The following is a 126,793-nucleotide window of genomic DNA, read 5'->3' as shown; positions in this document are numbered from 1 at the left end:
CAAATACCTAGGTTATAAAATCTTAAGGACTAGGTTGCCAATTTTTTACTTTCTCTATCTGTGAGAAAATAAAGCAAGTTGTATGAACACGTGACCAGAATGCGGTCAAAAAACTATTATGTTGAGAAAATTTGTATCGTTGATTCATTTTACGCTGGTTAGAAGAAGAAACATGTTGTCGATGTATTCCTTCGTAGTATTTGGTTTTCTAACCAAAACAAGCTACTGTACCTTTTTATCTTGTTCACGGGGAACTTTGGAGATCACGAAAGTAGCGAGTGAAAAGAAATTAAATGCTGTACCGTATTTCACAAAAACTGTGAAAAATGAAAATGACTGCTTTGGTGTGTGTTTGTATAATGACTATTGTCTGTCATACAACGTCAATATGACTGGTAAAAATATTGAGTGTGAATTATTTTCGAAACTGGATAGAAAAGAAGTGCTAATTCCACAAGTTGGCTTTAAATACTTTAAAGTGCGTTCCCATCATCGTTGCATACCTGTCCACAACTCATCTCCTCAGATTTGTGATTGTCGATCCGTAGCTTATTCTAAGAGAGATTGTCTGGAATGGCGAGAAGAAGGTGCAAAGGAAGATGGTTTGTACAATATTAAAGTTGGTGATCAAACTGTGGAAGTGTTGTGTGACATGAAGACAGACGAAGGAGGCTGGATAGTGATTGAAAGGCGACAGAGATCGAGTAATGCTGTGGATTTTTACAGAAATTGGGATGAGTACTAGAACGGCTTTGGGGATGTGGAAACAGAATTTTGGCTTGGGAACGATCATCTACATAAACTGGCATCCATGGGAGAGATTACTCTTCAAATCTTCTCTACAGCCGAGAACAACATAACAAAAATTTCAGTTTTAACACATTTTACAATCGCTGATGAAGATAATTTCTATCAAGTAAGTTACCAAGACAGCACTGGCCCATCCTTATCTGGAAGACTTTCAACATTCAATCAAAGTAAATTCTCTACGCATGATAAGGACAACGATAAAGCAGGAGCCAAAAACTGTGGTTCCTTATTCAAATCCGGTTTTTGGTTTGATAACTGTTCTCCTGCTAATGTGAACGGGCCGTATGTTTTAAAGTTGGGATTCTTTTGGAGAGAGTGGAATGCACCTGATGATCTAGAGACATATGAATTGAGGAAAACCTTGATGATGATACGAAGAAGACCAAATGAGGACTTGTTTCTTTGATTGCTTGCAGCTTTTCAAAAAAAATGTAGTATGTAGTACAGTAAAGTAGCGTTATTGCCATGTTACCATTATATTGTATGAAGGAATAAGACACTGTAATTAGTGAATAAAGGTGTCATAGATGATTTGTGATCACACATAGACTACAGATGATGCGATTGTAAAATCTTATTTAATTTATTTTCAGTTTTTTTCTTTTGTATTTAATACATATTCAATATATACAATAATATATATGGTTATCATACATTTTATTGTGAAAATATTTTGGAGATTTTCATTCTTTCTTTTTTTAAGTTAACAAAATTAGGATGTATTTATTGCACTTGATAAATAATTTATCAGACAGACAGCTGTGTTTTTGATTTTAATTTACTTAGAACAGCAGATCATAAAAATCCAGTTTGGTTTGTCCATATGATAAAATTGTGTGTTCTTAAAACAAATTCGGTGATTTCATAAAGTGCGTTATAGCGTATGGTGTGGTTTGTAGTTTTATACACCCCTAATGTCAACTATTTACAAATTTTAATTAAAAACAAGTAATCTGATGCAAACATAGGTTAAGTCTTTCCGCCTGTAATCTTCCGCAGTAACCGAAATTAATGTGCTACTTGCTAATTTTTTAACCTTACCGCACGATGTCAATGCATCAGGCTGACGTTAATAGATTAAACTAGTCGATAAAACTCGTGGAAAAGTACACGTCAGCAACCCGTCCACCAAAAAAATTTGCGCCTTGTTTTCACATTGCCTCTATTGTGTAGAGCTTAAACTGCTGATCAAGAAAATGTATATGATCATATGCTTTTGATGAGCGGTTAATGAGATATAAGGGTTTTAAAAGTTTGCTGACGTCAGCAATAGCCCGCCATAAACCTAAAAAATTTTTGTTGAAACTTTGTATGCCTGGTTGCCTTCATCGCATAGTTCTTAAAACACCAATCAAAAAGATGTATAGGATCGTGGATTTTTGACAAACGGATGCAGATATATTAAAGTTTAAGTGTTTTTTGATGACGGATTTGGGAACCCAGGTTTGGGAAACTTACCCAAATTAGTTCAAGGTGGTCCCTAGTTACCCACGCAGTGAAAAAATATTGACGTCACCACCTCGTTTCCAAGTTATTTGGCCTCAAAGTTTTAGGTGCACTGTAATGGCTTCATTAATTTAATATAAAATATTGATGTTAAAGCAATGTTATTTTTGTCGCACTGCAACGTCTGAAAATTTAACATATTAGACATGCATTTTTCGACAACATCAAAGGAAAATGAAGAAATCCACTTTGCTTGTCACAGACAGACAGACAGGCAGACACACTTAGCGTATTATTATATACACTAGTCCATAAATCCCGCGGAAGAATCCACTCAGACAGAAGATTTAGATTGTTTTGTAGAATTTGCTAACGTCATCTGTGCATACAAAAAAATAGGCGAAATGTAGTTTATTTGTTGCTTGTAATGCGTGCAGACTTATTTCTTTGATTGCTTGCCGCTTTTTAAAAAAATAATAAAGTGTGTAGTACAGTAGAGTAGCGTTATTGCCATGTTACCATTAAATTGTATGAAGAAATAAGACACTGTTACCTGAAAAAAGTGAGGGAATATTAAAATGTGGCTGAAAAGGATAAAAGCCTCCGGGACAAATAAGCCCCCAGGGGTATGATTGGCTACATTTTCCCTTGATGACTAATAGACAAAATTATTCAAATCAATGTGTAGGCATAAGTTTGACGATATCTTGGTGAAAAAAAAAAACGAAATTATTTAACCAATTTATTCTCAACGTTATCTTCTACTGACTACTTTTTTTCCAAATTTTTGCTTTTTTTTAACTTTACTAAAAACCAAAACAGCCTCAATAAAAGGAGAAAATAAAAAAACTCTAGAACAATAGCTTCAGATTCATTTTATGGATTTTATTTTCCGGACGCCTTTAAAATTGCCGTCCACTTATATAAAATAGTACTCCGGGCTGTACCGCAAAAAATGTCCTAAATTTGCTCACCAGGCTTGCCAGGTCGGTGCAATAACTATATAAGATAAAAAAGAAAGAATAAAAATATTTATTTCAGAGTTCTTATAATAATATATAATTCACACCTTTTGTTTCGAAAATAATTTTTTAAAAATATAGCATTCTATACAGAGTTTGAAAGTGCCTGTAGAATACGTTGCGATAAACAGAAGATTGGCATTTTTAACCAAGAGAATGTGCAAAGTTAAATGTGCGGCTTAAAGTTTAGCTACAGCGAATATTAAGTTAAATTTTCGATTAGCGAGATAGTATTATTTGTTAAACTGGATATCTAAGTTAATTAGTTATGTTCAAGAAGTTTTTAGACGGAATATTGACGCTGAATCTGGACTTTAACATTAACGTGTTACCCGCTTCCATAACTCGTAGGATTAATAACGGATATGCCATTTCAGGAGCACTAAGTATCGCTCTTTAGAAAAACGCATCTAGATTTAGATTCAGCTTTCGCAAGTGAGCTTTAAGTTTGGTCACATGGAAATGTTCAGTTCTTGTTCAACTCCTTTGTCATTTTTGCTACATATTCTGACCATTCGGTAGATAATTCGTCAGAAACGAATTTGGTCTCTGATTCGCGCAAAGTTTCCTTACCTTGACAGCAGAGATGAAACATAACGTCGAAAATTACTCGATTTTGAAGTCAAGTTGGGGTTTCAAAAAAAAAGATTTCACTGGCGTACAATTTCAATAATTTTTTATTTTTTTTTTTTCAAAATCTGGTATTTTCATAGCCGTTTTTGTTAAAATGATGTTACTTTTAGTAAAAAAGCGTCACCTACGATATTAATGTTATCGCCAAGTTGCTTGAATATCCTCTGTCGTTCAAATCGTGTTGTTCTTAGAAATGTTTAGTTGTCAAAATCTCTATTTTGCTTTCCTGCTTCCATGTAAAAGCAACACAAAATATTCTCTACCTGAGCTGTTTATGACTGATTATCAAAAGCAGTCTTGTCATACAATATTGTTTAAAATTCGTTGTAAGCGATTGACGTTGCTACGTTCTTCGTGAAGATCTCTTCGATATCGCCAATATTCAAGCTTGCAAATCTATCTGCATCTTTTACTTTTTTTTCGTCGCATAGGATACTCTCATAGATCAGGACTTTTTTGTTTAAAGCATTTAGAGTTAAAATGGTTTGCTTCCCTATTTTAATTCGAATGTTGATAAGAAAGAGTTTGTATTTACTTAGTGTTGTATTGTTGTTAATAATGCTGAATCTGAGAAGAGTGAATATGCTAATCTTCTTGTTCACTCCACTGTATTTAGAACATTTGATTATAAACAGTAATTTTTTCTGGTAACATTAATATGGATAGCTAACGTTTTTACCAGCTCATTTTTTGGGCGATGTACCGCCATCATAAGAGTTTTTTATGTTTTTTTAGTTACCATGTCAGGAATAAATCATTTATCATCTGTTCTCGCTTTTTATTTATTATTTATTTTTCGGAAACTTATCCTGTGAAGTGAAAGTATTAAGAGTGAAACTATTGATCAATTTTGAATAAGTATTCAACTATCTTGAGCTGCCATCTTTGGATCACTGACGGAAACCCGATTATTATAACATATTATATTATAACATGAATTACATTTCTTAACATAAGGATTTTTTCTACTAAGTATTAAGTGAATCTTCTTTAAACGTATTTTTTAAGAGGCTATCTATTTCTATCACTTTTAAAAAAAGCGATAGAAATTTTAAAGAGGATATCGCTATAATTTGAAATCGCCGTCCGTGTCAAACAAAATTTTTTTGAAATGGGGGTAGCATAAAAAAAAGCCTGTTCTTCTTAACCTGGGATAGTGAGACAATTTTTTTTCCAGAAATACAATACCACTGCAGGAAACAAAAAAGGCTTAAGACAAAGAGTTGGAGTAATAAAGGCAACTAGCTGTGGAACACATCCTGGAATGTTAAGTTGAGCAATTGAGTGCAAGCAAATTGCACTCCATGTGCACCTCAAAAATGTGAATGTATGCCGTGAAAAATAATTTTTTGCAGCTTTAGCTAAAGTAAAGAATAGACTATAACCTGTAGTATCATCATAGTAAATACAGTCGACCAACATTTTTTTGCGGAATACATTACCGTTATAATTTAAAAAAATCAATCGTAAAAGAGAGGTTTACAGGCGAAACAAGTTGCACATGCGCATGGAATGCTTTGCAGTAGTACGCTCTAAAATCCATCACGGCGTTTTCTTGCAACTTCGGCTTACATAAAAACACGGGCAACCTCGCCCAGCTGCACAAATCACCCATCAAATATTGCCATTTCCTCCTGAAAACGAGATATAACATTACGGCCTAAAATAGAGTTGAGACAGGTGTTAAAATATTAAAATGCGTGGGAAATTTCTTATTATTTCAACTGAACCGAGTTTTTAGTGTAATAGATATTCTTCGCACAACAACAAATCTATCATAAAGTTCTCTAGTAAATAAAAATTAACTTTTTTTTGATATTCCCAATTGCAAATTATTTTCAAAATTAAATCAATGGCTATATTAATTACAACAGCTAATACAAAACATTAAATATAATATAACACCATTTGAAGGCTAAATTAACTATTCATCAATCTAGTGAACTTATTTTATGAATAAGCTATAGCTAGTTAGACGACGTTTTTTTTTTTATTATTCAACGAAAGACGGACGTGATCAAGATTTGAAGAAGCGAAAAATCTAGTCAAGTGTTTCCCATCGATGTTTTAAAACAGGAAAGTAGAAAATATGGTGTCAACGTATTACTTTGTTTTGTTTATCTTTTTCATTAAAGGGAGTGTCAGCTCATACTTATCTTGTTCTCGAGAAAATCTGACAATCGAGGAAGCAGGAAAGGACAGAAGGCTAACTGCTACACCCTACTTAACCGTAACTGTAGCAAATGAAAATAAATGTTTGGGTGTATGCATATATGATGACTATTGTTTGTCATACAACGTAGATATGGCTGGAGTAAGTATCAAGTGTGAATTGTTTTCAAGATTAGACGGACAACAGATGCTGGAGTCACAAATTAGCTTCAAATACTTCAAAGTACATTCTGATCATCGCTGCATACCTGTGGAGAATTCTTCTCCCAAGATTTGTGATTGTCGATCAGTTCCTCATGCAAAAAAGGATTGTTTAGAATGGCGAGAAAATGGTGCATTGGAAGATGGCTTGTACAAGATTAAAGTGAATGACCAAATTTTTGAAGTGTTTTGTGACATGAAGACAGACGGAGGAGGGTGGACAATGATACAAAATCGATTTAGATCGAACAATACGATCAGATTTAACAGAACATGGGACGAGTACAAGCACGGATTTGGTGATTTGACGACCGAATTTTGGCTTGGAAATGATTATATACATAACTTATCAACCCAGGGAGAGATTACTCTAAGAATCCATTCTACTGCTGAAAACAACATGAAAAAGGTTTCGATTCTAACACATTTCAGAGTTTCTGGAGAACATAAATTTTATCAAGTGACTTACCAAAGCATGTCGGGACCATCCTTAAATGGAGTTGACACAGAATTCAATCAAAGTGACTTCTCTACTTTTGACCTAGACAGGGATAGTAAATTAAACATTAATTGTGCGGAACGATTTAATACCGGTTTTTGGTTAGACGGGTGCCCTATGGCTAATCTAAATGGACCATATGCTGCAGGTTTCGGATTTATATGGAAAAATTGGAACGCACCCGAAGATTTACAAATCTATCAATTAAAATCTTCATCAATGATGATTCGTAGAAAAGTAAATTGATGGTTGCTTCATTAATTTTGGTTTTAAGATGTTTTAAGAAAGAGAGAAAAGGGATTAACACAGACTTTTGGTTTAGCTCGTTGATAAAAGGAAAAAATTGCATCGCATATTTTTAGCTACATGATATCCTTTGATCTGAATGCTATTATTGTTGTAACATCCGTGAACCCTTCTTTTTAGTATTATCGAATGTCATGAAACCTAACAGTGAACACATTAATTTTGTTGCAACGATCCAACTCGTTAAGCTACTTTATGATACTTATTGCTTAAATAGTAAAAAAGAATTTTTAAGCCAGTGTATATTTTTGTTTTTGTTTTTAAAGCTGTGTTGTATTTGCGCTGGATTTTAAATAATATTATAAAAAACTAATTGAAATATGAAAGGCTTTTATCTCTTTGTTACAATTTTAATAGTCCGCCCGCCTCTCCGCCCCTCGAAAACACGCTATCAGAAGGAATCCTCTTTTTCGATTGTAGAGATCATATTAGTCCTGAAATCTATTCAAGAAAATTAGTTTCATTAAGGATATCATTCGTGTCGTGTTGAAAACAGCTGCTTTTTTGCTATGTGCCTACTCCGTGAGGATGATGAATTAAATTTCTGGCATTTTTTCTTGTACGGTGACATAATACAACCCTAGCATGCTTTCTTTTTTTTGTATTCTATTTGTTTCAAAAGCAGAGCCTAGGTTTATTTTACATTTAGTGTTGTACACCGTTGTTATAGGTTAAAATTGAACAAATTAAAATGCTCATGTTTTTATTAACCTGAAGGTATCTAGCTCACATGTTTTTACAGCCGCATTTATTCTGGTTGACAGTACATTTTCTATTTACGAGACCGTGTCCTTTATGTACCACGAATTCTTGTTTCTTTTTTATACCAATATGCATTCTCGTCCTCAGAGCTCTTTGAGATTAAAACCTCGAAAGTAGCTCTGGACCTGTCTGATCTGACAGTACAGTGGAAGATCCTGAAAAGAAATTTAATTTGATGATACTAAGACCAAAGCACTTATTTTATCAAGTTACATGTTAATCTGAAACTTAGTTACGTATCAGTCTCTGTTTTGTCGCTTAGGTGCTAGTTTTAGCTATAGCTATATAGCTAGCTATAAGTGAAAGTCTCACTATGCGTACAAATTTAGCACATTAGTTAGCTAACTATTTATCCAGTATATTGCCGTTTTCAATCATGAGCTTATATTTTTAATCATAAGTTTAAGCAGAGTGGCTTCTACTACTGCAAAACTCCGAAAAAGATGCCATCTATCTATCTCTAGCTATTATATAGACATAGCTAGTTATTTCTGTGAAAACTGTTGTGTTAAACCAGCCTAGAGCTTGATTATATAAGATGGGTTGACCCATTTGTGATTAAGTTAACCAGCTGGCATAAAATAGACCACTATTGAAAATTTCGTTGACATTATATAAAGCAGGTCAACTCTCCTAAAGCCAGCTGGCTCGTTTTCCAACCCAGGATGAGTTGAATCGGTGAGTTGACTCGATTCATATAATATCACTTGGCAAGCCAGTGTCAGGTTGAAAAGCAAAAACATATGCATATTGCAAGCTAAAACAAAAAGAAATAACCATGTTATGTTTTAAATTTCTTATCAGTTTTATTTTGTCAAAAAATAAGAGTATTTTCTGTATTGAGGGAATTTAGTTGAAGCAAAGACAAGAACGGGAAACCTTAGATTTGAATTAGCAAACCATTGGTAGTTAAACCAAATAATCATTGACAATTTTACGTTTATTTTGCTGGTTTTGTTTACACCTTTGATTTGAAAATGGATCCAACCTGCATCGTATAATCGGGTTTGTGATACAGAATAGACTTGTTAGCCTGACTGAATTTGACATTTCACAGAAAAGTTAGATTCAATAACTGATGTGACAAATTTTTGCTTTTTCTTGGAATAAGAGGCATGAATTTTGTTTTTAAACACTTTTGTAATCAGGATGCCATAAAAAAAATTTTCCAATAAGCAGGGGGTTTATTAAACGGGTGGGTCAGAATTTGTACCGAGAGAAGAGATACATGTGTGATACAATATGTGATAAAAAGTAAGTACAAATGTAGTGCGTAACAATCAATAAACGTAGTGCTAGCTTGCGTCAATGGTAAGTAAATACCAGCAAAAACATAGAATGTATGAACGTTTAAAACAAAAAAGAATTTTCAAAAAAGAATTTTGACTATCAGGAGCTAATTCATTAGACGAAATTAATAAGCGGGGGGTCTTAATAAGGTGTGGATGGGTGGGAAAAAACCTGAAAATTAATAAGCGTCCCCCCCTTGTATTAAGCACCCGAAAGTACAGTTTTGTAAGACAGGAAAATAAAGAAAATATTGAAGACATAAACTGTTATATATTTTTAACGAATCCATCAATAAAATTCTTTAATCAGACTCAAACTATATTTAAGGAAAAATGGCTATATCTTAAAATCATAATCCAAAAATATTAACGGTCTTGCTACAATTTAAGTGTTTGCTCAGATTTTCTAATTTCGTCATTTTTTAACTTTTTTATAAAGTTTTGTTCTCTTCAATTTAAAATTTATATAATTATTTAATATATAATTGTTGCACGTGACTTAAATCCGGCTTTTTGAAAAAAATATAATATATGCTTTATATTTTGCTGAACATTTTTTACTAATTTTTTTTTCAAACGAATTACTTTACTGCCACACTTCTTGGTTCTTACATAAAATATATAACTTTTGCAAGAATGCTTCAAAATTTCCAAAATAATAAGACTCTCAGTATTTGAAACTTGCAAAAGCTTATTCTCTTAAAGTTGGTACAATAAAATAAATCACAGCATTGGAGGATAACCTATCGTTGAACGTCAGAAGGAACACCAATTTATATTTTTTATGGGAGAAGAACTCTAAGAAGATGACTTGCTATCTTGATAAATATTATGTTTTTATTTTTTTAGCAGGCAAAGTAAAGCAATTCAATTGGCTAATAAATCTTTTTAGAAGAACTGATTGGTTAAAAAACTATTTGCCTACCGAAAAAAATGTAAACAAAGTTTATAGCAAGTCATTGCCTACAACATGAATGAATATTTGCATAGCATGCAGTAGCTTTTAGCCAGCTAGTAGCAAAGTAATGTTAGCTAGCTAGGAACCACTTCCCTTCAGCCTGGCTAGTGTGGGCCACATGTATACAGATATATACAGATAGCCCTTAACATCTGCTTTAAATTCAGTCACGACACATTTAAATGCTAAATACAATCCATAGATTGTATTTAGCAATACATAGTACACAATAAAACAATACATAGACCTCTAATAATAAGCCAATCAGAGTCCAACACGTGACCAGACGGGTCCAGAGCTACTTTCAAGTTTATCTCAAAGAGCTCTGGGGTCGAGAATGACCAATAAATATGTGATAAATAATACATCACTTCTTGTTATCCATCTTCGTTTATTATTAATTTTCAGAAACTGCGTGTTGAATTGGATAAGAGTGAAACTATAGAGTAAAATTAGCATTCAAGTTTTCTTTCGCATGATACATTATTCATTCTAAAATTTGAAATATATTTCTAAGTGCGCACGCGCCAACAAAAAAACTCGTAAGTGCGATGCGCCATAGTTTAAGTAATTAGCGATATCTAAGTCTGTGTAAAATATTTGGCTGAGCTATGCGTGCAAGAAATGAATATGAACTCTCTTTAAATTTGATACAGCAAGAAAAACATATTAAACAGAACTGGTAGAAGATTGGGCACAATTCATCCACATTTTTGTCTTACCTATGATCTTATAGATTTTTTTTCCATATTTTAAGCTTCACAATAGAGGCAACAGATAAACAAATTTTTGAAAAAAATGAATGACAAAATATTTTTAACCACATAAAAGATAAGATTTTAGAAAAACTAGTCGGTGCCGTGAAAAAATCCACGATTCCGCCCGTCCTTTTCTAACGCATTACGTGCGTCTCGCTTCTCGCGGTACTATTTTGAGTAACACATAGATAGGCGTATACGGGTATTGTAATATAGAAGTTATTGCAAGGATAATATTTGATAAATGTTCTGATGTAACTAAAACATGAAACTATGTGCGTGGAATAAATAAAGAAAGACCGCATATTGATAATATTCGTCTGTTGTTCTTAATAAAAAAAATACTTAGTGCAGGATATTTTTATAACACTAGCCTCGATCAGTCAGGCTAATCCGCACGCTTTGCTGCATCAACTTTTAGAAAACCATTAAATACATTTTTTTTAGGGAAATCATGTAAATATTTTGTCTCCACAAACAATCGATGTCAAGGTTGTTGTGTAAATGATCACTTTTTAACACAAAGCAACTTCTTTCTTAGACCTTAGCTTACGAAAGTACAGAAGGCTCTCGTGACAAGGTTGTTGCGTAAGTGATCACTTCCTTAACACAAAGCAACTTCTTTCTTAGACCTTAGCTTACAAAAGTAGCTATTTACCAAATCTGTGTTGAAAATTATTGTAAACTTCAACCCTGATTCCGGAGCTATTTGGTTCCCTTTCTTTGTGCCGATATTGTGAGTGAAAAAGTCCTGGAACCGAGGTTCTTAAAACCCAAGAATCCTAATAGGTCTGTGTCTGTAGACCTGGTATCTACGTTTATATTAATTGTTAAGTGTAAGGCTAATAGATCATTCGAAGTCCCCTAATTTGAAGCCTAACAATTTCTGATGGCCCATATCTGACGTTTCCTCTCCGTGAGAATGATCCGTTGTTGCTAATAACTCACAGATGTAATAAGTTACAACTTAGTACCCAGGATCGTGTGAAGTCGGGACTCTATTGTATTTTATGATACCAATGATGTGGTTACAGAACTGCGTCATAAATTATACAGAAAGGAATTTTCCGACAATCAAGAGACTACAAAACGCATATTTTGCTGCGATACTACCCAAAATGGGACCCATCTATTGTATATATATGATATGTCTGCAAACGTAGGAATAGAATGGAGCGAAAGTAATAAAATATTTAGTTTCTAAAAATAATAATGAAATTCGAAACACAAGCATGCAACATTTAACAATTCATAATCGTTTTTAAATTTCCATTCAATAAGTGCATATTCTGTGGTTATATTCTTCTCTTCATATGCAACACAACTCTTTTAGACTTCTTTGCCAGAATGTATTAATAGTTGACACGTCTACGTAAGCATGTCTTCTTTGCACGTCATCCGAATGTAGTGAAGTTAAAAAATATCGTACAAACAAGTCAAAACATTCTGATCGCCGATGCATGCCAGACGTATGAAAAGAAGAAACATGATGTCGATGTTTTTCTTCATATCATTTGTTTTTTTTATTAAGGTGTGTGTGAGCACCCGTTTATCCTGCTTGAGAGATGATATAGTGATTCGTGAACGAGCAAGAAACAAGAGCTTAAATGATATACCGTATTTAACAAAAACTGTGGAAAATGAAAATGACTGCTTTGGTGTATGTTTGTATAATGACTATTGTTTGTCATACAACGTCAATATGACTAGTCAAAATGTCAAGTGTGAATTATTTTCGAAAATAGTTGGTGTATCAAAGTTAACTCCAAGAAAAGGTTTCAAATACTTTGTAGTACGTTCCTACCATCGTTGCATACCAGTTAAGAATTCTTCTCCCAAGATTTGTGATTGTCGATCAACGGCTGATATACATGCTAAAAGAGATTGTTTGGAATGGCGGGACGAAGGTGCAAAGGAAGATGGTTTGTACAAAATTAAAGTGGGTGGTCAAACTGTGGAAGTGTTTTGTGACATGACGACAGACGGAGGAGGGTGGATAGTGATTCTAAAGCGTAAAAGATCGAGTAACGATGTGGATTTTAACAGAACATGGGACGAGTACAATACAAGATTTGGTAATTTGGCGTCCGAATTTTGGCTTGGAAATGATTATATACATAGCTTGACAATGAAGGGAAACATTAATCTAAGAATCCATTCTACTGCTGGAAACAACATGGAAAAGATTTCGATTTTTAAAAAATTTAAAGTTGTTGCTGGGTCTTATAAAGTCACTTACGAAAACAGTACTCAGCCTGAAGAATGGAATGAACCAATTCATAATATCACAAAAGCAACAACGATGATGATACGAAGAAATTCGAATTGAAGGATTCATGTTTGAAAGTAAACTCATTTATCAACACAGAAAAAGTGGATTGTACAGTATGGATGAGACATAACAACATTTGATAACAATATTTAACAACTTCTTTGTAAAATTATTCTCCAAATGGATGTTGATGTGGCAGTTAACTTTTTCAAATTAGAATTGGTGGAATCTTTGTACATAATTTATCAAATTATTAGATTTGAAACTTTATTCTTTCTTTTTTTTTAGTTTTCCTTAATCGATGCAAAAGAAGTTTATATGTTCTCATTCTGTATGTACAATATTTTAGTGTGACTCGAGCCTTACTGTATTTATTAATTATTTAGTGTAAATCGGCTCTTACTGTATATATCAGCAAATATAAAAACCATGTGATTAAAGATGGTTTTTATATTTTCATATTTTAACTAGTCATGTCTCAATTAGCTCTCGAACCGTTTTTCTCGAAAGGTTTTTCTTTCTATACCTAGTTATGTATTAGATATTTATATAACATGTATGTGAAACAAATATAAATATTGATAGTGTCGCAATTTTTATTGTTATTTAAGTTAAAGCGAAAAATTGTATATATTAGAGCAAACTGGGCAATAATCTTAAAGCTTATCCCGCGTGAAAATTAATTTCATATGAAAAAGTTTGAAAAATTGTCTAGAAATTTAGGTATTTAGTTTAAAAAATCTTGAAGATTATAGACTTTAAAGTTCCACTAATTATGCATGACATCATGATCTCTGAGTGGCGTATTGTATATGACAGTTTTTGCAAAGCATGGGTTTAAAAATTGTTTTTATGGCCAATGAAATTGAAATTTACATAAATTTTAATATCTATTCACTATAATTATGCTCAGTAAACGCAATTGCATGTTTTAAAGCGTAATGCTGCATAATTAACGAAACTTTGAAAAAGTAGATCTTGAAAACTAATAAAGAATTTTCTAAAAGAAAAAAGAAGAAAAATATATCTCGAGATTTTTCAAAGGTCTTTCATATGAACCCAACTTGTATTTTTCGTGGGAGGTAAGCTTTAATTGAAAATCGTCGATCATATGATTGTAACGTTATTTAAATGATTTTTTTTGTATGGAATAAAATGCACCTATGTAAATGTTTTGATTAGTGCTATTTTTTTAGTCGTAATACCATATTTTAAACAGAATCTATGGAAATCTAGACAATGGCTGAAAACCCTATATGTAACATTTGCGCTGTTCAGATTATAAAGACGCGAAAAGGATCCAGGGAATGGAGATGGACGAAATTGAATTTTTATTATTTGAATTATATGTTAAAAGTACGCATTAACTCTCGCTATTACAAAAGTTTATATCAGAAATCAAACACAACATAAAGACAACCCAAAGCTGAAACTGTAGAGTCCTCAATCTTTCTCAGTTGATGCAAGACTGTGGTCGTTAAGTCCGAGAACTGTAGAGTATTCGAAACGTGCAGCCAGTAACAGAGGGGTGGCTAAGTGTGATTCCCAGGATCTGGCCAGAGTCAAAAATAAACTTTAAGGGTATTATGGGGCCAGGAGCCTTACAAGCTCTGGATTCAGCCTATTGATTTCACTGGTTATTAAACGAGCACAACGACTACCAAAGAGTAGTAAATAATGAAAAAAAATTAAAATTAAAGATAATTAACTAATTAAATTGACTAATTAAATTTGAAAACTAATGAATGACAAAATCGCAAAAGTTTTTCTTCAAATTTTTAATTTTTGTTAATGTAAAAGTAATCCACATGAAAAAAGTTTCTGATGCTTTTTATGAAGAAATCTTCCATATTAGCCATATGGGGTAACTTGATGAACAATGCATTTTCCTGCAGGTGTTCTTAAATATGTGTAGTATAATCTTAAAAAAATGTGATGTAATTTTCCTCTTTAACTTTTCACTTTTAACCCAGCTAAAAAGCTCAGCCTTGTCGTTTCATGCTTATTCTAGCTAGCTATAGCGAAAAAGTTTAATATTCAAACTTGACCTATTTTACTGAGTATTAAGTAAAAAAATGCTAGTTTAATCCTAAATGTAACTATAGTAGCTAAACTACCTGTAAGAACAACATCAAACAACATCGAGGCTGTTCTCTTTTGTAAACAAACCCATTGGTATTTTTGTAATAAGTACCAAATTTTATGTGTTGATTTCTTGCGCTTATGAGTGTAACCAAAGTACCCTGTACGTAAGTCCTAAAAATTTATGTCATTGGCTCACTCTTTACGAATGACACCACGTAACAAAGGAAAAAGCATGCTTTGCTATTTCCCGTAACCTATACCGAGATTTGGTTGTGATATATATCAGAATTAATTGTCTTTAAAAGGTTAAAAACTTTAACTGTGTCTGCTAGTGTGTCGTGTTTGTGCTTTCTCCGCCTTGTTTTGTGAGAATCTAAAGTGCAATAAATCCGGTGTAAAGAAAGGTAGTTAATTTGGAATTCATAATGTGGTGTTTCAAGACTGAACTCGTAAAATTAGCATAAAAACTAATTGTATATTAGCCATGCTTTTTCAAGTTTCAGAATTTGGGCATTTTAAAAAAAGGCCAATAAATTTTTTTCAAACAAATTGCAACGTACGACCAAAATGTTACAAATAGGTAAGCTATTTTTTGGCAAAACAATTTTTTTAACTTTATTGTATATACATGTATATATGCAGACAAGTTTTTGGTGTGAGTAATGGTAAATTGATATTTCTGTAACAAAAATGGCTATGTTTCACTATGCGCATAATTTTTTAATGAAATTCAATTTGTTCACAACACCAGCATGCGTGTGTTTACATACGATGTTTAAAATAGATTTTTTTATATTTTTACAGACGTACATATTTATCATCTGATACATTTGTTGACAATAAACGTTTGGGTAGTCATGTCACTCTCAAAGCAGAAAAAATCGTCATTCTAGATTACACAACAAAGCATCCTAAGATGGGTTCTCGACAGTGAGCTGATCACTTGTCAGTTGGGAAAGCAACCGTTTCGAATATTTTGAACAACGGTACAAACTTGCGAAAGGACTGTGAGTTTTTCAAAGGTACTTATAAAACGCGTCGTCATGAAAAGTACAACATCATCAATGGAGTTTTGTACAAGTAGTGAAAGTTGTGTATCCAGAGAGACCCTTTCTTCAAGAAGAACCTATGGAGATTAAGGGAAGGCGGGACGAAGGACAGTTTGCTGGCTTCACAGCTCGAAAATTGTAGCCCCGGAAACCATTCTATAATGTTTTAACAAATGTGGATTTAACGTTGTGAATGAAAAAAATTGCTACGAGTTTGAAGAACTTTTTGTGCATTTTTCCGCCAAAACTACAATTATTAAATACATAGACTTTGACATAGAGACATTAACGTCAGAGTCGACCATTGAAATTAAAACGTAGATTGGAGACAAGATTCTTGTGAGAAAAACATTACACAACGCATAGCTAATGACGCTAATAATAACTTAATCGTATGAATATCTGAATTACATCTATAAGTGTTTTTTCTGGTTATAGTGGGCACTTTTTTCAGGCACTGTTGGTGTCCGCTATAGTCTGGCTTCGGGACGATGTTCGGTCAATTCAAAGTTTAATTTTAATGTTGATATTCACCAAAAAAGGATCTTTAATGTGTTAGAAATAGTAAAAGGGTAGATGGTCAAACCAAGACACGGACCGCAACCGTGCGTGCGAACACCAAACCAACAAAATGACATCTCACAAAGATTTTCGTCCAAATACTGACAAAATTTCTGGCGAGTGTCAAATGAACCACTGAAAAGGCTACAATATGTCTTTTATTTCATCAACCGATCTAAATCGTTATCGGGGTCGTTGCTGCTGTTGCGGAGGGGCGTGGTCGCAGGAACTTTTAGACAATAGCGATGTAAAGTCATTTTTAATATTTACTTCTTGGCTGTTCTAATTTTTGTTCTTGATTTATTTACTTTCTCTATATCCTATTTTAAGGATGTTGGTTTTATGTTTTCTAAAATTATGTCTTCTAAATTAATAATATGTAATATATTATTAGTTTATAGATTCAGAGGAGCTATATCTCTCTGGATTTCTTCTTCACTACTTATCTTTGTATTGCTACTCAAATGTCGCGCTGTTTAGATTTGAATTCGAAGAATTCAATGGATTTAAGGTCCGACTGAAATGAAATAACTTTATATGAAATGTTGGATTAAAACATGGACAAACGTGTCCATCATAAAATTGTGTTGAATGGGACAGAAAATATTGGATGAAAAATTTGATAGGAGAAAATTTTCATCCGACACAAGTTAGATTCATCCAACACATTTTTCCTTTTTTTTTGATTTTTGCTTTTTGTCCAAATGTATCCAACATTTTACTAAACAACGAAATCTTGCTATCTTGGATAAGACGATAGACACATATGCCTGTAACTGGTTTATACATTAGTTCACAAGAAAACCGTTGGATTGTTACAACCGCCAACTTCTTAAAACTATTTAAAAAAAATTGAATATAAACAAGGATTGCCAACGATTTTTCACATTTCAAGTTGCTTGTTTTTCGGCTAATATCAAGATCTAAAGTTACTTAATCGTTGCGAAATTTACTTTTGTTAATTTATCAGTGTTTTTATAAGAAAATGGAAATTACAAAAAAAGTCACTGTTTGAAAGCTAAGAAACATTGGATTAATTAAAAATAATATCAATTATGTGTCTATTTTTACACTCTTCATTTCTGTCTTTATCTCTATTTTCATCTTCATCTTCTTCTCATCTTCATCTCTATTGTGCAGAAATAAAGTTGCTTGATAATCGAGTTCAGTTGCTTACAAAAGAGTGCTTGTACATAAGTACACTATGCTGGTTAATAAAAAATGTAATTTTTATAGAGACCTGATAGGTTGTTAATTTTGTGGGACAGAATTTTTTTTCACAAAACAATATTTGAAATTGAGGTATGCCAACACTTAACCTTAGGAATAATGGCCTAAGTACGACAGACAGCCACTGATTAAGTTCTATCCGATCTTTACCAATCTTTACTAACATTCAAATTTAACGAATGCAGTGCATTTAGATATTTGATGCATGACAGAGTAATGTTTTCTAATAAAATTTAAAAGTAATATTTCTTAAAACTTTTCCTATGCCTCGTTCATTGCGGAACTGTCTGATCAGCATACTATATACGTAAAATAACACTGAAAACAACGTTGGATACTGCTGTATGTTTTTACATGGTTAATAAATAATTACTTGTTCGCTAATTTTAATGCGTTACGTTTTAAATGATTGATGATAGAACCCTGCAACGTGTCAAATTGTCATTCAACAAGTGCAAGTTGCTTCATTGCACAATTTCCGTTCGTCAGTTTTTAAAACACCTAAATCTGGCTGTGATTGGGTAATTCTCTAGTACACAAACTTAAAAACACACTAGAAAAGCAAATCTTGTTCCTCTAGATCTTGTTTTTGTTCCGAATGATCAGTACTATATTTTTTGCCTATTGTGAATAAAGGAGAAAAGGTAGAACTCTGTCAAGCCTGTGCCTAGAATATCTGGTATATTTTTCGTTATGGTGATAACGTACTGTGGATAAAAAAAAAAGTGTTGCTATAAATATTGTTTTAGTTAATAATTAAAGAAAAGGGCAAGTTAAAAATAATCAAAGTGTATTTAAATAACATTAGGTAACTTTAAGTAATAAATTGCAAATAAATAGCACATTCGTTGCCAGTCCACTATTTATATCTTCATTATAAATTGCTATATAGCTTAAATACCACGCTGGAGACTAGGTTGATGGAATACATACTTACATATTTATACCACAATACCACTAGTGATCCAAATGGGTTTGGACACAAGTAAATAAAACTATCGATAACTGAAATTGTCAGTGGAAAGAATAGTCGATAGGCTTTTTTTATTATTTGTATTTTTCATTAAATCAAGTTTCAGCACTCCTTTATCATGTTTGCGAGATGATATAAAGATTCGTGAAGTAGCAAAAAATAAGAGATTGAATGCTGCGCCGTATTTAACAAAAACTGTGAAAAATGAAAATGACTGCTTTGGTGTGTGTTTGTATAATGACTATTGTCTGTCATACAACGTCAATATGACTGGTAAAAATATTGAGTGTGAATTATTTTCGAAACTGGATGGAAAAGAAGTGCTAATTCCACAAGTTGGCTTCAAATACTTCAAAGTGTATTCCCGTCATCGTTGCATACCTGTCAAAAATTCTGTTCCTCAGATTTGTGATTGTCGATCAGTTCCTGATGCTAAAAGAGATTGTCTGGAATGGCGAGAAAAAGGTGCAAAGGAGGATGGTTTGTACAATGTTAAAGTGGGTGATCAAACTGTGGAAGTGTTTTGTGACATGACGAGAGAAGGAGGAGAGTGGACAGTGATTCAATAGCGATCAATTGATGCTGTAAATTTTTATAAAAAATGGAACAGATACAAGAAATTTGCTGCATAAACTCACAGCCATGGGAGAGATTACACTTTGAATTTATTCCAACGCTGAGAATAACATGATAAAATTGAAGAATGGAAAGATTTTCTGTCAAGTTAGCCACAGGACAGTATCAGAACAACCTTAAAAGATAAAAGGAACTTGTCTCTTTAATCAAAGTTACTCTTTGGGCACAGAGACACGAAACAGGGATTTGGCTCCAAAGCTGTGCCTTTGCAAATTTAAATGGTCCTTTGGCAACGTTTTTCGAACGTATTGGAATTTTCGTTGTCATATGAGGAAAAAAAATATCCTCTGGTCTTTGTGTTAATATTTTATAAAAAGAAACGATGATATAAATGTGCTTAATATTTTAAAGAATACAGTTTTAATAAGATTTATGTTCGCCTTATAGAAATTCGTTGTTAAAATAATTTCCAATCAAGTTATTGCTTAGCCTTTCGTGTTTCCTGCTTCATATTGTACTTACAGCTACTTCTCTTGGACGATATCTCAAGAACTGCAATAGGGCTCATAATAAAAAAATTGTTTAATAACACAAAATGGGGAGGTATAATACGAACAAGAGTATTTTAAAAATCTCTTTGGACCAATTTAGTTTTATTTGAAAAGGGTTCTCTCCAAAGCAGACTCAAAATACGATGGGCATGATCAGTAAGCTGATGACAGTCCGCGTAAACTGACAATTTAATAATGTTTTTATTAAAGTTTATTTATCCCTTTTCATATCAATCTTCTTGGAATTAGCAATACTAGTAATATTCGTAAGAGAAAGTAGATAGGACTAGCTGTTTGTAGCATTTTTATTTTATTACAAAGGACTAGCACTAATCTGCCTTTAAAAGTATTATAAACTAGTCGTTAGCAAGTTGTGGTTCTCGCACTTTCGCCCGTCGTACATATTCCGGTTTTCGGGTTATTGCTCGTCGTACATATCCCGGGCATAGCTTTTTCGTGTATCCTTTACACAATGTAACGATTTTGCAAGCATTTTAAATGCAATACGACTATTACCATAGAGAATCCTTTATTTATCAAGCTTAACGTTCTTTGAAAATACATAGAGCTAAGAATTTCTATCATTTCTACTCTATTCTAATTTTCTTCTTGTTTTTTTCCCTTTGTTTCTTAAAAATGCTTATAAATCGCATGCAAGATCGGAAATATACAGTCTAAAGAAATACTACACGAAAAACACAACAAAGTGTAACTAATAACAATATTAAGGAGTTAAAGCAAGTATTTATGGATTGATAATGGGTTACAAGTTTTTATTCAACAGGTACACGGTGTTGTAGTTACATCCACACCTAAAATCAAACACAAACTTTGAAAACTGAGCTGTCAAAATGTATCTATATTTGACATGTTTACACAAAGAGAAAAGCTGATGTATGAACACGTGATCAAAATGTGATAGGTTAAGGAAATATCGTGCAATTCAAAATATTCGTTGTTTTAAATTGCGCGGACGAGGAAAGATAATCATGTCGATGTTTTTCTGCATATCATTTACCTTTCTTATTAAGGCAAGTCTTGGCAATTATTTATCTTGCTCGCGAGATGATATAGAGATTCATGAAGTAGCAAGAAATAAGAGACTGAATGCTGCGCCGTATTTAACAAAAACTGTGAGAAATGAAAATGAATGTTTAGTTGTATGTTTGTATAATGACTATTGTTTGTCATACAACGTCAATATGACTAGTCAAAATGTCAAGTGTGAATTATTTTCGAAACTGGATGGAGAAGAAGTGTTAATTCAACAAGTTGGCTTTAAATACTTCAAAGTGCAAACCAACCATCGTTGCATACCTGTCGACAACTCATCTCTTCAGATTTGTGATTGTCGATCAGTAACTTATTCTAAAAGAGATTGTCTGGAATGGCGAGAAAAAGGTGCAAAGGAGGATGGTTTGTACAATATTAAAGTGGGTGATCAAACTGTGGAAGTGTTTTGTGACATGACGACAGACGGAGGAGGGTGGACAGTGATTCAAAAGCGACAGAGATCAACTAACCCTGTAAATTTCAACACGACATGGGACAAATACAAGAAGGGCTTTGGAGATTTAAAGACAGAATTTTGGCTTGGAAATGATTATATTCATAAATTGTCAGCCATGGCAGAAACAACCCTTCGAATCCATTCTACCGCTAAAGACAACATGAAGAAGATTTCGATTCTAAAATACTTCAAGGTCGCCAACGAAGGTGTTCACTATCAAGTAAGTTACAGGTTCGGTACCGGGCCGTCCTTATTCGATGCAAGATATACGAGATTCAATCAGAGCAAATTCAGCACGATAGATAGCGACAACGATATTTGGCAACACGTTAACTGTGCGGTGAGATTGAGCGCTGGTTTTTGGTTTGACGCATGCTCTGTGGCGAACCTTAATGGTCCATTTATTCCACATGACCAAAGATTTGGATTTATGTGGCGAGGATGGAATGCACCAGATGATACAAAGACTTATCAGTTAGAAACAACTATGATGATGTTACGGAGGGGTGTGAATTGATGGATTTTGCAATTTGGCTGTCTTTCTGCAATCCCTGCAAAAATATGTGACAGTAAACTCGAAAGTCATCTTCTTTACAGTCTCAGAACAGACCTTCTTTCTCCTCCCTAACTTTCAATGGTTGATATAGGAGTCAACAGCCCACAAACCATTGAAGATTAGGGCAGAGGGGTTGTATAACCCAATTTTGAGCTTTACTGCAAAAATATTTTGGCAGAGATTGTTGCGCGGAACTGAAAGTCAGTTTTTATGAGACAAGACAGATTACGACAGGGAAGGGACAAAGAGCCAGCATTCATTAAGTGATAATGGCAATACTTGTATAATAATATTAGGTCATAATTTCGCAAAGTAAATTCTACTAAAGTTTTTTCTGTATATTTTTTTCCTTTAATGTTTTTTATATTTTATTCTTTTTCATATTTTTCCTTAGACAGTGTATATTTAAAGGATGTCGTGTGTTGTTTATGTGAAGTTTTTACTGGTTTTTTCTTCTTTCTTATGTAATTTACATTTAGATTGAGTCTAATCTTGGTTAGATTAGACTCAATCTAAATGATGGAAGAATGTATTTTCTGCGGGTTTTTGATGAATATGGAGCACCTTGCATTGTTTTCTAAGTACCAGTTTTTTTGCCATTGCTGGTGTTAATAATGTATATTTTGTTTATCAAATATTTTTCTCTGAATGCATGTTTTTATAAACACAATATTCATAAATATATTCAAGATCAAATAAGTGAATGATTCTACCATTAAAGGGAATACGAAACGATTCAATAAGCTCAATCCCCGCAATTTCCAAGTATGGCGTGTAATAAACGAATCATTTAAACGGTCAAGGTGCAAGAAATTATACACACGTTAAAACCCAATAGACGTCTAGACGGCAACCTAGTTATGAATAATTTTTTTTAAAGTCGACGAAAAGTGACCAAATTTTTGCTAAGTGAGGAATATTTTTTAACAACCAACTTTTTTTCGACTTTTGCTACCTGTTTTTCGCCAAACCTCATCTGCGCAAATTTTAAACCATAACGGTAATAAAGAAAACACGAAATTGTCTATATCTGTCTTTTCGCTAAATAACGTTTTAAGTGAGTGCAGCAGCAGAGGGAAAAGACAGCTAAGTAAAAAAGAAAGAAGAAGAAGTTGAAGACCGAAGGAGAGAAAATGTTTAAATGAAAAAAATAATAGAAAATTATCGTTAAAATTGACTTCTGTTGGAGTTTTTATTGCAAGAAAAGAAAAAACTTTAAAAATTCAAACTTTTGTGGTTATTTTTTATTGGGATATTAGTCGGGAAAAACTGATTGATTTCGAAAATTTAGTCAGCTAAAAGTGACTAAATTAAGTCAAGTGACTTTTTTGGCAACTTTCTTTGCCTTTTTCTTTTACTGATCAGCTAAAAATGAAACAAGAATACATAGTTATTCAAATACAAAATTTAAATTTTTTTTTCACAGTTGAATTGTTTAAGTACTTTTATTAGACACGCGACTGAGAGAAAATTTGGATTTGGATGAACTCTTTTTAATTTTTCTTGACCCGAGACGAAAACTGAAAATGTCATAAAGAGGATTAATTACTACCATACCCGCGTTCAGAGGTCCCTCTAAATACGCTCACATAGTGAACATTTTCTATTTCGATGATACATATCTGGGATCAGCATTTTTAGCAAAGGAGTAAAGAGCCAGCGAGACAAAACGCTCTTTTGGTTCGTTCATCCAAACAAAAGAAGTGAAAATGTAAAATATCAACTAACCAGATACGTGGCAAAGAAGATAGAAAAGAGAAAAAGGAAAAGATAGAACCTACGTGTATTGTTGAAAACAATGGAAGAGCAAGAAGAATGTATGGTGGAAAGTTATCTTAACTGCAACAACTAATTGTTACATAAAAAGCTGAATTGTACAAAATATTTTGAATAAATTAACAAATATAAAGTGAATCTATTAAACAATATACGCTACTTGGTAAGCTGTAGGCACGGAGTATTCTAGCATGGTTCATTTTAAGCCTTTATGTAGGCCTATAAGCGTTATGTTTCAAAATTGTCATCATCAGTTTACCAGGTTTGAGAGTTTTGATAAAACAAGGAAATTTTGACAATTTTGTAGAAAATTTATATAAGAGATTTATTGAACATGCTTTCCAAAAGCATGTTCAATAAATCTCTTATTCGGGAAATAAAGCAACTTGCTCTTTAACAAATTCACGACAAGCGCATAATCTCTTTTCGTATTTTGCTGAATCGACACAACTATATAATAACGGTTCATTCTGAATTATGCATGTTTTTGTAAGCATAGAATATGAAGGCGCTGTTAAACGGCTTTGGTAATCCACGGAAGCACATCGGAGATTTCTAAAAATAGCAAAGTAAACGAACATATTACAAGAAGTGGACTAGAGCATCCATTAGCCACTATTTGTGTCTGGGAATAAGCAGGTCATCATAGAGTTCCATAGCGCGCAGGTCATGGCACTAACAAAGCGCTTGCAGCGACAAATTTTTGGCTTCTTTTCTTTTGCCTTGATATGCAAATCAAACTTCATGGTCCGTTTTTCATAACTTTTTTAGTTAGTGCTGCGAAAAGAGGCAGAAATAAATAATTCTTCCTGATGATTTTTTTCACTAATTTTTCTCTTTTAATCAACGTTTAACTTTTCATAACACGTTTTAATGATGCTGTTAACCGTCTTTGTGGCAACACTTATAAAATGTTAAAACGAAGAAAACTTAAAATTATTTACTTTTACAAAGAGGCAAGCAAGTAAATTGTTGATGTTGGTTTCAGCAGCTAACAACTATAGCTGTAAGCTGTACATAACCCATACATGTTGTGTTGAGAGGAATAAAGTATTGGTCATTAACACTATCCTATCATTATCCGTACTAGGCTAGCCCTACAAGTACTTTGCTGCTGACCAGACCTGCGCAATATGAAATTCCGTGAGGCTTTAAGTTTTAATAAGAACTCATTGTACTTACTGTTTTTCAAAAACCTCCTTCGTGTTGACGTATTTAAACAATGTGTTCTCACACACTAAACCTAAACATTGGTGACTCATAAGTTAACAAGTCACAGAAAAAGATCAGACAAAAATTGTGACTCTATTTCAAAGTTTTACCCTTTTTTCAGGTGTGAAAAAAATATGTTGACGTCATTTTGCCCTTAAATGTGCTAACAAACATTTGAACTTTGTAGCAATACGTTATTTCCCACCCACCCACACACAGCACTTAAAACGCTCGGCCTGAATAGGGTGGGTTAATACGTACCCAGACTACATACATGCTAAAAAGCTTTTCACAAACAAAACATAGAGTCAGAAAATAATTTCCCCACTTACCATTTCTCCAACAACTGTCAATGCAAGATTCATCAATTGAACTTACAATCACTCGCAGTGCTTTCCTTTTGGTCCAGGGAGCTTCGTTACTGCAAAAGTTCTAAACGACAGCAGGATACAGTTAAAATGTGTTCGCATAAATTCTCGGAAGCATGAAGAGGGTATATATAAACTTAAAAACTTAAAGATGCGTGGCAGGGCGCAAAAATGATTTTCAGCAAGGGCGTACCATCTTAGGGCGTACAATCTAAAAGCGTACAATCTAAAGGCGTACAATCTAAAGGCGTACGGGAAGTTGCGGATACCTGTTTTTCGATGTATGCATTTAATCTTTGCAACATTCCCTCGTGTGTGAACTCGTGTGGGACGTAAGCTTTGATCTAAAAGATAAACAAATTTTACTGATTCAGTCTTGCTACTTCACAGGTAAAATCGCCGTAAATTATTCCTGTAACGCAGTCTTGCCTGTAATGTTAAAACAGTGATTTTACTATAAAAGATCCTTGTTGGTGAGTTTAATGTTTGGGGTTCCAGGCAAATATGCGATAGCTTTTAATAAAGGTTGCTATTGTCTTGATAATTCAGCCTTTGCGCGCTCCTTAAATTTTCACCCAATAAAAAAACGTGAGAGTAAAACGCACGTTAAAATAGTTCTTTTTTCTGTAGACTCATGAGATAATGAAGGATGCAAACTTTGTTAAAATTAAAATGGAATTTTTTTAAATATTTTCAGGTCTACCCTATCTTATCGGTGAAAAATCCGTGACGAAATTTTTTGGTAGGTGACGAAAATTTTAACCGTCGAAATTTTTTTATCGACGAAATTAATGATCGACAAATTTTTGTCGTCAAAAGGAAGATATATTTTAAAAATGAATTACTTTTGGTCGTGTTCTAAGAAAAATTTGGAGGTATATAGTTTTTTATAAAGCAAGAGATTGAACCGCCGGTGGTGTTCTTAAATTCAGTGGTTTTCTTAAATAATAAACTACAAGTTTTCGCCTATTTCTTTAAGAGACCTTAAGATCACACTGCTATTGACATTTTCTTGTCAGAGGAATGGGTTCGAGATAAAATGAAAAACTTCATAGACGATTTTTATTCGTTCGATTTCACGGGGGGTAAATTATGATGACGATTTTAACATCGACATTGAAGTGGTGGAGACGAACTAACGTCAAATATTATAAATGAAGTCGGCGATTGTGATTGTAACGTATGAGAAGAGAATAAAATAAAAGATAAAAAAAATTTCACCAAATATATCCGCCGAAATATTTCCGTCAGTTAAAAATAACAATTTTTTGCCAGGTGATTTTTAACCGACAAAATTAATGACCGACGGGTTTTCACCGATAACGCTTGCCTAAACTGAAAATGATTGGTATTGACTAAAAAATTGAACTTGAATCGTTTTTCGGTAATACCTAAGACGCAATCAGCTTTTTGTTATTATTAAATGGGAAATGTTTGTCAAATAAAATACGTGAACATGACATGTGAGAAAATTAAAAAAAAAGGGAAGAGAACATCTTTTTGAAAATTCTTGTTTACGTTTTGTTCTGAGTCATTATATTTGTAGGCGGTAAAAATTAGGTATTTCAATAGATAATTTTCTGGAAAAAAGTTTAGCCACTTTTATCGGATAAGCTATTCAAATTTCAGGCACAAAATACAGAGGCCGCGGGCCATGGAAATAAAAGGGTTGCAAAATTAATAGTCAATGAATTCCCAGATAAATTAACACTTTATTCTGCCTGGTGTAACATGAGCTGTAAGAGAGAAGTTAAAGGTAGATAAATAAGTGTAGGAACAGTCAAAGTTTTACTTTGTTTTGTTTGAAGTTGTTAAGAATTTCTTTCACGATTCGTTTCACGGCATGCTCGTCTTTTATGTCCACTGTGTAAACATGCGGTCTCCCAATAAATATTTCCATGTAAGGATGTTGGGACATAAGCTAGTAGAAAGGTTCATATAAAAAAGGCTCTCAATACATAAACATTGGCGCAAAACACAGTTATTATAAAATAACTGCAATGAAATAAAAACGTCACATATTCCAGATCAATCATGAAGATACTGAAACTTAAATTTAAGTATCAAAAATTATAAATAAAATATAGAGTGGAAAAGAAAGGATATAAATGACTTCACGGGGAGCAAATATAACTGAAAATCTATTGCCTAAAGATACAATGTAATGAAAAGTTATATGCTGAGGAAGCAGTACACTTGATATGATATAATAGCAGAATGATTAAACAGAAAAGGAGTGCAAGAGATATGGTAAGCAATAGTATGCTAAAGAAAATGTACATGCAATATGATAAAAAAAAGCGATGTAATGACGACCTAATATGACAGGAAGGTTGCTTAATAAGCCTCAGTGGTCAAATCAAGAATCTGGTGTGATGGTCATGTCTCCTCAGTGACAAAACCGTTACCTTTCTGGAAGTTGGTTTATCTTTGAAAAACCACTTCTTGTTGAATTTCACGTCGTTCACACGACTGACAGGCGGATCCCACTATGAAAATATAATAGTAGATCAGGGAATTTTTAAAACAGTAACTGAATTTATCATAAAAAACAGCAACTTGGAGAAAGTAACACAACATCTCTACCTTGGGGTTTATAAATACTGCTCCTCTCGCAACTGCTTCCAATGGCGCAGGTCCTTCAAAAGGAAATCCTAAACCAACAAATATCTAAAAACATAACTTAACATTTTTAAATCCATGTTTTTTGAGAGAGACAAATCGACTCTCTCTCTCGATTTCTAAACATATTCGACAAATATCTAAAAACACAACTCAAATTTTTAAATTTATGTTTTTCGTGAGAGACACAATCGACTCTCTCTTGATTGTTGAACATATCTGACAAATATGTGAAAACATAACTGAAATTTTTAAATCTATGTTTTTCGTGAGAGATACAATCGACTCTCTCTTGATTGTTGAACATATCTGAAAAATATGTGAAAATATAACTGAAACTTTTAAATCTATGTCTTTCGTGAGAGACACAATCGACTCTCTCTTGATTGTTGAACATATCTGACAAATATGTGAAAACATAACTGAAATTTTTAAATCTATCTTTTGTTTGAGAGACACAATTGACTTGAGCATATGGAGTGTGTAAAAGTGTTTGAAATATCAAAATTTCAGAGTTTTAATAGTTTTTTTTTTTAGCTGAAGGGTTGGTTGGATCAGGGGATTTAGCCCGGAGTCACAAAGCTATAGGTTCGAAGCTTACTGAGCGCGTGAGAAAATGAAATTTGGAAATCTAATTCATGTGGTAAGATTGTGAGAGGCAACGATGTCTATGGTACTCTTTAGTTATACCTCGCTCTGGTTTAGCGCTGTGCGATTCAGCCTATTACAGCTTACTGTTTTTTTAGATAAAAAAAGAAATGAAAATGTTTTCATTGGCAACGATAAGTGCTAATAAAAGCATTAAGTCTGGATGGTAAATTGGCGAGATAAGAAGCAACAGGTTACAACCAAACAACAACTCTATTACCAACCTTTGTACTTCGAAGCAACTGTTGATAATCATTCCAAGATACAAGACCATGATTGCTAACAAAACCAGGAACGTTAAACAATCCACTCTGTTACGTAAAACAACAGCAAATTTTCGATTAGCTACCGTATTATTTGCGAAATAAATTGTTTTGCGAAACATCTTGTTTCAGATTTTGCCCAAACGAAAAAAAAAAATAGTTCCACATAAATTTTTAAAATCAGTCATTCGCAAGAATAAATTCTGCAATTTTTTTCATAATTGTATCCGCAATAATGTGTACCACAATTTTTTTAATTTCTTCGTACTTTGATTTCCTGCAGGATCCTAAATTATTCTATGTTATTTGAAAATTTCTTATTATTTCTCAAAGCTATCACAAAATGCTGATTTTGAGAAAATGTAAGCTTTTTTGGATCATTTTAATCGCGGATAAAACTAATAAAACGCCTACAAAAACTTCCATTTCCCACACTTCAACGTTGTCTCTAGATGCTGGAAGAATGTGGGTTTGCTTGAAATAATTTGCACTGCGTGAAACCAACATGCAATGGGAAAGGTAGATAACAATCCAGTATCAGAAATTTTGACATAATACCAATATTTTAGGGGGTTTGTGTCTTATTTATTGCATTTTGTCCATAAAAATAGGTTCCGCAAAATTTTTTCGCAAATACTTTATGTCTGACGGCAGTTGTAACCCGTAGTGACACACTGTTGTCTGAAAGGTTCAAACCTATCACAAGGCAGTTATCAAACTAAATCGTGAAATTCCTTGTCTTGGAACTTCTTCTTTTAACATCTATTCGGAAGTTGAAGCCAATCTCATAGAACACAAAACACCCCCCACGGAAAAGAAGAACGTTAAAAATATCAATAATAGTAATAAGGTTACCTTGTTATCATTAGTGGTTTGACCAGATGTCGACCAATCAGCTCCAACTGTTGCTTGCACATGAACATACTTTCGTAGCACAGACAGAAATGGCGTACATCCCTAAAGTAAACCAAATATGATATTTAAAAGCAACGCTCGCATGTGAAACCTTAAAAAAGCTAGTCATTCGATTAGTCATCCCCCCTAAAAACACGAAATTAAAGCATCAAAAATTAGGCAGAGGAGAGTATTACAGGAGTAAATCTGAATCAGAAATTTAACATAGATCACTCAAACAAAGCGTGGTATCCAGGCAAAGATAACCATGCGCTTACGAAAAACGCTTTTTTGCAGTACCCGCTTGACGGGCAACATGAAAAAATTGCAAATTTATATAAACCAATTTGCAGGTAACACGTAACGAAAGAGTTGAGCAAACGCTTATCGTGAAAACATTATCAAATTTCTTAATATTCCGCTATTAATTAGTTGCGAACATTTTGGGCACACACAAGTGACTTGGGCAAAGACTAGACCTGTACCATCTTCTCTATTTATAGCTAGAACGCTACTCTCTAAATTATATCAGAAACACAAATGTGTTAATTTCTAAAGCTTCTTGCATACCTTCCACATATAATTTTGCTTCCCATACACTAGTGCCCAATTCTTCTTCTTCGTCGTTACATCTTCGTTAGTTTTCTGCGTCACAGCGAAACCAAGAAACGAATTGTCTGGTGTGTGTGCTAAAAGATCAGATTTAAATTGTGGCACAGCCTTCACAACGAAAACAACATAAAGCATGGAAGTCAGTAAATGTCCACTGTAATTAATTGGGCAGTTCCAATTTGACCTTACCCAATAGAAATAAAAAGGAAATAAAAGGTAAAGTGGACAATATAAGAAGGAAATCTCCTTGAAATGTTTTTTAACTCAGTTTTGCTATTTTAAAAATTCTAATTTTGTTTTATTATATCTTGAGAGACAGTACACAATAATTGGAATTGATTCTGTCTGATTTTAATCTTGTTGATCTGATATAGTTGAAAGATATCAAATCACAATATTTTGACAGTTAAACAAACAACATATCTGCACAGTTTAGAGTTGTGCGTAAAAAAAGGAATATCAACACATAAGTAAGGTGGAATCAACTCCAACATTCAGTAAAGTATAAACATACGGAAAAGCGTCATATACTGCTTCAGATTAAACTGCCAACCAAAATACGCATTTTTCTTCTCTTTCTTTTTAAAACGACCAGATGCATCAACTTGACTGATGTCTTGCGTTGCTTCGTCGCCATAATTGAACTTTGGTTCCGTTCCGAATGTATCCAAAATTCGAAACTTGCACCTTTGAGAGAAAGATTCACCTGATATGATTTTCAAAAGAGTGGTTGGAAGAATTTAGAATTTATATAGCTTTATATAGCTTTTTGCCAACATTTTCTCTATAATTTTATTAACCTTTTTTTCAAGTAGTTCTGTACCATGTAAACTTCACATGCTTTTTATCACAAACAAATGTCACTTGGAAAATTTAAAAACAAATCTGTGCATTGCTTCGAACTTCGACAATGCAAAAATACATGCATCAAAACAGACTGAAAAAACCAATGAATCCAAGGTTTCTGCAAAAGGTTTGGAAAAGTATTTAAGTTTGCAAGCTTCTTATCTTTAATTTTTACTGTTTCCAAAGATTTTTGCTAAGGCTTTTAGCATACTTGAAAATTCTCACGCACATAACATGTCTGGACGACACCCTGCAATTATTAACAACTCACCTTAGTTCAGTCACGTTGAAGCCAGCATGCTTTAGTGATAACAAGCCATGCATGTCAGTGTAAATCAGATCGTTCTGCGCTATCCCAACAAGTTGATCACCGCAAGGGGATAGTGACTTCTGTGAGCTGAAAATGGAAAACATTTCTCAAGAAGTAACTGCACACTTTTAAAGGAGAAAAAATTGTTGGTCGATTTTAAAGTTTAGTAGCCTAAGTGACGGTGGCTAAATGATCTTCTACGGCTGGTTTCCATTTGCCTGCATTTTCCGCTCATATCGAAAAAAGCTTACGATATATGTTTTTATCGCATGCGAACTGAAAAAAAAAGTTCCATACACACACAAAAAAAAAACTTGCTATACTGAAGAATACAACCCAATGAAAACGAGCCTTTAAATATGGAGAGACGGAAAAATATTCTCGCATAGAAAACACACACAAATAAGGTTAGATTGCAGTACTAAACAGATACTGATCACCATTGTTGTTGCCCTGTGAAATACGCGTTGTATTTGGGACAAAATACAGACCCAGCTTTTACAGAAGATAAGCAAATGTCGGTATAGATCTTACATTTCAGACAAGACAAATAATTCAAAAACCACTTTTGAAAGGTATTACAACTAGTTGATGGGAAGACAAGAAAATCTTTTAGGTAATCTGAGGATTCTCATATATTCAATGACAATAAAAACGATACAGGGTATCCAAATATCTTATACTGCTGCGAATCCAGCATAAACTTTAAAGTCAAAGAATTGTGTTATGATGTTAATTAAACCATAACCAGTTAAATGAAGAATAATTTTACCTGCTTCGAATTTCCTTTGTACTCGTTGCAACGTAAACATTATGTCCAAGTATATAGATGGCTGCAATAAGGTCCGCCCATTGCAGGAGCTCACCAAGTGGGCCACCTTTCTTAGCATTGTCAGCCCAATTCCAGCTTTTCTCCGCAAGGATACCAATAAACACTAATATCTGTAATTATAAGAATAAAGTTTTCAGTTACATACTAACAATTCACAAGCCTATGGCAAGGTTGTAGAAGGATGTTGAAGTTAATTTGGTAATGCAGTGAGGAGCTTCCAGTTTGAGAATTATATTTTTTTAGTTTAGAACAATCATTTTAGCAATTGATATGGAATTCCTGTTGTTTTCATTATACAAGTAGCTGTGTAAAAGAATTTAACTTTCAAAGTAAAAAAAGTACTAAAGTAGCCAAGCTGTGCCATTATAACATTGCATGTCTACTGTTTATATTCCAAATATAAAAATACTTTAATTCGACGAGACAATCGTCATGTTAACCTCAAAATAATTCTCGAACTCCAAAACTGCTTACATGGATACAATCCTGTTTAATTGATCGCTCCACTTTGTATGTTTTTTTATATACTGTAACATAATCTCACACAATTTTTTTTTTGTATTTTTGCATCATCTCTGGGATTTGCAATGTTACTATTGCTGCGAGGTTTATAGGTATAATTTGGAAAAACGATTGTAAAAAATTTAAATATATGGAAATACGCTCATTTCACACAGCTATTAGAAGCTTAAAAACAAGATAAATGTCTGACAATCTGATTTATCAGTATCTATAGAAGTAATATAGTAGAATAGAGGAGAATAAGGGATTTTTGACAATCACAATTTAGGAGAACTGGAAAGTTTTGAGTAGGCGTGTGGTAAGTTGTTCTTGAAAAAAAGATTTAGGTCTTTCTATCAATATAATTTGAACAATTTGGTAAAAAATTACTTAGAAGACATTCATCTCATTGTGTCATTATACACTTACATTTTTCTTTCTTCTTTTCCCAAGATTTTGTTTTGTTTTTAACGCACCAAATGCTGACACCCATTCATTCCATTGCAGTGAGATTCGATTCTTTATCCATCCAGTATCTCTTGAATTATGAAGTATTTGCGTTAACAAGATATCGTTTTTGTACCTTTCCGTTTCCTTAAATTACAGAAACACAAGAATTGGCAGTGTGTGCTTCAATTTTTCTCAAAGAAAAAATATTATCCGTAGGTAAGTAATCTGTAACTTTTGATAGAAATTTTAAAATTTGTTTGTCGGTAAATAAAAGTTTACAAAAAAACTCTGACTTTCCCATCATATACCACACTGTTTTTTTGTTTGTTTATTCCATATGTTATGGGTATTTTAATTAGATTAGTCTTTTAAAGCTTAATTCACACCACTACAATATCTGAACTTGGCCTTGTGTAATTATACCTTTAGTTTTGTGGCCGATCTTTTAAAGCTAAAAACAGGAACATTTTATCTGACCAATATAGCTCATAAGGTAACGTTGAAGTTTTGAATTAGTTTCTTTATTATAAGCCTGATTGTGTCTTTCGGTATAAGCATATCCCAGTCTGATTTCAAATTTTCACTTGCTTATAAGAAAATAGTAAGTGAAAATAGTAAGTGCAAATAGTTCATGCAAAATTTTATTTTAACTAAATTCAAAATTATACGTCATTGCAAGTTTTTATCAACATACTGCCTCTCTCATTCTTTGCAATCTCTCGTGACCCAACTTTATTCGTTCATTTACTATAGGACATTCTTTCACAACCTGAAATCGCAAAAATAAATATTCAATAAGTAATAAGCTAAAAAATCTCAAGAGCTAAAATAAAATATAAAAATATAGGTCTTGCAACAGACTAAGCTTTTAAGATTTTTCACAGTTTTCACTATAATCCCAAAAATTAAATTGCACTAAAATCAGACAGAAAGACAGTTTTACAGTACAGAAAATTCTTATTCATGTAAGGTTGCTATTACAGTGAGCATATATACGCAAAAAAGTTGATCATTGAAATAATCATCAAAATTATTACCACTATTGACGTATAACGAAAGAATTTATAACAATGGCAGCTTTAATCATGTGATTTTAAAAAACTTTTACTTTACAAGTTCTCATATGCTATTTAGGTAGAAAGACAACTGTTAAAGCCAATGTTTTATATAGCACAACACTTCTCGTATGGAAAGAAAAAAACATACATACCTCAGAAAGAAATTTCAGAATAGAACAAGTGCTTCCATCAACACCAAATCTTTTAAAGCAGGGGTGAGATTTCCAAAACTTTGACATCCACTGAAACAAATTACAATGTTGAAGTTAAATCATTATGCCCGCAACTTAAATGTGCAGAAAATGGTAAGCAAAGAATGACAGAAAATAATAACAAAAATAATAAAGCACGTACCCTTGCTTTCTGTTCGCAATTTGGGAAAGCTGGATTGGTTGGAATGACGCATGTTCTGTTAGGTTCTACATCTAAGGCGAGATTTTAAAATTTAGGAAAAAAATTAATTTTCATGTTTTGAGGATAGGATAAATGTGCATAAATCGAGTAAATATGCAATTTTATATATTGGTAAAATGTGCTTTACCAGAGCTTGTATAAATTGAGTTTATCTCACTATGGGAACTACTCATTGAATTTGTAGGCATAATAGGTTTAAATAAAAACCATGACAAGCTTAAGTTTTAAAACTGTAGTGAAAATAAGATCTGAGATACACTTTGTAACTTTTTCTGCAGTCAATATTATATATGTGATGAGAAAAACTCAAGAAGGGTGAAACAAGTGCATTTTAACAATTTAGTAGAATGTAAAACATAATGACATTTTTCTGCATCTTAAGGCTTTGTTAATATATAATAAATAAACCCAAGAATATAATAAGTTAAATCTAATCTGACAATATCCATAACTTTTACCAAAACAGGGTCAAGCCATAATTAGCCCAAGTTCTTCGTTGTTGATACACTGCATAAATTCATAATATCTGATTTTTATCTTTACTCCTTTTGTTAAAGAATCTTTGTTTAAATGCTAGTGTATGTTTGGTAAATCAGAAGTCTTACTAATAATAAATTACAGTAATGCTTCTAATAAACACCCCCCCCTTTCTATTAAACTCCCCCTCGAATAGACACCTCCTTTTCAGTCATTTTTTAAATAAACGACCCCTTTAATAGACGCCTCCCCCCCTCGAATAGACGCCCCTCCCTTATAAGGGGGCGTTTATTCGATAGTAAAAGTACATGAAAAAATTAATAACTGTTATTGCTTTGTTCTTTTAATTAAAAGGCAATTTTAATGGTGCTATTAAAATATAGAAATTTCACAAATACAACTAAACACAATCTCTCATATTTGATACATCGGTAAAATAAGGAAATTTTCTATAAACACCTTTTTTCCAAATCTTAGGTTTAAGGTTAGATATATTGTAAAGTTTATATTATAGGTATCCTTAAAATAGGTATCCGTCAAAAATTTAATAAACGGAATGGAATTTATTCGAAGCATTACGGTACTTAAGATTTCAATTCAAGAGTGGGGAATAATTTATATATTTGCCATGCAGAAATTTATTCAGCAAATTTTGAAAACAATTAAGAATTTCGAAAGTACTTTCTATATAACATTATTATATTGTATGTATTTTCACATATAAAGGTTTTTTTTTTTAATGAAACAGTAATAATGGCTCTTTCCCATCTCTATAATAATACGCTAAGTGTGTCTGTCTGTGTGTCTGTGACAGGCAAAGTGGATTTCTTCATTCTCCCTGATGTTGCCGAAAAATGCATCTCTAATATGTCAAATTTTCTGACGTTATGGCGCGACGAAAATAACACTACTTTAACGTCAATATCCTATATAAAATTAATGAAACCATTACAGTGCACCTAAAACTTTGAGGCCAAATAACTTGGAAACGAGGTGGTGACGTCAATGATTTTTTACCGCGTGGGTAACTAGGGACCACCTAGGATCAATTTGGGTAATTTTCCCAAACCCGGATCCCCGAATCCGTTTCGGAATGGACGGGTTGATGACGTCATCAAAAAACCTTTAAACCCTAATAGTTCTGCAACCGTTTCTCAAAGGTACATCATCTTATACATTTTCTTGATCAGCGTTTCAAGATCTATGCGATGGAGGCAACAGGTATACTAATTTCTAAAAAAATATTTAGGGTTTTGACAGTTCTTTGCTGACGTCAGCAAAATTTTTAATCCCTGATATCTCATTAGGCGTTCGTCGAGAACATATGATTCTGTACGTTATTTTGACCAGTGTTTCAACCTCTACACATTACAGACAAAGAATAAACAAATTTCACAATGTTTTTTATCTGCACTGCACTGCTGACGTCAGCAAAACATCTAGAACAACTTTCTTTTTATTGACCTTTTGCCTAAGTGGATTTATCCATGGGGTTTATACACTAGTACTCACTAATTAACTAGGAATGGAAAGGAATAAAAACAAAACGTGCAAGCAAATTGACACACTTCATAGACTAAGACAATGACAGCAAAGAGAAAAACAATAAACCAAACTATATTTTGCAAATTTACTGTCCGAAACACTTTTTGGGTGCCCATTTAAACACTTGCATTAAAAGATTCAATGTATTTATGTATTTTGTACTCGTACTACAAACATACTTGTCACATTCATCAATTATTGTAAAATTTATCACATGTCAAGATCACTGGAAAATGGGTGAAAATAGGCCAAGATAAAATGTTTCTCATCCTTGTTACTTTCCAAGTAATGTTCTTTACTCATTAGAAGTAAAAAAAATATATATTTGTCAAAAAATACCTCCTATCATGCGATTTTGTAAGTGCGAAATTATTAATTTAAAGTGGTTTATTTTAAAACATTTTTTACAAAAAGTTGCATAAAAACTCACTAATTTTCAACTCACCCAAACAATGTTTACCATCATTGCTCAAGAAGAATCCCTCCCCACACATCGGTTTTTGCTTGCATTCTTTTCCCTGGCTGCACTCATCCAGACCTAAAACAACACACCAAAAAAAAAAACGAGTTAGTATATATACATGGTGGGAAAGCAACAATATAAATTTTGTTATGTAGCTTACTTGTATACATAAGTAAACTTATGCCTAAACGTGCAATGCTAAGAAAAAATATTATATGGAAAAAATAAGCTTCCTTTTACCTAGCTAAAGGAAGAGCCAAAAAACGCATTTTTTAGTAATTTCCCTCTCTAAATATTCATTTTAAAACATTTTTGAAAATACAGTTCTACAAAAAATTATGGTACATTTTTTACTTTTTGTGTGTGTGTGAAAGATGAATTTGTATGGTTTTAATTTACATACTTCAATAAATTTAAATAATACTATTTTAATTTTTGGAAAGAATTGTGAACATAAATGACACAGACAACAACAACACATTGATATATACCTAAAATATTGGTTTGATTAATGATAAGCACATTTCCAAAAATTAGCAAAAAGATAGCAAAAATTAGAAGCTTTTCAAAACACCTGGATGTTATTTTAGGGTGTCTCCAACAACAAGGCATTGATACAGTACTGTTGCATACTAAATATTCTTATTATATTCTTTTTTCACTATGAATAGCTACATATCTAAATAACATGAATTTTTATTAACAAAGCAAGAGTAAAATGATATGGAAACTTATACTGTGTTAATATTCAATTACACAGATTCAGAGAAAGTATATATACTGAAGCAAACAAAAACGTGAAAATTAAGGAAATGTTTTATGTTTTCATTTGCTTATACTATTTATAGTACAAAAAATATACATTTTTAGTCAGTTTACACTTGCTTACATCATCAGTGTACACCAAAAAAAAATAGCATTCTACTGTGATGGACGATCTACAAAAATGTTACACCAACTGGTCTCAAGCCCCTAGACTTGCTCAATATCAATCAAAGTAGAGAAACCTTGTAGACCTTATCGTACAATGACTGTAGGAGGAGTGTGAGAAGGTTACACTTGTAGTATAAATATAAGGATAGTATTTATTTATCAGCAGTTATACTAGATTTTCTAGCTTTTTTGGCAAGAACGGATGCCACGTTCCTTCCCTGTACTAGACCCTGATTTTCTTTACAGAACTCTATTATTCCATTTGCTGTTTCTTTGCTTCATCATGAGTTCTATCAACAATAATAATAAACAAATATATTTATTTAAACAATGGTTAACCGAAACTGTGAACTTGTGTATTTAAATCTTGTATTCTTGGCTGCCTTAAAAGCAAAATATATCTTGCACATTCAACATAGTAAAACTTTGAAAAAAGCCAAGATTTGTATATACATATGTTTTAAGAATTGCATACATATGTTCTTGTTGCTTAAACAAAATATTGTTCGATGTTTTAATTCATTAATTCTTGCTCTGTTTTAATTACTTTAGACAAGCACTTCTTCATAAGCTAGCTACACAAAACATTCTCTTCAAAATGTAAAGCCACTTGAATATATGTTTTGAATATGTATGTTTTAAATACATATTGTGGAGCATATCTGAATAGTAAATGAGTATTGTACATAATGAAAAAACTTAATAAATAAACATTATAAAAAAACCTTGCTAACTTGCTGGCTTCCTGCATTGCTATATATAACATACTTAATAATAGCTAGCTAAATATTATATGCAATATTATAATATATTAACCTTTTCCACTCCACAGGGATAAAGTGTCAATTTTGTAAACAAAAAGAGAAAGAAACTTACAATATTTTTGAAACCTTGCCCCAGCAAGGGGGCGTTCATCCACGCCCCCCTTGTTTTGGCTGTTTGTGTTTGGTTCTGGGAATCCGAGTGGAAAGAGATCCGGAAGTTCTCTTTTTCGACCATGTTGTTATGCCAACGAATTATTCAAATTATGCTGCACCATAGTCTTTCTTGTGACTAAAACTGAACCCTTGTTGCTTTAAAATAAATCTAGAATACATGGTTAAAAGGATAAAGATTTTTCGTTCTTCCATTTTTTTGTGTTGTTATGATAAATCATTATCACGCAGTTACTGAAAGGCGCCAGGTTCAGGCGTTCAGGGCCGTTGAGCGCTTTTTTACATGCGCCTGGCCTGAGATTTCTAAGAAATCGAAAGACTGCCCCCAAGCGCGGAGCTTCATGCCGGAAATGTGAACACACTACAGCAAAGATGGTGTACTAGATGTGGCATTTGTTTTGTAAACCAAAACCAAAATTACCGCTTCGTTTGGTTAGAGTAGCTGTTAGAAAAGCAGCAATGCAGCCTGTTAAATCAGAAAATGATTACCGAGAGTACAGGTTATTATTATTTTTTTTACTTGTTTGTGGTATAGCTAGCTATATATCTTATCTTAATTTTTGAATCTTCTCTAAGGCCATGTGCAACATTTATCTTGAATAATTTTCCCGTCGTCTACGGTTGCCTGTGTCTTTTTTTATTTTGTTTGAGTTGTGCAGGTGGTGGTATTAGCTAGCTAGCTAGCTTTAGTTTTCCTGATATTTAGTAGTATAACTACCCTGTCAATTGTTACTTGGGGTAGGGGGGATATGATAGTCTAACAGAATTTGACGAAATGATTTACTTCCTTGTGTGAAGAATATTTTCACTCAAGATAAAATGTATTCGTAAGAAAAATTTATAGAGTATGCACTCCCTAGCTTTTTTATATCTTCTCAAGGTTTTTCTTAGCTCTGAGTGGCAAGGTAACATCTGATTGCATCAGTCCATACCATCTAGTCATTGTAATGCCTAACAATGTTGGGTTTCTGTTTTTCTTTACCAAGACGATTAGTGACCTTGACAAGTTTTGGCGCATTAAAATTTGAAATGGTAAGGACATCAGGTTTGTATTTCCAATTACAAACAACAATTACAAACAACTACATCTTCTTTGGACCTCCAAACCATCACTATTATAATAATTGTCTGTAAGGACACGATATACCTTTTCAAGAAAATAGTTCATTAGTTTTAAAACCATGGCTTCTGTTTGTCCAAGATTGTGTTCCTTGTGGAGCTCCTAATCCTCATCAAACCCTACCATACACTTTAGCAGTTATGATGAGCTCAAAAGTGATAAAAATTGTTGATTAATATAGATATTACCATGTCATGAACAAGTGAGTTTATTCTAGGCTACGTTTTGACTGAACTTGCTGCAAAAGACTTTTTTATTGAAGTCATGCACAATTTAAATGTTTAACATCACGTTTTTTTCCAAAATGACACTAGTTCCATGTTATAGGCTCATCAGCAAAAAATAAGGGGCCTGGGAAAAGCAAACAAGTGCCATATTGGCAAAAAAGTTATGTCAAACAATTTACCTTTATAATGCATTGATAAAGTTTGAATGCATATTCCTTAACAGGTCTAAAATTACTGATGACAGAAAATGTCAAAATTTGCTATTACTTAAATATGACATCATAATTTATGCAGCATAATTAAATCTGAAATTCTTTAGATGTAAATATCTTGAGAACGAAAAGAGCTTTTTAAAAAAATTAAAAAGACCTTTATTAAATAACTTTTTAAGCTTAAAGTGATCCCAAGGTACTTTTACAAGTTAGACTCATCTGAAAGATATGCATGAGAAATGCTAAATGATATATTTACTTTTTGTTAAAACTTCATGTATATATATAACTCCAGATATAGCTTTTTAAAATATTTATTTTTCTTGTTGCTCAACCGCCATCTTGGTTATCTTTGACCTTCTTCTTTGTTAAAAATATTCATTCTAGCTCCAGTCTTTTTTAGTGGCACGTGCCCCTGTTACGTATTATTTCAGTGGCGCTTTAATTATTACTGACTGCATAGCCAGAACATATACTTTTGCACGGCAAAGTGAAAGAAAGCTCTCTACAAACAGTTATTTTTTTTAAAAAAAATTAAGATAATTCTGCATAAAGTTCTTTACGAATGATTATTTTTTTTAAAAAAAATAGAAATAATTCTGCATATGTTCTCACATAGCTGAGAACATATGCAGAACATGATTTTTATTTCAAAGGACTTTTTATTTGAGACACAAGTTGTGCATGATTTTTATTTCAAAGGACTTTTATTTGAGACGCAGGTTGTGAAAGCTACTGATCATTCAACATGTCACACATTTGTGTATGGTTTTTATTTCAAAAGGATATATTTTGGAAGGCAAATATAAGTAACAAAATATCAAGGTGTGACTATAAGCCCATAAAAGGTTATAGAAAAAGTTGAAGGGGGGAAGGGAGAGGGGGCTGCATCACCCCTCCCCCTCCAGCACGAATAGGATTAAGGGCGGTTACAACCTTTGTAGTTTGAGACGGCACTCGGATTAGCCGAGGTAATTACTGACATATTTTCAAAACACGTACCTTCACGTCGGCAATTATTTGACGTGGTAAAATCGCACATAAAAAGTCCCTAGGCCTTGTGCGATAAGACGTGTAAAAGATATAACAACGGAAAGAAGGTATTTGTTTTTCCACAGCATAGCTCAGTTGCCTTCTACGGCAATGCACGAACAACAAACTCTTAGCAAAAAACAGTTAGTTTTGCGCTTCAATTGCATCATTAAAAACAGTTTGTCACCAATGTAGTTTGATTAAATCATTGCAGAAAACGCTAAAATATATTTAATAAAATGCCGTTTTTTCTGCGTTGAACTTTAATATTTACGCAATTTAACTATTATTATTTTATTTCTTATTTTTCTTTGCTTTTCTCCCGTATATAAAAATAATATTTTTTATTTAGGAGGTCGCTAAAACATTTTTTGTGTCTTCGATGTCTCTTGCTTTTGTAACCCTGCTTATTTTAGCGCGCTATCACAAAAGGGAAAAATGATAGTTTAATTTACTAGACTACGGTGATGTTTGCACTACATATTGGAAGAATTGATTTTTTAATATTTTTTAATAAAAAATATATCCATCTACTGAGTAACTTAGGCAACCTCGTCCCCAAGGATTGTTGAGAACAAGGTTGGCAATACTCACTTGAGCACCATACCCCGCCTAGGTTGACAGGTTATAGATCAGTAATTTTTACAACCTGTTTGTTGAAATAAATTCTTTTAAATTTGAAATTAAAGAGATCATGCACACACCTGCTGCTAATATCTTATTTTTTTTGTTTTATTGCTTAGACGGCTAGAATATCATGTTGAATTATTTTTTTAAACAAAAACAAATCATTCGTACAGAGATCGATGTGGAAAGTACATAGGATTTTTTTAACTTTGTTGCCACAGTATATTAATTGTTTTTGGCTATGAAAGTCATTAATAATAGCGAGTGAAAGTCATTAATTTGTGAGCACTACTGAAATACTACGTAATAGGGTCACGTGCCACTAAAAAGGACCGGAGCTAGTCTGAAATTTTTAACGAACAAGTAGTTCAAGGCGGCAAGAAAAACAAATATTTAAACGATATCTGGGTTACATGAATTTTAACAAAAAGTAAATATGTCATTGGGAATAACTTATGAAAATCTTTCAGGTAAGTCCAACTTGTAAAAGTAACTCGGGATTTAAGTTGTTGGACTTAAATTATAATATTAGTCCAACATCATTTTTTACCTGGGTTCCCTTTAAATATGACATCATAATTCACGCAGCATAAATAAATCTGAAATTCTTTCTTGCAAGTAGAGTAATAATCTTTTTAAAGTATACTCGCAAAATCTTTTATTATTATGTTCTTGCGCTATTAAAAAATGCTATCAATTATACTAGCGCTGCCATCTTACTCTCATTATTTAACTTGCATTTATTAATACTTGTTCTCTCAAATATTTGTACCCTTACACCCTTACTCGCGACTGGTACTGTAAGATCATGTGATTTTGACAAGCCATTAAGGAGATGGGGTTTAAAGTATTTTTGATGATGCCATTTGTTGGTTCCGGTGTATTGGATTGGGTTGATTTAGTGGAATTGACCCTATTTTCATTCCAGGTCCCCACTTACCAATGCTCAAGTTGGCAGTGATTTTCACCCTTTTTCCAAGTTATTTAAAAAGTGCAAAGACTTAACAAATAGTTAAATACTATTGACGCCATTTTGTATTATTCCATTGGCACCAAAAGACATCTAATTTGCAAAAAATGTATATCTTCTTTGCCTATTACAGACAAACACACAGTTAGTATATTATTATATAGGATTTTCAGGGTTGCAAAAGTGTGGAATAATCTTTAAGAACATGTGGTCTGTAATGGAATGTAGAAAAACCTTTAAATTGTCAAGATATTCTTTTTTATAAGCTCTTACATTGCGCATTCATTATGTTTTTAGAATTATAACTCTTGAAAATGGAATCAAAGCCACGCTAGTGTCAAATATCAAACCGAGCAAAAATCTTAAGATGGACAAGAATGTAAACATTTCTAAAAATGGAACTAAACTTGTAAGTATGAAGGAATATTTATCCAAAGCTATTAGTTTAGTTTCTAAGATTACGCTAAGTTAAATCGAATTATTGATAAGCTTGAAATATTGTGTGTGTGTACCATTCAATAGTTGCACATCTCCCCCCGAAAATGGTCTGATGTACTTATTCCATAATATAAGTTTTCAAGGTACAATGCATTTACAGTTGCATGATTTTACTGAGAAATTCTTATTTTATACATCAGTTAACTCCATTTCATGATGACAAATAGTTAATTCTAGGCTACACGTTTTTCTTGCCACAGCCCTTGTAGCTGTCGAAACATAGCCTAAACTTTTTCAATACATGATAATAATTTTTATTATTATTCAAGGACAATCACTGAACAGATAAGTGATAACATAACGTTGCAAACAGGTAAATGGAAAACTGGAGGGCACACATATTGCCTCATTAGCAGATTTGTTATTGCGCTCTCTTATATAACTACTTCCTTGTTTGTTTCTGTTTTAGGCTGCAACTGCTCTCTGCATTGGCACTGGTGGATATAATGATCCTAGTAATATTCCTGGCTTGTCCCATTTTCTTGAGCACAGTGAGTAAAAGATGTGTTTCGATAAAGTCATTTATTCTATTCTATGTGATTTCCAGGCTTTTTTTATTTGTTTGTTTTTTGTTTTGTTTTTTCTCTCTTTATTTTGATATTGACAAGACTGTATTAGAGCAAAAAAGTTTGGATAAAGACAGTGAGACATTCGCTTGTCCATATAATTGATATTTCAATCTGCTGTTTTAAATTTATTGTCTTTGCTTGAGTACTACCAAGTTGATTTAAATTACGTTAGATATTAAACCTCCCTCTCACCTTCTAAAACAAAGGAGGGAGGTGGGAGAGTGGTTGACAATCTCCTTCAAATCAATAGTTGGGGAGGGTGTTAATAAATTGGGGCAGGTAGACTTGCATTCAGAGGTTTAAAAAAGTCAGGGGAAGAGGGGGATTTTTTTTTTTAATCAGTGGTAACTCTTGGTGTATGGAATACCTCGAATTGTGTTTCTGTATTTCCTAACTGGTATATGCTTTTGTAATGTAAATTTTTGTTCCTCACAATGTTTTTTTGACTTTTATAAAAGGATGTACGTTTCTTTAGTTTCCCCAATGTGTTGGTCACTCAGGAGGTACCTAATAAAAAGCGATTTACAATGGGTTTTTACAATATGAAGGGATGATAATAAAATGAAATGGGTGGTATACTGTTCCGCAATTTAGTGTTGTATCCCCACCCCCCACAACTAGGTTACCAAGAGTCTTATCTTTATAATTTCATTAATACATGACTTTTTTCTAGTGGTTTTCATGGGTTCTGAAAAATATCCAGATGAAAATGATTTTGACGTGTTTATATCAAAGCATAGTGGTTATGACAATGCCACAACGGATGACGAGCGGGTATGTAGTATTTTAAATTCCTCATTTTATTGGTTGTTGACAAGCCCTGAATTTATCAAAATCAACACTGAAAATTCTAACATAGTTCTGCAGTCACTCTAGACTTGTGTTGTTTATAAGTCTGACGCAAACGTCCTTGCACTGAGATACACAGACTTCACCAAATATACAGTGATGAGCCCATTTGTCACTTATTTTAAACCTCTTTTTTGTTTGAGAGAATACAAGATGATAAATGATTTTGAACTAATATGGTAAAGCTTAGAAAATTGCTTCACAACTCTTTCTAAATATTTTAAAAATTATGGTGTAGTTTATTGCTATTGAATTTCTCGTTTTATAGGCGTGATTGATATTGTATCACAGTGTTGTGTAGTGTGTATAAATAAACTTCGTTGTTTGTTTCATCATGAAGCAACTTGTTGTTTATTTTATTGAAAATACGATATATTTTTTTAAAGAATAACAACAGTCTATGTTATGATAAAAACCAACAAAGTTAGTCTCCTTTTTTTAGTTTTATTAGCCTTTTTACCAGTCATATAACAACTATATTTAACTATATATATTTTTGCAAGTATCTCTAAGTTTTGTTGTGTTTTTAATCATAGTACCAACAGTAGCTTGCAAATTATGTTATGAACTAACATAAACTTTTTACTTAGACAACCTACGAATTTGAGATTCAGCCAGGACACTTAGAAGAAGCACTAAAGAGGTATTTGATGCAACTTCCCTTTCTTATCAAACTATCATCTCTCTAATACGAGATGCACATAAGAGATAATAATTATAGAAACTACTCCTCATTTAAAACTAACCTTCCTCTGATGATCTTACAACAAATATAACAAGTAGTCGTGTATTTTATAAGCTATGCTGTAAAAAAAACCTTGAGCTGAATTTATGTTAAAACTGCTATGTGTTTTGTTTATACATAAAAACCCTTAACGATACACGTTTTTTGTTATAAGCAAGTAAAAATTCAAATCTGGCTGGGATGTGGGTATGCGAAAAACACAATCAGGCTTAGAGTATATGCTTTTGTTATGCTTATTGTAGAAACAATTAGAAAGTTACATTGTTGCTTTATGTGATAAAATTAAATACTCTTAAAGAAACAACAACTAAATGTATATTTGCACAGTATAGTGGTGTTAATTAAGTATTGTGTATAAGGAATAAATAATCTGTGTCTGATTAGAATACCCTTAACATAGGAAAACACACACATCCAAAGGACTTACCAAGGCTGCATAATGCTCAAAATATTCTCTTATCTGAGCCTTATATTTAAAGTGTTATGCTTGTATAAAAAAAAATGTAAATATTTAGTGATAAATAAATTTCTGTGTTATTTGCAAAATTTTTACTAACATAACATTGATTCCTTTTAAATGACAATCTTGCACCTTCACCATCACTATTTTCTTTATTCTGGTTATTTGACAATTTCCTCCACATGGGAATTTAATAGGAGCTTCCATTCCATCCCATTCAAGTTTTATCAATTATCATAAAACTACAAAAGGAATATTTCCAGAATTAAATTCATTTTTTGTGTGTGGTTGACAGATTATGCTACTTTTGCAATCTGTCAACAGCATGTGAGACAAAGTTGTTTGTTTTTAGATTCTCTCAATTTTTCGTTTCACCATTGTTCAAAGAAAATTCTGTTGAAAGAGAAATAAAAGCTGTTGATAGCGGTATGTCGTATTTGTAATTTCTAATTTTTATTTAGTTTTACATACTAATTCTCTGAAACAGATTAAATTTTGTACACCAAACTTTCAAACAATCTCTTTTGTGTTTTTACTGCATTCAGAGCACAGTTAGAAAGGATATACCACCAAAAAAATGTTTTTCCTTTTGATGAAATAATATTTGGACATTGTAGAGTTTAAAGAAAGCCTGCCAGATGATCAGTCACGATTATTTGCTATCATGGCATGTCTTGCTAGGAAAGACCATCCGTTTTCAAAGTTTACGACAGGTGGGTAAAGTTTTTTATACATACTGTAAGTTTGCAAATAGGTCTGCCAAAAAAGTAATATTTCAAAATTCTTTATGCAAACATCTTTATTGGCTATGTGAGCCTCTGCATTAGTGCGGTTTGAAGGTTTATTGGAATTTTATATTTTGGGTTATTGTTTTTAGGGAACAAAATCTCATTGTCTTCACAACCCAAAAAACAGGTATATATCCTTAACTTTAACTTTGTTAACAAGTCTTTAAGCAATAACTAAAAATCTCTGTTATTTTAGGGTATAAACGTGATGAAGCAACTTCGAGAATATTTCAATAAATTTTACTTGGCAACTCCTGTAACACTATCCATATCTTCTACAGGTAATTAATTTTTTTTGGATAGCTCCTTATCTTTTTGTGTGTTAGTAAATTAAATTATAAAGAATTAAAATGCCTTTGAATTAAACGACAAAACTAGTTTATGATTTGATAGATATCCAGTCCTTTTCTTGTGACGTCAGCGAGTATTGGGTTTTTAGCCTCACTGAATGCTTGATTAGAATTTCACAATAAGCTCTGTTAATCCTAATGTATCTGTTTATGTTTTAAAATAACACTGCAATTTTTAAGAGACGCTGGACACTCTAGAAAGTTGGGCAAGGAAATATTTTTCACCTTTAAAAGCCAGGTAACTTTTTATTCAGTGTCATTTCCACAAAAACTAGATAATCTTAGAATCTGCCACAGTGATTAATAGGAATAGTATTTCTGTTTACTGTTGTATTTACTCTCACCTAAATTGTAAAGTACACATGGCAATTAGAAATTTTATTTCTTAACGAAACGAAATTTCATTTGTTTTTTATTTGCTCCCTTCTGTTATTTAACATCAACAACCACAAAAGAGAATCTAAAATAACTTGTTTTTAATTACGATATTGTCAGCGAATTGTGAGGTAATTTCACAAATTAATGTGGTGTTTGTTATTGCTTAGTTTTACTGTGTTGTTCACATTTGTTTTTAGAAAAGAAGTGATACCTTTATGCAACATGACGTTAAAACTAGATGTAAGTGTTTTGTTGTTCTGATTTCCAAATCAGTTTGTAGTAAAAGTGAAGATGTTCAATGATTTTATAATGATTGGGTAGTTGAAGTCTTATCTAATGGGCACTTATTTCTTTTTTCCGCTGCCAAATGCATCATTTTGTTTTTGACAATACCCACAATGATGTCATTTTTATGCCCAATTTCACTTCAACTCAATTGAGGGATTAATTCCCAGCTGTATTTGAAAGTCTAAAGTGTTTGCTGCTGTGATGAAGTTATTAATTGTATATGCTTTTTTATTTAGTACCTATTGCTAATATATACTTTAAAAATTTTTGTATAGAATCCTTATGAATGTGAACAATTTCACAAACTTATTTATGGTGAGTGCGTCATCTTTTATATTCAATGCTAAATGACACATTTTGAACTTAGTGTGTGTTATGTTTTGCATTATTTTCAGTGTGATATAATTGCTTTAGGCTATCAGCTTATTTTCAATTTTTAAGTTGACCAATGAGGTGCCTAGATGATATATATGTTCAGCAAGATGACATGAAATAACTGTTGTCTTAACAAACTATGGTTATGTTACATATCTCTTATAATAATATGAAGACTGCCTGCCTGCATGTCTTTCAGTCTGTAACAGGCAAAGTGGAAATGTTTATTTTCTTTGAAGTTGCCCAAAAATATGTGTTAAATGTTAATCAACAAATTAAACGTCACGACGTCAATAACATCAACTTAACGCCAATAGCTTAATTCGAACTAACAAATTCATTATAATGCACTTATAACTTTGAAGGCAAATAACTTGAAAACAAGATGGTGATGTCAGTTTTTTCCACCCTCATGGGTAACCAGGGATAATCTGGGACTAAATTGGGTAAGTTTCCCGAACCTTGATCCCTGAATGAGTTTTAGAATGGACAGATTATTGACGTCATCAAAAAAACTTTAGACCTTGTTACATTTGTAACTGTTGGTCAAAGTACATCATCCTATACATTTTCTCAAACAGCGTTTCAAGCTCTACACATTCTAGGCAATAGAAAAATTTGTATAGGCACTGTTGACGTTTCAAAACTCCTAACACAACCATATTTATTACCATTTTTTTCTGCATAAGTGGATTTTTCACAGGCCTTATCAACTAATTCCTAATAATATTTTTGTGTGTTCTCTCTTTTGTTTTCTTTACTATTTTTCACTTGCTTGTCGTAGTTACCTCGGTGAAAGAAACACACGAATTGCAATTAAGTTGGATTACACCGCCAACCATTGGACATTATAGGTAACGTTTAAAAAATGTTATCGTAAACGGCTGCTTATTTTTGCTGTGAATGCATCAGCCTATTGGTTTTGTTTATGTTTTTAGACAGAAGCCACACTACTATGCGTCGTGGTTACTTGGTCATGAATGTAAAGGGAGTGTGTATTCTTTATTAAAAAACAAGTGAGTATGAACAAGGAGGTTTAAACAGAGAAAAAAATTTGAATAGAATTTAGATGGACGTTGTTTAGATGTATATCCTTCTCTTTTTAAACTTCCTTGGTGTGACGCAGTTTTAAATTATTATCATTATTCATTTTTGGATTCTGTTTCCTTTTGTAAAAATATTATACAGTTTAACAAACAAAATGTTTTTCTTCAAGTTTGTTACTGACTGTAAGTTGTGCAAAAACTGTTGTTATCATTACTCCATTCTTTCCAACTAATCCGTGCCACTGTAAATAAGATGAAGTGAAATTTAATGTTTGCCTACCCAGCGAATTTTATAGATTTAGCATTTTTTTCATTTTTCACACTTTTGTGTTTTATAGAGGCTATATACAATCGTTAAATGCATTTACGGAGTCTTGGTCAATGATGTCTCTCTTTTATTGTAACATAGTGATGACTGACAAAGGAGTAAACAACATTAACGAGGTATAAGTCTGCCAAAACCATCTAATTGTAATGTTTCTAGACTATGTAGTAAAGGTTTTTTTGTTTTGTTTTTGTCTTCAGATCATACATACTGTCTTTCAATACATTACGTTAATGCATCAGACTGGCCCATCAGAATAGTAAGTTGTATGAGATAATTGAATGAGGCAGTATTTTCAACTATGTGTGCTGGATAACTTTACACAATTGTGAAACAGTTGTATAGTGCCGATCGCGAGTAATGCTACACGTCTTTGAGAGTACGAGTAGAAATAAATGCGAGTAAAATAGTTCAGAGTGAGAGTGCAATGCGAATGCGAGTTAAATAAATAAGAGTAATTTTTTTTAATAACGCGAGTATGCAATAATTAAACTACTGGCGAGTAAATAAATGTATCATGTTACTCGCGCGTTTTATTAAAGAAAAAACATAAGATGTCAATTTTAATGCACCATTTATTTTGTTTTAATTTAGTTACTCTCTTTAAATTAAAAAAAAAATGAAAGAAAATAATTTTAAGTTTAACTTTTCCGTCTTGGACTTATTAGTTCTTTAAGGTGGCAGTAATCCTTTTATGGCTGTCCAAATAGCTGAATTATTAACTCAGTGTTTTATTTATACCATTTTTTTACTATTTTAAAAAATGTAGGCCTTAATACATAATAAAGTGATTTTAACTTGACACCAAAATTGCTGAGTCAGCAGAAATTTCTATTAAAAAAAATTATTTAAAAACAAGAAAAAAATCGGCTTCTACGAGCTCCAACTTTTTACAATCTCGTTATTTTTCATCAACTTCTGTTGAAACGCTGTGCAGAGTTTTTTTGTTCATTCATACTTTTTAACAATAGCCTTTTGTTTTTTTCAAAAGATTCTTTGTTAGCATCTTCTGCTGCACCGAACACTGTTAAAAGAAAAATATTCCGAATAAAAAGATTTCCGCACACCGTATCATAGCTGCATGATTCAACAAGCATTTCTGAAAATGAATTTTAAATGTAAAACGAAAATGCTATAGAAATTTAAAGCTCGTGCATTGTAGCATAATGAAGATCGTCTTAAATTTCTACATAATGCGCCATCTTTGTTGTTATTAACGTTTCTCTTTAAGAATGTCTTCATTTCTTTCTGAACAATTTCCCAAGCGTGTAGACTTAAACTATATTCGGCAAAACTAATTAAGTAATTATTCATGAGTTTTATTTTAAAGAAGAATTGTTGAGACTGAATATTTTAGGTGAAAGATAATAGTATTTTAGCCATAAAATCGTGACAAGTGTGTTATAACAAAAAAAAATATGGGTATATAGTCTAAAAATATCCTTTCGTAACTATTATGTAAAAAATAATATTCCGATTTTTAAAAGGGTTACTATCACCTTACATGCTTTCACTTCTTTTGTTATAGGAAATCACTTCCAGCACGTTCTTTCACAAGCACAGTGTCAGCATGATAATCTAATTTTAGTATCATAATCAATTTCCACATGCACACTTTTTTACTTTTTAAATACCGTAATTCCTCTTTTTAGCCCCCAGGGGGGGTTATTAAATTCTGTAGGTTTTAGACGGGGGCTTAACAGAAGGGGGGCTAAATAAATTGAGGGGGCTGCGAGCTAAATGAAGGGAGGGGCCTAAAAAGAGGAATTACGGTATCTTCAAACAAACCTCCTTTTATAACTCACACAATAATCTGTATAATTTTAAAATATCGCCGTAGAAACAGGACGTCACAAAGCTTGTTGTTGTGATCAAATTTTTGCATGCTTGTATCTTTGCAAATATTTTGTTCATACTTTTTAACATGTTTATTTTTGTATAAACTTACTGTTTTTAGTTGACACTTAAAAAGAATTCTTAAAGAAGCAAATTCTTTTATAGCTAGTTTTCGGCTTTTTTCATTTCTTACTGTCATTGTACTCGGGAGTGCAAAAACAAAAGTCATTAAGTAAGCAATTCGATTTTTGGCTTTTTTTATCTGCTTACTCTAACTATACTCGGGAGTACAAAGTTTAATAAATGTAAAGAAATTTTCGTAAAAACAGAAGTCATTAAATAAGGAATTTGATTTTCAGGTTTTTTTCATTTCGTACTCTCATGACTTGCTTTTGCACTATCTTACTCTATCTATACTCGAGAGTACAACAACAAAAGTTATTAATAGAGTATTTGATTTTCGGGTGTAGGAGCACTCAAAATGGGGAAACTATTAACTGATCATGTTCGTCAAAGAATTATCAATTTGAAAACCGATAACCTTGGTGTCACCAAAATTAAGAAAAGACTTAAAAGACTTAAAAGTGAAGGATATAATGTTGGAAGGTCAGCATATATCGTCTTTTTCAGAAATTGGTCACACATCATTCTATGGCAAATCTTCCAAGGAAACCGAAGGCACTAATAAATGTTACAAACTCCTTTCTCCATTTTATCAACACTTGTATAAAGAAAAACGACAAACTCACTAACAAGCTTTTGCTTCAGCAATTTAATGTTAGATTTTCTACAAGTAAAATCAAAAGGGTAAGACGTGGGCTCTGTTGGTACTCCACCGGGACAAAGTACTGTCAACTTGTAAGAAAAGTAAATCGTCAAAAAAGTCTTATCTTTGCTAAAAAAAGTACAAGAAATGGAAGATGATTTCGGCAATGTTTTATGGACAGGCAAGAGTGGCATTCAAATGGACTGGAACGGAAAGGTATCTTTTCATCGCTGATGGGAGCCAGCAAAATTAAAAGGAATGCCGAAACATCTTTTAAACTGATGTTTGGGGATGCATATCAAAACGTAGCGCATCTCCAATTTTAATTTTTCACGGCATAATTGACAAAGAGTTCTACTCTTAAGAAATTTCAAAAAAACATGTTAAAACCGTTTATTTCTGATGTATTTCCAGATGGGCATAGGTTTATGCAGGATAACAACCCCAAACACACCAGTTTAAAAGCGTCGGGAGTAATGCAGGAGAAAAATTCGAAATGACTATAAACCACACACTGGAAAATGCAATTTCAAAAATATGGACAGCTGTAACCCCAGAAAAATGCTGAATCTCTCTCTAGTAAAAATATCATTGGGAGTATGATTAACAAAAACGCGAGTAATATCATTTTAATTGCACTCGCGTTATACTCGGGAGTTAATTACTTGTTTAATTTTTGTACTCTTACTCTCAAAAGTGTGCAGCTTTACTCGCGAGTAGTTCAATTATTGCGTACTCGCGTTATTAAAAAAAGTTACTCTTATTTATTTTACTCACACTCGCATTGTACTCTTAACTCTAACTAACTCTAACTATTTTAGTCGCATTTATTTCTATTCGCATTCTCAAATATGTGTGGGTTTACTCGCGATCAGCACCATGATTGTAATATATTAATTAAGATGCATTAAGAAGCACCAGCTTCTAAATAGAAAAGCAGACGTTTATTCAAAAAAAGAAATTTTCATAATTAAGGCAATGGTTGCTCAGTGGTAGAGCATGGTTGCAAGGAACCAGATCTTCCTTGTCTTAATCCCACTCATTACAGCTGAAAAATCCAGGGTTTCGTGCAGGTCCTGCTGCCAGCTTGATTCCTATGGTATAATTTCATGTTAATGATTTTAGGTGAAGTCAATGGTTGAGAGTGCACTACGATTAAGATCGAGAATGATATTATAAAAAAACTTTTTTTTTAATTTTTGGGCAATCATGTCATTGTTCTGAATTAGTTTTAAAATTTTGAATGCTTTTATTTAGCGTATACAAAGAAATGACAAAATTAGATGAGCCCATGTTTAAATATATGGCACCTGTAAGTTTTTTTAATGTTCTTACTGCACAAGCTGTATATGTTTTATGGCAACAGTTTGGCTTATTCACATGGAGATTGAGTTAAAGCTACTTTTAAGAATTTTTGATTTCACTGTTCTCAAACGCTCTGTAATGCGTGTACTCTTGGGCCTATTTGATTTCATTTCAATTTGACATGTAGAAATCAAAATTAGTTGATAATTTTGATTTTTAATTTAATTTGAAAATCAAACAGTAAAATTAGTTAATAATGTTGATTTTGTAAATAGTTGATCTCAAACACTAAAGGCTTAAATACACGGTAAGTTTAAACAGACCGATTAAATGTAAGATAAAAAAACTTACTGTGTAAACAGTTTTCGGTTTTAAAAATTTTTTTGAGAGTTGGACATGTTCAACTTTTGCTAAGTTTTTTCCATTGAAATTAACAGAATTATTAATGAGCTATTGTTTATACTAAAGATGTTTTTCAGTTTCTAAACATGACCGCTTTTTTTTCTACTATTACCCTTACTGCTGTTATAGCAATACCCGCAAAGGAAAATTTACATGTTTTTTCTTTGGTATTTATTGTGAAAAGAGAGTTATTAAAAAAACTTATACGTTCTATGTTAACGTGTAGACAGGTATATTACCTGCAACTAAACTTATAAGTTTTTTTCTAACAACTAAACGGTCTGTTTAAGCTTACCATGTATTTTAGCCTTAAGACTACATTTAAACACTAATTTTCAATTTTTAATTTTTAATTTTCAATCTAATTGTTAATTACCATTTTTTTGTGTTAAATAAAGTTTCAGAAATAAATTTCTTAGGAAATTATGATTTTTGCTTGTCAATTTAAATTAAAAACTAAATGGTGCTAAGGGTACAAGAATTCTCTGCCGTCCATACTAATCATCTTCGCCAGAATTTATCTGATCTGAAATTAAATGATCTCTTAGATATATAACCTGAAATACTGCATTCGAAAAACCTGCTTTGCAAAGTCCTTTTCCTGTGTATAGTTCTTAGCTTATTTATCTTGGTTTAAGATTAATAATACTTATAATAATACTTATTCAGTTTCACTGCAATCGTGTACTGTGGCCGACGATCGACCGACGGTCCATCATTCAGAGTTTTAAGGAGAAATCGTGTTGTTTTTTCTAGGAAAACATAGAGAGTTTCTACACAATTATAATGTCGAGCATTTACTCTACATTCAAATGCACATATATTTCTCTATTAGTTCCATGCTCTCAAGTATGCAGAAAAATGTAATTACAGAATTTTTTGCCCGCATTATTTGAAAGTTAGTAAAACACATATAGATGCCTGCAAAAGGCTGTTAATTTTAAGTTAGTAAGTATACACTTTATCATTCTAGGAACCACCTATCGAACAAGTAGTTAGCCTAGCAGAGAACATGATGGTAGGAAAACTCACATATATTTAGACCTTCTTTTTTTGCTGTTACTTTTTACGTTAACTATTTTGTAGGACTAACTAATTTTCAATTTTATAACCCTGTGCCGAAACATATATTTTTTTAACTCAAACAGAGATGTTTCAATTTTTAGACATCTCGAAGCACTGTTATTGTTTTATAACTTCATCTAGTTAAATGATATTTTAAAAAACAAACTCCATCAACTTTTTAAAAATCATTGCAGTGGTTGAACAAAGAATTTTGCATAAATACTTCTGGAGTTGCATTTTTATATTTATTTGTCATATATATTTACTTTACTTATTTCTCTGTTTTACGATGTAGAAATATGAAGAAAAAGACTATCTTCGTGGTTCGTTTACAATATCAGAATATAATCCAGAGGTGAGATTTTATTATGTAGAGTAACATTTGCTTGTGTGCTAATAGAGTCTGATAGTGATAGATAATTGTCATTTAATTTTTATCAGTTTTAACCAGGTATATAGATGGGTTTTTTATTTGGTTTTAACATAATAAGAAGCTTTACATATATTTAACTGCAATACAGTACAAAATCAAACACCACGTTCAGGCCATATCAGCATTTAAATTATGTTCCAGTGTTTCTAACACTGCGATTGGCTAGTCTACACAAAATATATGCTATATTTTTATTTAGCATATATAGCAAGCTAAAGTATATTTTTTCTTGATGATTAAATCAAGTTATTTTGGAAAATCTATTCTAAAATTTTATTCTCAAATAAAACATAATCTTTATGAAACAGACACAAACTGTTGTGTTCAGTTATTCTTTTATTCGCACAAATTTATTAAAGAGTCATTAAGGAGACAGTGCTCTCCACCATCAAGAATGTTCACCTATGACTTTCAAAATATTTAAAGCACTTTGAAGGAGACTTGTGTTGTGTTTAATTGGATAAGGGAATTTATCATAAATAAAATTACACGATCGCATATATTATAAACAAAAAAAACATCAATTTTTTCTGTTTTCTAGTTCTCTGTATTTTTTGCTCGATATAAGAAGTATTCCTGATATTTTTCTCCGGACTGTGCAATACCTACCAGGGGCGGATTTAGGATTTTTTTGACTGGTGCAAAATAGTCTCAAAGATGGGATATAGAGGGCGTTTTGAACCGCCCAATGAGATAACCGCCCTTTAGTGCCCTCTGTTGTTTAAAACAGTTTATAAACCACAGCCCCTGAACTTGTACAAATTTGGACAAGAATTACAAAAATCAAATTTTCATGTTTTTTTAATCAAATTAAGTTTTACAATTACGTCTTCTTAAATATTACATAAAATCTTGGACGGAATTGAGTTTCTTCAGTGTCGGGTATAGTAGATGGATATTTGATATCATTGTACTCAAGTTTTGCCGTTTCAGCTAAAATAATAAAACACTTGAATGTAACCTGAAAGCATTTGCAGCATTTTTTATACGAAAATGCAAAATCGTAGATCGTAAATGAAAGTGGCATTGTTTATCAAATTAGCCAATCAGCTTGATTTCATAAGATTTTAAACCAATCAGGATGTTTTTAAATCATAACAGCCTTTAAATGTACATGTGAGGCGAAGTAAACTTTATTTGAAAACTATAATTACTAAAAACCTATAAAGCTAACAAAAACAATTAAGTTGCTTAACCTGTTCGGTACAGAAGATGTAAAAAAAAACTCAAATTTTTAAGTTTGTTTCTTCTTTAAAATGTCAAATCTTTGCAACTTTTTGCTAAAGCACCTTGAATTTATCCAGTGAAATCTTCCACTCTTTTCAACAGCTTGATCAATCTTTGCGACCACCATCCAGACAAGAATTTTCCTTCCATGGGCGTCGATAATTATTGGTATGGAAATATCATTGAGTTAAGGAAGATGTCTTTTCACTTTAGCGAGAAAATCTATCTTAAAACTCAAAAAACAGAGAGTAGAATTTGAAAATGAAAAATGAAACCAAAAAACGAGAGTCTATTATGGCATCAAAACCAAAAACAATTATAAAATTAATTAGAATTGCTTAAATATAATTGGATATCAAAATCCACAACACTTCACTTCCTTCAGCTGTCAAACTCAGGTAGGGAAGACAGCGCACAAACAAAGCTAAATATTTACATTTCATCTCGGCTGTTTCATCCGCGGCCGTACATTTCAAATTTTGGCAGCAGACAATAATTTCTTCAGCAAAACCTTTGCATTTAAGTTTAAAATGTGGCACCAGACGACCAGTGCCAGTGACACCACCCAGAACCGGCTGGTGTCAAATTACATTTTTTCAGCGAGGTTTACAATGTCCACATATTTCATTGCCTTATAAATTATGGCCCAAGCAAAAAAAAGGTTAGTTAAAAATAAAAGAAAGGTACCGCGAATACAGAAAATGTATAAAAGAAATGCATCGAATGCAAAACATTGCGGCTTGAGTTTTAAACAGAACAACGAAGATTGTGGAATATGTGTGGGAGAAAAAATATATATAAAAATGCACTGAGTAATGTGCCAGACTGCTTCTTTAAACATATAATTTAAGGAAAGCTGTTTGGTCTCTTTGTCCATAAGGAGGTCACTTTGGAAATTTCAAGTGGTGCCATGGCACCATGGCACCAGCGCTCGATCCGCCCCTGCCTACTACATAATGTTTTCTAGACCTTTTCTAAGATTTATTTTCAAGGGAAATAATTGTAAAGCATGGAAAAAATGTACAGGAATCTATCTGGAAAATTGTGTGCAAAGCAGAAATATATTTTTGTGCAGGAATTTGATTCAAAGTAAAAAATAGCTCTAAAAACATATTTGAAATGTTTTTTACACGAAACAGAATAGTAAAAACTGTGCAAAATTGATGAATGATGTATAACTTAAATATCTTTTTTAATATTCTTTTTCAGCTTATCCAGGAATACCTGAATTATTTAAGGCGAGATAATGTAAATATAATAGTGTTGTCTAAGAAGTTTTCACATTTGTGCAACGAGAAGGAGAAGTGGTACAAGACTAAATATGCTGTACACGGTGAGAAATAATTCAATACGAATATACACTCAAATACTTACTCATGCATGTATATCTACGCTCTTGAGATGTGTTTGAAGATCCAAAGAACGTGTCTTCTGTTGATTTTTTATTATTGTAAAGGAAAGGTCCATTTGTGTTCATTTTTTCTAGCATGTAGTTTCATTAGGAGGGTAGTTTTTGTCTTTAACACCATGAATCGAGTAAAAAAACAGTTTTCAGATTGTACATAAATGTAAATACATGTGTGGTAGGAAGTTACTATTCAAATGTAGAAAATATGGACAAAATTGTACGTCTGTCACTTTTTTCACCAATTTAAGTGAAGATTTGCTGCCTATTCTTTGGCTATAAAGCATTATTTAGCAGTTTAGGAATGTTTTACATTTCATTTGATAGTATCTTTTATATGTAATACTATTTTACCTTTAGATATTCCTAGCCAATGGCTGGATCCTGAGAAATGTACGGTAATTATTTTTTCCCAGAAACAGGAATAGCTTATCTACACAAATTTATATCTGGCTGTGGATCTCACTTTCTACTGAAATTTACCTCAGGGCATTAAAATTTTTTTGCAAATTTTAACATGCAATAATTAGTGCCCAAAGTTGCCGTCTTGCTATACAGGTTGATTGTTATTGCACATAACATATATCACAGCCCAAGACTGATTATTATTTAACAAAAAATATATAAATGAGCCATACATATACGTACTGTGCTGGTGATTCAAAAAAATAAAATGTCACAAAGATGTCAGCTTACGGGAGTTGTGTAGTAGACCTGAGTTGAACACTGAAATGACATAATTGTTCGTTGATTTTTTGGCATTCACTTTCTTAAAAATTTTATTAGCCAGACATAACAGTAGAATGAAATAGCTTTTTTTCTAGGTAGCAAAGTAAACAGTGGTCTTCATATCCCAAAAGAAAATCGGTTTTCAGGTAAATATTTTACTTGTGTTTCTGAACTGATTGCAATTAAAATGTAGTCCCTTGAAAAATATTTCCTCTTTGATGTTGGTCTTTTTTGCTGCAATATTTGACATAATTGCGTATGTAATAAGTTATCTGTATGATTGTGTGTTGTTTAGGTACTCACAACTTTGAATCTCTCAAATTCCATCGCTAACTCTCTTTTGCTCATCTCCAACGCCCACAACATTCAGAATTGTCAGTGTATCTTTTTTTTTGTTTGATTTTTTAAGCTTCTGATTTTCGTCTAAAGACTACATCCGAATCTTCAACTCAACAGGTTAGTAAGGTTAATTATATTTATTTATTTTAATAATTTACTCTATATTTACTTGTTTTCCAAACTTGAAATTTCTTCATTTTTATACCTCAACACATCAAATATCCACTCAGGCACTTTTTAAACCTTTTAAGTGTTAGACTTTGCATATATTGGTGGGCTGTGAGGGCTGTGAGGGCTGTGAGGGCTGTGAGGGCTGTGAGGGCTGTGAGGGCTGTGAGGGCTGTGAGGGCTGTGAGGGGAAGGAATGAGGGAGGGGTTCCTCATTTCAATTTAAATATTCCTGAATTAAAGTCCGGCTGTGCAAACTGACATTTTTTTAGAGACACTTATTTTGTTTCGGGTTTAAATGGAGTGTGTAATAAATGTTCAACAGAACTAGATGTTCTACAGTATGTCCAACTTAAGGAGGATTGTGTTTTCTGTTTGGCTCTAACTCAAGTGAAGTGTGTAATTGATACATTTTTATGATCTTACTTTGTTGGGATTATTAATAGGGCTGGGCCTCTTTTTAGTTTATGTTTTATACTGCTATTAGTGAGGATAATGTGTAGTAAATTTACCTTACGGACCCCTGCTTTTCTTGAGAGCTATAAGCATGAGAAATTACTATAGTTACTGATTTGAGTATGTTTTTATTTTATAACCGCCAACTTTGATGTTACTCTGGCGTACATTCTGAGGTCTTTCTGCATCCCTAAAATACCGTTTTACACTTTTAGTATCCAAGTAGTATACAAGAGAACGCGTATGGAAAGGTTTGGCATAAAATTGACAGCAAATTCCTTCTACCCAAAGGTATGTGGTATGACACTATGAATTGAATCAGGGAAGGCATGATGACGGGTAAATCATCACAAATTAGTTCATCTGAAAAATAAACTTTTTTGCTCTATACTATTTTGACCACATGAACATCTCTTTGTACGATTCTTATTGAAACTATCTTTGTGTCTTATATTTCAATTTTTCTTCACATTTTTTTTATTTCCTATTTTTATAGTGTTGGCATACTTCAATTTCATCTCACCATTAAATATAAAATCCTCATATTAGTAAGTTAGCAAATTTGAAGTTTGAACACTTCAATTTTTTAAGCTGGATACTGTTCGATTGTGGTAATGTATACTACAAGATAATTTTGTGAGGGTTTTGTTTTCTTTCAAGGTGTAGGAAGGTAGGTGAATTATTTGTCTCCTATGAAGGAGCTGTTAAAAGCTGTGTATGAATCTTTCTGGTAAAATCTTTTTTGGTTTTTGCGATATAGGCCTTAAAAGTTTAGCTAATTATGCAGAAGTATGACATAAGTTTGATGCTAAGAAACAATAACTGGTATGAATGATGATCAGGGCAACTAAAATATTAATATTCATGTAAATATGTTCAAAATATCAAACTGGATGTTAACCGTGATAAACTCCTAAAACAGTACCTCAACGATATCAAAAACATGACGTCATGCATTAATTAGCATAATTATCAAAACTAAGTCTTTTTTTTATAGTTCTGCATGTTCGGAGTTATTGGATCAAGTACTCGACTTCAATTTAGCAGAACTGTGCTACGAAGGAGAGTCTGCTTTGTTAGGGTAAGACTTTTACAAAAAGCTGTATTTAATACATACCTGTAGTAAGAGTTCAAAATATTCAACATAAGTGATATCCTGAAACAGAAGGCAATTGGTAATGTAATTGGTCGTAGTTTGAAGTACGAACAATTACAGGGACGACACTTTTTCGACCAATTCCCTAATGTAGCAATTTTTAGAAGCATAGGTTAGGTAAGTAGCAGTTGCACTTCTTTAAACACACCTGTTTTAATCCACGCCTCTCCAGTAAAGGCTGACGACAGCAACAATTAGCATATTTTGAGTGTTGGGATCTAACCAAATAACCTAAGATCCTATGAACTTTTGACAAATTCAAATTGTTTGAACCTAGTGTAGTAATAGCTTTATATAGCTATGCAAAAAATCTAAAACAACCTTTTTTTCCCTTGCCCTTCTGCCTAAGTGGATTTTCCCACGGGTCTCATCGACTAGTATATAATTATTGGTGGGGATAAGCTTTTAAATTTGCAGCTTTGTCCGATATATATGTGGGTGCCTGTAAATACTTCTAACTTAATAAGCTTGAACAGAAATTTTACTTGAAGCACTTAAAATCGCAATAAAATATTGTGTTATAATTCCGCTGTAGAACGATTTCTATTTTACCCGAATTTATGAAGACTGACAGAAATTATTTTTCCCTGAAATAAAACTTCATGTAGGCTGTCTTAAATCGTAATCATTTCTGTGCATCAAATTTAAATTAAGTCACACTTGTGTATTGAATAATTTATGTTGAAAGGGCTAGAAAAGTTATCGAGGTTTCTGCAGTATTTGTGATCGGTGTGTAATGTTGTGATCGGTGTGTAATGTTGCGATCGGTGTGTAATGTTGTGATCGGTGTGTAATGTTGTGATCGGTGTGTGATGTTGTGGTCGGTGTGTGATGTTGTGATCGGTGTGTGATGTTGTGATCGGTGTGTGATGTTGTGATCGGTGTGTAATGTTGTGATCGATGTGTAATGTTGTAATCGGTGTGTAATGTTGTGATCGGTGTGTAATGTTGTGATCGGTGTGTAATGTTGTGATCGGTGTGTAATGTTGTGATCGGTGTGTAATATTGTGATCGGTGTGTAATGTTGTGATCGGTGTGTAATGTTTATTATTATCGAAGCTGCTACAGAACTACTTGTCATCGGATTGTAATGTTTATTATTTTCAGTGCGGATACATCAATGTCTTGTGATGGTTTTGAAATTTATTTTCATGGGTATAATGACAAGCTACAGGTAGTTTATTTTGCAGCTTTATTGATAAGTGAGGCTTTATTATGGGTGAATGTAAATTTCTGATTTGTCAGATAAAATGAAAGTAATTTGGTTGCAGCTCTTATTTTTTTGAGTGATTACACAAAGCGCGGCATTGTCATGTTTAATAAAGAACTTGAGTATTGAGAATTCCCTGTAGTTCTTAAATTTTGCTTTTAAAAGTTTGTTGTAAAAAAAAGTCTGTGTCTGCAGCCTTGGCTTTTTCGTTCTAGACCAAGAAAGAAACAAATAGTATGAGATTTTGGAATTGGCGGTGTTGATGTATTTTTAATTTTTTCTATATAGTCTTTTTTTCAAGAATATTTTAACAACTTCATCAATATGGAAGTTACTGATGTGGCCTTTAACGTATCAAAGGTTACAATCTTTTGTGTTTGTTTTTTATTTTTTATTTTATTGTTTTTGGTTTACATGTAATTTTTGACTGTGAACAAGTTCATCCATCTATGATGGCCGTAAACTTCTAATTTATAACCTTGGCTTAGAGTTTAAAAATAATGTTCAACATTTTCACTTAACAGTCATATATTGATGATCTTTTTTTCTCCGGCGAAAATTTGCTGAAATTATGAGAATGTGTATTTTGTGACCTTTTTTCCGATTTGATAAAGAATTTTACTGGCAAGCATTTGGTGCACAAAGTTTTTCATTACTCTATTAGACTTTTTCTGATTTGTTTTATAAAACCATAAACTAACGGCCAACTTTAAGCGCTAAGCCGATCTGTTCTTTTTTCAATATTAGATTGCCTGTTTCATTTTTTCCATTTTTTGCGTTCCAGGAAGAATTAATACGTTCACACAAAAACGAATATATAGAAACTGACGCTCTGGTTAGGTAAGCAATCATCTTTATTTATTTTTCAGAGTTAGCGAGACAAATTTATTGTGTTAGTAGAAGTAGATTATATTTGATGGCCGAGGTATCTAAGTAATCCGTTTTATTTTTTATTGGCAGTTTTGCATTTATTATCTCAATATAGACATAAACACAGAAGCATTGATCGTTGTCAGAAACTTGGATTTTTATTTTCTTAAAATAAAGTCAACAAAAAACGCTTAACAAATTTTAACGTTTTGATTAGTGTGTCCACTAATTATGGAGAAAAGGCGCTTAGTGCCCATACGAAAATAACGTCCCCTGAAAGTTGTAATCACATTGCCATTGATGTCATTAACCATCTATATGTTGGGTTATGCTAAGCACAAACACAGCTTGTTATGCACAAACGAAGATAAGATTTTCAACAGACTACTGAAAAACAGGTGTCTCAGTGGCACATAACACCCCGCCCCTCCTAAGACATCTAGAGTGTCGTAACCGCTATCTTGCTTCGGAAGTCGTTTATGTATGACTCCTTAGCTGTATATAATAACGCATAAAACATAAAGGTTATAGTTAAAGAATCTAAAAAATCATATTCTTTGCAACTCTTATACCAAATGTGAACCCTGTTTCGGTATTCTTAAATTTAAGGGTTTTTTGCTTGCTTGTAACATGTTTGTTTTCGCTTTCTAGTGCATTAAGGTTATCAGTTTTGGAAAGTTTTCATTCGAACGCACTGAGCAAGATGCAGGAACTAAAGAAGCTAACGTTACAGAATTTTAAGGTGAGCGTATGTTTGTTTGTTTTGTTGTTTGTTGTTGTTGTTTATGTTTAGTTGTTGTTGTTGTTTATTGTTGTTGTTTTTTATTGTTTTTGTTTATGTTTGGTTAGTGTTTGTTTGTTTGTTTATTTGTTTGTTTTGTTGTTTTTGTTGTTTATTTGTTATTTTGTTGTTTATGTTTGGTTATTGTTTGTTTGTTTGTTTATTTGTTTGTTTTGTTGTTTTTTGTTGCTTATTTGTTATTTTGTTGTTTATGTTTGGTTATTGTTTGTTTATTTGTTGTTTATGTTTTGTTTTTGTTGTTGTTTTTATTCATTTTCTTTTTTTCTCAAAATGTTAAGTTGACAGATTTTTAAATTTGATTTCCTCTGCTTCGTCTTGTATTTTCCCTCAAGCTCGTGTGATGTTTTGTGCAACTAATCTTTTGTTTTAGGATTACATCAAAGAATATCTCTCACAACTTTATGTCGAGAGTCTATTTCAAGGTAACATAACTGAGCAAGTAAGTTTTGGTCCTGCTTTCATTCACCGTGGTTGCAAACTTTTTTCACCGTTGCTACGCCTCTTACAAAACTCCTCGATTCTGCCTAATTTTAAATTGTCTTCTCAAAGATGCTTCGACATCCTATAACAAATTTTATTTCGCGAAGCTTAACAATGGATTTTGTTGCTTGCTTTTTCGCAAATATGTTGAGGCAAGAAATGTCCCTCTAATTTGTTTTTCGAAATGATCAATTAATGTATTCTTGTTTTAATTTTCACTTTACAATTTTGTCTTATTTGATCTGAAAAAGCGCGAAATTTTTATTGGAGTTTAAATTAAGTAATTTTAATTTTATAGGAAGCAGTTAGCTACCAAAATTATTTGTATAGGTAAGGTATACATATCTGGTTTTGCTTCAAGTTTACAGAATTTTTAAAATTAATTATAAGCTTCTGCGGAAATGGTGTGGTGGTAGCGCATTCGACTTGTAATCATAAGGTTCTTAGGTTCGAGTCTCACTCTGGCGCATTTTTAATGTAGTGTTGTCAGCCCATTTGAAGCCATTTACTACTATCCGGTTTGTATGGCAGGCAAGCAATTTAGAGCAATGCTATATGCGTCTCTTGCGATACTGTAACACAATTACAGTCGGAGGGGGCAAACCATTACGACGGAATACTTATAGACGTTACTTACGTCCATAAGTATTTTCTATTTAGATTCCGAGCATGATTCGTGAATAAAAACATAAATAAAAGTTTTAGAAAAGGAGTTTGCTTTGTTTTTAGTTGCATGGAAACCAAAAAATTACCACAAGAAGATTTTCCTAAGGTACAGTTTCAAAAATTGCTTCTATGCTCCCAGTGCATGCATTACTCCTTGATACTCTTGAAAAACTCTTGGGAAGTCGTATAAAAATGGAAATCCTGGAAAATAATTTTTGTGACTCCGTATGTGCTTCTTTATCTTCGCATTCTTTTAGATTTCAGATTATGGAAAATGTTTTTTTTTTTTTTTGTTTTTTTTTAAAAAAAAATTTCTGTCTTTGTGGAATCAAATTACTTCTGCCAAAAGGTCAGGAAACTCGTAGGATTTATTTTTTAAAATAAGTGGTCTACCTTCCCTTCTTTTATGTTTAATTCTGCGAGATTATTTTTCAGGTGTTAAAACTTTGTTTACCGAAGGGACGCACTGTAATCCGCCATTATGGGTTTAATAAGAATGACCCCAACACGGCCATAAACAATTATTATCAGGTAAAAAAAATTCTCCTTTATATTTCTAATGCATATTTACTGTTTCAGGAAGTCTTTTGCCACTTGAGAATCGCTTTGTTATATTACTTTTGTCATCTATTTTGGTTTTATTTTCTGTAAAAACTATGAGTGGGTTTTTTACATACGGTATGTTTCATTTCTATTAGTACATGTTATCCTTATTTGGTGACTTGTTGACTATATTTAGTTCTCTGTTGTCCATATTAGGCTTCTTATTTTTACTTGTTTTTTTTTTCAGATTGGACATTCAATCGATATGAGATTGTTCATGACAGCGAAATTACTAGATGTAAAAAAATTTATTTATTTATTACAAGTCTCTGGTATTAAACTCGATAGAGATAAATTCACGCATATGTAAAAGAAAGAGATTGGTAACAGTTAGTAAAGTCCTAAAGATCAGGGAGAGATGGTTTCGCCTTCACTTGTTGCGATAAGGGCTGGCGATAAGGGCTAAAACAATACTTTGCCATAATAAGTCCTGCTACGACGAAACTTTATTTCTGCGGGGGTTTGTCGTACAGCAAAAGTTTGTTATAACGGTTGCTACGGCAAAAGATAATAGTCAAAATAGTTTAGTGAAGAGAGACTCTGTCTGTTCATTACAAAAAGCATTAAAAGAAATCTAATGTTGCTCAATTTAAAAGTATTTCTTTCTTCCAGCATATCGTATCTGAACCTTTGTTTAACATACTTCGAACGAAGGAACAATTGGGGTTGGTATTTATTTTTTCTTTCGTATGTATTTTAAAATTTGATCTGTTGAACATCTCGTTGAACATCTCGTAGCCAAAAAGGCAAGTGTAATCAAAGCCATATTTCTTGCACTTGCCGAAACAGTCCAAAGTATGCGATCCACTTTCTTTGTGAAGTTGGTATGTTGCATGTTTTGTTTGAAACAAACTATTAAATAACAGCCTAGCCATCTTTTATCCACAGCTACACAATCGATCACACTATACACTACACAAGAGGAGTGCTTGGTTTCTCTGTAACAGTGGAAACAGAAGTCGGCAAGTCTAGGTAGGTGTTTTTGGTATCTATCAGAAAATCTTTGCACGTATGAACAACCTCCTCTTCTTTTTACACACTCGAAATTGTCAGGATCAAAATCGATGGGCCATTTTTATTTTTAGCCAATCTTTTGTCCAAAAGTTTTAACAGTTAGCGCAATATTTTTTCCGACGTAACCTGCACAAGTTGTTAATGTTTGCTTTAATACAAGCAATGTATACTGAGAACTAATTCTTCGTTATATATGTGCTTTTTCGTGGTAACTTACTTGCGTGGCAGTGACTTGTTATTTTCAGCACTTCTCCGTTTTGTTTCATATGATTTCATTTTCTTCATTTCAGTGCCGACCGGGTAGATTCAAAGATCGATGATTTTTTCGTGCAATTTTCAACTATATTAAAGAAATACACTGAAGAAGAATTTGAAGAATATGTATGTATATTTTTTCCATTCGTTTTCTAATTCTTCATTGGTTGTGTCCAACTTACTCCACTGATTCTCTGCTAAGTGTTCTAATACTTTTACGCAAGAGAGAAATAAAAAAGCGTATACATTCCAGAGGTGAATGAAATCAGAAATTAAAAGCATAAGGGCATGTAAATCCCATCTGAAGAACAAGAAAAATAATTAAAAAAAAGAATAAAAAAATTACGGTTTTTAAAGCATTAAAAAGTCTCCATGTTTCCATTCGTACAGAAGAGGAACTTTATTTTTTAGAATGTCTTTTAATGTTTGGGATACTCGTTCAGATTAAAAATTGATTACCCGTCTATTTAGGTGACATCATTTGTGCAGTTGCTGACAGAAGAAGACATCACATTGTACGATGAGACAAATCGAAATTGGGAGGAAATCTCTCGAAACGAGTATATCTTTCATCGCAAGGAGAAAATGGTAGCTGTTCAAATTATCATTTAAAATTGTTCTTGGTAAAAATTTCAAACATTGGCACGAAAGATTTGTGAAGAACTTTTTAACAATGAGCTGCACCTACTGATAATTTCTTTAAAATAATTCACACTTTAAAGTGACAAAACGAGCCTAACCAGTGTAGCCATTACTCCTAACCAGGGTGGTCACTGCTCCTAGCCAGGGTGGTCACTAGTCCTAGCCAGGATAGCCACTGCTTCTAACCAGTGTAGCCACTGCTCCTAACCAGGGTAGCCACTACTCCTAACCAGGGTCGTCACTGCTCCTAACTAGTGTAGCCACTACTCCTAACCAGGGTGGACACTACTCCTAACCAGGGTGGACACTACTCCTAGCCAGGATAGCCACTGCTTCTAACCAGTGTAGCCACTACTCCTAACCAGGGTAGCCACTGCTTCTAACCAGGGTGGCCACTACTCATAACCACGGAGGCCACTACTCCTAACTAGTGTAGCCACTACTCCTAACCAGGGTGGCCACTGATCCTAACCAGGGTAGGTAAAAAATTTTATAGAGTTAAAAAATTCAGAAAATCTCTTGGTTCCTGGAGAGTTACAGAAATGAGTAAAAATGCTAAAATATTTTAAAGTGACCATTAAAAAAATAAAAATGATCGTGTTATTTTAACTTTAACGCGCTTTTCTTTCGGTATGTTTAGATCGAGGTAGCAGAAACGATTTCGAAAGAAGAAGTAGAGAGTTTCTTACACACATACATACTTGATCAAGATAATGTGAGCGTACTGTGCACACAGGTAAGATGCGCTTCGCTTCCTGCTTCCGTTAAGGATGTGTTTTCGCGGTGAAGGTTAGGGGGTTTTAGTCAGTATATTATCCACATGTGTGTCGCCAATATTGGAAGCTTTACGAGCTTTTTTCGTGGACACACGTTTGTAGTAACGTACGGTAAATACGGCCCTCTAACAACCCGTCAATGCATAGAATATATAACTCTTACAAGACTCAATAATATTCGGCAGTTATACACATGTTTGCGAAAATTTAACTGCGTAAAAATTTCCTGAAAGGTTAGGTCGTAGACCCGCAAAAATAATTTTCTACTGAAAAAACGTCTCGAAATATTTAAAAAAGTGACTCACTTAGAAGAATTATTCTGCGCCTAATGTTTCTTCCTGTCCTCGTGAAAATTCATCGACACCATCCGTTGAAGTGCTAAGAAGACGGTTGCGATGGAAGCAAGAAGGTGAATTTGTAACATGAGATAAGTAGTAAGGGGTTAGCAAATTCCGTCCAAGGATGTTTTTAGACGATAATTTCCGAGACAAATTGTTCTAAATGTTATGTAGGTTTTCATACGAAAATTGTGATTTTGGTACCAGGCTAGTTGAGAAAGCAAATCCGTGAATTAATCTTTTTCATATAAAAAGTCGGAAATTAGGCAACAGTTGAGCTCGAAAGATCGTTGAACCCAAGCCAAAGATTTTATGTACCTTATAAAAAAATGTATAGAGCGATTGTTTGTTTGTTTGTTTGCTTGTTTGTTTGTTTGTTTGCTTGTTTGTTTGTTTTCGTTTGTCTTTGTGCAGACAAAAAATACAGGCACAAGAATAATACAGCCACAAGAATAACGAATTTTCAGTAGTGTTGGAACTAACCACAGATCTATGAGACGGATTAGGAAAGCCTTGGGCCGCGGTCAAATAGTCGGCTCTCTTTTTTTTACCGTACTTTGACTTGCTGTTTCGTTTAGGTAATCGGACATGGAGATTCTGCTGACGAATCAATGGAAGAAGAAGACAAAAAAGATAGTGACAACGAAAGTGACACGTCATCAGATGATGACAGCGATAGTGACTCTTCATCGGATGACGAGGACTGTTCAATGGAGACTGTTAAAGGATTTCAGCTCGTCAATGTCACGAGTGAACGGTATACACGCTGTGTGACGAATATTCAACAATTTCAAAAGGAGAATTCATTTTTTCCACATACGGTATTAAAACTATAGAATAAGTTATATAAATCATTATTTTTAAAATCTCTGACTAGATATGATATAAAAACAATTTGCGCACTCTCAAGTGTGAGGTTCTACGAGAATTTGCTGGTTCTGTTAGTTTTGTTACACGTGAACCAAACACAGGTCGAGATGGGAAACTAAATTAAAGTCTTTTTATGATTTTTCCTTTTTCTAAATTATGTATCCTAATTATTTTTTTCAGCATGTCTGTTTCCAACTCGTAGCATGCAATCTGTCAGATATGTTTGAACTTGACCTTTATGTGTAGGCTTACAAAATATTTTAGCTTTTTTTTAAATTTATATTTAACCTTTAATTCTCATGAATATTTACGTCGTTCGTCGTTAATAAATTTTCCCAGGCCTAAGATTCAGGGATAAAAGGAAGGGAGGTGATAAGTAAAGGAGACCTGGAGGTAAATAATAGATGTTTTTTTACCTCTTTTAGTCAGCTTGTTTTTGTTTATTTATGGTACCCAAAATTTATTGAGCGCACTACAAAAAAATAAAAAAATAGTCGACCGCCCTGATCGCAATCATCATCTGTTGGTTAACGGTCGTTGGGTTTTTGTAGCGCTGGACTTCAATTTGTCATGTTTTCTATTGTTTTTTAACACAATAGAAAACAAACTTAGCGTATTTAAATTGCTCTGGTGGTTCTAGTGCCACTGCGGTAACGAAATTAGCAATGTCTTATGCGTTTTCTGGATTCCTTTCTATCCCACCCACCCCCACCTCCTTTCCTCATTAACAATTTTTACACTAAATATAAACTTTTACATGCAAGTTATTAGAAATATGAGAAAGTTTTCATTCCTGCCCTGGTAACGAGGTTGATACGAGGGATACTTATAAAGTCTATACGCTGAGAACTAATTAGTAAGTAAGTAAGTGGAAATGTAAAGACTTTTCTTCTGACACTAATGCTCACGAAAAAGACTCTACGATACGCTTTTTCTCTGTTATTCTGTTATTAAATCATACAAAGTGCAGACGGGATCATAAAATTCAATGAACTTCACATGAATTTAATTTTCGCAAAATTTACGAGAATATAATTGCGAATTTCAAAAACAGTGGTAATTAAAGCATTTTTCCAAAAATCGTGAGATTTAAATGAAAATCGAGTCGTGCTAAAACTGCACGAAATCTTGAAGCTTTAATAACATGCAGTATATTTTTATCAACGTTCTTTCGATCTCTCGAGCGTAACGAACCAATTACGAAGCCTGATTTTCATAAAAAAACAATCCAGTTTTTTTGCTTCCTCGACATTTCGACGAAAAAATGTGCAGGAAACGAAGGCCGTTTTTATTTGTTTCAACTTTTAAGGAACTCATTTAGGCTTTTTTTTTTTGTCTATATGTGTATTTATAAGGAATATTTGATTATTATTACGGAGTTTCATACTGCGCAGGTGGGCACTAGCAAAGCGCTTTGTATGGACAAATTTTTGGCTACCTGATGTTTTTTTTCAACTAATTTTTGCTTTTAACTGACGTTTTAACTTTTAATAACACGTTAAAATGGTGTTACTAGGCCTTTTTGTGGTATATTGACACGGGTAAGATGTTGGAATCTGCGCGGTGGTATGAAACTCTGTAATGTTTCCACATGCTATATATGATGATGGTTTACTGCGTTATTTGATACAAACTTTCAACTGCATTTAAAAGTTCTTCCACAAACGGGTTAATCTTTCAGCTTTGTTGCTTCAGCAGACAACCTCGTTCCCAGGGCATTTTACCTTTTCCAAACCTTTTGTAGGTTAAAATTACTTTTTTAAACCAAAGACAAAGCAATTATTATTTGGCAAAGGAAATAAAATGGCAAAGGGGGCGTTTACGCTTTTTAAACATAGGTTCAGTCTTGGAATTATTTAACGACCTTTGGTCAAGTGCGCAAAATAATACAAAATACTTCGCTTGAATTTACTTTTGCGAAACCTAGCAAAATTTTCCTGGTAATCAAATTTGGGCGGAGGAGAGCTTAACTTCCGAGAATTTTTAACTCTTCCTCGTAGAGATTAACAAAATGGCGTCAGTCTAAACATTTTGTAAAAATGGCGGAGGAAGTTGAGATGCTTTGCAAAGATGTATTTGCCATTACTTCAAGATTGTTTGACCACAAGGCTGTTACAAGAGCGGAATCAAAATATTTAGTTCGAGAACTGGAACTTAAAAAAAGCAAAGACAGCTTGAAGATCTTTCAAGACGTGGTTCATCAATCAGAAAAAACAAAATCCAGAATACCAGAATGCATTGACCTCATAAATGAAAGAGTTGAGAAGGTTCATACACTTGTTGTTTCCGCTGCTTCAAACGCTTTAGATGTATTGTCCTCAGGTGGTAACAATGATGACGAAACGCGAGAGGATCTCAAAAAAAAGCGGGAGAAAGAATGGGAAGAATTTATGAAAGAAATGAATCAAGCTCAAGCAAACGTACTGGAAAAGCACCGTGAGAGAATGGCTGAACTAGACACAAAGGAAGATAAAGAAATCTAAATTATGTATGTATATATACAGCTTTTTAACCCAATTTAGGTTTGTCAAAAGAGTTTTGTACTTGAATTTTAGATAGTAAAAAAAAGACTTTTCATTAAGCTACCCTCTCAAAAATATAATTGGTTAGCGTCACCCAACTAAGGGCGTCGACAAACAGTTTTCGTCTCCGTTAGCGGCAAATTGGGCGCTAGACTCCCCTCCCCCCAGCCCCTTAACAGGAAGCCCATTTCCCTTACGTTGGTCTTCGTCTCCGTTAACGGCAAATTTGCCATTAAATAGAATTTTGCCCCCTCCACGCTTTACGGAACAATCTTTGTGGAGACTTTATGAACACGATATCCATTTTTTTAACAACCAATTCTAGATTATGGTGGATTTTTACTGTGGAAACATTTTCTAATTTGTTGAATTTTTTTCATTTTCCCTAAAAGAAACAAAAAAGGTGGGAAAGTGAAAATTGTCTCCATTTTTATATTTTTAACGGACAATGCATTACCCCCTCCCCCATAACGGCCAATTTGGCGTTAATGGAGACGAAAACTGTTTGTCGACGGCCTCAAACTCACTTTGAAAGCCAAAATTTTGAGTGAGTTAGTCAGTTAAATGATGTTTAGCTATCTATAATTTGCTCAAAAAGATTATCTTTGCTCAAACTTTCTATTACTGATCTTAGAACACTAAAAAATTTCCAGCTTCACACTCACTTCACCTAAAATACAGAAATTTTTACCTCCAAAAAATTTGTTCTGACATCAAACTGCGAATCACTGAATAGACAAAGGTGGATTGATTTCAGAATACTTATTACTTTGTGGGTGTGTGTCAAAGTCCACTGTAAAGAGAAATGTGCCTACAAACCCAAAATGGCAGCTATTCAAGCAAAAGTCAAAACAAGCGAAAATCATGAAAATGACGTTGATTTTTATTAACTGAACGTGTAAAGAAAGCTAAGGTATAGCGGATTTTCATTACAAACAAGGAAGGAAATGTAGATGTGACTTAATGATTTTTTTTAAGAAAAATTTTTACCTGACAGACTAACCAACACACTTGCAATTAGAAATGATGTTACCCAGGCATTTTTTTTTTTTAATTTTTTTTAGATTGCTTTCTGGATTTTCCAGGTTTAACACAGAGGTAGGACAAAATGGTTGCTGGATGTTGTCAGGATGAATTTCTTTATATGGAAAAAAGTTTGTTGGGTTGATTTTTTTCTTACAATTAGATATTATCTTGATTGTTCTCGCACGAAATATTCTATAAAAAAACAGTCTGCCAGGACCCTGCTATCAACATTTTGTCCTGAAAAGAAGTTGTCCTAGGACAAAATTTACAATGTATATAAGCACAAAGTGATTTTTAGTATATATGAATATTGATAAGACCAGGATCCTAACAAACGTCAATCATTCTGTCCTACTTCTTATGTAAGATGTTGCCTCCCCCCAGTTGCTTTGCAACTTAATTAATTATATAAAAAGGATGTATACTATTTATATATGTGTATAATATATATAATTATTATTTTTTTAGGTTACAGTTTGTACTTCGTTGTCTTCTACAAAATTCAATCAATCAGTCAAACCTTTATATATAATGCACCTAAATTTGTTTCTGTTTGTTTCTGTTTTGTTTTTTAACTTTTAAATTGCATTTTATCGTTATCAAAATAATTAAATAACAATTTTTAGGAGAGGGACAGTGTTGTTCTAAGTCTTTTATTATGTCATAAAAGGAACCAAATCATGTTTTTTGCTTCATTAGATTGCCCAAAATTTGATTTTCTGGTAAATACAAACGAATAGGTGGCTTATCACGTGTGAAAATTTTCTAGAATGATTTGTTTTGATGAAATAAAGTTATGTTGTAAGCAAATCCTATCAGAAGTTATTACACTTCGTCGATTAAAAAGATTTCATAGAAATTTAAGGTGTGATTTTTGCATATTAGCCTAATTGTTCTCTATAAGAAATTTAAAAAGGATTAAAGGGGGCAAGATTGTAAAAAAATGACAGAAAGGAAGATTATAAGCCCCCATATATGTATAGAGTTAAATCTTCACACATAGCTTCATATTATATGTTTTTGTCATACTGTGTTTCTTTATCTATTGTATCAACATACAATTTACCTTATGATTATATAGTTAAATATGACTAGAATATATTATTTTAGAACAGTCATTTTTTAAATCTGTGTATTTGTTAGAGTGTGTCCTCAGAGGGCCATTTATTTGTTTACTTACAAAATAATTACAATACTTATCCCGATTTACGTATTTTTAAATTTTTTGAAAATCCCTGAACCTGCTTTATCGAAAAACGCCTGTTTGAAAAGTTTACCGAGTTGAAGCTCTTTTTCAATTCAGTAAAATTTTATTCCACACCAATGTGCAGATCCCGAATACCACTGAAAATTTAAACTACTAAATGAATCGGCGTTTTGATGTGGCCATCTTCCTTTTTTGTTTATTCTGCCAAAATTTTACCACAAAACAAGCAATAATTATTTTTGGACCAAATTTGGCCTAAAAAGATCGTTGGTAATAAACATTGAGTCATGTTCTCTTGTTTGTTCCATGGGCTAAAATTGTATCATGAAGAAAGAAGTTAATTTCAAGACCAATTTTAGCCTTAAAATGGTATAAGGTGACAAAAAAATCATCATTTTGATCTCTTCGTTATTTTCAGCACACATGTTTGTTTATTGTGCTTAATCTTATTGAAAACGGACAACCTCCCAGACCAGTCATCCGGAAGCCACTCATGAGGCTCAATAATTCTACGATGAAAAAGTACGCTCTCGTTGAAGCAATCCAGAAAGCAAAGTACAAGGAGTCTTCAGCACAAACAGACGGACCTTACTGCGAGCCTTGCTCAGCTATTGCATGGGTGAAAGATCTTGAGCAATTTTTTAGGGACCTTGCTAACAAACAACGACGGTAAGTACACGACGGTGACCTGCTGATCGATGAAGAAACAGGTGAAGTGCTTGGCATCGCTTAGGTTTTATAGGAGCTGCCTCGAACAAAACTTAAACTGAGTAGGTTGTTCTAAATAGCACTTACATACTGTGCAGACTGTATTTTTTTTAGCAGTTCGTCCCTGGCTTCTTCTCTCCCTTGCGCCAATAATTCCGTGCGTTATCGTTAATAGTCGTCACAGCCTTCTTGGTCCTCTGTCAGATCTTTTCTCTGAGCATCATATACCTTTGCTTTTCCTGTATAATCATGGTGAACTCATTGATAAAACCATCTTGAATTTACGCTTATCCTCTTCGAGGCATTCTTGAGACCTACCTGCCCCATCCCTACTGCTAGAGCCGCAGCTTCGAGACCTATGGCTATAGGGCTCCGAATCCGGTTGCAAGCGTGGCAATACCTGCTGCGGAGATGATCATAGTTACTGCGATCATTCTATGATTTGCATATCTCAACCCTATCCTCCAGACTTTAAACTTTTGTACAGCTTCTCCCGCTCTTTGATCTCATCACGGAAGAACGCTTCGATCTCTTCGACCTTTTTTAACCGATAGACTTGGGACTCTTGTGGGGTGTCATGCATGGCTTCTTCTTCCGGCGCACTTGGTGGTAAAGTCGGATAAAGTTTCATCATATCAGTCATTTATTCTACGAGTACCTGCATGGTTAAACCGACGAATAAAACGTTCTTGTGGTAGTGGTGCTCGTCCGTCAACATGAACTCAAGGCGATCCGTCAAACCTTTCAAAGGGAGGTATACAGGGCTATCGAAAGTCCATGTCTCCTCATGCGCTTAACTCTTTGGTGGGAAGCATGGCGAGGATTTTTGATTTTTTTCCCATCCAGTAGGCAATCATCCTAATCTAACTGAGGGCAAACAAGTCGTAACCGATGGCATACGTCAGTCCTGTAGACTGAATCGTAGTCGCCCTTCATGTAGTACGTTTTACTAGGATCGTAGGGTAGGCCCAAGAGCTCTTCCAGACGGGGATGAATCACCACCGTGTACCCGTTATTCACACGGAGCCTTCAGAGTCCATTTTTCAGGACAAACAGTTGGATCTTACCCTGTGCTTGCCTGTTGGCGATAGTCGCTAAATCCTCGATTCTGTACGAGCCGTTCATGATATAAATTCGGAGTTCCTCCTGATCAGACCCTACCTTACGGATGGTAAACTCGCTGTTGTTGTAAAGGTTTAACCACGTAGGTCGAATACTGATCGACTTTAGAGCAATCCTCGTATCCCGCCCTAGGTAATCTTCGAAAATTGTAGGCTTCTTGATGTCAGTGATGTACAATTGCTTCATGTTTATATTTAAAGAAATGCGCATTTACTCGTACAACCCGAAGGCAAAGTATGCCCTTACACATCGGAGATACTTGCAGAGACTCAAGGGTGATGACCTCACGATGCAGACAATCGTGATTGACTCGAAAGGGTCATCGTTCAAGGTGAAGTTTCCAGACATCTTCGTCGACTATAAGTTCCATTCAGGCACTAGCGAGGTAATGAAGGAGTGGAAGAGCCATCCTTTCAGTCTTTGGTCAACGCAGCTCAATTTTGCCGTCTACTGCGCTACGTCTGCATGTGGCATTTCGATGCAGCATTTGACTTCTGCGCTGCCACTTGTTCGTGCTGTGTACCGGTTGCACACGTACTTCCAGATCCAGAAGATCCTAGCCGAACTTGACATTCCCTTACCGGGCTCGGAGAGATTTCGACGTCTAAACAATCTCTTCGATAACCAAAAACTCGGCATTGGCTCGTGAGTTTGGAGTACCCGGCGGTGAGCAGGAGTGGAAGAACGAGACCAATTTCAGTACCTGGCAGAGTCATCGTGAGGACTATCCTGGTACAGGCCCTAGCTATCTTAACGAAGACTCATGGAGTCGGTGGATCATCGAAACATCTCACGGTCTCACTCGTATTGGTATTAAACGGTTATCCCGAAGCGTGCGCTTCTATGCTTACTTGATCCTGAAGAGTCAAGCAAACGCAAGATCTGGAATCATTGGGAGCGAGGGAAGCGCTATCGACGCTCAACGCTTGTACATGACGACAATTGAAGACCTGGTAATTAGGCCTAGTGACACAGCAAAGGAGATCGCCGAGTTCCAAAATTTGCTTAGATATGCACGATCCAAGGTCGACTTCTCGGTTGCTCATGGTGTCTCTATGATTCCCAGTGACATGAGCCTTCATATTGAAAATGTTGTGAATTTCACAAACAAAATTCTTATCAGCACGGACTATTTCTCCATCGGTGTTAATCCGAAGATTAACGCTGGTGCGTCGACTAGGACACGCATTAGCAAAGTCTCAAAACATCAAGCACCAAAGTTAGAAAAGGGGGTAGCCGGCGACTACCCCCTTGGAAAGGGTGGGGTGCGTTTGCCACACTCCCTTGAGAGAGGTAAGCATGATGACAACAAGGCTACCTTGATCACGGCAGGAGTAGGGCTAATCCTGGCCTATATCTGGTTGAAGTAAGTCTAATGTGTTGATCAATACATTAGACTCTAGCTTCGATATCTACGATTTCCATCAACACAAGCCACAACAATACCCACAGCAGCAGCGATTGCCGTGTAGAGATTTTTAGCTGCCTATTCGACAACTTTTGCTGCTACTCTGAAAAACAACGATACAACCGTGCCAATGATGCCAGGAAGCCTTGCTCCTTAAAGAGGATCCTAAGCTTTTCAAGCAGGCATTTATCGCCTTCTGCGATTCTCAGCAGCGTTTCCTTGATTGTTTTCAGTTGGCTCTGAGTGTTGGATAATAGTAAACCATGTGCTTTGCGTGCTGCTTCCTTTAGATTTTTGAGTTGTTCTAGATCTTTCTTAGCCTTGGCAATGTCTTTGTTCCAGATAGTTAGCTGTTCCTCAGATACTCCAGGTGCAGCTTTCTTCGTCGCAAGCCTTACCTTGGCTTCTGCTTTGGCGATCTCGCTGTCGCAAAAGATCAACTTGCTTTTCAAATACTTCAGGTTACTTCTTAGCGTTTGAAGTTCGAGGTTGAGCCCTCTTCTTTCACGCTCTGTGAAGGGTTCGCTGCCGCCCAGGAGATTCTCTTCCACAAGGCTCTTTGTTTCATCAAGGACATTCTGGAGCAGCGGCATCATTCGATATCATCAGCCTTCTCTTCAACGTGAACAATCTCGTTAAGTAGTCTCTGGGCCATTGCTTTACTGCCTTTGCTTGGTGTAGTATAGTCGGCAAACCCCATCGCTTACAAGCGATTTGTACCTAACGCCTTCCATATCTCGCCAACGGCTCTCAATTCGCCCTTCCCTTTCATGAGCTATTTACGGTCGTAAAAGAGCTGGTTTACTCGTGCTTCAAACTCCTTGTAATATCTCGCGATTGACTGCCCCAGCTTGTCACCAAGATGTTCGTAAAGATTGCCGACTTTCGATCTTTTAATCTCTTCCCTCTGCCTTGCCATGGTGTCTCCCGCTCCTGGTGAGCTGGACTGACCCTGCTCTTCTGGCGTTAAGCTGACATCAGGCTGGATATCCTCAGGGCTACTAAAGTCTCCATCCTCGTCTGGAATGTTTCCCTCTGGTGTAAAGTCATCTCCTTCGAAGACTGGATTAATCGGCATTTATTTGAACGAAAATCAGCTAATAATAAAGCCTGAGTAACATGTTCAAAACTAAGCTCGATCCCTACGCGGAGATTAAAAATATGCTGGCAATGAAAGGAAAGAAGTAGCGTGTCAAGATAAGTCACGTACCCTCCACAATTAACCAGAACGAGGACCTCTATGTCGACATCCCCAACATGGGCAAGGAAGATGTCATTTTTCCAGGGAGCATCAAACTGCTTTTTGATCTGGAATTGACTGGAACAAATACGAAACGCACCATCGTCAGCAATATAGGTAAATCCTTGGTGCAAAATTTTCGCATAACCTTGAATGGCAACGAGGTGAAGAATATCAGCGACTACAACGTGTTCGCGGTCTACATGGATCTCTGATCCCAAATTTGATCGGGAAAACAACCTGATACTGGAAGGAATCGACCCGAATGATGGAACCATTCGCGTCCTACAAGTGAAGGCTAGCGATCCTGTAGGAAATGACGAGGAATAGGCGATAGCTGCGTGATATGGTAATACATTTTGTATTCCTCTAAGGAAGATGTTTGAGCTGAGAAAGGCCTTGCCATTCAATCAAGCAGGACTCCATGACAGGTTGCAAATCGTCCTACATTTTGCACCGTACGATATCGTTATCAAAGACTCGGATACACCAGCTGCTGGATCCACAGCGGCTAACACTGCTGACGCCACGTACAAGGTCTCAAACATTGCGCTGGAATTCGACAAGGTGGTCAATGAGGAGCTCGCGAGTGCGATGATATCCAGGTACAGTCGTCTCGCTTTGCCATAGGAGTGTGTGCTTTGCAGCAAAGTTGTCACCATGAAAAAAGCTGATACGAACTACAACCTCCAGATAGATACCCCTGCCAAGAGCCTCAAAGGTGCCTTGCTGTTGTTCGTAGACCCTTCGAAGGTCAAAGTTTACGCTGGAGCGAATGAGGTGTTTTATAACCCAAAGATGGAGAAGATATACATCACCGTTGAGGGTGAGCCTAATAAGCTCTACTCGCACGCGATGCAAATCGTGAACCTCTTCGGCCAACATGACTTCGAGGTAACCATCGGGCAGTTTTTCATCCAAAGATACGCCCTATTCATCGATTTCAGAGCGTCACCCGACCATACTCTCCACGGTTCCGAAAGACCCCTGCAACGCCTTAGTGACGGCATTACCCTACACATGACCAAGAAAGCCGACAGAGCAACCGGGGATATCCGCTGCTATGTGTATTTGCTGCAGGATGCCCAGTTAAACATCTTCTACGGGCCGTTTCACAGTGTGGAATACTAGAAATGTGGGCAAGCGAAAATATGTCCAAGGTAGGTTAACTGCTTCGTCGCAGAATAACATGGCAACAATAGGCGTACTCGTAGCAGGTGCTGCTATCAACGCATTAGCGTTTAGTGGCTCCATGTTCCTGTTTTCAAAACTGTCAGGGCACGGCGAGGAAGAGCGCAAAAGGCACGATCTAGCCGTGGAATAGTTACAGGCAGCCCAAGCCCAGTGGGTAAGAGATAGGCAGGCCAAAATCGATTGGTACAACAAGCAACGAGAACTGCAGCGGAAAGCTGGTGACAGTTTGAAGGAGTTCGACGAAGGGATGCGAAAGTACTACATCGCCACGATCGATAAGGCTCCCAAGCTATCAGATTTCTACACACCTTCGAAGCAACAACAAGATGGTGAACCCAAGTTCATTCTTGGGTCCTTGGCACTTCTAGGTTTTGCGGCGTATAAGTACTTGTAGAGGCAACGTTTTTGTCATTAATAAAGATGACAAAAGCTAAGCGTCATATTCACACAGAGGCGGAAAAGCTAAGTAAAATTTACTACAATCCAGAGCATCTCTGGACTGGGCGAAAAGCCGTTAAATTGCTTGCTCAGAAGAGTGGACTATCCAAAAGGAAGATCACTCACTGGCTGTCTAGGCAACTTCTATGGCTCCGACATATTCGAGGACCTAAACGCATCAACTATCCCCATTTTACAATCACGGAACCAAACGATATGCACCAATTTGACATCTTGTACATGCCTCATGACAAGCTGTATGGAAACACGTACAAGTAAATTCTCACCGGCATAGACATGGCTTCGCGATATAAGGTAGCGAGACCTTTGCGTCCGAAAAAGACCGGCGATGTTGCGGACATGATCAAGGACATCTATAAGGCGGGACCTCTCTGTTATCCGAAGATTTTTCAGTGCGACAACGGGTCAGAATTCAAGTCAGACGTGACGAAGCTGTTAGAAAGCAAAGGGGTCGAAATTAAGCGGGCAACCACCAAGTACCACCATACATTCACGGCCTTCGTCGAATCGTACAACAAGATACTTGCGGAAAGGCTTTTCAAACCCCAGGACGCACAAGGGTTGGTCACTGAGACGACTAGTAGTATCTGGGTGAAAAACTCTTACATTATCATCAAAAGTCTCAGCAACACCAAGACTGCCATGATCGATATGAAACCTTCGAAGGCGATCAAGCTAGAAGAAGTCCCACTTACGAAAGGCGAGTAATATCCCAAGGAGAAACCCCTACCTGAGGATGGATTGTATTTATACCTCCTGCAGCCAGGAGAAGAGCATGGTGATGCGAAAAGAGGTGCAACGGACGCCTCGTGGAGCAAGAAAACGTATAGGTTGGACCACATTGTAGCAGGTAGCCGTCTGTTGTACTATCTTGAAGTTGGGCCTGAGCGTAGTTTCGTGTCAGAGAAATTGATGTTGATTCCAGAAGATGTTAAAGTACCTCCAGAGCATCTCAAAGAGTGGTAAATTTCTTGAGTCCGAAGGCTATTTCACTGGTTCCCCCGCATCGGGGAACCGCTCAGTTGGCAGTTGTAGGTGTCGTTCTAGCAACAACACTGCTCAGTTTTGACCTTCCTTTACCCTGGCATGCCATGCTGGGTTCTGACCACGTAGCTCAAAGCGTGGTTTCGACGCCTTTGAAACATGTGGAAAATATCAGCAACTGTTTTTGTGACTCACAAGAGTTACAACACGAATCTATTAAATGCGTGTATACCATTAGGATTGTCTATTACTACAATCTCTTCGGAATTTTGGGGAACATTGTGTTGCAGCAGTATTTCCTGAACCTTCTTGCCTTGGTCTGCTGGCTTCCAAACACCAGCTCATACATACCCTCCTCATTGATGTAGATGTCGTATTTTTGAGAGTCGGATGACCAGTTCATCGGTTCACCCGCAGCAGGTAAACCGCTCAGTTGCCACTTGTGAGCGTAATTTTCACAACTGCAGTGGTTGCGGATGGTATTAGATGTGTCTTTTTGTTCTCCAGTGCGCCTTGTACTACTTCATTAGAACAAGCCAAGGGGCAACCGTTGATGGTTACGGTATGTAGCTTTGTATTGTTAAATTCAACTGCTACAAGACAAGACCTTTCATCTTACGTTTTAGATCCGGGGATCGTGTTGCATGGACGGTGCTCGTGATTTTGAAACAGCATGTGCTGTGGGTAGTTAATGTGAGCCACAGGTTCACATTAATATTTACCTCGTCCCCGGGGCACCATCTAATGGGACGAAGCCGTTGTGCTATATCCATTTATACTGTCTTTTTTTATTTTTCTTTGTGCCTTTCACAGGTGAAAAATTTATGGATCAAACTCTTACCAGCTGCTTTTCTGTTTATTATCCAGTAGCGTTGTCATAGGTTTGCTAAGACATATCTATCCCAATATGTCAATGTCTTTCGTGTTTATATTGAATGATCAGTTTGGTGATAATGATCATTCTTCGCTAAGATAAGTTGAAGCTTCGCAGCTGTCCGACACTCTCAGGAACCCATCTTGATCTTTAAATGGGTTGAGTAACAATGAGAGTGCGGTTTTTTCATAAGATTTCTTCTTTTCGATGTAACTGGTCTAATTCTTTATGAAATGAAGGCCGCCAAAAAAGATTGGGTATAATACATTGATACTACATTCAGTATGAAGAATGTCAATTTTTTCTGCAGAAAGGCAATCTGCGTTTTTCCAATTCTTTCAAAATTCCGATCACGAGCTCAGCTTCGTACTATAATTTCAGATTTTAGAAGTCGACATTGATAAGATTTTGAACGGAAAACAAATAAGGAAATATTTTGGTATTATTAAAGTGTAATTTAACTTGATATAATTTGCTCCATCAATATGCAAAGTTAATAAAGTCACATAACTCTGTTTACTTCGACGGTTGCACTATTTCCGACGTTCTGCGATAAGTCGGAAACGAAGTTTCTTTTTGGATTCTGCACGCATGCGCATCAGAATAGTAAAAATGCACGTGTCGTATCCTCGGGCAAGCCTCGGTCTCTGGTCGCGTGCTAAGCATCGCAAACTTTAAACAGCATGTCGAATCCTGTAGAACTCGATACGCGTATCCAACTGCTAGTGGAAGATACACTTCTACATCACCAAGAGCAAACATTGGCAGCTGCTACCTTTGTTGCTGAAACGATTGCTTCCCGTTTCTTAGACGGCCAACAGTCAAAGATTGATAAAGCGTTGGAATCTCAAAGAAATTGGCCAGCATCAATCTAAAAGACAAAGGAAATCAACACCAATTTAACTTTTGCCAAAACGTTATGGATGAATTCGACAATGTAGCTGACAGTTTAGCGGATAAAGAAATCGAAAAAGCGCAAAGATTGTTGTCTGAAGGTAAGACCTTAGTTGAGAAGCGTATTAAACTCATTAAGTTGGCAGACAGAAAAGATTGGGCAACGGTTAATGAATACATAATTGACGACTTAGCGTCTGATTCAGAAGACGAAAAACTTATAAATCGAGCAATCCGTTCAGCTAATGCTAAAAACGAAAAGCGTGGAAAGTTAAATCAACGCAATTTTCCCCAACGAATGAGTTTTGATCGTAGTAGACCAGCACGCCAATTTCAAACGTATTTTGGCCCAAGGTATTCTGGAACAAGAGAAAGTCATTGCTTAAGCGGAAACATTGTATGCTGGGGCTGTGGTAGACTGGTTCATTATTTCGCACGTTGTTCTTTATCACGAAGCACCAATACGATAGTATCACAAGTCACTCGTAACGAATTGAAAAGAAACAAACAATCTTAGTTTTCGAATCTACTTTTTGAGTTTAACACGTTTTTAATTTAATGTAATTTTTTGCGTTTTTACTTTTTTTAAAACATTCTGTAGTGGGAAAACTTCAACAAAATTTTATATTTTGGCAAGATGATCTTGATATGGCACCTTTCGTTTTAAGTATGATAAAGCATGTCTATCGCCTACCTTTCAACCTTCAACCGCCACCGTTTGCCGCTAAGAAAAACACCTCTGTCGGACGGACATTTTCTTTTGCCATATACATTTTTCTGATACCTTCTATCGGGAAACATTGTAGGGAAAAATTGTTATTTGTGGTACAAAGAATAATTTTAAACGCCAATTTTAGCAGAACCATTATCTCAATCCAATTTACAGTCCGGTTTTTCTAAGAATTGTCCGTCCGACAGATTTTTAAACACCTTTAGTTCTTTTTTATAGTCTGGACATGATTCAAGCAAGTATATTTTTGCCACACTATCGAAGAAGCTATTATGCACGGTCATTAAAATAGTCAATAGTTTAATTTTTCAAAAATATAACGTGTTTATTTTTTTTGTCCGTCCGACAGATTTATTTTGAAATTTTTATACATTGCCGAAGTGAGATTTATTGAAGTGTCGATTAAATGAAAACTCTAAAAACCAGTAATGAATTTTAATTGAAGGTAACTTTTACCGTTTCGCTTTGATTTAGAGTATTTTTGCTTTTGCTTTTAAAGCAAGATGATTCAATAAAATAAGAAATGTCCGTCCGAAAAAATTATTCGTTGTCTCTAAGATAAAGTTAATGAAGGCTTGATGAAGAAAATAAATTACGATTGGTTATAGATTCAAAACATGTGAATGATTACTTAACTTTCCCAAAATACAAAGATTTAAAAATCGTATCACAGTATCTTGAAACAGATTTTTACTTCTCTTCGTTTGATTTAAAACATGGCTACCATCACATTCCAATTGAGGAGCACAATCGGAAGCATTTAGGATTTCCCTGGACTTTTCCAGATAAGACGGTCATATTTTATCAATTCCTCGTTTTACCATGCGGTCTAGCTAGCGCTTGTTACGTGTTTACAAAGCTGACAAAAACTTTGTTAACAAAATAGCGAAAAGACTGTATAAGATGTACTATGTATTTGGATGATGGTATTTTTGTTCAAAATTATTAGAGACAAAAAACAAGCATTCTGTGATTATTCAAAAAGATTTGGCAAGATTAGGACTCACCCTTAATCTTGAAAAATTAAAGTTTAAGCGTTGTAAAACTGTCGAGACTGTAGTTTTCTTAGATAATTAAACTTTTAGACTTTCGTCAAAGTGTATTTTACAGTAAACGGTTTAGCTACCTAACTGCATTTAGCGTAAAAAATTATTTGGAAATTTTGTTGCAGCCAACTGTATTTGGCTACTGCTGTTTATAGCTAGAGGTAGCTAATGAGCTAAATATCCACAACCAAACACAAAATAATAATATTATCAGGAACCCATCTTGATCTCCCAATGGGTTGAGTAACGAGAGTGCGCTTTTTCTTAAGATTTCTTCGCTTCGATGTAACTGGTCTAATTTTTTTTATGAAATGAATTTGCTGGAATTATGATGGTGACTAGTTCTGCCTTATTAATTTCTTCTGCAGATAGGCAACACGCGTTTTTCCAATTCTTAACATTCGCTTTTTAATTCCTGTAAAAACTTTAAATCCAAGCGACGACGCGCTAGCATTTAATCTAATTAAAAAATATTTCGAACATCTCGGTTACGTTTAACTCAAAACATATTTATCAGGACTTATTCCTTTTGATTTCTTGATCCCAATCACATTGGAGATGCCAAAGCTCTCGCGGAAATACCTTTGCTACAACACAAAAGGAGCGAAATCTTAACAGCAACCAACACAGCTGTTCAGCAAGTCTGGCCTAGAGAGTGGCTAGTCATTGAGACTATGGCCTTCACACTTTACAACTGCATCAAAGACTACCGGATTTTATCAAGTTCGTTATGGTTAAAACCGGATGTTTCGTAGGTACAAAGTTTGACGTGAGGTCGGTTGTTCCTCTTTACTCGTCAATTTTCTAATATATCCCTTTTCTAAATATGTGGATATCGTGTCCTTGTCTTTAAATACAATTTCTTGTTACTTTTTAGGCGACTTTTTATGTTTAAATCTTTTACGTGTCAATGCAAGGTTATTCCAAAAACATTGTTTTTCGTTTTTTCATAACATTGGCAATTTATATTTTCGTTAGTCAGTCGTGTATGATTTTCCATTTTTGTGGTGTACCTTTAATCCACCTGTGGCAAGGCTATACGTCTGTCATTGATAAGACCATCGTTCTCCATTTTTCCAGAATTATTCAACGCATTCACGTTTGGTGGATTAGATGGCACATAACATTTATTATTTTAGTTATGATGTGGACCAAAGAAAGTCTAGTTCAAACTTACTTAGAACTACCATAGAAGATCTTTTTGACGTTGCTCCCAACTGAGACGGATTTTATATTCAAGCCACTTAAATGGCTGATCCTTGTTTCTTTGTTGAAGCCAATTGGTAAAGTTCCTGATGGCATGTTAAGCCTTCCGGAGGGTACAACAAAAGCTAGGTCTATTTCAACCTTCAGTTCGTTGTTTCTTGATCCAATAGAAAGAGAAAATTCTTCGACATGTAATTGTTTGCCTCTATCATAGTAGTTATGTTTTGGCGTTTTCTTCCAGATGAAGTCGATTGACCGCTTTTGATGTAATCAATGTGCTTTGAATTTCTCCGTCCAGTACAGCGTGAGTAAGAGTGTATTTTCCACTCAGTGCATGGGAATTTATAGAAACAATGAATGAACCATACTTAGAAATCCAGTTTTCTGTTGATGTTTTTTTTGGTTTTTTTACCTTCTCGCTTCTCCGCCTTCTCCTTGCAAAGTAGCCACGAAGAGGGGAGTGGTATGTCTCTAGACAGTTGCTGACAAAACAGGTGTGTCTGATAAACATTTCGCAGTGATATAATTTTCTTCGAATTAGTTGTAGCAAAGTTTTTTGGTTTTAATACTGAAATTCTTCGGCATGGTGAAAGTTTCCGATTCTTCTCACATTTTTAGAAGCGATGGTTTTCCTTACACAGGTGACATATTGGTAACGACGCTTGGATCGCACCAACATGATTGAAATTGTGTCGTGTTATGAGGTCCAAAAATTTTAAGGCTCGGTTGTCGTCATTTCGTTGACTATGCTAGTACTGCAGAAGGTACGAATCCTTTTTTTCCGAGATTTTGTCCTGTAACCAACCTTCTAGATGTGTAAAATTTAGTTTTTCTATTTTACGAATCTTCAAACAATGTTCTGCCCATTTTGTAGGAAAATTCACCAGCAGATGTCTGAGTGCTAGTTTTAGCTTGTTACAACTGTTTAAGTCAAATGTATAATCAAGGAGACGCAGCGTTATTAAGCAATTATGGACGCTGTAGAAAAACTCCTTTAAACTTTGGTTATCGTTTGAAACAGATTTTTTATTTCAGTGCTTTCATCAACGTGGCCTGTGCTATGCATTGTTTTTGGTTAAAAAGAAACTTTAGCATTTTTTTAGAGATTTAAAGAAGCTGCAACAACGTTTCATGTTGCTGTAGCCTTGGAGAAAACGTTTGGCCTCTCCTCGTAGATGCTATGTCAACTAGATACATCGTTTGGGTCGTTGAAATATCTTTTATTGTGAAAACCATGTCACGAAACTTATAATGAATTCCACCCACGTTACCGCTGAACCATCAAAATAAAGAATTTGCACTTTTAGTAGACTTTGTTGTACATTTCAAGCTAATCAGACGTTACCTGGGAGTTCTGTTGGTAAAGATTGCATTGGTCCAGCTTTTTTTGTGATGATTGTGATTTGTCTAGCCCAAAACCAACGTAGCTTATCGAAGAATTTATTAGCTAGTGAAGTATCCTTGATCCATCATTTTCATTGGCAGTAGCTCGGTGCGTTACTATTTGAGCTGCATGCAGGAATCTTTTTGACGAGAATTTTTTATGGCTTGTTTTTGAAGTGTGTTGTTCGGGAGAAGTATTGCTCCGCTTTTTGACCAAGTTGCGCACTTAATGGAAGAGAGGTTGGCTTCGAATTTGTTCTCAGGATCGGATCTAGATCTGAGATCACTTTGGGTCAAGTTTGGCTTTCCATCAAAAGAATTATAAAAAAAAATATTATTTCCGCATGACAGCTAGTCAGGTACAAGATTTTTGTACATTGTTAGAGAACTGAACATTTATGGTAAAGCTAAATAAAGTATTTTTGCAAAAATAGATTTGTGGATGAGAATAATAATGTGGATATAATTAACAAATTCCTGTATTTGAGAGGTCGTTTAGCTGCATAGGAGTTTTGTGTTGATGGAAAATAAAATCTTTCATGAATTTTAACAAGTAATTTCAGTATCAACGACCAAAATTAATTTTTATTTCGATCTCGAAATATTCACTAAATGTGATTTCTACAAAATTACACTTTCCTGTGTAAAACTGCATGTGTGAAGGTTATGGAGAATGTGGCTCACAATATTAAAAACTCGACGTAGGCATGGCAAAATTTACCTTGATTTTTCCATTTACTTGTTTGCCTTACTCGTTTGAAATACAATACGTTTTTTAAACCACTTTATTAAAATAATATAACACGCTCATGTTTTGCTTGCTCAATATCAAGTCATTTACAGGAATTGGCTTAATCTTTTGTTGCTTTGAACCCATTGTCATTTATTCCGATTTTAAGATACTTACACAAGGCAGGGAGGACACAAAATAAAAAAGTTTCTCCATGCGGTAGATTTTTTCCACATGCACCCATTTATAGTAAATCAAGGCTATGTTTACGCATTGCGGATAGATGTCGTTACGAAAAGTTTTTTGTTGCGGATAGGCCTTGCGTTCACACGATTTCAAAGCCATCCGATATGCGAAACAGAATGATTCCGTTTTGCTATAAAAAGTGAAATAATTTCGCTCCTCTGTTTTTCGAAAAACATGTACACACACATAGTGGTTAATGGATTCTCATTTGTAGGAGAGGGATCGTTTTTATTCGTGTTTATATCATACAAGCTCAATCATATAAGCTTTCTAAAAATAAATGCAGTTTCAAATATCACGTTTGTTGTATATTCACGCCTTATGAAGAGTAACAAGGCATTTGTATAAATCAAAAATAGCAAATAAATAGTTAATGATTTGTTTGATTGATAAAAATGTACACCAACCAATTATTCTAGTAGCTAGGAAGTTCTAAGTGTGTTCATCAAATCGATATTTTAAATGGTGAAAGGGTACCATAAATTATTAAAGTGAAAGAAATCACTGATTGTACAACTATCAACATCAGACCCAGTCCATATGTACACATGATTGTATACATAAAAGAAAATCAAGATGGACTGGACTTGTTCAACTTTTCAATCATTCGAATGAGATGATGAATAACCAACACACTGTTTATAAGTTACTACACTGTTTGTGAGTCCCAACGACACAGTTACGTTTAGACTCTTTAAAATAAATAACAGAATATGTTCCACATAAAGGTGATCTTTCTGCTTCTAGCATTGGAAATATGGATGCATGCGGCGAATGATGAGAGATGTGAGATTGACAAAGAATTTACAGTGATTCATGAATCCAGACAAATTGGTGGAGTGGTGTACTCCTTTATTGCTAACACAATCGCAAATTGCGTCATCATGTGTGTCCAGCACATCCGATGTAAGTCCTTCAATTTCAATGATTTGACTAGAGAATGTCAACTGAGTTCACTGTATTCAAGAATGACAACGTTGACTAAGCGAGTTAATTGGGTTCACATGGAAACCGATCCATATAAGAAGTATCAGGGAAGACATTGCATTGAAAATTCAAATCAATGCGAACGTCATGATTATTGTCGGTCCTTGTGTGAACCACCATGGTATGAATGTATGTGTATCAACAAAATGTATAGAAGATCGTGTGACCTTAACCCTTGTAAAAACAACGGAAGATGCATCAACTCTTGTTCTTCTCCAGGATATAAGTGCGTCTGTTCGTCCATGTATGGAGGCGCAAAATGTGAAGATTTGTATGCTATAAATTTTGTCTCAAAAAGTAAGGAACATTCAATAACTGAAATCAATTTTCCTTCATTAACAGCAATTTCTGTATGCTTCTGGTTCCGGGATGAAGGCGTAGACGATCAGTGGAGGGTAATGGTAGGGTTGATACAGATAACAGATAAATGCAACTTCTTTCTTTTAACCTTGGATTCCGGGAACCTTTTATTAACCACTTCTGTAAGAACTTTAAATTCTACTCAAACCATAGAAAAAAACAAATGGTATCATGTATGTGTTATATATGATTCTTCCGTCCCCGATGTTCAGCTCTACTTAAATGGCGAGAGTGTTAAAAATTATACACTTTCCAGTTCGGAACCATTCAAGGTAGATGGTCTAATTCTTGGACAAGACACTGACTTACAAAACGGTGTATGCGTTGTAAACAATATCAATCAAGGACTTATTGGTTATTTGACACTTGTAAATATGTGGAGCAGAAGATTGACGAACATTGAAATCTATGATGTCTACCTTGGAAAGGATAACTTTGCTGATCTTCTCACCTGGGAGAATCTCTTGAATTTTAAAGAATCAGATAACATTAGGAAAGTGTTGATTTCGTCAGACTTGACAATCCATTAGTAGGATGTATTTTTTTTGCACACTCCTGTACTATAGATATTCTAATATAGTTTTTTTGATTTTTTTTAGACAGTTTTCAATACTACCTAATTTTGTACAACAGGGCCAATAATTTTTTGTTTTTCTCGCAGTGAAATGTTTGAATAAAAACCAACCTAAAAATTTTTTTTCCCAAAAACATTCTTTTTCAGGCTCAATAAAATGCAGTATTAAACTTTCTTATTTGTTTAAAGAACTGGGCACTACCTTGTTATGCACTGCTTTTGCAAAAAAAACCTCATTCAGTAGTTTATTACAAACCCATCGACTTTCCAATAAGAACAAGAAGCTCTGCGGCTTGAAGATTTCCGCCATTAGCAATAATCTGAAAAAGTACTGAACTTTGAAGAGGACTGAGTAATATGGGGGAACAAAATCATTGTATTATCTAAAATTTTAGAATTCAATTTTGGACTATTATTGTAAATTGAAATCATAGCTAACTTAACTTACATAAACTTCATTTCTGTATATAAGAACAATTTTAAAAGAAGAATAATAAACCTGAAAATTGATGAACAATAAAAACAAAATACAAACAACGGCAAGGCTAAAAATTTATCTATTTTCTCTTTTTCTCTGAAAAACAACTTGGCAGCAATTTTTTTTTTACATAATCGGTTACGCATTACATATCATCCAGCATAGCTGCGCTGTCTCTATCCATCCATCCATCCATCCATCCATCCATCCATCCATCCATCCATCCATCCATCCATCCATCCATCCATCCATCCATCCATCCATCCATCCATCCATCCATCCATCCATCCATCCATCCATCCATCCATCCATCCATCCATCCATCCATCCATCCATCCATCCATCCATCCATCCATCCATCCATCCATCCATCCATCCATCCATCCATCCATCCATCCATCCATCCATCCATCCATCCATCCATCCATCCATCCATCCATCCATCCATCCATCCATCCATCCATCCATCCATCCATCCATCCATCCATCCATCCATCCATCCATCCATCCATCCATCCATCCATCCATCCATCCATCCATCCATCCATCCATCCATCCATCCATCCATCCATCCATCCATCCATCCATCCATCCATCCATCCATCCATCCATCCATCCATCCATCCATCCATCCATCCATCCATCCATCCATCCATCCATCCATCCATCCATCCATCCATCCATCCATCCATCCATCCATCCATCCATCCATCCATCCATCCATCCATCCATCCATCCATCCATCCATCCATCCATCCATCCATCCATCCATCCATCCATCCATCCATCCATCCATCCATCCATCCATCCATCCATCCATCCATCCATCCATCCATCCATCCATCCATCCATCCATCCATCCATCCATCCATCCATCCATCCATCCATCCATCCATCCATCCATCCATCCATCCATCCATCCATCCATCCATCCATCCATCCATCCATCCATCCATCCATCCATCCATCCATCCATCCATCCATCCATCCATCCATCCATCCATCCATCCATCCATCCATCCATCCATCCATCCATCCATCCATCCATCCATCCATCCATCCATCCATCCATCCATCCATCCATCCATCCATCCATCCATCCATCCATCCATCCATCCATCCATCCATCCATCCATCCATCCATCCATCCATCCATCCATCCATCCATCCATCCATCCATCCATCCATCCATCCATCCATCCATCCATCCATCCATCCATCCATCCATCCATCCATCCATCCATCCATCCATCCATCCATCCATCCATCCATCCATCCATCCATCCATCCATCCATCCATCCATCCATCCATCCATCCATCCATCCATCCATCCATCCATCCATCCATCCATCCATCCATCCATCCATCCATCCATCCATCCATCCATCCATCCATCCATCCATCCATCCATCCATCCATCCATCCATCCATCCATCCATCCATCCATCCATCCATCCATCCATCCATCCATCCATCCATCCATCCATCCATCCATCCATCCATCCATCCATCCATCCATCCATCCATCCATCCATCCATCCATCCATCCATCCATCCATCCATCCATCCATCCATCCATCCATCCATCCATCCATCCATCCATCCATCCATCCATCCATCCATCCATCCATCCATCCATCCATCCATCCATCCATCCATCCATCCATCCATCCATCCATCCATCCATCCATCCATCCATCCATCCATCCATCCATCCATCCATCCATCCATCCATCCATCCATCCATCCATCCATCCATCCATCCATCCATCCATCCATCCATCCATCCATCCATCCATCCATCCATCCATCCATCCATCCATCCATCCATCCATCCATCCATCCATCCATCCATCCATCCATCCATCCATCCATCCATCCATCCATCCATCCATCCATCCATCCATCCATCCATCCATCCATCCATCCATCCATCCATCCATCCATCCATCCATCCATCCATCCATCCATCCATCCATCCATCCATCCATCCATCCATCCATCCATCCATCCATCCATCCATCCATCCATCCATCCATCCATCCATCCATCCATCCATCCATCCATCCATCCATCCATCCATCCATCCATCCATCCATCCATCCATCCATCCATCCATCCAAAAATAAGTTGGAGAAAGAAAAAAAATTAATCAAACAGAGAATTTGATTTTCTAATTTCATTTTAATTTTTAATAAAAACGAAGTAAAACCACCAAAAGAAAAATCAAATATGAAAAAATAAGTTTCACATCTCTATGGTGCAACAACGTCCATGTTTTAGTGTTGTATCTGAAAGTGACCACTAAGATTTTTTTGACGGGGGGATGAGATTTTTTGGCGGGAGAATACTTTTGAATAAGTATTTATATTTTTAGGGGGTTAGGCTAATCGAAAAATGGAGTATATCTAAAACTGAGTATATAAAAGAGAGATATAAAGGCTTTTTCTTGAAGTTTGTTGATCTCTTTTTTGTTTTCTAAACACTGTGTTTTTAGGATTATTTCGGGTTTATGTTTACACGAGTTAAGGTGAATATTTTTTTACGCCATGTATAAATCTTAAAATTATTAAGTTTACCTCCTGCGATAAAACATGGTAATTTCATAAGAGCTTAGAAAGCTGTCTATGAATTCATATTTTTGTTTGAAAAGGCTTGAGTGGTTGTTAAGCTTTCGGCGACCGGCAAGTTAGAAGACACCCTCGACCAGGGTATTTTTCGTCGTCTTCTCTCATATCAAAAAGACAAAAACCCTGAGGTTGTCAGGAGATAAACAAACAAATAAAGCAGGACAAATACGAAATTACACTCTTTTTTATGGATTTTGGTTTTCTTTGTATTTCTATTATTGCGCCCCGCCGAAGGGGCGCACATTTAGTGGACCGCGGGTATATAGTGTTTGTTGCGCCCCGCCGAAGGGGCGCACATTTAGTGGACCGCGGGTATATAGTGTTTGTTTTATGTATGGAAGAAGTTTTTTTCTTACTCTCAACTTCGCGGGGGAACTTCGGCTCGAACATCCAACCTAGGTTTGATATAACACAACCTGTGTGTTTGGTACCATCAAGACAAAAATAACACTGATCGAGCAAAACTTATCTTGTCTCGGTTTCTTTGTTGTCTCTGAAGATTTGACTGCCATAAAAAATATTAATCGAGATTCTTTTGTTATGTTAATTTAAAGCTTTGTAATATTGTCTCGTTTAATATGCTTAAATGTCACTGCAGCCCACGTGAATTTATCTTCAAGAAAAGGTTTGTTTTTCTTTGTCCAAGTTGTTTCGAAACTTGTTAACAGTAAGTAGAAGGATTACTTATATTTTATATGAAATTAAACTCAGAACGGTTTATGGCGTTGATCCAAAGGCCGCAATTTATAAATGCATCACAATTTAAAGTCAATCAAGAACAGAACATTCCGTGTATGGCCATGACTAAAACTGCTTGCATTTTGTTGGTCTTCCCTTCCCGATGGTCTGGCTTGTCGTAATAGCTTTAATGATGTAGCTAGGGAGCTAAATACTTATTTTTAAATTCTTGCATTTTATAAGTTAATAGTCGTAAAACTACTCTCACTTGTACTACAGCTATCAAGCTAGAACTGCACAAAATAGTGCTTTCATTAGAGTCCCTTTTTCCAGAAGCAACAAAAAACTTTTATCCTGCCCTGTGTAATTTTAACAACGAGGGTGCTTATAAGCCACATACACCGTAAAAAGTGTAGGCGTTTTGGGTGAGTAAAATAACTTCTAAAGGAACCTTTGTGAGGCTGCTATCATGTATTCTTGCGGTCAGAATGTTCTCCTTCGTTGCTATCCGATGGAGAACAAAGTGGACTTTTCACGGTCAAACCTTCAAAGTAGCAACCTTACTTAAACAGAATTTACAAGTAAAACGTCGTTAAAATGTCGCAAAATGGCAAAAATTAAGCAGTATCTAAAACATATTAAAGATTTGACTAAAAAAAAAAGAATTCCTTGAAAAATCCAGTATTGTATTTATGAAGATTTCACCACAAAAACATTAATTACGGCATTTGTACCCCATTTCATAATGGCTGCCCGTGATTGGTTGACACGAATCAGACCGCAAGAATATATATAAAAAGATATTTGTTGAATCATGAAAAAATATTGTTGTTCATTGCACGGAACAGTCAAGTTGAACTGATAAATTAACCAATAACATAACATAGTTAGCCCTTGCAGTACAACTAGACGCTACCCACAGTATGTTACAGGTTTCTTTGTTTTCTTCCCTTTTTTATGTTTTTTCTTGAAATTATAAATGATGTTGTTGATTTATCAAATCTGACAAATTTATTAATTGAGTGTCTACCCTTTTTTGTATCAACTTGTTGAATTCAATTCGAAAACAATGACCAATCAATTTCCTCGATAATAAACAATCAAATTTGTAAAATTCAATAAATCGATTTCGACAAAATAAGTCCTGTATTGTCCACAGGTTTGAAAATCTTGTATCGCCTGCTTAATATTATACTTGTTCAACAATGATATCAAAGCCAGCTTGACTAAATTTATATATATATTTTTATTTATATAGTATACCTTTTGTGTATCACATGGCATTGATTTGTATCTTTTTAATAAATTCTAACTTTAAATCAGATAAGTAGACAATAATTAAACAACCTAGTATTAATTCAGTTCTGGTAAAATTGTATTCTTCTTTCTCAATTTTAAATATACTTTCTTTTTCAGATCATTTGTTATCAAACCATGCACCATCAGCATTTTCGAAAAATCTTCAACGAGAGAAATTTTTAAGGATTTTATTGGTAACTTAACGGAGTAATAATTCATTGAAATTGAAATTGTTCAGAAGTTATTATATATATTCAAATCGTGATTTCATACATAGCAATCCTGCATCCTGGAATTTTCGAGATCAGTTATAAAAAAATCCAGTTAAAGTTTTAACTATTGTTTTAGAATATATACTATATATATGTAAAAAAAAAAATATTTTTTATTTATCAAGTTGTATTTTACGTTAATAACAATAATAATTGAGAATTAGGATACTTATGATGTGTTTATATACCCCATTGTTCTCCGTTTTAAAGTCTACTTCAAATTTCAGAATCTTTTAGGCTAATGACGGAAATCTTCAAGTCGCAGGGCTTCTTATTTAAAAATTTTCCCCTAGGCAATAAGCTTTTTCACAAGCCTCTATGCAATTCCGTACTGCATTTCTATCATATTCGTCATATTTGGCGGAAAATGTTTCAGCAGAATAGCTTTCAGACACAATTTGTTATTACAGCACAAGAATTTTTGGAGTTTGGATAAGTCATAAATGTATGCGTAAGTCTTTTGAACGAATTTTAACCAAAAATCAAAAGCAATGATTACGTGAAATTACACAACAAGAAGGCTAGAGGCGTTTAAAGTGTACATATATTTAATCAAGATCTAACTTTATAGATAGAGCCTTAGCCAAATGTGAAAATAACGAAAATAATAAGTTCTAACACTGCAGTTTTTATAGATTTCAAACGTCCACCATTTTCCATTTTAATTTTAAATCCCGTTCTAAATTTGAATGTTTGAAATCGTTATTAGTAATTCGGGGCGCATTAGTGGTAACTATGGCTAGTTTTATGTATGGGAGAAGTTTTTTTCTTACTCTCAACTTCGCGGGGGAACTTCGGCTCGAACATTCAACCTAGGTTTGATATAACACAACCTGTGTGTTTGGTACCATCAAGACAAAAATAACACTGATCGAGCAAGACTTATCTTGTCTCGGTTTCTTTGTTGTCTCTGAAGATTTGACTGCCATAAAAAATATTAATCGAGATTCTTTTGTTATGTTAATTTAAAGCTTTGTAATATTGTCTCGTTTAATATGCTTAAATGTCACTGCAGCCCACGTGAATTTATCTTCAAGAAAAGGTTTGTTTTTCTTTGTCCAAGTTGTTTCGAAACTTGTTAACAGTAAGTAGAAGGATTACTTATATTTTATATGAAATTAAACTCAGAACGGTTTATGGCGTTGATCCAAAGGCCGCAATTTATAAATGCATCACAATTTAAAGTCAATCAAGAACAGAACATTCCGTGTATGGCCATGACTAAAACTGCTTGCATTTTGTTGGTCTTCCCTTCCCGATGGTCTGGCTTGTCGTAATAGCTTTAATGATGTAGCTAGGGAGCTAAATACTTATTTTTAAATTCTTGCATTTTATAAGTTAATAGTCGTAAAACTACTCTCACTTGTACTACAGCTATCAAGCTAGAACTGCACAAAATAGTGCTTTCATTAGAGTCCCTTTTTTCAGAAGCAACAAAAAACTTTTATCCTGCCCTGTGTAATTTTATCAACAAGGGTGCTGATAAGCCACATACACCGTAAAAAGTATAGGCGTTTTGGGTGAGTAAAATAACTTCTAAAGGAACCTTTGTGAGGCTGCTATCATGTATTCTTGCGGTCAGAATGTTCTCCTTCATTGCTATCCGATGGAGAACAAAGTGGACTTTTCACGGTCAAACCTTCAAAGTAGCAACCTTACTTAAACAGAATTTACAAGTAAAACGTCGTTAAAATGTCGCAAAATGGCAAAAATTAAGCAGTATCTAAAACATATTAAAGATTTGACTAAAAAAAAAGAATTCTTTGAAAAATCCAGTATTGTATTTATGAAGATTTCACCACAAAAACATTAATTACGGCATTTGTACCCCATTTCATAATGGCTGCCCGTGATTGGTTGACACGAATCCGACCGCAAGAATATATATAAAAAGATATTTGTTGAATCATAAAAAAATATTGTTGTTCATTGCACGGAACAGTCAAGTTGAACTGATAAATTAACCAATAACATAACATAGTTAGCCCTTGCAGTACAACTAGACGCTACCCACAGTATGTTACAGGTTTCTTTGTTTTCTTCCCTTTTTTATGTTTTTTCTTGAAATTATAAATGATGTTGTTGATTTATCAAATCTGACAAATTTATTAATTGAGTGTCTACCCTTTTTTGTATCAACTTGTTGAATTCAATTCGAAAACAATGACCAATCAATTTCCTCGATAATAAACAATCAAATTTGTAAAATTCAATAAATCGATTTCAACAAAATAAGTCCTGTATTGTCCACAGGTTTGAAAATCTTGTATCGCCTGCTTAATATTATACTTGTTTAACAATGATATCAAAGCCAGCTTGACTAAATTTATATATATATTTTTATTTATATAGTATACCTTTTGTGTATCACATGGCATTGATTTGTATCTTTTTAATAAATTCTAACTTTAAATCAGATAAGTAGACAATAATTAAACAACCTAGTATTAATTCAGTTCTGGTAAAATTGTATTCTTCTTTCTCAATTTTAAATATACTTTCTTTTTCAGATCATTTGTTATGAAACCATGCACCATCAGCATTTTCGAAAAATCTTCAACGAGAGAAATTTTTAAGGATTTTATTGGTAACTTAACAGAGTAATAATTCATTGAAATTGAAATTGTTCAGAAGTTATTATATATATTCGAATCGTGAAGTTCATACATAGCAATCCTGCATCCTGGAATTTTCGAGATCAGTTATAAAAAAATCCAGTTAAAGTTTTAACTATTGTTTTAGAATATATACTATATATATGTAAAAAAAAATTATTTTTTATTTATCAAGTTGTATTTTACGTTAATTACAATAATAATTGAGAATTATGATACTTATGATGTGTTTATATACCCCATTGTTCTCCGTTTTAAAGTCTACTTCAAATTTCAGAATCTTTTAGGCTAATGACGGAAATCTTCAAGTCGCAGGGCTTCTTATTTAAAAATTTTCCCCTGGGCAATAAGCTTATTCACAAGCCTCTATGCAATTCCGTACTGCATTTCTATCATATTCGTCATATTTGGCGGAAAATGTTTCAGCAGAATAGCTTTCAGACACAATTTGTTATTACAGCACAAGAATTTTTGGAGATTTGATAAGTCAAAAATGTATGCGTAAGTCTTTTGAACGAATTTTAACCAAAAATCAAAAGCAATGATTACGTGAAATTACACAACAAGAAGGCTAGAGGCGTTTAAAGTGTACATATATTTAATCAAGATCTAACTTTATAGATAGAGCCTTAGCCAAATGTTAAAATAACGAAAATAATAAGTTCTAACACTGCAGTTTTTATAGATTTCAAACGTCCACCATTTTCCATTTTAATTTTAAATCCCGTTCTAAATTTGAATGTTTGAAATCGTTATTAGTAATTCGGGGCACATTAGTGGTAACTATGGCTAGTGTTAGTCTATTATGTAAGTTAGTAAATTTTGTTATTAGCTTCAATATATTTTTCACGAGATTGTTGATAAGGTAATATATTTAACACCTGGAAATTCGGTGGAAAATCTTGCAGGCAACCATTTTAAACACGCAAAATACGGCTATAACAAAACAAGAGTATAATGAAGCATCCAAATATCTACATCATGCTTTGAAAGGCGTGATTGTTATAAAATAATGCCGTGTTGTTATAAATCTATTTTTTAGTAATTTGCAGTTTGATGTGCGTTAGAACACTTTATTTTGTAGCGTGAGGATAGCTTAAAATTGTTTAAAATTATCGAACTATTTTTTTGCGAATGGTTAGATGGATATGGTAGTCCATTTTCAGGAAAGAAAGAGTTCAGATGAGCTAAGAAACAGTCTCAGTATTCGTAGCATTAGAGATGTTATCCAGATAAGAAGATCAAGTTGGTTTGGACACTTGGAGAGAATGAAGGAGGATAATTGGGCAACAAAGTGTAAAGACTTGTAATTTCTGAGTCAAAGTCTAAAGGAAGACTAAGTAAGACTGGCAGAATGTAATAAGGACTGATTTCATGCAAAAAAGTACGAGTCTTTTAAGTTCACTAAAAAGTCTGTGGTTACTTTGGATCGGATTTATTTAAAATTAGCCCTGATGTTTGGTATTAATATATTTAAAGTTTTATAAAAAATAACATGACCAATAATTATATTACATTTCTCTGTATTTACAAATTAAATCGAAATTTTCTGTAATGGCGGCAACTTTCCGCCCGAAGAAGGGCGTTCTGCTACTTTCGCTTCCAGGTCAACGATTTGAGCTCTAAGTCGTCTCATCTCTTGTTTTTGTAAATCAATTAACTTTCGCGCCTCAATAGCACTTTCATTAATCCTTTGTGTATCCTCGTTTCCAAATTGTCCTCCACCGTGTTGGTGTTTTCGCATCAGGTGCATCGTTGCTTCTAAATCGTGAACTTGTGTCCGTGCTGTTTTTAACTCGCGGCGTAAATCGTTAATTTCTTTGATAAGCGTAACGTTTTCCTAAATACCAAGTGAATGAATGAATGAATGAATGAATGAATGAAAAGACTACATAAATTTGAAGATAATCGAGTGAGATTTTTATCAACAAGGATGTCTTGGCGAGTGAGGCTGAATAAATTATCATTACCTGCATAACTCTAACGTTATCAGCTTGATGTATTTCTGTGTCTTTAGCGAGTTTCTTTCGCAAAGATGACACGCTCCTTTCTAAATGTTCTCGCTGTCTCGCGTATTCTTTCTGTATGTCGGCGTCCACACTCGCTTGTTCAGGCTAACAAAAAAATACAGTGAAAGCTAAATAAATCAGTGGAAAGAAGAGACGCATTTATCTTATCACAAGACCTATTTGTGAATTCCCTACTGAATGCTTACCATACCATGAAACCGCATTGACTTACTTTATTGGCTATTCTTACGCTCAAATGGTGTTATAATAAAAAAAATCCAAAAGATTATTAAAGATAAGGGAATGATAAAGATCTGCGGGAGAGTGTCAACGAATTCGGTGAATTAATAGGCACCAACATTTCGTTCTTGAAAAGGTTGAAGTCACGCTTATGTGGAAGCAAGGAAGAAAAAGATAAACACATTATACAAGCAGTTAATATGTGACATCGTTTACCGTATCATTGTTGCCATATTTCCCGTACAACTCTTTCACGTGATCTTTCAACTTTTTCGGGTCTTGTATAAAACCAGCAGCATTGTGTAAGTCCGTTTTGAAACGTTTCACCACAGCTTCGATATCGTGTACCTGTTAATCAAAATAATAAAGATATCAGGTAGAGGTTATCATCAGATAATAATATCAGTAACACCAACTTGGTGCCCATATCTTTACAACGTCTAGTCTACGAAATAGCGACGCTCGTAAAATGAACGACGGGCGAAAATATGATGACCGAAATATAAACAACTGGGAAAACCCGTGAACTTCCCAACGGTCCAAACGATGTGCTATCTACGTTAACATTTTGTAGGCCAAACATGGGACTACCATATAAGGGTGCAATAAACAACGATTCGACATTTAAGTACACACCCAATAAAAGTTTAATCCTCCAACCGTGTCATATTTATAATCAAAAAGTGATGTTTGGTACCCAGTCTACTTAAAGTTGAGAGCGTCTGCTTTTGATCAAAAAATCGTTAGAACAAAATTTTCAACCACATTGTTAAACAAAAGATAATCTAAACGCACTCTCTGTCTTTCTTGGTAGAGTTTTTTCTCTGTAGCTTTTAGTTTTAACCTCAACTCGGCAATGTTTAGTTCGAGTCCAGTGTTCTGTTTATGAAAACGTTCCAACTCGCTCTCCATCTATGATAATAAAAATATAGGTACGGTTATAAGGAACTTTTCTTAATGCGTTGTTAAGGCAACGCTGGCTGAATCTATTCCTAATTCGAAACCACAGGAGGTGAGTGGTATTTTAAGTCGTGTTTCATCAACTTCGATTCTCAATAGGTAATTTTATTTCGTTTTCACCTTTCACTACAAAATTATTTCGTGTTTAGCAGAATAATTCTATATTTAAAAATTATTTTAGGGTTATGGCGTAAAAATTAAATATCAAAATTCTCGCGAGGGAAAGAGGGCGGCGTTTTTTCAAGCGGGAGTTTATTAGTTAATGAATATTTCACTCTTCGTCTCCTCTCCGTTAAATAAACGCAAAATGTGGGGTTAACTCTAGTTGGAATCTCTCTAATTGCAATTTTTGCGCTCTTTTGTGATATATTTGATTGGACATCTGGGCGTTTCATCGAGAGGGGCGTTAATTTGAAATTTCCCAAAACCTACAGAACAAGCTTATAAATATAACGGTTTACCTCCTGTATTTGTTCTTTCATAGCCTTGATGTCATTCTCGCGGGGTTCGATTTGTTTCTTCAACTCTTTGATTTTGTAATCTAACACAAATTTAAACTTTTCCAGTTCCTGGTTTTTCTTCTTCAAGTCGTAAATTCGTTTTTCCTGAAGGAAGTAAAATGTACATCACAGTATGCGTATGACGTGAACGCGTTTTAACTTGGAAATTTATATATATAGGTATTGCATCATTTTATATACTATAGCAAAAATAAGTTTTCATAAGAAGTACCCTGATGCTCCATACGTACCGAGTCCACCCCCCTGTGCTAGTAGAAAAACATTTACGATAAATTTTCAAAGCAGTGCAGAACTGCCAAAACATAGTTGCCGAAGCAGAAAAAAATTGCATCTTACATTTACAAAATTTTTTTTTGATTTTCAGTATAGAAGTGCATCACTGGCCTCCAAAGATGCATTTTGGTTTGTAAGATCAGTGTATGACTTTAAAGGGTGTGTCCGGGTGTTGAGAGGGAAAAGGGGGACCTGCAACCCTGTGAATATAAATTGAATGAGCTAAACCACTACACCTGCTACACCACCGTTGCTTACAAAAACAGTTCTACAGCTACAAGTACCGTTAATTAAATGTTTTTAGCACCGTGGTGAAGTGCGAAACAATACCACTTCACAACGTCATTTGTCACCGTTTAACATAAACGTATATATCAATTCTCTACCTTGTCTTGAATCGTTTCGTCCCGTTCTTGAATTTCTTTCTTCAAACCGTAGATGTCTTTCTCCAGCGATTTAATAATACCGTGCAGTTTAGTCTCTTCTCCGTGCAATCTTTGAATTTCTGTTTTGTGTTCTTCAATCTCCTTCTGTAAGCTTGTAAACTAAACAAGAAGTCGAAAAATATTGCAGAGATGTTTTTTCAGCCATTTTGTTGCGGCTGTTTGAGGATATTTTAAACAATACCACGTGGCGAAGACCGTCTAAAAAAGACAACCGGCGCTCAAAGAAGTAATTCTCTTCATTTTTGACTCTTTTTTCTCATTATTTGATAGTTGTACCGCGAAACAACTTTACTGCCTTTTTTGGAAGAAAACAGATGGTTGTTTTGACCTTGTAACCTTAACTTTGCGAGATTATATAATCTAGAACAAAAAGCAAACAGGGTTGGAATAAAGAGGTGTAGTTGAAAACGCACTAAAAATAAACAGGGGAGGAGGAAGGGTGAGACAATTGTGAGAAATCTTCTAATTTTGGAGGTTTCGAGGACAAATTTTAGAAGAAAACAATACAAATTGAATCAAAACTGTTTCACATTTTAAGAGTTTTCTGGCAAAATTTAAGAAGGGTATAAAGAGTTGCAAATAATCAAGTCTTGTCTTTTTGAATGCCAGAGGCTGTTCGTTTTTAAATTGTAGTAATTATGTAAATATAATTCACCAGTTTTGTGGCAACATAAAATATGCGACATTTTTTGTGAAATAAAACAAAATAATATTTTTTTTAAAAAAGAAAGTCACCATAAACAATTTAAGGAGATTTAGGAGGATTCAATATCTTTGGTCCAAATTTTAGGTTATTTAGGAGGTTTTAAAAGGTGTGTGCTCTAGCGTTTCCCACTAGATAAAGTAACACAGCTACCAAAATAGTATGTACAGTGGATGTTGATTCAAGGAAGCGCCTATTGTAACTAAAAGGACCACGTGAAGAAGCGCGGGAAAAGCGCTAAAAGTAATTGTGAGAAACAACAAAGCTACAAAAGTTGGAAACACTACACGGAAAATTTTAGGGTCACTTTGGACTAAATAAAATATATATTTTTTTGCATCACTTTTATGTTACTTTTTACTTTATTTTCGCGGACCTTAATTTTGCGATTTTAGACCTTATTCGCGAAAATAAAATTACTTTTTTTTAGGCAAAAGCTTATCGCAAAAATAATATTTACGTTAGATCACTTTGCGCTTGGTGTGATACTTACTTTTCTGCGCATGATCCCTGTTTCACCTTTTAATCGCAAATTTGCTTCTTTTTCTTCTCGCAGTTTTCGTTCATATTTATTCTTGATGTCCAGTATTTCACGATCGGCGTCTTCTTCAATTTGTTTCTTTGTTTCTTCATATTCTCGCAACTGCTGGCGAGATTCTTCGCTCGCTTCTTCCAAATGAGAAGTCTTATCTAGAAAATGAAACGAAGATATTTCAGACAACAATATTATTTCGTATACATTGTAAGAAAATATATGCGGCTCACACATGTAGAGAAGTAAGTGAAATAAGTTGGACTGAGAAGCCTTTTTTTGTCAAGTTAAAACCTCTATAATAAACTACCTTCAAAAAAAGTATCTAGCACTGGAACGTAACAAATCAATGACGTCATCAAACTTGTTTTGTCAAAATCTTACGTCCGTAGCTTTTTCCGTTTAGGAAATGTGTTGAGGAGCCCCTGAGAAGCTCGGTCTCCATAATTAATACATCTTAAATCTCATTGTGAAACGTGAATGCACAAGAGACAACATGCCAAAGTAGTTTGGTTACTTGAACTTTAAAAACAACAGGAACCTGGATAATAAACAACTCTTAAAGTTACCTTGAAGTTTCTTTTCATAGTATTCAGTGAGTTCTTCCAGCGCATGCTCTTTAGCTCCTTCCATTTCTTGAAGTTGTTTCTCGAAGTCTTCTTGCATTCGTTGACTCTTCGTCTGCAGTTCTTGATACTTCTCGTATTCAGACATAAGTTTTTTGTTGTTGGCTGCTTCGATATCCTCCATCTCTTTAGAGTGAACATCCATCGTCTCAGATAACTAATAAAATTATACAGAAAATGAAAGTTGCTGCCCAATCCTATTCGGTCGCCAGTTTTGTCAATCAACCTTTTTGCTATGCCGCATGTTTATGATTCTTACTGAGTTTTTTAAATTTATCTATCAGACTCCTGCATGCTAAATGCTTAGGTTCCATACCTTTCGAACCTTAGATATTGGCTATTAGTACACTAACTGTGTACACTTAGTAAACTACACTTAAAAATTTCTTAGAACTAGCAACTTACAACACAACTTTGTTTCACCAAGGAGAATAACTGTGTAAATGTTGGAAACGTAATTAATTGAATTTTACCTGAAATTTTTTTGTGTGAATTATGTAAAAACCAGAAAATATGTTAAATAAGTCATTGAAATTCATGCAGATAGTGATATTTTAGACAAATTTCGAATTTCCTATGTAGTCACTGACAAAATTTACTGCTGCCGTTTTCTTTATGACATACTATAAGTGTTTAAAATTTGATTCAATTTAGAAAAATCGATCAAATGTTACGGGCGGAAGGAAAAAGGGGCGGGCATTTGTTTGAAAAACCCCGGACCAATAAGGTATATCTTACCCGAAAACTAACCTTATTGTCTATTTAACACTTTTCAGGCCAACAATAATTGTACGCCAAGTAATTTAAACTAGATTTACCTCTTCCTCATGTTTCGCAGCCTCTTTATCTTTATCAGTTTTCAGTACTTGATTTTTTGTCTTGAGAGATTCCATTTCTTGAATAAATTTCTCGGTGAGCTCTTTGATTTTCTCGTTGTAGTTCATGTCTTTTAAGCGAAGCTGGTACTCGTTCTCCATCTTTAACTCCTCCACACGTGTTTTGAGCTCTGTCATGATTGAATTCTGTGAAGAAAGGAAACAAGGAGAGGGTCACAGTAACAAAATCTTTACAAAATTAACAGGATGTTAACTAGAATAAAAGAAATTCAACGAAAACAGTAGGAAACCATCCTACTTCTGCATCGATCGACGTTGATCGAGTTGACCTATTTTGTTGAAGTGAAAACCAGCCTTTATCAATATGAATACCAACAATCTCCCAAATAAACTACCAGAATACTACTTTAGTAAAATTCTGACCTCCATTTAAGTTTTTGTAGGCGGCCTTTATATATTTTCCAGCTTCCTTCTGTTTCTCTTAACTAAATCTACGCAGAAAATGTCACAAATTTTTCACAGCTGGCGGGCCAAACAAATAATAAAAATATTTAAGAACACCCAACCTTCTCTTCAAGATCGGAACGAGTGATTAGGATTTCTTCTGCATATGGAACGTCTCTGTCTCGTTTACCCCTTCCTTCTTTATCGGTGATCTTATGAACAAACAAGCATGCGTCTTCGCTAACAGAGACAAGGTATTGATCGTCGTATGAAATTTTCATCTATTAAATAAAAGCAGAAGTACATACACGATGAATTCGAGTTAATAAAGCAACGCCCAAAATTGAATTGGCCTCGAGGGTTAGAATACAATATAAAAGTACGGCAAAATATTAACAAAACGCCCCTGTTATAATAACCGATGTCTTTAATTAATTTATAAATCTCAAATTCCCATTAAACGCCTTTATATTAACGCCTTTTTTTATAAGCGACCCTTAAGAAAAGATGTTCATTATAGGTTTTAAGGTATATAAGCTTTTAAGATGCCATGTATGCTTAGTGATCTGTTTTCATATTTAAGGAAACACTACAAAATATTTTTGTAAGGAAAATGATTTTGTTATATCACTTTATAAATTCTAACTTTTAAATTCACGCCCAGACACGTTTTATATAATAATAACAACCATATAACTTAGTTCCTTTTTCTATATTTTATCAAGTACGAAAAACTTACCTTTGTTATAGCACCAGCATGTGCTTGGTGTTCTTGCCACTCACCCGGAGAGGTTAATGGGAATTTGAACGAACGCAATGTGCCACTGCTTGTTCCAGCAAATAACATTCGACCAGACCGGGAGAGTGCAACTTGAGTGAGAACACACCCGTTTGATGGCACATCTCGAAGAATCTAAAGATAACTCAAATGAAAAAGAAACAGAGACGAGAGAATTTACCAAGTATGCGTTTTGATGTTGATATTTTTAACGCAAATTCCTTTTAACTACTTTGCTTAAGGTTTTTACCTGGCCGTCACATATTTCTTTGATGCTTTTATCCGAGCCAACAGCATAGATGGTGCGATTGTCAGGTGAAATCGAAATACCTGTGTAGCTGCACGATTTCAATACGCTCTCCCCCTCACGCTTGAACGTAAACATGTTCCATTCATAGATCGCTCCATCCATGCCACAAGAAACCAACTTAGAATCGTCTGTGCTCCATCGAATACAACGCACCTAAATTTAAGAGACCGTTTTTAAAGGATCTTGGTATTCAAATGATTTCAACCTTTTGTGGTGTGTAATAGTAGTCTTTTAGTTAGTATTTCAGAAAATTTGAAAATCTTCTTTTTAAATTCTCCACTTATTTTTGACTTCGTTGAACAAGATTCAAGCTTCAATATAACGTTTTTAGACAAAATATTTTCAGATTTAAGACTTTAAGGTAACTTAGTTAATTCAAACTCTTTAAATGTGCTCATTGTTGTTGGTGCCAGCTTGATCCTTTTCCACGAATTTCTTGTGAATTATTTCGTTCTGCAGTCATGCTAAGAATTTTAAAAATGACGAAAAAACTGCATTTGTCTCACTATTTTGTGAAAGATTGTGGAACACAAATTTCATAGAAATTAAATTCAAGACAACTGTACCGGGAGGTATTTTAAAAAGGTTATGATGGAACTAATTTCGACATACTTTTCCATTGTGTCCTTTCAAGTTTCCAATATTTTCAAATGTTGACGAAGAGTAGAGCTGAATGACGTTGCCATGCACAGCTGCAAACATGTGACCACCATTACTAAAACAACACTAAAATGGAACAAAGTATTATTTAGTCAGTTGTCACTTTTTTTGAGTTGATAAGTGCCACTATCAGCTGCGCCTAGAAAAGAGGGTCTTAGTTCCAGCGACTCCACTAAGATCACCATAAGTCCATACAGAAAAAAGTGTTTAGACATAAAAAGCACGTAAATAGAAGCAAAGTCTATAGCAGAATATCTCTTGTTTATTTTTTATCAATTACTTGTCAATACAACGCCAATAATATAATACCAAAAGCGAGTTTTTGAAATTTAAAATTGACAGTTCAAGTTTTACAAAAAAAAAATAAAAAAATATTAGTTGAGAAGAAGTTTGGAGCTGATAAAACAATAGCTTTTATATAATCAATCAAACACGATCGAAAACATGTTATCGATTGGTGGCCTTGTGGTAGAGAATTTGCCTCCAGTGCTGAAGGTGTTGTGTTTAAACCTCCATCGAGTCATACCAGAGAATATAAGCCTGAATCTATCCTTTCTACTTAACGTTTTGCAGGAGAATAGGATGGGCGTATCAGGCAGTTGTCTGGTTGAGCAATTATTGGTGCTTATCCAGTTTTCGTATCTCAAATGGCAACTTTGAATGCACTATAGGAGCCCCTTCGCAGGACTTTTATTAATAACAATTCCATTAGGAACTGAAGAGGCTATCCTGGGTACATTATAGTAATAAGAATAATAGCAGTACCTCTCTGCAGCCACGGATTGTAAACTCTTTAAACGACCTGATGTCATCAATGAGTAAATTCATTAACCTTAGTTTGTCACTGAATCCGACAAGAATGTACAAGCCAGAGGGGTGTAGTGAAATACTGTATGCTTCTTCTTGAAATTCTTTGTATGACTCCAAAGAACTAAAAAAGGTGTACTGAGTTAAAATAATGCCTATGATAATGCAGGGGCTGATTCAGGAAATCATTTTAGGCATTGGTATCTGATTTATGATCAGATGTCTAGCTGCTTTGTTTGCAGAGTGAGTTGTTTAAAAAAATAGCTCTGCAAAAATAGATGGATTCAAATATTCATTGCTTTATTCTTTTGTGTAAAATGAGAGCTTCTTCATAACAAATATTATGTGCTTTAGAACTACAAAAATATCTTGAATAGGTAAAACATTTTTAAAGTTAAAACAAGATATTCTTAAAATCGGTATACCGATGTCTAAATTGACCAAGATAAGCCCCTGCATCGGCATATTGAATTCTTACCCATTGCAGAGCATTGAAAAACATTAAAAATACCAGTAGCAACACAAAATAATATGAAATGTAATACATACTACAGGATTCGAATTAGAACTGAAAAATACATTTAAATTTAACAACCTAACAATTCCAGTTACTTAATCTTGTTGCACTATTGTGGGAGAAGGTAATGGCAATGGAAAGAAATTGTAGTCATAAATTTTGCGTCCTTGTATTTGCAAATATAACAATTTATTTATATAAAAAGATTCAAAAAGATGGTATTTCAGCTTTGCAAATTGTGAATTGCATACTGCTAATTTAAATTCTGACATACTTTGCTTCAAAGTTCCATATTCTTATGCTTTTATCGACACTACAAGTTGCAATCAGTGGCTTTCGTATGCACATATCTAAACCTGTAATCTGACTGTGGTGAAAACTTTGTGACAGCACTTCAAACACCGCTAAATCGCCTTGCTAGAAGAGAGAAAAACACATAAACAATACGTAACAAGATATTTTTTTCACAATGGGAAAGATTAAGAACATCTTTACTGCATGTGTAACATTGTTATAACTACGCAGAAGTATGGGAAATGCTAAAAGAAACTGAGTTAGTGACTTTTCCATGATTAAAGCCTCCACTTCCATTGACATTCTAACAATCAAACCCCTCTCCTCCCTTCCTGCTGAACCGCCTTGGAAAAAGAAAAAAAGAAAAAACATATGAACAACACATGACACAGTATTTTTTATTACAAAAACATTAAGAACATTTTTGCATATATAACTTTGTCATAACTATGCAGAAGTCTGGGAAATGCCAAAGGAACCTAAATTAGTAACTTTTTCTATGATTAAAGTCTCGACACCTATTGACATTCTAAGAATCAAACCCCTTCCCCCCTTCCCTCCCTTCTCCCAACCCCATCCCCCCTTAATATAATAGAAAACTACTATTTTAAACATTAAACAGTATACCTTTCCAAGGTCTGCTGAAGATAAAGCAATTGAATAAAGTTGGTTGCTTTTAGTGCTTCCTACAACTGTCTCTTCAGAAGGACTTAACGCAACTGCTGTAATTATTTGATTTGATGCCAGCATTGGATCAGTGCTTTGAGGATCGACAGGGATACGAATCTCTTTTGTCTTCTTATACAGCTCTTTGTCTTCTGATTTTTCAAACATATGTACAGCTCCATGACCGGCTGAACACACAAAGCCTAAAGAAAACAACTATGGCATCACAAATTTTAGTGTGCAGTTTAATTTCCTTTAGAAATTTGCATTTAAAAACTGAGAAGTTACTTTTGACTATGTTTATATTTTTTTATTTAGACAAAAAAAAGGGAAAGAGCCATCAGGTCGTATATGAGGTTGGGTGCTGCTTGCATTAACAGAAAAACTTTCTCAGGATTGTCTAAATCCAATTTACAAACTCATTTTTTGACAGTAACGTAAAAACTTTTTTTGAACATTTTATAGGAATGAAATTTCTGGCTGATTTCTGAATATTTAAGAATATTCTTAAAATAATGCTCAGGCACTAAATTTGTTTGTATGTTAGAATAATCCAAAATAATAATTGTTGAATAATCAATTCGGACAAAGGAGTAATATTATTAAGTAATATTAAATATTAAATAAGAAATCTCCTGGGGATGAGATTGGTAAATAAAACGTTAACTGTTATAAAATGTTATTAAATATTATATTAAATGTTAAATAAATGTAAATGCATAAGATTTTTCGTTTTTGTTTCATTCTTTTCGTGTTAGTCGTTATTGTAAAATGCTGTTATAATTATTAAAGTGTATCTTGCTCCCTTAGTTTATTGACTAAACAGAAGAACGATTGACACAATGTATATTTTCTACTAATTTTAGACTTACTGTGCATCCACTCATTAAACAGAAATCATAAGTATTTCGCTTTATTTCACTTTAAAAAATATATATACCTTTAGAATAACATGTGATAGAGGTAACTGCCAAAGACGTGTTGTAGGTTGATGTAATTTCTGGAATACTTGTGCTGCTCACTCTGTAATAAATGAAAAGAAATTTGCAAGCGTTGTAGCTGTTGTATTGTTTTATATTAAATACTAGTCAATAAGCCCTGTGGAAAAATCCACTTAGGCAGAAGGACAATGAAAAAACGGGTTGTTTTAGATTTTTTGCTGACGTCAGCAGTGCAATTAAAATTTTTTTGGCAAAACTTAGTTTATTCGTTGCCTGTACTGTGCAGAGGTTATAACTCTGGTCAAGAAAATGTATATGATCATGAGCTTTTGATAAGCGGTTAATGAGATATAAGGGTTTCAAAATGGCCAGTCAAATCCCCCCTAATTTTATTTTAGAAATTTGTATACCTGCTGCCTTTATTGTATAGATCTTGAAACGCTGATCAAGAAAATGTATAGGATAATGTACTTTTGACAAACGGTTGCAAAGATATTAGGATTTAAAGGTTTTTTGGTAACGTCATTAACCCGTCCATTCCGGGATCCAGGTTTGGGAAACTTACCCAAATTGCTCCCAGGTGGTCCCTAGTTACCTACGCTGTGAAAAATCATTGACGTCACCACCTCGTTTCTAAGTTATTTGACTTTAAGTTTTAAGTGCACTGTAATGGCTTCTTTAATTTAATATATATTTTCCTTTGACGTTAACATTATTTTAACGTTTGGTAAACTACAGAACAATTTTATGGCCGGTGTTTAGACTTTATCAAAGAAAATGTTGAAGAATATAATCCACTTTGCAAAAGTCACAGACAGACAGAACTGGCGTATTATTATAGACATAAGCTGTCCCCAATTCTTTAACAAAATGGCCACATGGTTATTTTGATCAGAGTTTTAAGCTTACACAATATCTCTGATATTGTGTAAGTGAGGAAATTGAATAGATCATTGTAATTGTTAAAGAACAGTGAAACTGTAACCACTACTATCTCATAACTACAAAACAGATTTATAAAATATATAGCCTTCTATTTGCTGCATAGCTTACAAGATGATGAGTAACTTTTAATAAAACAGTAAAACAATTCAGTTATATCTTGTAATTCCACCCCATCCTAGAGATATTTTGAATGCATTATGTTGTATCACGTATAGGCGAAAAAAAGCTGGTTGTTAGATATAAATGTTAAAAATTTTTCCTTGATTTCAAACTAAAAGTTTCCAGATTTGCCACGTACTTTTGTTAACTTCCTAATTATGGAAGAAAATCGTGTGAAAAACATTATTTTTGGATCATGAATTTGATGAAAAAATCTGTAAGTTAGGATAAAAGATTAAATAAAAAAAACAAAATTCTGATGAACCAGTGTTGCCTGATTTTTCCTGAAATGAAGACAAAATTCTCAAATTATTATACATTGATTATTCTTAAATCCAATGATTTGCAGGTGTCTGGGGAGCTGATAAACATTAAATATGTAATACATTAATCTTCGAAATTCTTAAACAAAATTTTGAAAATCTGTCCAAAGTTTTTTTTTATCGAAAATTTTAGAGATTAATGTAATAGCATTTTCATTTCTTATTTTTCTAATAACAGTATATATACCAGTAACAGTATATATACCCCTTCGCTTATCATACATACACCTTTAGCTTTTTAACTTGCATCCAATATAGGATTTACATTTATTATTTTCTTAAATTTTCTTTCCCTTTTAAGCTGAGTTTCCACTTAGCTGGATCGGACCGGACTGGATCGGCCTGGACTGAAATCCGATCCGGTATTGGAGCCAAAATGATTTCCAATCATTTTGGTGCCAGGAATCAAAGGAGAATATCATTTGCTTATTCATGATATGGGGTTGTTTGATCACAATTATTTTTCTAAACATTACGCATGCTACCTAAATAGCAGTTTGTGCAGGCTGTTCAAATTGGGAAGCTGAATATTTGATGAGACTGTTAACACATCCATTTAAAATTCTGTTCAAAAGATCTGGTTCTCTATTATTTAACAAATAAATTTCCTTCTCTCAATATAGACGTTTTTTCGAATAAGCGCTATAATGGCTGCCCTTATTAATTCAAAGTCACATGACCAGAAAAATACTTGTTCTTCATTGGCTTAAACATCAATCCAGCCGAATCGATCCATATCGATCTGGGAAAAGTTAAATGTTTTTCAACTTTTTTCAGATCCATTTTGGATCGTTCTGGACCCAAAATGTGCGCAATTTGCGCATGCATGGACCAAAAATACAGTCCGATCCAGTCCAATCCAGTCCGATCCAACTAAGTGGAAAGCAGCCTTTAGCAAGGGCAAATTATAAATCATTATAGTTGTAAATGTTTGCTGCATAAATCTAAAAATAATCAGATATGTTATAACAACCACAAGAAAATAATTTTTTACCTTCCTACTAATTGTGAGTTACTTTTGCTTTCAACATCACTCCTAGAAACAGCTATAAAATCGCCCTTTAGTTCACCACCTTCAAACAACAAAATCTTTCCTGTGTCTATGCCAATCAACAATCGTTCTTCGTTTAGCCATGCTTGGCATAAATAATGTTTATGTATGTCTGCTTTATGAAAAGCAAACTGTTTTAATGAGCTCTCACTGTATCGAAAAAGCTTAAAAATTCCATGTCCTGTAACACAAACTTGTGTGTTATCTTGAGGATTGAAGGTCACCTAAATAAAGTAGAAAGGTTTGGTGTCAAATCTTTACCTGAAAAAAATTAAACCAGTACTACACAGGAGTATATACAACGTATAATAAAAAAAATTTTATATTCAGTTTTCTAAATTTGGCAGAAACAATAAAAAGAAACAATAAGCTAAATAATAAGAAGACTTGTATGCTGTAGAACTTAAAACGTAGCAGTTCTTAGATAGATAGATGTGCATATTTTACATGGCAAGCCTCACAAACATTGTGAGCGTATTAGCATATAGTCAAGGAAAACAACCTGAAAACTGGATCCTGCCATAACAAAACATATACCACCTTTGATGTGAGGAATCAGAAACAGCAAAAAAAGCTTCCTTATATACTGCCATTGTTATTGTCAGAAAGACAATTAAGGCATTTAATTGCCAACAGTATTACTGCTGGAATAAATGCCCCTATTTAGCTACTGGCAAAATAAATGTTCCAAATATTCTGCAAATGTTACCTATGACACCAAAATAATAGTCTATACTAGTGGCAAAATAAAACAGCAGTAGTCAGTGTCTGAATAGTAAATACTCCAGTTAATTCTGCCAGTTATTAGTACTGGCAGAATAAATATCCCACTTATTTTGCTGGTATTGGCCAGGATATCCATGTTCTTATAAAGTTTTTTGACAGTTTTATAACAAATACAGTAATGTTTAGGACTTATACAAAAAAATTTTTGGTGTTTTACAAGGAAATAAAAAGAATGGAAGTCAATCAATAGCTAGCTAGCCACAAAAAAAACAATACACACCTGATATATTGGGCTATTCTGTTGATTTGTTGACTTCGTAAAGGCCAGTACTTTTGCCTTTTCCCAAGTCCAGTACAGCAAAGTCCAGTCTGGGCGACCACCTTGAGTAATTAGGTACTTAGAGTCTGGAGAAAATGCTATACTAACAAATTCTGAAGACTGACAGTCTGGTGTTGACAAAACCTTTCTTTTTCTAAGTGAGTGTAAATCATAAATGGAAATTGTTGGTTTTTCACCCTTTTCAGCAATTGCAACATACCGTCGATTTGGACTGACAGCCAAGGCTGTCATGCCATAGCTATTGTCACTACCAGGAATAAATTTTTGAGATTTCTGGTCAATATTGTACAAAACACAATTTGAACCAGATGGATAAACGATAGTTTGTTCATCAAGGTACCAGACATTGCTGGACACATCTGATTTAAAGCCAAATACATGCCTGGGTGATGCTAATGCAACTGACATGTTAACTTGCCAATATCATTCACAATTTATCCTAAGTCTAACTAATACTATTCTCGTGAAATTTGGTCTTTTGATTCTTTCACGACGCCATTACTAAAACGTTTCCATAGTGTTTGTTATTGTTTACGACTGGCTGGCCAACTTCACTGTCTGTGCCCCTGTTAAAGTGGACCGTTAAGCCCAATTTTTAAAATATTGCGCAATTCTTTTTGTGTGCATATATCTCGCCCAATCTTATAGCATTAGGAAAGTTAAATATTGATTAGGAGGTGAAAGGCGTTGTTTGAAAAAAACCAAAATACTCTGTCACGAAATTGTCATTGCAAGCCATGATAAAAAAGATCTACAATCTGCAACAAAAAATTAGCAAAAGGTGGTAGTTTTTCTGGGGCGCTTTTTAAAGATGACGAAAACCATTAACTCATCAATACTTCACATACGGAATGGTGCGAAAGTACAACTTCTGTATATGCGGGAACATACTTAACAGATTTTACATAGTTACGGCATAATACAAGTCCAGGTGCCGCAAAGTGCCGAAGTATCGGACAAGAGGGTCAAGCTGATGTTATTGGAATTATTTACCCAGGATAGCCTCTTTAGTAAATGTTGGTAGTTCTTTCCAAGAGAGTCCTGCGAAGGGGGTTCTAACGCATTTGAAGCTACGAAAGTCCATTTGAGCTACGAAAGTCGTGCAAACACGGCAATCGCTCAATTAGGCAACCGCCTAAGATATCCAATCCTAAGGACAGATTCACACTCGGGCATGACTCGGCCGGGGTTTGAACCTAAGACCTTCCGCTCTGGAAGCGAACGCTCTACCACAAGGCTACCAGTCGGTTAGCAACAATTAGCACAACTGTAGAGCTTGCATTTAACCAAATAATCTAAGTCTGCTCTGAACATTGACAAGTTTAAATCGCGTAAATCTGATATAGAAACATTTGAGATGACTACTTGTGACGGCGGACATTAATATTCTCGCTCATGATATTCCACAACCTTGTCACCAGGGCATCTTGTATCTTTTCTGACGTCGAGACAGTCGCCGTTCCGACATAAAAAACAAAAACAAAGTGCACTGGGAAAGAGGTTGGACGTGCCAATAATTTTTCATAGTGATTGTGGTAGATTTACGTTCCGATTGAATTTATTGCAACCTCGTTCCCAGGGCATTTTGCCTTTTTGATGAATTTGCACTGCGTAGTAACGGCTCAGGTGCCAGAAGACCCTAAAGATGAGGTCCACTTCATTGTATATCATTCTCAGATTTTCCACACAAAAGGATAACAGAAGTGATAAGTGAAATTGTTATCAATTTTTGTTATTAATCTTAACAAGTTGTCTACAAACGCCATCTTGTTGTTGTTCTGTATGAAGTTAATGAAAATTTTCTATGGTTTATAGAATTTTGCTGCTGATATTAACATATTTTCTACAGTGGCCCACAACTTCAATCATGTTGCAAAAATAGCACTGACAACTGAAAAAAATACGAACAAATTCTGGACTGATGTTTATTTTATTGCTAGAGTTCGTACAGAAAAAAATGTCTTACGTAAAAACAAATTTAAAAAGTCGGTAGTATAAGGTGTTTTTAATATGCTGATCTGTGGATCGCGGAGAAAAAGTGCGGCATATCTAGTCACGCTTGCAGCGGTATGAAAAAGATAAGATCAAACCTCCCAGGGTAAGGTCTCAAATATTTCTGAGTTTATGCTGTCTTTTCATCAATGATTTTGTGCATTACCATCTAAAATGTTGATTTAGAAAATTACAAAAAATAAACGTATCCAAAGTTTTATCACATTGATCAAGAACCTTTGTTTTTTGCAATACTTAAAAGACAGAAAGCTTGGGACGAAGTTGCTGTCGGTTTTCGCAGGAAGTTGAAGTTTTTAAATAAATTGGATTCACATTTGTTGGGCCACAATAAGCGCTTCCCCCTCCCCCATACCCTGGGTTTACTAAATAAATTTATAGAAGGTTGAATCAAAACGAAATGTTTTGTTTACTGAGAGCGGTAGAGATCATTTCTTCTATTTTCATTTTTTTTCTTGGACAGTAAAATTATGTCATATCTTGTCATATATTATATTTATATACAAAAGTTAAAATTACAAACGATATAAATCTATATTGAGGTTTAAACCTCTTTGATTTTATGTACACACATTTTTAATACCCTTTGCATAGAAAGACCATTCCTCACTGAAGAACGAAGAAAAAATAATTAAAATTTATTATGAAAACAGTGGGCTTCAAAAGTACATTCTTCGACTTAAACATTTTCCAAAAATAATACTGACTCGATTAGGAAATCAAATTTTAAAAATTTGTGAAGAAAATTCAAAGCTAAAAATTTTATTTTATAATTCAAAATAAAAAATTAGCCATCTTGAAGAAAAAAAAAAAAGAAAACATGAAACGTATTTTCGTGAAAAGTGTACACAGAGTTATTTTACATCTAAAAGTTCACAAATCGGTTTTAACTGTTTTTGTTAAAACACGCTGTTTTTTACTGAAGAATGGATATTTCTAAAATTATACATAAAATTCAAGCTTTTGGTTACAAAATTTCATGATTTTTCGAATAGAGTACAGGTTTGCAAGGATCTTCCCTAATCTTAACAATAGAAAGAGCTCTAAGGTGGATGAATGCTCTTGTGCAATGGTAACAGCGAACACACAATAAATTGTTCTTTTACAGGTTAAGATCACAAGAAATTGTGCACCTCGGGTAGACATGAACAGTTATCGCATGTAATTAACATGCGCGCTTTTCAAGCAAGCGCAACCCATTGGTCGAAATTATTGTTCTAAAAATATCAATATTATCAAGAAAACGTGGAATGTTTTACATATACAACACGCTTCAACGGTATTAATCTCGCGATTTCAATCGTTGCCTCTTTTCAAATTATGTTAGCCTTAACGTCACGCTAAATAAAGTCGTCCTTTTCATGCTGTCGGGTATGAAATCAGCCAATACTTCATTGTTTCTAAAAGAAAATAAACAGAAAATATCTAAGCTGATCAGCTTCCATATTTTAAAGCCACGTTCATATTTCTTTTAGATGTATCGACCCACGCATCATTCTTTGAGAAGTAACTTGTTTTTGCAGACTACCGCCTATAGACCATTTCCCAAGATGGTCATTTGAATTCCATGACCACTGAATGAGATTAAATTTTTTTACAAAGTTACAAATCGAATAATAGTACTTGCAATGGGAATGGTACGCCAGCTAATGGTACAATGTATGTTACTGACTGGTAGCCTTGCGGTACTTCCGCTTCCGTTGCAAAAGGCCTCGGGTTTCCACCTCGGCTGAATCACGCTATAGATTATAAAACTGTGAATCGATGCTCTCTGCTTAGCGTTCAGCATGAGAATAGGATTGATATCTTAGCCGGTTGTCTGGTTAACCGGTTGCTGTACTCGCACGGCTTTTGTAGCTCAAATGGGAAGTGAATGTACTAGAACCCCTTTCGCAGGACCCTTATTGATAGCAGAACTAATAGGACCTGAAGAAGCTATCCTGGGTTAATAATTCCAATAATAATAATATTAAAAAAATCAAGTAGGCAAACATGTATAAAGAGAGTCATCAAAATTTAAAAATGCTTATTGCAAAAAAAACAAAAAAACTTTTTTCAAAAAAATGTTTCCTACAGTTTTTACAGACCAAACCAAATTCCGTGACTTTCCTGCCCATAATTTCTGAAAATTTCCATGACTTGTGGCCATTATGTAAGATAATGTACTAAAAGCACTTACTTCAGCTCCTTCTTGTTCACCATAAGATGAATGTTTGATGAAGGAATCAACAACTGCAACGAAATTCGTTCAACCACGTCACCAACTGTTTCGCTGTGGCGCAACTTAAGACTGAATAAACAGATGAAGAAATATTCAGAGTAATTACAAAGCTGACTGGAGTTTATTTTTTCTGTATGCTTTGAACGTCCTATTGTGAGCCAAAGAAGAAATATGTTAAAAATTATAAGCTGTAAGATGTAAGAAACACATAAACAGGTTCAGGTGGAATTAAAAGAGTTTCCTCAGAACAGTGTTTTTTTTGCCATCAAAAATGTTCAGGGTCTGCGAGATTTACAGTGTTATTGTACCGGTTTTGTGACGTTTATCATGGGCTGGAGAAGTAGCTTACACGTGCTTAAACTTGAAAAAGTAAATTATTGACGAAGCTTCTTTAGGGGAACAAATTGTTTGCGAAAGAAAAGAGTATGGTCTTAAAGTTCGCGAATCAGATCTCGAGAATTGTGAAAAATACAAAATACAAAAATCGCGAATGATTACACTTTTTATTGAAATTGTAAGATATGAGATTGCAGACAGTTCTTGTTTTTCTTATATATGTCCAAAGTTAATTTTATACTGAATTTAGAGGAAAATTGCGAGCTAAGGAAAATGCGAAACAGAAGGTTGCGAATGTCCGTGCAAATTTAAAAATCTGAAATTTCAGTTTATCGATACAAGGCAAATTTGGGGACATCAATTTCGCCTCCTTTTCTTCTTCAATCTTTTCTTCAACTCACCCTATCTCGTCTTTTTGTGTCAACATGTCAGCAGTAATTCCAGATGACACACTGCTTGTATCATCTAATTCTTCTGGTTGCACATCAGTGGTTTCTCCGTTGTCATCTGCGTGTAAAATGTGAAAATTAGGTTGACATTATAAAAGTTTACACTGGTTGGATAGTCAGTCAATGTCTCCACATCAATAGCCGTCGTCTGTCTGTCTCAAAGCAAAATAACACCACAAGCCGCAAGAAACACGAAATGCGGTACATTCATGCATGGGCCACCGGCTTGTCCTTAATACTGTATTTTATCTCTGCGCAATTTTATAATCGAAAATTTATGGTGCAAAATTAATATAAAAAGGATTGTGGATTTATTGATTGACTATCGAATAATACTATTTTAAACATGGTTTAATTTTCGAATAATTTCCACATATACCCTACCAGTAAAGGGTATGCAAAATAAATTTAGTTGAAAGGAAAGGATTGCTCTCAGTTTTATTTTTTTTATTTTTGAGGCAGTCAACCTTATGACATTTGTTATCCAAGCTATTATATTAATACCAGATACATTCACGTAGCTCTCTCACAAGAAATCTTGGGAATAAAAGTTTTATTAAAATTTGTTTCTTTAATATTTGTATATATACAAGTTTTAATTTCTATAAAGCATTTACGATTCTTATTCATCGTGAAACACAATTTGTGAATTGCTTATTAGGCATAAGACATTATATAGCTTTGTATTTTGCATAATGTTATCTTCCAAATCCTTTTTAATTTTACTGGCAGAGGCATTGGAACAAGCAGTGGCGGTTTCAAAATAGCTACAAAAGACATCTTTGCGTAATGTAAACAGACGCCAGTTATCAAAGAAACACATTCAAAAAATATTCCTATAAAATCAGTAAATTATTTTAAAGAAAGATGACTATAGGTAAAAAAATTAATTCTAGTGCCTTTTGGATCTTGTGTTTTTGCAAAATTCAATAAATTTAATTAATAGCATTGTGTTCCTGCTTTATAACCTACAAAAATATGCGCACATGTGCAAAATGTCCGAAATTAAAACTTTGGCAAACACTTAGATTTAGTACTCTTTATATAAAACACTTAAATCGTTAAAAAATTGGGAAGACTACAAGTGGCTTAAAATTCGTTAAAACCACAGGTAGACTACCAGTGGCTTAATAGCAGCAGTGAACCATACCTTTCTGCGGAAATATAACATCGTAATAAAGATTGTTCGCCTTGCGATACGACTGTGGCCAGTTGTAACCTTTCCCTTGTGGTTTGTACTGGTCATGGTGTATACCTTCGTCTTTATCAGATACTTTGGTTCCATAGATGTAGTATAGTTTTTTACCAGTATCCTTAAGTGGTCCTTTAAATACATATTTCAGACGGTTGTTTTCAGACTGAGTCATCAGAGCATCTAAAAATTCACATAGGACTGAAACTTTACCTTGATTAAATTCTATTCTGAGCAAAATCTCGGTAAGTGGTTTATGGTCAATGAAAATATTATATAAAGATTAAAGCAGCGTTTACTACTAGTTAAATACTGTCTACACGAGTTAACTAGCTAAAGCGTTGTTTCAATTGAAAGTTAAAACATGTATATGTGTAAACCGCCTTTTAACAGAGAACAATAAATTCAGGAGTACTGATTACCCCGTTTGATAATTTTAAAAAATTATAATAAATACGACGTTTTAATAATACAAAAGCTATTTTAATGCAAAAATTTCCTCTTTTATCTGTGTTTATCATTTCACATTTTTCCACAACCACCGTCATGCAGCTATATATTTTTTTTCATTTTCTTTTTTTTAATACAATTTAATACTACTAGTCGTTAGCCCGTGGAAAAACCCGTCCTTTTTATACCTCATTGTGTGCGTCTCACTACATGCGCAGCTAAGCTACCATTTTGCGTGACAGACAGACGGACGGATGGACAGACGGATACGGGTATTATAATATAGATCGGCTATTTTTTCAATTCGCCCAAAATGTTTGTAAAACGTTTTTATTTCAATACATCACATAGGCAAGAGAACAATAGGGATTTCATCTCAACTGGTTGAAAGCAGGTATCAACTTGACAACTTTGCTTTCAACTTCCTACTTCCTGTTTACACGCTTTAATTTGTTAAAACAACTCAACTTGAGTTTAATCTTGCACACTGCTTAACAAATGTAGTAAACAAAAACATCCGGACTTTTTTGTGCATTTTTGGTCTGATACAAAAGAAATTGAGCATGAATTAATGTTTTCATAACAAAATTTCGAAATTTTTATGATTTTTTTATACCTTTCAGTCGCAGTACAAAATACATTTCATTTTTCACTGGATTAAAATTAGTCAAAGTCAGTTAAAAATAAAAATATTTGCCAGGTTAACTTTCATAAAAAAGATTGAAAGGCCAAAAATACCAAAAACAATTCTGCTATTGCTATGACTCAAATAGCAAAAGCCTGGTACGACCCCAAAAAAGTATTAGAACACAAGAACTTCACAACAAGCCTGGTACATATTTGGTCACCTCTAAACAATGAACAAAAATATCCTAGTGCAAAATAGTGAAGGATTATGAAATACCTGGGAGCCTCCCCCAGAGGATGTTCACAGCTTGGTTAAATTAGATGTTATCCCATCTCAATATTAGAACTGCTGAGGAATGAATAGAATAGCTTTGCAAATAATGTGATCCACCAGAGGTGCTTGTTTAAGCAGACAAGGCCATATTACTACAAATAACTTTAGATAATTTATCTTACATTTTTTTCCATACACACAAAATTAGTTTATGTTACAATTTATTTATTGTGTAATGGTTGGCAAAAATCTATGAAATACTATTATCAAAAACACCATTTTTTATAGCCTTTAAATGCAAGTTTAACATCCAGTTTTAATTAAAATATTCTTATGCAATATAAAAGCAAGTAAAGCTATTCTTTTAAAAAAGTAGACAAAACAAAACTTTGTATATTCCAAACAACTTTATACCTTCACTGAAATCATTTAAACGTGGATGATAGAAGTAACCAATTTTCACTTTATCTTCTTCTTCTTCATTGTTGTCCGATGTAACTCTTTCTTCGTGTCTATGTCTAACTGTTCCATGATCCAAGTCAACAAGTATAGGACATTCAAGGAGAGTCTCCTGTAAATATATACAAAAGAATATCGACTCACATAAACTTTTAATAAAAATTGTGTGCCGTCAACACAAAATGATTTGTTGTTGATTTCATAAAAAATAAATGCAAACAAATCGCTTCGAAAGAAACAGACAATAACAATAACATCGTCTGTACTTTAATTTATAACAAAGTAATTATATTACCTGTCATAGTAAACTTAAATTAGAATACAATAGTTGAATTTCTCAGCTAATGAAATTGCCTTACTTTAATTTTTAGCCTATTTAATATGTATGTAAGCAAAACAGAGAACATTTTATAGCCGCTTTTAATGAAAATTGTATAGAAAGTGTAATCGACTTTGCCTGTTCTAAACAGACAGCCACACACATGCAATTTCTATATTATTATAGGAGATAAAGTGCAATACACAATTTTGTGGTACAAAGAGGATTTCTCTAGGCTGGCAAATAAAACGAGCCTGATATTCTTATTTAAAAGATAAAAAGAAGGTGAGCAGAAAATAACTCTCACGGGGTTTCTGATTAGCAGTTCGCATTTCGCAATTTGCAAATTGAAATGCTGTCTTTGCGTATTATTCTTAGAAGAATAAGTTAAAATTTAAAATCCCAGTTTTTCATTAAGCTATTTTTATAATGGTTGTTGCAACAAAATAGTTGCTCGTACCCAGTGGTCTCAGACCAAAACTGCAATGAGCTTTTCTGCTCTGCATTCAGCAAACATTTGCCAAATGACTGAAATGATTCAAACCCTGCTAAGCATGTCAAATTAAACTTTAGCAACTTTGTTTACCTTGATTGCAACTTGCTCTATTAATTTCTCTTCTTTTGTTGGACCATTACCCATTTTTTCATTGTATCAATAGGACTAACATAATGGAATGTTTAATAGTAGACCTAAAAAAACAGAAGCAAGAACACTAAGCAATCCTCAAGTTTACATAACTACATATAAACCTTCTTATATTCAAACTCTCTAAAACAAAAATGAGTCGCACACTAAGTCTACTTGTGAAGCATCACAGGTCATAAACTTATCTGATAAGGCATCACAAAGCCTTCGCTAATTTTTCACATCAAGAGTTATGAGTGTGACTTGGGTAAGGAAATTATATGTTAATTGTTCCAAGCAATTTCTGTCAGTTTAGGCCAGATGCAGACACCCGTTTAGTGGCCTGGTTAACTTTGAGTATATACAAATGGATAAACAAATGTGCCATATGCCTACTATCAAAGCTAAGCAATCCATTTTCAAGTTTTTTAACGAATCTTGTCTATTAAGACGAATTGGTAGTAACTGCTAAGAAAAAATAAAACCTACAATATAAACAAGATTGAATGTTCCATTTGTTTTGTATTTCTACTCCCACCTGCGTGCAAGTAAAAAGTGCAGCAGGGAGGTAAGGAAGTCATTTTCTATGTTATTTTCAACTAGCAATGTTTTTAGTTATTCTCTGTTATTAAAAGTTTAAAAAAATGTTTTTTTAGTTCAACCTTAAGACAATGGACTTGTAAAAAATGCATAAGTTCTCCAGGTGTTCTTTGTGTTCAAGGGCTTCCAGTTAATTCATGAAAGGAAAAACAGAAACATGTGTTCACCAACCAGACAGCTGGATCTTTGGTCAAGCGTTGTTGCCATAGTGATTATTATTTGACTGAGTTGTTATTGTTTAAAGATCACTAGCAGCGCACATGCCCCAAAACAGGGTAGTGAATAAAATTGTGGATACTACTTTATGTGCCGTATACTTTTAATATAAAACAACTACAATACTCCATTTTTATTACAGTACAGTCCGAATGTAAGCTTCCGCGTACACGCTATACAACACCTTTTCCTGCAAGTCAGAACCCCTTTAATCTTTTGTTTATCGTAATTCCTTTAATGATCTTTGCGAGAGCTATGTTACGAGTGATTTAACAAAAGCTTCGCGATAAAACAATACTGTTATTATTTTCTCATAACTGCAAGTTTTATTGTTAAAACTTATTGAAAATAAAACATCCCTTAGGTATTAGCGCAAGTAATAAAATTTAACGATCTGTTAACTACGCAAAAGATTAAAATAAATTGCGCAAAAACTGTTTTTTTTAAAAATGTTTTTTTGCATGATTTTATATAAATATATTTATATTTTAAATTTGGTCTGTTTTAAAAAATATATTTCTTAACATTTTATCCCACGCTATATTTTTTCAACAAAACATTACGCAAAAGGAATCGTGCACAAAACTATTGTTGTTAAAAAAGTTTCATGCGCTTGTTCAGGGTGTCTAGTGAATTTCAGAAATCAAATTCAGGGTCATTCAGGGTTATTTTGCCAATATTTTGTAATTCTTCAGGGTTTTTTCTTCATTTTTCAGGGTCCTACAAAGATACCGTAAAATAAGGTGGGTGCTTTTCAAAAATCAAGCATTTTGTAAACAGGATGAAGTAATGAAACAGACAGAAAATATCTACAGCTATAGCAAAAAAATATCTACAGCTATAACAAAATAAAAATAATCTTTTCACCTGAAGATATTTTCTTAGAATCAAAATAAAAATAAAAACCAAATTTGATGGCATAAATGCACAAAGAATGTGAAGTATGACATATTTTAAAATCAAGCATTTTGAGTTTTTTTTCTCAGTTTCATGAGTTATGTAGTGTGATAACAGGAGGTTACGAATTTTGAAACTCATTCAATCGGTTTATCTACTACATGACTACTCATTTGAAAACAAAGAAGAGAAAAAATCAAAAACAAGGTGGCCACTGAAAGCTTAAACTCCTCACACAAAATTCACAAAAATAAAAAAATTAAATATAATATTATATGAATATTATGAATGTAAATATTTCCACTGAGTATAAATATAATTCATAGAAGTTTCTACATGAGGTTATATTACTTTCCTTGAACTTTGTCACATAAAACATTATTGCAAACTAAAAGAGAAATATGTTTTCAGGGTTTAAGGGTTTTTTGGCTAATTCTTATGATAATCGGGGTTTTTAGGGCCACCTAAATAAATTCAGGGCCTTTCAGGGTTTTTAGGGTTTTCAGGGTCCGTTAGACACCCTGTTGTTTTTTGTTTAAAAGACTTTTCAAAAAACATTATCCTTTTGAAAATTTTATTGCGATCCTTTTTCTTAAAAAACTTCAGGAATAACTTTAGCAGCATAACTTTTAAAAAAATGTTAGTGTTGTTTTTATGTTTTTCAGGCAGTCTTATAAAAAATATATGTCCTGAACGTGAAATTTTTTAAGGAATATAGTATAGGCTTAAAATATTTTATATCATAATGGAGGAGGGTGTTATACAACAAACATATTCTGTGATGTATTTTTTATATTATTTTTTCTATAAAGCGAAATATTTAAGCAATACTCAGCAGTATTACATTTTAGCTAGCAAACATATTTGACCATTATATATATAATATATAATATTATGAGTCTTTTCAGATCAGCGTCATGATTACTTACGCAAGTTACAGTTTTACAAAAAATTTTATTGAAATCATGTTCTGAAAATATAACATATTTTAAATCTTCCTTCAAGATAAAATTAAGATTGTATACACAGTAAAGTTTATTTTTATATTTTTACAAATTCTAAAGTATTCTCAACATCGTCACACACAG

General features: G+C 34.1%; 8 protein-coding genes and 1 pseudogene across 11 annotated transcripts; 6 read left to right on the top strand and 3 right to left on the bottom strand.

Annotated features, from left to right (window-relative positions):
* The window catches only part of LOC130626837 (fibrinogen-like protein 1), a 1,637-nt pseudogene extending 73 nt beyond the window's left edge, over positions 1–1,564 (top strand).
* A 4,298-nt stretch (positions 1,565–5,862) lies between these two features.
* On the top strand, positions 5,863–7,469 carry LOC130626821 (fibrinogen-like protein 1). Its single transcript, XM_057441344.1, has one exon. The coding sequence runs from the start codon at positions 6,001–6,003 to the stop codon at positions 7,027–7,029; it is 1,029 nt and encodes a 342-aa protein (XP_057297327.1). The 5' UTR covers positions 5,863–6,000; the 3' UTR covers positions 7,030–7,469.
* A 4,841-nt stretch (positions 7,470–12,310) lies between these two features.
* On the top strand, positions 12,311–14,252 carry LOC130626805 (uncharacterized). Its single transcript, XM_057441343.1, has one exon. It carries the CDS (start codon positions 12,313–12,315, stop codon positions 13,183–13,185), a length of 873 nt encoding a protein of 290 aa, XP_057297326.1. The 5' UTR covers positions 12,311–12,312; the 3' UTR covers positions 13,186–14,252.
* Positions 14,253–21,130: 6,878 nt separating this feature from the next.
* On the top strand, positions 21,131–22,854 carry LOC130626787 (fibroleukin-like). Its single transcript, XM_057441342.1, has one exon. The coding sequence runs from the start codon at positions 21,143–21,145 to the stop codon at positions 22,178–22,180; it is 1,038 nt and encodes a 345-aa protein (XP_057297325.1). The 5' UTR covers positions 21,131–21,142; the 3' UTR covers positions 22,181–22,854.
* A 1,183-nt stretch (positions 22,855–24,037) lies between these two features.
* On the bottom strand, positions 24,038–39,591 carry LOC130629732 (alpha-1,6-mannosylglycoprotein 6-beta-N-acetylglucosaminyltransferase A-like). Of its 3 annotated transcripts, none has more exons than XM_057443065.1 (19): positions 39,320–39,591; positions 37,493–37,585; positions 34,966–35,036; positions 34,764–34,853; positions 34,248–34,322; positions 33,533–33,697; positions 32,543–32,712; positions 31,732–31,857; positions 31,129–31,301; positions 30,573–30,691; positions 29,964–30,065; positions 29,070–29,156; positions 28,162–28,245; positions 27,984–28,064; positions 27,368–27,496; positions 25,845–25,919; positions 25,540–25,639; positions 25,178–25,238; positions 24,038–24,550 (listed from the first exon to the last, which is right to left on the bottom strand). In XM_057443065.1, exons 2-19 carry the CDS (start codon positions 37,539–37,541, stop codon positions 24,361–24,363), a joined length of 1,947 nt encoding a protein of 648 aa, XP_057299048.1. In that variant the 5' UTR covers positions 37,542–37,585; positions 39,320–39,591; the 3' UTR covers positions 24,038–24,360. The 3 variants fall into 3 exon arrangements, with proteins under 3 accessions (XP_057299048.1, XP_057299046.1, XP_057299047.1); XM_057443063.1 differs by lacking the exon at positions 39,320–39,591 and adding an exon at positions 38,002–38,150; XM_057443064.1 differs by lacking the exons at positions 27,368–27,496; positions 39,320–39,591 and adding an exon at positions 38,002–38,150.
* Positions 39,592–39,696: 105 nt separating this feature from the next.
* On the top strand, positions 39,697–70,768 carry LOC130629731 (nardilysin-like). The gene is made up of 41 exons (XM_057443062.1): positions 39,697–39,878; positions 43,864–43,975; positions 44,474–44,555; positions 45,307–45,407; positions 46,073–46,125; positions 47,040–47,113; positions 47,305–47,400; positions 47,565–47,602; positions 47,672–47,756; positions 48,006–48,063; positions 48,401–48,443; positions 48,767–48,806; positions 49,651–49,720; positions 49,805–49,882; positions 50,251–50,356; positions 50,438–50,496; positions 54,097–54,151; positions 55,520–55,564; positions 55,907–55,966; positions 58,481–58,604; positions 59,037–59,069; positions 59,501–59,551; positions 59,815–59,861; positions 60,584–60,659; positions 60,865–60,916; positions 61,366–61,449; positions 62,632–62,698; positions 63,023–63,094; positions 63,519–63,574; positions 64,256–64,346; positions 64,777–64,845; positions 65,185–65,216; positions 65,616–65,658; positions 65,988–66,083; positions 66,343–66,393; positions 66,768–66,820; positions 67,044–67,127; positions 67,460–67,550; positions 67,896–68,012; positions 68,707–68,802; positions 69,759–70,768. The coding sequence occupies exons 1-41, from the start codon at positions 39,763–39,765 to the stop codon at positions 70,014–70,016; spliced, it is 3,114 nt and encodes a 1,037-aa protein (XP_057299045.1). The 5' UTR covers positions 39,697–39,762; the 3' UTR covers positions 70,017–70,768.
* Positions 70,769–72,046: 1,278 nt separating this feature from the next.
* On the top strand, positions 72,047–74,803 carry LOC130629730 (biogenesis of lysosome-related organelles complex 1 subunit 5-like). Of its 2 annotated transcripts, XM_057443061.1 has the most exons (3): positions 72,047–72,538; positions 73,637–73,670; positions 74,067–74,803. In XM_057443061.1, the coding sequence occupies exon 1, from the start codon at positions 72,090–72,092 to the stop codon at positions 72,531–72,533; it is 444 nt and encodes a 147-aa protein (XP_057299044.1). In that variant the 5' UTR covers positions 72,047–72,089; the 3' UTR covers positions 72,534–72,538; positions 73,637–73,670; positions 74,067–74,803. The 2 variants fall into 2 exon arrangements, with proteins under 2 accessions (XP_057299044.1, XP_057299043.1); XM_057443060.1 differs by lacking the exon at positions 73,637–73,670 and having other exon boundaries at positions 72,048–72,538.
* A 25,572-nt stretch (positions 74,804–100,375) lies between these two features.
* Positions 100,376–115,534, bottom strand: LOC130629728 (cilia- and flagella-associated protein 57-like). The gene is made up of 19 exons (XM_057443058.1): positions 114,971–115,534; positions 113,908–114,188; positions 111,486–111,568; positions 110,507–110,748; positions 109,860–110,002; positions 109,027–109,192; positions 108,214–108,327; positions 107,542–107,754; positions 107,253–107,426; positions 106,636–106,794; positions 106,052–106,255; positions 105,177–105,390; positions 104,569–104,765; positions 103,313–103,471; positions 102,594–102,737; positions 101,968–102,084; positions 101,389–101,520; positions 100,894–101,037; positions 100,376–100,763 (listed from the first exon to the last, which is right to left on the bottom strand). Exons 1-19 carry the CDS (start codon positions 115,436–115,438, stop codon positions 100,458–100,460), a joined length of 3,660 nt encoding a protein of 1,219 aa, XP_057299041.1. The 5' UTR covers positions 115,439–115,534; the 3' UTR covers positions 100,376–100,457.
* A 1,984-nt stretch (positions 115,535–117,518) lies between these two features.
* LOC130629729 (uncharacterized) lies at positions 117,519–124,063 on the bottom strand. The gene is made up of 6 exons (XM_057443059.1): positions 123,954–124,063; positions 123,004–123,160; positions 121,197–121,421; positions 119,999–120,104; positions 119,220–119,330; positions 117,519–118,440 (listed from the first exon to the last, which is right to left on the bottom strand). Exons 1-6 carry the CDS (start codon positions 124,005–124,007, stop codon positions 118,359–118,361), a joined length of 735 nt encoding a protein of 244 aa, XP_057299042.1. The 5' UTR covers positions 124,008–124,063; the 3' UTR covers positions 117,519–118,358.
* Between the last annotated feature and the right edge of the window lie 2,730 nt (positions 124,064–126,793).

This window comes from Hydractinia symbiolongicarpus, chromosome 2 (assembly GCF_029227915.1).
Source record: "Hydractinia symbiolongicarpus strain clone_291-10 chromosome 2, HSymV2.1, whole genome shotgun sequence".
Lineage (NCBI taxonomy): Eukaryota > Metazoa > Cnidaria > Hydrozoa > Anthoathecata > Hydractiniidae > Hydractinia > Hydractinia symbiolongicarpus.
Note: the sequence above shows the minus strand (reverse complement) of the source record. Positions and strands in the feature narration are given on the sequence as shown.

Coding starts and splice junctions, on each gene's coding strand:
- LOC130626805 (XM_057441343.1), top strand. CDS start 12,313: ATGCATGCCAGACGTATGAAAAGAAGAAACATGATGTCGATGTTTTTC.
- LOC130629732 (XM_057443063.1), bottom strand. CDS start 38,122: ATGCCTTGTTGTTGGAGACACCCTAAAATAACATCCAGGTGTTTTGAA. Junction 25,920..27,367: donor ACAACTTCAAACAAAACAAA/GTAAAACTTTGA, acceptor TTTATCTTTTAG/ATCAAAGCTTACGTCCCACA. Junction 25,640..25,844: donor ATGCATACATCGAAAAACAG/GTATCCGCAACT, acceptor GCTGTCGTTTAG/AACTTTTGCAGTAACGAAGC.
- LOC130629731 (XM_057443062.1), top strand. CDS start 39,763: ATGTGGCATTTGTTTTGTAAACCAAAACCAAAATTACCGCTTCGTTTG. Junction 44,556..45,306: donor GTCCCATTTTCTTGAGCACA/GTGAGTAAAAGA, acceptor ACTTTTTTCTAG/TGGTTTTCATGGGTTCTGAA. Junction 46,126..47,039: donor TTAGAAGAAGCACTAAAGAG/GTATTTGATGCA, acceptor GTTTGTTTTTAG/ATTCTCTCAATTTTTCGTTT.
- LOC130629730 (XM_057443061.1), top strand. CDS start 72,090: ATGGCGGAGGAAGTTGAGATGCTTTGCAAAGATGTATTTGCCATTACT.
- LOC130629728 (XM_057443058.1), bottom strand. CDS start 115,438: ATGTCAGTTGCATTAGCATCACCCAGGCATGTATTTGGCTTTAAATCA. Junction 106,795..107,252: donor ATGCTGGTGCTATAACAAAG/GTAAGTTTTTCG, acceptor TTTATTTAATAG/ATGAAAATTTCATACGACGA. Junction 100,764..100,893: donor ATAACGTTAGAGTTATGCAG/GTAATGATAATT, acceptor CTTGGTATTTAG/GAAAACGTTACGCTTATCAA.
- LOC130626787 (XM_057441342.1), top strand. CDS start 21,143: ATGTCGATGTTTTTCTGCATATCATTTACCTTTCTTATTAAGGCAAGT.
- LOC130629729 (XM_057443059.1), bottom strand. CDS start 124,007: ATGGGTAATGGTCCAACAAAAGAAGAGAAATTAATAGAGCAAGTTGCA. Junction 121,422..123,003: donor TTTAAATGATTTCAGTGAAG/GTATAAAGTTGT, acceptor GTGAATTTTTAG/ATGCTCTGATGACTCAGTCT. Junction 118,441..119,219: donor GTGAACAAGAAGGAGCTGAA/GTAAGTGCTTTT, acceptor ATTTTCTTTTAG/AAACAATGAAGTATTGGCTG.
- LOC130626821 (XM_057441344.1), top strand. CDS start 6,001: ATGGTGTCAACGTATTACTTTGTTTTGTTTATCTTTTTCATTAAAGGG.